At 40.8% G+C, this 144179-nt stretch overlaps 1 protein-coding gene and 2 pseudogenes across 11 annotated transcripts; 2 read left to right on the forward strand and 1 right to left on the reverse strand.

Moving 5' to 3' along the window:
• Positions 1–49609: 49609 nt before the first annotated feature.
• Positions 49610–50171, reverse strand: LOC120856939 (annotated as a pseudogene).
• Positions 50172–59896: 9725 nt separating this feature from the next.
• On the forward strand, positions 59897–121353 carry LOC120856940 (SSX family member 2 interacting protein). Of its 11 annotated transcripts, none has more exons than XM_040232431.1 (14): positions 59897–60018; positions 88604–88735; positions 89325–89494; positions 89945–90157; positions 98850–98960; positions 100597–100732; positions 103245–103320; positions 103402–103579; positions 107364–107514; positions 108967–109103; positions 109382–109555; positions 112429–112543; positions 112957–113122; positions 116859–121353. In XM_040232431.1, the coding sequence occupies exons 2-14, from the start codon at positions 88693–88695 to the stop codon at positions 117034–117036; spliced, it is 1848 nt and encodes a 615-aa protein (XP_040088365.1). In that variant the 5' UTR covers positions 59897–60018; positions 88604–88692; the 3' UTR covers positions 117037–121353. The 11 variants fall into 11 exon arrangements, with proteins under 11 accessions (XP_040088365.1, XP_040088370.1, XP_040088371.1 ...); XM_040232436.1 differs by having other exon boundaries at positions 59904–60018; positions 88604–88723; positions 116859–117712; XM_040232437.1 differs by having other exon boundaries at positions 59904–60018; positions 88604–88723; positions 116862–117530.
• On the forward strand, positions 60366–66871 carry LOC120856547 (annotated as a pseudogene).
• Positions 121354–144179: the final 22826 nt, after the last annotated feature.

Here is a 144179-nt window from a genome sequence, read left to right on the forward strand (position 1 = left end):
CTTGGACTGCAAGGAGATGCACCCAGTCCATCCTGAAGGAAATCAGTCCTGGGTGTTCATGGAAAGACTGATATTGAAGCTGAAACTCCAAAATTTTGGCCACCTGATGTGAAGAGCTGACTCATTTGAAAAGACCCTGATGTTGGGAAAGATTGAAGGCAGGAGGAGAAGGGGACGACAGGATTAGATGGTTAGATGGCATCACCAACTCAATGGACATGAGTTTGGGTAAACTCCAGGAGTTGGTAATGGTCAGGGAGGCGTGGCGTGCTGCAGTTCATGGGGTCACAAAGAGTCAGACCCGACTGAGTGACTGAACTGAACTGAACTGATGTAGAAGCTAAAAATAACACAAATTAATCTGTAGACAACAAACTTGCCTTTTCATAGATGCACATTTTTCATGGTTGCATAAGTGCATGTTTTAAAAACCAACATTCATCCTCAGTGATTGTAAAATCCCCCTAAAGACTTGTTCTCTTGGCTCAAACTCCAAGCACTGGAATTTATTACCTTAAGCTAAGATTAACTGGACTGCATAGGGTTTATTCCTCTGTTTTCCCTCCTCCCAGAGATTTAGGGATCATAATTCCATTCCTGAAACCACCACCTCACACCTGGGGCCGTCACAAGATGAGCCCTCTCCTTCTTGCCCCTAACATGCCCCGGGGACCAGAGCCTTTCAAGGGTCCCCCCTCCCTTGAAAGGCTAATCCCTCAGCAAAGGCAAGACAGGTGGAGACAGCATTTCTCCAAGTTAAGATTCTCCCATCCTATACTCAGAGAAAAAAAATTAAGAACAAAAATGAAAGAAACGTGAACACTTGTATTTTCTTAGGGTATTTCTCTTTTAGAGTAAAGATTACACAACAGTCCATGGCCATTGTCTCTACCATCTTCCCTGGAGGGACCCAGAAGGATGGTGATTGCCCTTGTGTGTGGGATGCCAGGACTCATTCCCCTGCGAGAGGAGACCTGGGGGCTGTGACATGCCCTACTCCTGCCACTTGCCTATTAGAGATCATCAAGTTATCCTTTTTGCCAGCCAATGAATAAAATCTGAAAGTATAAAATGCAGTTTGTAAGAAAGAGGAAAGAGGCAATCCAGTATGTGTATCTGCTAAAGCATGAAAGTGTGTTAGTTGTTCAGTCTTGTCCAGCTCTTTGCGACCTCATGGACTGTAACCGACCAGGCTCCTCTGTCCATGGAATTCTCCAGGCAAGAATATTGGAATGGGTTGCCATTTCCTTCTCAGGGGATCTTCCCAACCCAGGGATCGAACCCGGGTCTCCTGCATTGCAGGCAGATTCTTTATCTGAGCCACTAGGGAAGCCAAGGCTTCCTGCTAAATCCAGGTTTGTTTCCTGAGACTGTCCTGTCTCCTGCAGGCACACTCAGGTCCACAGTGAAGCAGCTTTGCTCCAGAGTTACTTTGCTGGAGACCCTATCAGAAAATGAGGTGTGTGCAGACCCTAGCACTCAGAATTGAAAGAGAACAATGCAGGGGTGAGCCCAGGACAACTAGGCTTTCCAGGCTGAGAAGCAAAACTGAGCAACTCTCACCGAAAAGCTGACAGATCTTTGGCCGTTTTATACTGTACATTAAGACATGTAAAAACCATTCTTAGCTCTGTACTTTGTATTACTTTTGTACCTTTCTGAACTTTTTTTCTGCAAGGGTGCTGTCCAGACTTTGCTTAAATACCTCTAAGCCACAGGACACTCACTACCTCCCAAAGTCACCAAATCCATTCAGGAGCAGCTAAAATGGCGAGAACACATTTCTTTATACTGAGCTACAAATTGTCTCCTACATCTTATCACTGAAGAATGACTTTAAGAGCTGAGTTTAATCATTTTAAGAACTGGTTTAAATTTCCAGAAATGTTTTTCGGTGGCAATCATCTTCCATGACTTATTCCCCTGCCTAGCAGCCATACTGTAACCTTTTCTGTTGAGTTAGAGCTATTATGCAGATAAATGATTGCCTGGCACTATCAGGCAAGAAACCCTGAGGAGCTGCAGGAGTTTGCAGAACTCTTGGTCCTTATGCTAAATGTCCCACATGGCAGTACTCTGTGAAATTTTCTTTTTTGAGTTTTTCATCCTGATCTCTTATTATTTATTATACTGCGGAGGGTGACTGCAGCCATGAAATTAAAAGACGCTTGCTCTTTGGAAGAAAAGCTATGACAAAACTAGACAGCATAGTAAAAAGCAGAGACATCACTTTGTCCACAAAGGTCCAACTAGTCAAAGCTATGCTTTTTCCACTAGTCATGTACAGATGTGAGAGTTGGACCATAAAGAAGGCTGAGCAGGGAAGAATTGATGCTTTTGAACTGTAGTGTTGCAGAAGACTCTGGAGAGTCCCATGGACTGCAAGGAGATCAAACCAGTCAATCCTAAAGGAAATAAACTATGAATATTCATTGGAAGGATTGATGCTGAAGCCGAAGCTCCAATACTTTGGCCACCTGATGCAAAGAGCTGACTCATTAGAAAAGACCTTGATGCTGGGAAAGATTGAAGGCAGGAGGAGAAGGGGATGACAGAGGATGAGATAGTTGGGTGGCATCACTGATTCAATGGCATGAGTTTGCACAAACTCCAGGAGATTGTGAAGGACAGGGTAGTCTGGTGTGCTGCAGACCATGAGGGTCTCAAAGAGTCAGACACGACAGAGCAATTGAACAACACCCATGTCCTTTCTCACTGTTGTCTGCTGGGTACTGAAGCAGTTCACTTCGTCTTCTAATTAAAGGCTTCTAATCTTCCAGTGGACTAAACACTAGCTCCCCAAGAGGGGAGAGACCCGAGGACCTCTGGGCCCTTGGTACTTGACTCAAGCAGTTTAATCAGTGAATTTTTTTTAAACTTTTTACTGGAATAAAGCTAATTAACACTGTTGTGATAGCTTCAGGTGGACAACAAAGTGACTCAGCCATACATATACATGTATTCATTTTCCCCCCAACTCCCCTCCCATGCAGGCTGCCACATAACGTTGAGCAGAGTTCCCTTTGCTATACAACAGGTCCTTGTTGATTATCCATTTTAAATGTAGCAGGGTGTACATGTCCATCCCAAACTCCCAAACTATCCCTCCTCCTCTCACCTATTCCCCACTCCAAAATCATAAATTCCTTCTCTAAAGTCTGTGAGTCTGTTATGTAAATAAGTTCATTTGTATCCTTTCTTTTTAGATTCTGCATATAAGGGATATCATATACTTGTTCTATCTGACTCATCAGTGAAGTTTTTAAACCACTATCTTAGTACCTGGTAGACTTTTGAGTAAATGGAGAAAGTCTGCCCGAAGTCTTTATAACCATTTGTATAGTTTACTGACTATAAATTCCTTGAGGGTGGTGACTTTCTTTCTCAACATTGTAACCTTAGAGCCTAGCCTAGCCCTTCCTGTACAGTAAGAGCTTAGTAAGTGTTTGTGAAAGACTAAAAGAATGAGTAGTTCAAGGAGAGTGCTAGGCTGATTTGTTTCAAGCTATTTTAAGTGAAAGATTTTGTGTTCATTAACAGTAAGATTGGGACTATTTATATAATAGGGTTTTGTAACCAACAGAAATCAATCCTTAAGGATATAATTTGATATCAATAGACATAGTCCAAAACAACAACAATAACAACCTAGTGATTTACATGTGGGGCAGGGGGAGTTTAAGAGGTACAAATTATTCATTGATATAAAACAAACAGCAACAAGGATATATTGTACAGCACAGGGAATAAATACCCTGGTGACTCAGTGGTAAAGAATCTGCCTGTCAATGCAGGAAGCGCGGGTTCAATCCCTGGGTCGGGAAGATCCCCTGGAGAAGGATATGGCAACCCACTCCAGTATTCTTGCCTGGGAAATCCCATGAACAGAGGACCCTGGCAGGCTACAGTCCATGGGGTCACAAAGAGTGGGACATGACCTAGCAACTAAGCAACAATACAGGGAATATAGCCAATATTTTATGATAACTTTAAATGGAGTAAAATTATTAAAATATTGAATCACTATGTTGTACACCTGAAACCAATACTGTAAATCAACTATACATCAATTAAAAACACAGATAGCCAACTTCTAGTACGTTGTTTCCACAGATCTGACATTGACTGTCATTAAACATGGGTCTGTGGGGCTTATGTAAATGTGAGCAGCTGTGTTGGTCCTGCTGCTAGACTAAGTCCAGGGCTCTTGGCTTAACTGTGAGGAAATGGGCTCTGTTTGTAGTTCCGGATGCTGAGAGGTAACAGTGAGCTTTAATTAATTACACCTCGCATCACCCCCAGGAGGTGGGTAATGATTCTAGAAGTGCTTGGCTGAAGTCACTCAGACTGTCTTAATAATCACTTAATAGAATCTTATCATGAGAAGCAAATTGCATTAAATGGGCAAATGAAGTTGACTGTGAGAAGCAGAGTTAGGAAATAAAATGCTATGGGGGGTTTTATATGGGAAAAATCCAATTAACACCTTTTTAAAAGAGTTGGCCCATGGCTTTTTCATATCCCTCTTAGTGCCTATCACAGGGTTATGCCCTGAATAAATACTTTCTCTCAATCGATGTGAAAGAAATTATAGGTAAACATAAAGAATGTGAAAGGATGCATGGGGAAGGGGAAGAAGACAGACGTAGTAGCCACCTGATATCACAATTCTACTTAGAAATGAAATGCCAAATGATCTGATTGTGGAGCTACCATGACCAGCTTTACAACAATGACACATTAAAAAAATTTTTAGTTGAAGTATAGTTGATTTACAATATTATGTAACTTTCAGGCATACAGCACAATGATTCAGTTATATATATATATATATATATATATATATATATATAATTTTCCAGATTCTTTTTGCTTATAGGTTATTATATAATATTGAGTACAGTTCCCCCCCTTTTTTTTACACACAGGTTATAGACACCTTTTTTCTTATTTTACTCATAAGGAAATTTGCTTTCATTGTGCAAAATGTCAACCAAACAGATTGTGTGTGGTAGACGTGCCCTTCATTTATCCAAATCTAGGCGGAGAAGGCAATGGCAACCCACTCCAGTATTCTTGCCTGGAAAATCCCATAGACGGAGGAGCCTGGTGGGCTGAAGTCCATGGGGTCGCTAAGAGTTGGACACGACTGAAGCGACTTCACTTTCACTTTTCACTTTCATGCATTGGAGAGGGAAATGGCAACCCACTCCAGTGTTCTTGCCTGGAGAATCCCAGGGACGGGGGAGCCCGGTGGACTGCTGTCTATGAGGTTGCACAGAGTTGGACACGACTGAAGCAGCTTAGCAGCAGCAGCAGCAGGGAATCCTAGTGTTGAAAGAACCAAGCCTGATGTTAAGCTGGCAAGATGACAAATTTGGTGAAATGAGAGCTTAAGTGGGTCAGTATAAACACCCTGGGTGGGGTGGCTGGAATTTTATATCACACACACAAAGATAAAGAGATTCCATGGAAGTCACTGGGAGAGTCTTGTGACTCTGATGATAAAGAATGAGGTGGATTTCACTCAGGCAAAATGATTCTGGGAAGCATGGTGGTCAGTATCAGAGCTGGGCTTTTAGAAAGAAAGAGGAAGTGAGAGAACAGAAGGCATGGACAGAATTCAGACTATGTCCAGGATGAAACTGACACACAATCAAGGAGCAGGGGAATGGTTTGCAGGGAGGTCAGCATGAAGTCAGGAGGGTTGGAGAGTGGGATTCTGGGGGCAACCAAAGCAGTACCAGCCCAAGGAGGCTTTGCATGAGACCAAATTAAAACAAAAAGACTGTACTTGGGAGTATTTCCCTGGTGGTCCAGTGGTTAAGAATATGCCCGCAATGCAGGGGACACGGCTCTATCCCTGCTCCAGGAAGATTTCACAGGCCGAGGAGGGACTAGGCTCATGCACCACAATAATGCACTTGCACTCTAGTGCCCACGAGCCACAACTCTGGAGCCCTTGAGCCCACAACTAGAGTAGCCACTGGAATGGGAAGTCTAAGCGCTGCAACTAGAGAGGGGCTGCCCCCGCCTCACCCCCGACTAAAGAAAGCCAGAGCACAGCAGGGAAGACCCAGCAGACCCAAAAATAAGTAGATAAATAAGTAAGTAAGTTAAAAACAAATCAACAAAGTTTTAAAATCCACTTAAAAAATGATTGTACTCTGGAAACGGCATAACAGGATCATGGAGTCTGAAAGGTGAATGGTTCACCTCAGTTGTACACACACACACACACACACACACACACACCGGGAAACTAGATACCAAACTGCTCCTAGAGAGAGAGGTGAGGAGAAAGGGGGTAAGAGAGATGAGAGAACGTTTTATTTTTTCTCTGTACTGTTTCTCTACTTGATTTTCTTCCCTGTAATAAGGGACATGCTTATTCATGTTTTACCTGAAACATGTAAAACAACTACCACATATTTACCGTTTTAAAAAATTAAATGGGAGAGGGTGGAAGCATGTACTACTTCCCAGAAACGGTACAGGCTTGGGTGGGGGTGGGGGCAGCTTTGGTCTTCGCCAGGAGAAATTGCTTCCCTTCATATATGAAGAACAACATGGACCCCAAGGCTGTGTAATAACGTTTAAGAGGGTGCTGGGATCTATTTTTCTCACAACGTAAATAAATTTTACCTTCACCTTCTTCCCGGGAGCTCTGGCAGCTCCGTAAGTCTTAGCAACCTTTGCGTAACCACGTTTTGCCTGCATTTCCTTGACGCTTCCATTTGGCTGCGGTGGCCGTGCAGACGTGCACTGCGCATCCTCCCTGCAATATCCCCCTTTCCAGGGCCCGAGAAGGAGGCGGGGCGCTGCCATTACTGCCTAACGGCCTGTTCCAGTCTTACCTCTCCTCTCCTCGCTAGACAGACCTCCGGGGGGCATGCTAGCGTCATTCTAATTGAGCACGGAACATTGTTCTCCTGTCTGGTAGGGGCGGTTAATGAGAGAAAACAAGCAAGCGCGATGGGCAATCAGGGTCACGCTTCTCACACCCCAGGGCCTGCAGCAACGGAGACGAGGGGCAGGGATGAAGAGACAAGGCCGGCTTTTCCAGCATCACCTTCAGATGCGAGCTGGCTGCTGCAGCTTCCAGGCCAACACGGGGTCTGTCCTCAGCGGCTCAGCAGTGATACCCTAATGGGTTTTAAAACCTTGTAAGGGGTGCTCGGATAGGAATCACCGAAGCTTCCAGAATGCAGTTCTGCCTCTCTGCAGCGCAGATTCCTGCGGACTCCTCGGGGAATTTTAATAACATGTCATTAAACAAATCAGAAGGTGAAGCAAATTAAATACGGTAAAGCAAAGCTTGAAAAACAAAGCAACAGCAAGCAAACATTTTCGAAGAGTGCAGATTTTAAAATGTGAGGTTTCCACAAGATTATCAATAAAGGGGAAAGTTACCGTAGCAACACCCAAAGCCGGCCTAGCTCGCTGGCCTCCGCGTGTCTTCAATTGTTCCGCTCTGTGGAGGAGCAGAGGTGGAGGGAATTTGAGGGTAGTTTTTGGACTTTTTTTAATAAGGGAAAGAAAAAAAAAAAAAGGAAGGAAGGAAGAAGCTTTATGGATTGTGATTCACCTTTAAATTCCAGGAACAGCCCCGTAATGCGAAGATTTCTGAAGAGAAGCAGATGCCTTGAGAAATGGTGGCTGATCGCTTGGTGGCGCTGTTGCTCCACTGCTGCGTTCTGCAGACGGTTTTCCCTCTCTGGTGGAATGCGTCCTCCCTTTGCAAGCCCGTCGGTGCTCTTTGAGCCGCTCTAACATTCAAAAAACATATTTATTCAGAAAGTATATTATCTACCGTGTGCTGAAAGCCATGTGGGACTCTGCGGATAGGCTGGTTAACACTTGTGGAGCTCACAGCCTAACCAAAGAAGTGTGTGTTTGTGTGTGTGCGCGCGCGTGCGCGCGCGTTCAGTCACTTCAGTCGCGTCCATTCTTTGTGACCCTATGGACTGTAGCCTGCCAGGCTCCACTGTCCATAAGATTTCCCATACAAGAGTACTGGAGTAGGTTGCCATTTCCTTCTCCAGGGTATCTTCCAGACCCTGGGACTGAACACACATCTTTTATGTGTCATGCATTGACAGGGGGATTCTTTACCACTAGCACCACCTGGGAAGCCCAGCAGAAGAAGTCATCAAGTGAAATAATGACACATTGTGATTAGGTCTGTGAAGGGGAAAAATGGGCACTTGTGATAGAAATAATGGTGCAACTGTCCTTATACAAGGTGGACAGAGGGACTTCCCTGGTGGTCCAGGGGTGGAGAGTCAGCCTTGCAGCGCAAGGTTGGGGGTTTTGATCCCTGGTCAGGGATCTAAGAGCCCACATGGTGCAGAGCTACTGAGCCTGTGCGCTCTGGAGCCCATGTGTCGCAATTAGAGAGTCCAGTGATCCCACATGACATGAGGTAACTAAGGCCCAAAGCAGCCAAGTAAATAAAAAATATGGTCAGGGAAAACCTTTCTGATGAGGTTTTAGGCTGCACACCCCACCCCTAATCCCACCAAGGGGTGGAGCTGTGTGCCAAACAGAGGCACAGTAAAGGGCCACGCTGGTTGGAACACAAGGGAAAAAAGAGGGTGAAGAGGTCAGACCAGGTGGAGACGCTTCGTCGTGGGAAGACCTGAGTTCACATTTCCTTCTTAGAGCAAAGGGAAGGCTTTGAAGAGTTTCAGCAGTAAAGTGAGATTATTCCACTTAAATAGTCTTGCTTTTCACACTGCATTGTAATTTCTGTTTTATCTTTACTTTAGATATATATAAACACTTTGAAAAACTGTAATCAGTGTTATAATCATTTTACATTTTCACACAGCTATGATTTTCATAATACAAACTATAGGTATATAAAACTTAAAATCTCTGCTGGTGGGGCAGAGTTTAAGAAGTTTGAGAAAAGTAAACAAAATCTGTGGTGAGAGTCAGCTAACTGTCTTAGCTGTCCCTTCCTGCCCCTTCTCTTCCTGTGTTGTCATTACTCTCTACACTGTCTTCTGACCACAAGACTCTGGGATTCAGAGGCAGGGACTGTTTTACCCATCTTAGTAACCATAATGATTAATACAGGACCATGGTAGAATCTCAGTAAGTGTTGGACAGAGTGATGGATGGATGGATGGAAAGGCAGAGGATAAGAGATGTGTAAACACCAATGCTGAATAAGTGGGTCTTTACAGAATTTAGTGACACTTTCCCAAAGATAAGTCATTTTCAACTTACAAGTGTAACGCAAATCATTTCTCTGGCCTGCTTGTGTGTATGCCAGATGTTAACTGAGCACCTATTGTGTGCAGGGCATGGTGCTAGATCTGGGACACAAAATCAGTAAGACATCATAATAGTCCTCAAGCAACTTACAGTGAGTAAAGGAGGTAAGGTCAAAGCACAATCAATACACAGTTTTTAAAGTGTTATGTACACAAGGTGAAGTGTAGATTAGGGGCTGCAGATGTTAAGAAGACAGAAAGAAGACTTTGAACTGTAGGTGTTAAAGGGAAGTTTCATGAAAGTGACATTTGAGTTTCATCTCAAAGGATGAGAGGTTTCCTTCCGGGATGACAGCTCTGTGAGCCTGTGCCAAGATCTAGGAGAGCTGGCTTGTTCCTGACCATGCTGTGCTAACCCCGGAAGGATGCAAAGCCTTCCAGCATCCCTACTCTTCCCAGAGCCCAGGGTGCTGTCGCCCAAGTGGAGCCAGAGAGCCCACTTTTCCAGACCATGAGCTATAGTCACTACTGATGAGTGTGCTCTGGAAGGTGGATGTTCTGGATCACAACCTTTCCAAACCTTCCAAGAAGTGTCTGTGACTTCCTGGTAGTCTTTAGTTTGGGCACACTCTTTGTGTTTATACTGTGTATTTTCCAACAGCAGATCACAGTCTGTTAGTGTGTCAGGTAATCAATATGGTGAATGTGACCAGCATTTTGAAAGATGTAATCCCTTAGAAAGGAAACTATTAAAAGGCATTGCATAGTAAGGAAAGTATCCCAGGTGGCTCAGTGGTAAGGACTCTGTCTACCAATGCAGGAGACTCAAGAGACATAGGTTCAATCCCTGGGTCGGGAAGATCCCATGGAGTAAGAATACTGGTACCCCACTCCAGTATTCTTGCCTGGAAAATTCCATGGGCAGAGGAGCCTGAGAGGCTACAGTTCATGGGGCAGAAAAGAGTCAGACACAACTGAACCCTTCATTTTGTGAAAACCTTTTTCAGTTAAACGTAATGTGTGCACGGTGGCCATCCCTCCAGGTGATCCTTTTCTTAAAGACTCTAGGGGACAAACTTCCTCGAAAGAGTACTGATACCCTATTTGCATGAAAGCAAAAGTGAAAGCTGCTCAGTCATGTCTGACTCTTTGTGACCCCATGGACTATACAGTCCATGGAATTCTCCAGCCCAGAATACTGGAGTGGGTAGCCTTTCCCTTCTCCAGGGATCGTCCCAACCCAGGAATTGAACCCAGGTCTCTCGCATTGAAGGCAGATTCTTTACCAGCTGAGCCACAAGGGAAGCCCAAGAATACTGGAGTGGGTAGCCTATCCTTTCTCCAGTGGATCTTCCCAACCCAGGAATTGGACTGGGGTATCCTGCATTGCAGGCGGATTCTTTACCAACTGAGCTATCAGGGAATGAAGATTCCATCTTTCACTGAACCAGGAGAGAGCCTCTGATGTATACTTAGATCTCTCCAGGGGCTCACAAATATGTAAATTCATGCCATAATTTAGTGGAATCAGAAAGCACTTCTATGCTAGCATAAACATTTCTTGAAAACAGGAATCTTTTTTTGGAGCTCCACTAAAATTCTGCGTCTCGTGTGTGTGAGCACGCAACCTCCCATGACCGGCCAGAGAAACTCTGTGTCAGCACTCTGAACACCGAGCCTCACCGGGCAGGAAAACACAAGTCAAAGGACCACAAAATGTTCAAGGCAGGGAGTCAACCAAAGCCTCACAAAGCCCTGGAGCCTCTTAACACACCTCCATTTTGTCAGGATTGTTTGCAAATCTGTGATTTCTGCCAACAGGAGATTTTAGTCAGTTTCCATAAACTACTGTTTTCTACTTCCTTAATGTTTCACAGAAGCCTTCAAACACAAGTTTGTGAAACCATGGAAGTACCGCTAAACTTGGGAAGAAGCAAGTAATGCACAGCATGTCATTAGTTGTTTAATTCTTTGATGCAGTGACCAGTTGCCAGGGCTCAGTAAGGGCAAAGCATTCTCATGCCTGTGTGAGAGACAGGCATGGACACTGCCATCAGTGACCTCAAGACACGCTGAGAATGCAGCAGGTCAGTGTGACACTTTTCCTTTTCAGGCTGTAATTATGGAGAATAATACATTGGGAACAAAGAATAAACCATATCGCTTCCTAAACCAATGAGGGCATTTGAATGATAGGGTACACTCTTCACTACACTGAGCAGTGCAGGTAATACCACGTGGTTTATATAAGATCCAAACCAACCTCAAGCGTTAACAAGCAAAAGAACATCATATGAAGTGTATATTATATATAAGTATCAGTTCAGTTCAGTCGCTGAGTTGTGTACAACTTTTTATGACCCCATGGACTGCAGCACGCCAGGACTCCCTGGCCATCACCAATTCCTGGAGTTTACTCAGACTCATGTCCGTTGAGCCGGTGATGCCATCCAACCATCTCCTCCTCTGTCGTCCCCTTCTCTTCACACGTTCAATTTTTCCCAGCATCAGGGTCTTTTCCAAAAAGTCAGTTCTTTATCAGGTGGCCAAAGTATTGGAGTCTCAGCTTCAACATCAGTCCTTCCAATGAATATTCAGGACTGGTTGGATCTCCTTGCCATCCAAGGGACTCTCAAGAGTCTTCTCCAACACCACAGTGCAAAAGCATCAATTCTTTGGTGCTTAGCTTTCTTTATAGTCCAACTCTCACATCCATACATGGCTACTGGAAAAATAGCCTTGACTAGACGGATCTTTGTTGGCAAAGTAATGTCTCTGCTTTTTAATATGCTGTCTAGGTTGGTCATAACTTTTCTTCCAAGGAGTAAGAGTCTTTTAATTTCATGGCTGCTGTCCCATCTGCAGTGATTTTGGAGCCCCCCCAAAATAAAGTCTCTCACTGTTTCCATTGTTTCCCTATCTATTTGCCATGAAGGGATGGGACCGGATGCCATGATCTTAGTTTTCTGAATGTTGAGCTTTAAGCCAACTTTTTCACTCTCCTCTTTCACTTTCATTAAGAGGCTCTTTAGTTCTGCTTTGCTTTCTGCCATAAGGGTGGTGTTCATCTGCATATCTGAGGTTATTGATATTTCTCCCTGCAGTCCTGATTCCAGCTTGTGCTTCCTCCAGCCCAGTGTTTCTCATGATGGACTCTGCATATAAGTTAAATAAGCAGGGTGACAATATATAGCCTTGACGTATTGCTTTTCCTATTTGGAACCAGTCTGTCGTTCTATGTCCAGTTCTAACTGTTGCTTCCTGACCTGCATACAGGTTTCTCAAGAGGCAGCTCAGGTGGTCTGGTATACTATATGTAAAACTCCATAGGAGAATTTGAAAGGCAGATGAGCCTCCAGCAAGTGTGTGCAGCCTAACTGATGTCTGTTCAACATCACCAAACTTCTCTAGGCAGAGCTGACCTAGAGATGGCCATTCTTGTGCCATTGCCTCAAGTCTGCATCTGGATCTGTCCACAGGATGTGTTAGATACCCCTGGTCTCAGCAGATAAGGCAACCTGTCTCATTCATTCTACACTATCTTGTATCCAAGAAGCTGGGGAGGGTGAATGTGAGCAGCGAGGGAGTCTGTGTTCTTACACTCCCTGTAAGGAAATATTTGTTCATCCTTGAGGAGTAGGATCATCTATGTAAATATTTGGAACCAAAGCCACAGATAACTGAGCAAAGCTGGCCTGGCTGACAGGGTTGTCCCTGATCGTGACAAACGCACAGATTCCAGTCTACTTATGTCATTAAAGACAAAATGTTTTTGTTACAAAGATTAAGCTGAGTGAATAAGAACTGGATGAACACAGGCTGGATGGACCTAAAAGAACTGGATGTCTGCAGTGTGTTGTGAGAGTTCATATGTGGATTTGTACTGAACGCTTCTTTGACGTTTGCCAGATGTTAATGGGTTAATGGCTTCCCTCATAGCTCAGTTGGTAAAAAATCTGCCTGCAATGCAGGATACCCCTGTTCGATTCCTGGGTTTGGAAGAATTCCATGGACTGTATAGTCTATGGGGTCACAAAGAGTCGGAGATGACTGAGTGACTTTCACTCACTTCACTAATGGGTTAATAGACTTCTCTGGTGGCTCAGACGGTAAAGTGTTTGTCTACAATATGGGAGACCCAGGTTTGACCCCTAGGTCGAGAATATCCCCTGGAGAAGGAAATGGCAACCCACTACTAAAGTGGTAAAGAGTAGTGGTAAAGACCACCACTACTCTTGCCTGGAAAATCCCACGGATGGAGGAGCCTGATAGGCTTCAGTCCATGGGTTAATATGTTATCTCAGGATGTGACTGTGGGAAAGAAGGAACTCATAAAGGCCCAATTCACTCAATTCACTTTATCACTTGGTGGAAAAGGAGGGGTGTGTTCTGTATGCTGCGTGGTCATTAATCTACACTGTACTTTTTCCTCTCCCCTTCGTGGTGTCAGCTTTGCACAGAAAAGTCAGTGCTTGTGAACAACTGCAGCCTTTGTTTTTGGGACCCTGTACCTTCCTAGTGTATCTGCTACTTAGGACAGTGTCCTGGCCTGGACAACAGGTGGGGCTGGGTGCCTCCAGATGGCAGCTGCTGACAGTGTCCATACCCGAGAGGGGCTATCAGACTAGAACTGCAGGTGATAGCTTATGGTGAATAGTGAGGGATTCCTGATCTCTGAAGATTTAGCTTCAGGACCAGAGACCAGGCTTGATCTCTCAAGAGCTTTTGTATAGCAGAGTTATATTAAAGTATAAAAAGGGGCAGAGAAAGCTTCTGACATAGACATCAGAAGGGGGAGAAGAGAGTGACCCCATCCCTAGTCTTAGCAAGGGAATTATATACTTTAATTAGTTATTAGAATAAATCAAGAATGTCTCAAGGTTGTAAAGATCTTACTAGACTCACTCCCATAATTTACATTTTAAGATAACAGGATTAGCCAGATGGTTTTCAGGAAGCAGAAACTGTTCTCAAGCAGGATACATTGTTGTTATATAATCCTTCAGTGCAGTTCAGTTCAGTGGCTCAGTTGTGTAGACTCTTTGTGACCGACCCCATGAATCGCAGTACAGGGTTTAAACTGAGTTTGTTGTATAATCATCAGTTCCAGGCTTAAATAAAAAAACGTTTTATGTAACTAAGCCTAAGGAATGTAGAGAAAAAAAAAATTTGTCCTTTCCTCTTCCTTGAGAATTCTCCAGACCCCTTTCTCCTCCTTGGGGACCCTGGACTTCTTATCAACCTGCCTAGGAATTGACTCACAGGTCAAGCCAGCAGGTTCCCAGGCTCTTCCCAGACCTGCTGGCCCTGGAGGCCATTGCTCTTTTCACCTAAGGAGACTCACAACTGATTCTCATTCCAGTTGAAATTTGAAAATCACTGCCTGATGGGAACCCAAACCAGGCTTCATGCCAAAATCATCTGAGGCGCTTAGAAAAATATTGGTACACAGGTCCTATTACAGACTGATTGATAAATATTCCCCAGGATTTTGATAATAAGCCTCCTCCATGTGATTCTAGTTTTCCACCAGGGTTGAAAACGGAGCAATTCATGATAGTAAACTGTAAGAGTTCTCCAAGGATCCCCAACATTTTGGTACCAGGGACAAACCAGGAGGTGGTGGGGAGGAAGGGGTGGCTTGGGGGAAGATTCAAGTGCATTAGGCTTCCCACGTGGCACTAGTGGTAAAGAACCTGCCTACCAATACACACTCCAGTACTCTTGCCTGGAAAATCCTATGGGCGGAGGAGCCTGGTAGGCTGCAGTCCATAGGGTCGCTAAGAGTTGGATACGACTGAGTGACTTCACTTTCACTTTTCACTTTCATGCATTGGAGAAGGAAATGGCAACCCACTCCAGTGTTCTTGCCTGGAGAATCCCAGGGACGGGGGAGCCTGGTGGGCTGCCATCTATGGGGTCGCACAGAGTCAGACACGACTGAAGTGACTTAGCATAGCATACCGATATGCAGGACAAAAGAGACATAGGTTCAATCCTATGATCCCCTGGAGGAGGGCATGACAGCCCACTCCAGTATTCTTGCCTGGAGAATCCCATGGTCAGAGGAGCCTAGCAGGCTACAGTCCATGCGGTTGCAGAGTGAGACATAACTGAAGTGACTTGGCATGTATGCGAGTGCATTACATTTACTGTGCACTTTATTTCTATTATTATTATCTCTGCTCCACCTCAGATCAGCAGACATTAGATCCTGGAGGTTGGGGACCTTGCCTTAGGAGAGTAAGCATGAGTGACACTCCCAAACCCTGTCCTCTTTTCTTACCTGGGCCCTGAGGCAGGTTTGGGACAGAACCCTGGGCTCCTTGTGACACAAAGTGGGGCCAAGCCTGGGGTGGTGGGACAGAATGACTGGGTTTCTTCTGGAAGATCTGGTTTCTTCCCTGGGATCCAGGAAGGGCTTTCCCAGCTACCAAGGGCTTTCTCACATTGTGGAAGAAATGTGGCAAGGCTCCTAACTTCTTCACACGGCTGTAGAACAAGGGAATCAGTGGGGTTCAAGTTCCTGGAAGATGTGTAAACTCAGTTTTAGTAATCACATAGGGATGCAGAACTTGCTTTAACCCAAGCAACTTTTTTCTTCTGTCTTGCCTGCCTGGAGTTAAATATTAGAAATCAATGTTTTCATATAGGGAAAATAAAAATGATCTGATTTCAAAAGTAGGTGTAAGTGGTAAACATCAAGTGTCAATCCCAAAGAGACTCATCTTTGGAATTATTACCTTTGACATTTAAAACCCTGATATTCTATTAAGAATTCACAGAATCCAACATTGATTGGCTTGTGTGAGTTGCTTCTATAATACAGTTCCTTCAATATCCTCATAGCTATTACCCAGAAAATACCTGTTGAGCACTAACTTAATGCCAGGCACTGTGCCAGGCTAGGAATATAAAATAAGCATGATAAGATCTCAATCCTAAGGAGAATGGGGAGAATGGGAACTGTAACTAAATACAAAGCAAGGTGATGTTAGCACTTATGAATAAAATACTGGACGCTACTGAAGTTGAAGGAACTGTAGGTGAATGCCTGTCTGAATTAGCTAATTTGAGCTGGATTTTGAAGGATGAGTAGGAGTTTTCCAAGTATACCTAACAGTGCACTTCAGACAGAGAAAGTGGTACATGCAAGAAGTATGGATGAGCAGATCACCTTTGGAAAACTATATACATTTGTTTTCTATTCCTGCTATAAAAAAAAAAAACTATAAACCTAGCAACATAAAATATAACAGGTCAATTGTTTTACAGTTCTGGAGGTCAGAAGTCCAACATGCACTAAAATCAAGGTGTGTACATTCCTTTCTGGAAGCCCAAGGGGAGAATCTTTTCATTTTTGGATACTACCATATTCCTTAGCTCATGGCCCCCTCCTCCATCTGTAATGGCTGGTCAAGTCCCTCTTACATCACTCCTCTCTGATCCTTCCCCATCATCATATCTCTCTCTGACTGCAACTGAAAAAAAGGTCTCTGGGTTTAATGATTTATGTGATTAGGTTGGGCTCACCGCAATCAGTTCAGTTCAGGTCAGTCACTCAGTCGTGTCTGACTCCTTGTAACCCCACAAACTGCAGTGCACCAGGCCTCCCTGGCCATCACCAACTGCCAGAGTCTACACAAACCCATGTCCATTGAGTCAGTGATGTCATCCAACTATCTCAACCTCTGTCATCCCCTTCTCCAGCCCTCAATCTTTCCCAGCATCAGGGTCTTTTCAAATGAGTCAGCTCTTCGCATCAGGTGGCCAAAGTATTGGAGTTTCAGCTTCAACATCAGTCCTTCCAATGAACACCCAGGACTGGTCTCCTTTAGGATAGACTGGTTGGATTTCCTTGCTGTCCAAGAGACTCTCAAAGAGTCTTTTCCAACATCACAGTTCAAAAGCATCAGTTCTTCGGTGCTCATCTTTCTTCATAGTCCAACTCTCACATCCATACATGACCACTGGAAAAACCATAGCCTTGACTAGACGGACCTTTGTTGACAAAGTAATGTTTCTGCTTTTTAATATGCTGTCTAGGTTGGTCATAACTTTCCTTCCAAGGAGTAAGTGTCTTTTAATTTCATGGCTGCAGTCACCATCTGCAGTGATTTTGGAGCCCCAAAAAATAAAGTCTGACACTGTTTCCCCATCTATTTCCCATGAAGTGATGGGACCACACGCTATGATCTTAGTTTTCTGAATGTTGAGCTTTAAGCCAACTTTTTCACTCTCTTCTTTCTCTTTCATCAAGAGGCTCTTTAGTTCTGCTTTGCTTTCTGCCATAAGGGTGGTGTTCATCTGCATATCTGAGGTTATTGATATTTCTCCCTGCAGTCTTGATTCCACCTTGTGCATCCTCCAGCTCAGCGTTTCTCATGATGTACTCTGCATATAAGTTAAATAAGCAGGGTGACAATATATAGCCTTGACATACTCCTTTTCCTATTTGGAACCAGTCTGTTGTTCCATGTCCAGTTCTAACTGTTGCTTCCTGACCTGCATACAGGTTTCTCAAGAGGCACTGCAATAATTGAAGCTAATCATCCCATCTCAAGGTCCATAACCTCAATCACACTTCCGAAATTTCCTTTGCCATGTAAGCTAACATATTCAGATGTTCTGTGGACTAGGGTATGCACATCTTTGGGGGTTTATTATTCTGCTTACCCCACTGTGCATCAGTTTACTGAGGGACTTCTATGGGCCAGCATGATTAGAAAGTTATAGTTGAAGCCAAATCATAAAAGGCCCTTATATGTCAAGTTAAAGATTATTCAATCTATCTTGTAGGGGATCAAGAGTCACTGAAGGGACTTCCCTGGTGGCCCAGTGGTTAAGAATCTGCCTGCCAATGTAGCAGGCACAGGTTCAACCCCTGGTCTGGGAAGACTCCACATGCCTCTGGGCAACTAAGGCCCTGCACCCCAACTACTGGGCTGGTGCTGTAGCACCTACACACCACAAGGAAGAGCAGCCCCTGCTCGCCACAACTAGAGGAAGCCTGCACTCACAATGAAGAGACATCACAGCCCCTCCAAAGGCCCTATCTTCAAAAAAAAGAGTCACTGAAGGTTTTAAGCAAAGGGTTTCCCTCTTAGAGATCTCTTTGGCTTTACTGGCTGAGCTTAAGAATCAATATGTGTTGGAGCAGGGTCGCGGGGGTGGTATATGTTACTAAGACAGACCTGTAGGCTTGGAGATGCTGATTTAGTAGGTATAGGAACATGTTTGTGGCCAGTCAGGTTACCAATACACCACTAGACAAGTTGGTTGAAAATATAGCAAGATTGGGAGGTAGGGAGACCGGTGCAGAGTCCTGGTGATAACTAATGAACATGTAAACTAAGGTAGGGAACAGCCCTGCAAATGAAGCCAAGTGGGAGGATTTTAGCAATAATTAACAGGAAAATTCGGTAGAACTCTCGGTGATCTATTGAATGCAGCCCTGGGTACTGGAAAATGTATATGTCTTAGAATCAGATGGATGTGAGTTCAAATCCTACCCTCTACTAGCAGTTGCTGGTATAATGCCTTTGCTGAAATAATGTCTCCGAATCTGAGGATCTTTGACTTTTAAATGATGACCATATAAATTTTGCAGAATTTGTGAGGGTTAACAATAAAGTATCCTAGATGCCCGAAGTATAACAGACACTCAAAAACAGCGGCCCATATTATTGTTATGCTGGTAACTGATGACCGTAAAGGATGATGGCAAAAGACAGGACGAAAAAGAGAATAAAGATGACTCCTCAAATATGTGACTGGGACAACCAAGTGGGTGGAAGAGCCATTCTCCCAGAAAGAAAATACAGGAGGAGCAGTGAGCCTGGAGTGAAAGGAAGTAAATTTTAATTTTGTAAAGTTGAGTTGGAGATGAGGGTGGATTCTGGGTGGAGTGCCCAGAAAGCAGAAAAATACACAGGCTGGAGTCAGAGAAAAGAAAGTCTGGGTAGGAGCTAGAGCCACTTTTCCATGGGTCTGCACACTTTTAACAGACGTCTTTGACCATGAGCCACAAAACTGCAGGAATAAAAAAACTACTAATTCATCAAAGCCTTTTTACTGCTTAAATCACTTTGTGTATTGTAATAATGCAAAAGTAATTACAATGTTCCTGTTTAAGTAATAACACCCTGACAATCAAAAGGCGTACTTAGAGAACCACAAAACCCTAAACATTCATTCTGAATCTTCGCAGAGCTCTTTGGTTTATGATTTTACAGGTTTCCTGGAAGCGGTGTCATGAGGAGGTTAACAGACCAGGCTGTAATTTATCTGGGATCTTTGGCAGAAGCTGGAGTCCAGGTCTCTGCTTCCTGCGCTATCATTTCATTCGTTTTCTTGCTTTGTTAACCAGAGACTGGACCCTCCTTGGGAAAGCATTTCTGCTTCATTTGTGCAAACTGCCAGTGTGCCTCTCCATCACATGGGAGCTCTAAACATCCAGTCTTCCTGTCCATGGGTTTCTGGACTTGGGAAGGGGTTTCTCACAGGCATCTTCTACCTCTGGGTCCATCAAGGCTCCCAGACACGTTGATTCTTGGGGCTTGTCTTTTTATGACCAGACCTTTCATACTCAAAGTGTCTACTGTCCATGACTCAGCATCATCCAACAGAAGGCCTCGCCAGCTTCTCTCCAATTCCCCCAGCCCACCGCCAGCCCAGCCCAGGACTGGGAGTCAGGATTCCTGGAGGTTAAGTCCCTGTCTTCCCACCTTCCAGCTGGATGACCTGGGGCAAGACACTTAACTTCTCTGTGCAGTAAATTCTGCTCACTTTCTGTTTCCTTTTTATTATTTTAGATGCAAATCCCTTTTTCAATTGAGCTCTGAAGTGGAAGCCCAGAATAGGAATCAGGGAACAAGGCAAAGTGCTCTGAAGAAGTGGGGTGGGAGACCCAGGGCCTGTTCACTTGCCCCAACTTAGCTGAGCCCCAAGGTAGCCCTCACATTTTTACCTAGTTTGCTACAAGAGGCCCTCAGCACTCTCGCATTGCTGCCTCTGAAATTCTGCTCATTAAGTCTCCATGCTGGAACCTGTCAGTGGCTTTCCAGTGGCCCAGAGATCCTGTCTAAACTCATTAATCTCTCATTTAAGGGGCCCCACAGTCTGACTAAAACTGACCTTCTGGCTTTAAATTCTGTCCTATTCACTATAGCAACCCTTGGGTCTAATGACTGCCCCTAAATCATGCTCACATTTTTCTGTCTTTGCACTCAACTCCTCTCCCTGATTTATAACCGGTATTAGTTTTCTACTGCTGCTGTAACAAATTATCATAAACTTAGTGGATTAAAAATATAAATTTATTATCTTACAGTTTTCGAGGTCAGAAGTCCAATGCTGGTCTCCTGGGGCTAGGGCTGTGTTCCTCCAGAGGCTCCAGGGGACAATCTGTTTCCTGGCCTTTTCCACCTCCTAGAGTCAGCCCCTTTCCTTCCTCTTCAAAGCCAGCAACATTGCTTCTCTCTGTGTGGTTCTTCTGTAGTTCCATTTCCCTTTGACTGGCCTGTTCTGCCTCCCAATTCACTTTTTGTGATTAACATCAGGATCACTCAGAAAATCCAGGATCATCTCCCCACTTCAGTATCCTTAATTTCATCACTTCCGTAGAGTCACCTAACAGACTCATAGGCTCCAGCAATTAGGACAACTTTGGGGGCCATTATTCTGCCCACTGCACACACAATACCCTTTCACACAAGTAGCAGACTTCACTGAGGGATGGGGAAGAGAGAAGGGGTGGAAGGGCGCTCCACTACAGCTCCATTGATGACTTCCGGTAGACGCTCAGACATCATCCTTCCTTCCACCCCACCGCTGGGTAGGGGGTTCTCCTGCCATTCCACCCCACATGGCACCCTAGCCTCATTCTACCCCTTGCCACCCGCCCATTCCTCTCTCCTTCCCTCCCCATCTCCCACAACTCAGGGATTGGCAGTGCGAACACCCAATTCTTCTCGTCTTGTTACGCAAAACAACGAAAACGTCTACAGCCTTGGCTTCCAAACTCAGCCCCCATGGAAGGGCTCAGCTAAAAAACAAAAACAAAAAACCCCTCAGCGTTCATCTGACAGGAACTACCCTCCTTAGAATATGCTTCCGGTTGTAAGGGTTTACAGTATAGTCACGTGATGACATGTTGACTTCCCCGCAGACATGGGGCCACTACACGAATTCAGTGCCACTTTTGTGCGTTTGCTCTTCTTTAGATGAAGAGATCTCAGGAATGTGTCTCCATAATTATTGCTGACTGGAGCAAAAGAACAGAAACTGAAGTTGGTGCTTTCCCTTCTCATAATCAAAAGGAAGAAACTAATGAGTGATGACTCGAACTAAAAGTGTGGAATATTTAAAGATTAGGAAAAAAAATTATAAGTCACATCCCTCCATACGTAGTTAAGTACTATCCCTCACTAGACTGTCAGAATTTAAGGTTGGAGAGTGTATCTTATTGAATGTCACATCCCCATGATTCTAGTATAGAATTCCACATCCTTAATACATTTTGATGGATATAATTAATACAGTAAAACTATTATTTATAAATATTGACATATAGATCTCTGATTCTTTGTCTTGTCCGACTCTTTGCGACCCCATGGACTATAGCCCGCCAGACTCCTCTGTCCGTGGGGATTCTCCAGGCAAGAATACTGGAGTGGATTGCCATACTGGAAAGTGCCCTGGACTGGGATCCTCCTCCAGGGGATCTTTCTAACCCAGGAATTGAACCCAGGTCTCCCGCACTGCAGGTGGATTCTTTACAGTCTGAGCTACCAGAGAAGCCTGACATATAGATTTTCCCCTTCACAAATATAGCTCTCTTTTTCTAACTCAAAAGGGAAGTTGCCCTCCCTCTATGCTCTGGCACATGAGAAGGTGGACTGTGTTTCTTGCTGTCAGGAGAGGATTGGTGTTAAGGGAGCTGAGTAATAGACAGTAACCTTCCTCAGGGGATGTTAGAAAGGAACGATTGGAATAATGGAAGAAGTGCTTTAAAGCCACACATCGGTATTAACATCTGTGCAAACAAGCTTTCAAACTGTGAATCAACAGGATTTACAGCATACTATTCATCTTCATTCTTTTCCAGAGTTAGAGAGAAATTTCTTCTCAACAGAGAGTCAACTCAGAGACATTGGCTCCAAAAATCTGCAATCTGCAGACCCCAAGACACACAGGGGAGACAAACCAAAATTAATTCTCACTCCTGTAGTTAAGAATGACATCTTCCTTTTTTTTTTTTTTCATATGGTTGGCAAATACAACCCTTTGTTTGTAAGCAAAACTGAAAGGTTTTCTTTATGTAGCAGGGACCACCCACAGAAGCCTTTGGTGAGTAATGGCATAAGTCAAAATCTGAAATTTCTCCTGGTTCCAGACTCCATCAGTGACTTCAACATCTACCTCCTGTATGACCTCCCAGCTCCAAAGTTGAGCTGAGTTTCTAGCGGAGAATGTTCTAGCAGCAGGATATATCTAAACTAGTTGGGACCACTGACACATTCTGTGTCCCTAGCAGGACATGGCAAAACCTTATGACAGCTGTTTATGTCTCAGAGATTCATCCAAGTTGTTGTGTGAAGCTGTGGATTGTTCATTTTCTTTCCTGTTTAGTGTTCCAGTGTGACTACACCTGAGTGCATCTGTTCTTCAGATCAGGGATGTATATATTTTAGTTATTTCAGTTTGGAAGTGAAGTGAAGTCACTCAGTCGTGTCCGACTCTTTGCGACCCCGTGAACTGTAGCCCACCAGGCTCCTCCGTCCTTGGGATTCTCCAGGCAAGAATACCGGAGTGGGTTGCCATTTCCTTCTCCAGGGGAACTTCCCGACCCAGGAATCGAACCCAGGTCTCCCGCATTGCAGGCAGACGCTTTACAAATAATACTGCTCTGAGAATCTTTGAACCTTCTGTTTGACTCACTTGTGCTGGATATCTCTGGTGTGTCTGGGAGTGGAGCTGCTGGCTCAGGACACGTGCATATTAAGCTCTGGTAGATTCTTACTGTCAGGGTTTTCAAAGTGATTTCACCAATTTTGTACTTTCATGAGCAGTTTATGAGGGCTTCTGTACCTTCCACCAATATTTAGAATTAGGAGACTTAAATTATTGTCAATCTGGTGAATGTGTGCTTTTTACTGTGGTTTAATGTTCATTTTCCAAATGAATTCATCTTTTTTTTGTATGCTTATTGGCCATCAGGATTTCCTCTCATATGAAGTGACTATTCAAGTTTTTTGCCCATTTTTTCTAGTTAGTTCATTAATTCTGTGGCTTGTTCTTTCACTCTTTATGATGTCTTTTAATGAACTGAATTTCTTGATTCTAGGGTAGTCTATTTTAGTGCTTCTCAGACTATCTGTGGCACCTTTTTTTTTTCCCCCGTTTTTAATTTCCACCCTGTCACAGACATATTTCTGAGAAATACAATAAAAAACAACTAATAAACAATTAAATACAAAGCAAAGCCATTAAAGTATTTACAAGAGGAATAAATGTTCATTTTAAAAAGGAAGAAAGACCAAGGAAGGTAAATGTTCCCAAACCGAGTGAGTGTTTTCCTGCTCCCTCAGACTTACCTTTGTGATTACACAAACACCCAGACCCATGGGCACAGCCTGTCTTTGCCCGGCAGTCACAGAGGTACGGCTGGATCTTTGTCGGTCGTGAAGAGCCAGTCCACTGTGGCTCTTGTCACCTCCCACCCTGGGTTAGCCCTTCTGCTGAACTCTCCATGTCAACAGCTCAGTCTTTGCCTCAGTCATCAGTGGGACTGGACCTTGTGATGTAATGTCACGCAAAACTTCCCGGCCAGGGCTCCTTTTTACTGGGGCTGAAAGAAATTGTCAAACCTCAAATCCCACAATATTTCTCAGCAGATTTTGTCTGGGTTACGATCCCAGTCCTAAGCAGGTTAGTGATTCATGATTATAAACATACATCCTCCCAAGAGAAAGAAAGAACAGGAGGTTTCACTGCCTAAGAGTATCTCACTTTGTGGCTTTCTCCCCTTCCTTGATGGGCTCCTCATGAAACAGTATATTTCTCAGGCACAGTAAAGAGAAAGTGGGAGTGTACAGGCAATTACTGTCAAAATTAAGCCAGTCCTCTCTACTCCTTCCACTCCTCAGACATGATTTAAGCACTGGCTTGGAGGATTGTAACGTAAGCAATCATTTTCCATAACCATGACAAATAACTGCTATAAGGTCAACATTATTGGGGTTGTACAATAAAATTTCAGAGTGAGCGTGAAGCTGTATCTTCATAACTCAGGCACAGAAGCTAAGGCCCAAGAGGTTTAAATAACGTCATTCAATCAACAGTAATGTTTTATAACTTATTATTGTGAAATAAAACAAAAATACAGAAAATGCCACAAAACTAATATATAGCTTAGTAAAGTATGATCTATTAAACACCCTTGTAATTGCTACCCAGGTGAAGATACACAGCTTTGCCAGCACTTCAGAGAGCCTTCCATGTGCTCTGACATTAGCAAAGTCATAATCTCCCGTGTTTCTCCAAAAATAACTGCACTGTGTTGACTTTGTTCTAGTAATATCCTTGTGGTTATTCACCCACATGCAGTTCCTGAGACACTGTGGTTGACTCTAGCCCATTTAAAACTTTTTGGATATATTTCTTTTAATCTATAGGTTTCTCTTCCATCTTTTCTTTTGCTTACATTTTTACTGAAGAACCATGGACATTTGACCTATAGCAGTGGTTCTCAAACATAAGCCTGCAGCACCATCACCTGGAAAGCTCATCAAAATACAAACTGCTGGACTTCATTTCAAGAGTTTCTGATTCAGTAGGTAGGAATGGGGCCCCAAAATTTACTTGCCTAGCAAGTTCCCAGATAATTCAGGTGTGGCTGGTCTGGGACCACACTCTAAGAATTACTGACATGTGAATGTTTTCACTATTATAATCTAATTGATTGCATTCTATTGGTGCATTCAATATGTTCCACTGTCCTCTGTGTTTCTGGCAGATTGGATGCTGAATCTAAGGACGTGACCAGATGCAGGTTCTATTCCTTTGGCAAGAAGATAGGTTGTATCTTCTTTCTTGGGAGGCACATAATTGCCTGGATGGCCTTTTTTTTTTTTAATGATGCTAGCAGCCATTGATGTTCATTTCTTAGATTCATTATTCATTGGTAGTTTCAAATTAGTAATGTTCAAATGTTATAATTTAGTTTTCATTTATTAGCTGGGGTAATTTTGTAAAGAGATGATTTCTTTCTGTGCTATTTGGTTACACGATAGTAATATTCATATAGAAAAGAAAGGATAAGTGTTTGATTCTTTCCATTTACTTATAGCATTCAAGATAGTAATATATTGCTTCCCTATTATACTTCAAAGATGATCAGTTATTTTTATATTTAAAAATATCATTATGAACTCATCAATTCAAATGTATATTTAAAATTTTTTCAAGTTTATCTTTTATTGAAGTACTGTTTTGTACAATATTGTATAAGTTACAGGTGTACAGTATAGTGATTCACAATTTTTAAAGGTTATACTCCATTTATGAAGTGTTAGTCACTTAGTTGTGTCCCATACTTCATGACCCCATGGACTGTAGCCCACCAGGCTCCTCTGTCCATGGAACTCTCCAGGCAGGAATACTGGAGTAGGTTGCCATTTCCTTCTCCAGGGGTTCTTCCCAACCCAGGGAAAAAACCCAGATCTCGTGCATTACAGGCAGATTCTTAACCATCTGAGCCACCAGGGAAGCCCATACTCCACTTATAGTTATTATAAAATATTGGCTATATTCTCTGTACAGTACAATATACCTTTATAATTTATTTTATATATAGTACTTTGTATCTCTTAATTCCCTGCCTATATATTGTTTCTTCTTCTTCTGCTCTACTGTTAACCACTAGTTCTCTATACCTGTGGGTCTACTTCTTTTTTATTATATTCATTAGTTTGTTGTATTTTTCAGATTCTACATGTAAGTGATATCATACAGTATTTTGTCTTTTTCTGTCTGACATATTTCACTTAGCATAATAGCCTCCAGGTTCCTCCATATTGTTGCAAATGGTAAAATTTCATTCTTTTTTATGATTGAGTAGCATTCTATTATATATATGTGTGTGTGTATGTGTGCGTGTGCCGACAAAGGTCTCTCTAGTCAAAGCTATGGTTTTTCCAGTAGTCATGTATGGATGTGAGAACTGAACTATAAAGAAAGCTGAGTGCTGAAGAATTGATGCTTTTGAACTGTGGTGTTGGAGAAGACTCTTGAGAGTCCCTTGGACTGCAAGGAGATCAAACCAGTCAATCCTAAAGGAAATCAGTCCTGAATATTCATTCATTGGAAAGACTGATGCTGAAGCTGAAACTCCAATACTTTGGCCACCTGATGTGAAGAACTGCTTAATTGGAAATGACCCTGATGCTGGGAAAGATTGAAGGCAGGAGGAGAAGGGGACGACAGAGGATGAAACGGTTGGATGGCATCACCGACTTGATGGACCTGAGTTTGAGCAAACTCCAGGAGCTGGTGATGGACAGGGAAGCCTGGCGTGCTGCAGTCCATGAAGTCTCAGAGTCAGACATGACTGAGCAACTGAACTGAACCGAACTTAGGAGTGGCATTGCTGGGTCATATGGCAGTTCCGAGCTTCCCTGGTGGCTCAGTGGTAAAGAATCCACCTGCAGTGCAGGAGACACAGGTTCAGTCCCTGGGTTGGGAGGATCCCCTGGAGAAGGGCATGGTAACCCACTTCAGTATTCTTGCCTGGAGAATCCCCATGGACAGAGGAACCTTGCAAGCCATAGTTTATAGGGTTGCAAAGAGTCGGATATGACTGAAGTGACTTAGCACACACACATGACGGTTCCATTTTTTTTTTTAAACCTCATACTGTTCTACAGTTCATATATATTTAATGCGCTGCAATTCATGGTCATTATTATCATTATTGATGCTTAAATCATTCCATTTTTGCCTAGTAACCTCTTTGAGTTGGCTCCAAGTCTTTTTAATATGATCCTGTAGTCTTTGATAACAACCATCCTTGTTTTCTGGAATGACAAGCTGGTCCAGGCTCTTTTTATACATTTCCTTCCTCACACCTGAAATCAGCCTGATCTATGAGACCAAGAAGCCCTGGTTTCTTGAAATAATATTTCAAGACCACAGTCTAAGATCTGTTATTAGTATAGATCTTTTTTGCCTGTTTCAAGTATTTGCACTTTTTCTTCTTCATCTTTTTATTTTTAACCTTTTTCTCTTTTTCGCCTTCAACTTCTAATGACATCATTTATTGTGTTCATTTGCTTCTATATTCTTTCTAGTTTAGATTTCATGTCTAAAATAATTTTTCCTTCATTCCTCATATTGAGTTCTGTCATATCATTTTTTGTGTTTTGCTAATTCTAATTTGTGTTGTTTTTTCATGTCTTATATTCTGTTCTGTTCTTTACGTATTTTAGCCTGCTTTTTAAAAATAGGTTACAAAAAAAAAATAGGTTACAGCTTTAGTTTTTTAAAAAATCACTAAATTTCTTGACTGCAAAAATTTTTCCTGTTCCTTAGACTTCTGGTACTTGTAATAGCTTTGCTTAGAATGTGATTGCAAGTCCTTTCTGTGGCTCAGTTTTATTTAATATTAGTTTGAGATAGCCTTTCTACCATCACGAAACTCCCTATTCTATCTGTTTACTTATTTTTCATACAGAGTTTAGGAAATATCACAGTTTGTTTTCTGAGATCTCCTGGCTCTTTTCCCTCCACCACTTTCATCCGTACTTCTCTTTCCTTTAATCTCTCTTGTCCTTGTTCTGCTCAACTCTGATTCCACTCACAAAAGTTCTACCTCATATGAGTCCCGGTCTTCCAGTCTTTTTACTCTCAGTAATCTGGGATACTCTTGAAGAGTTTTGAGCAAAGAAGTGACACAATCTAACACGTTTTAAAAGGATCCCTCTGGTTGTTCTGCTGAATAAACATGGCAGGGAAGAACATCACAGTAAACCAGATGTGAAAGTGTTAGTCTCTGTCATGTCTGACATGGACTGCTCTGTCCATGGGATTCTCCAGGCAAAAATACTGGAGTGGGTTGCCATTCCCTTCTCTAGGGGATCTTCCCGACCTAGGGACTGAACTCAGGTCTCCTGCATGGCAGGCAGATTCTTTAGCATCTGAGCCACCAGAGCAGCCAATAGGAAGACCCGTTAGTAAACAACTGCAGTGCCAGTACTGCCAAATTGTATGCAGGAGAAAATAACACAGATGGCTATATAACCTTCTCTAGTCTCACAGCCTGTATGTGGTGGAAATGACATTCCAATGCAGGCAATTTTACTTCAGCATCTGTAGTAAACATCTGCCATTTGAGACTCTTCAACATGTTTCAAACATCCTCTCTACATTTGATAGTTTTTCACATTATGGGCCTCAGAGCAATATTTCCCAGAGTCCCTTCCAGCTAGAATACAGAAGTATGTAACTCGTTTCACCCATCAAATGCATCCAGATTAAACAAATAATACAGGATGATGCCCAGTTAAGATTCTTATTATAAGTGTGCAGTGCAATAGTTTTCAGTATATTTACAAAGTGGAACCATCACCATTACCGAATTCCAGAATATTTTCATCACCCCCACAAAGAAACCTCATACCCACTAGCAATCATTCTCCATTCTCCTTTTTCTCTGGACCCCAGCAATACTAATTTTTTTCTTTTGTCTTCATGGGTTTCCCTGTTCTGGATATTTCATATAAATCATATAATATACAGTCCTTTGTGTCTGATTTATTTTACATTAGTGTAATGTTTTTAAGTTTCTTTTATGTGATGGTATGAAACAGTACTTTCCTTCCTTCTTATGACTGATAATATTGCATTGTATGAATACACTATGTTTTGCTTATCATTCTTCAGTTGATAGACATTTGGATTGTTTCCACAGTTTAGCTATTAATCATAAACTGCTATGAACATCCATGTGCCAGTACATGTTTTCAATTCTCTAAAGTTCTAATTTCAGATGAACAATTCAGTTCAGACGCTTAGTCATGTCCGACTCTTTGCAGCTCCACGAATCGCAAAATGCCAGGCCTCGCTGTCCACCACCAACTCCCGGAATTCACCCAAACCCATGTCCATCAAGTCAGTGATGCCATCCAGCCATCAAATCCTCTGTCGTCCCCTTCTCCTCCTGCCCCCAATCCCTCCAGCATCAGAGTCTTTTCCAGTGAGTCAACTCTTCTCATGTGGTGGCCAAAGTATTGGAGTTTCAGCTTTAGCATCAGTCTTTCCAGAGAACACCCAGGACTAATCTCCTTCAGAATGGACTGGTTGGATCTCCTTGCAGTCCAAGGGACTCTCAACAGTCTTCTCCAATATCACAGTTCAGAAGCATCAATTCTTCAGCACTCAGCTTTCTTCACAGTTCAACTCTCACATCCATACATGACCACTGGAAAAACCATAGCCTTGACTAGATGGACCTTTTGTCTCTGCTTTTGAATATGCTATCTAGGTTGGTCATAACTTTCCTTCCAAGGAGTAAGCATCTTTTAATTTCATGGCAGCAATCACCATCTCCAGTGATCCTGCAGCCCAAAAAAAACAAAGTCTGCCAATGTTTCCACTGTTTCCCCATCTATTTCCCATGAAGTGATGGGACCAGATGCCATGATCTTCATTTTCTGAATGTTGAGCTTTAAGCCAACTTTTTCACTCTCCTCTTTCACTTTCATCAAGAGGCTTTTTAGTTCCTCTTCACTTTCTGCCATAACGGTGGTGTCATCTACATATCTGAGGTTATTGATATTTCTCCTGGCAATCTTGATTCCAACTTATGCTTCTTCCAGCCCAGCGTTTCTCATGATGTACTCTGCATATAAGTTAAATTAGCAAGGTGACAATATACAGCCTTGACATCCTCCTTTTCCTATTTGGAACCAGTCTGTTGTTTCATGTCCAGTTCTAACTGTTGCTTCCTGATCTGCATACAGGTTTCTCAAGAGGCAGGTCAGGTGGTCTGGTATTCCCATCTCTTTCAGAATTTTCCACAGTTTATTGTGATCCACACAGTCAAAGGCTTTGGCATAGTCAATAAAGCAGAAATAGATGTTTTTCTGGAACTCTCTTGCTTTTTCGATGATCCAGCGGATGTTGGCAATTTTATCTCTGGCCCCTCTGCCTTTTCTAAATCCAGCTTGAACATGTGGAAGTTCACGGTTCATGTATTGCTGAAGCCTGGCTTGGAGAATTTTGAGCATTACTTTACTAGCGTATGAGATGAGTGCAATTGTGCGGTAGTTTGAGCATTCTTTGGCATTGCCTTTCTTTGGGATTGGAATGCAAACTGACCTTTTCCAGTCCTGTGGCCACTGCTGAGTTTTCCAGATTTGCTGGCATGTTGAGTGCAGCACTTTCACAGCATCATCTTTTAGGATTTGAAAGATCTCAACTGGAATCCCATCACCTCCACTAGCTTTGTTCATAGTGATGCTTTCTAAGGCCCACTTGACTTCACATTCCAGGATGTCTGGCTCTAGGTGAGTGATCACACCATCGTGATTATCTTGGTTGTGAAGATCTTTTTTGTACAGTTCTTCTGTGTATTCTTGCCACCTCTTCTTAATATCTTCTGCTTCTGTTAGGTCCATACCATTTCTGTCCTTTATTGAGCCCATCTTTGCATGAAATGTTCCCTTGGTATCTCTAATTTTCTTGACGAGATCTCTAGTCTTTCCCATTCTGTTGTTTTCCTCTATTTCTTTGCATTGATCGCTGAAGAAGGCTTTCTTATCTCTCCTTGTTATTCTTTGGAACTCTGCATTCAGATGCTTATATCTTTCCTTTTCTCCTTTGCTTTTCGCCTCTCTTCTTTTCACAGCTATTTGTAAGGCCTCCCCAGACAGCCATTTTGCTTTTTTGCATTTCTTTTCCTTGGGGATAGTCTTGATCCCTGTTTCCTGTACAATGTCACAAACCTCCGTCCATAGTTCATCAGGCATTCTATCTATCAGATCTAGTCCCTTAAATCTATTTCTCACTTCCACTGTATAATCATAAGGGATTTGATTTAGGTCGTACATTAATGTTCTAGTGGTTTTCCCTACTTTCTTCAATTTAATTCTGAATTTGGCAATAAGGGGCTCATGATCTGAGCCACAGTCAGCTCCCAGTCTTGTTTTTGCTGACTGTATAGCGCTTCTCCATCTTTGGCTGCAAAGAATATAATCAATCTGATTTCCGCGTTGACCATCTGGTGATGTCCATGTGTAGAGTCTTTTCTCGTGTTGTTGGAAGAGGGTGTTTGCTATGACCAGTGCGTTCTCTTGGCAAAACTCTATTAGCCTTTGCCCTGCTTCATTCCGTATTCCAAAGCCAAATTTGCCTGTTACCCCGGGTGTTTCTTGACTTCCTACTTTTGCATTCCAGTCCCCTATAATGAAAAGGACATTTTTGGGGGGTGTTAGTTCTAAAAGGTCTTGTAGGTCTTCATAGAACCATTCAACTTCAGCTTCTTCAGCGTTGGGGCATAGACTTGGATTACTGTGATATTGAACGGTTTGCCCAGGAAACAAACAGAGATCACTCTGTTGTTTTCGAGATTGCATCCAAGTACTGCATTTCAGACTCTTTTGTTGACCATGATGGCTACTCCATTTCTTCTAAGGGATTCCTGCCCACAGTAGTAGATATAATAGTCACTGAGTTAAATTCACCCATTCCAGTCCATCTTAGTTCGCTGATTCCTAGAATGTTGACGTTCACTCTTGCCATCTCCTGTTTGACCACTTCCAATTTGCCTTGATTCATGGACCTAACATTCCACGTTCCTATGCAATATTGCTCTTTACAGCATCAGACCTTGCTTTTATCACCAGTCACATCCACAACTGGGTATTGTTTTTGCTTTGGCTCCATCCCTTCATTCTTTCTGGAGTTGTTTCTCCACTGATCTCCAGTAGCATATTGGGCACCTACCTGGAGAGTTCTTCTTTCAGTATCCTATCATTTTGCCTTTTCATACTGTTCATGGGGTTCTCAAGGCAAGAATACTGAAGTGGGTCACAGAGTTGGCTCTACTATTTCTAGTGGTCAAAAGAAAGTGAGAAATCTAATTGGTTATGAGATTTAGAATGCTCTATAAGATAAAGCAAAAGGAAAATATATGTTCCACAGAAGACCAGTTTTTCTTGATTTTGAGTCTCCTACAAACAAAATATCTTCATAATATTCCTATTGAAATATTTACATATAAGATTTTCACATCACTGTTCATGATAGGGTATCTTAAAATCTAGTTTTTCTGGGAAAAAACTACAACAAAGCAAAATAACCCAGTATCAGTATGTCATTCGCTATAGCTTAATCTAAGGGCAAGATCTGAACTCTAAATAGATGTGTTTAACATGGTATCCTGGAAATTCTTGAATTTCAGGCAGGTGCTTTCAGAGGTGCCCTGTTTAGGGGAGCAGGATTGAGTTAGAAGGATCTGGAATTTTGTTATCATCTGTTTTCTTTTTCATGTATTTTGGGTTTAACTTGCTAATGTTTTGGTTGAGGATTTTTGTAAAAAAAGATAAACAATTATATATTATATAATTAGTAATTTTAATACAATTTTGGCTCAAATATTGCATGGGAAAAATGTATTTAAAAACTATTTGTCATTTATGTAACATTCAAATTTAACCTAGAATTCTGTATTTTTACCTGTCAACCTTACCCAAATGAGGCCTGGCCAAAGATGTGAGAAGTATAAGGCAGTGACATCAGTGTATTCTATCAGATACTTAAGGAAGAACAATACTAACTTTACACAGTGTCTACCAGAAAATAAAAGAGAAGGTAATACAACCCAACTCACTTTATAAGGCCGGCATCATTCAGACAAAGCTATTACAATGAACCAATATTCCTCATCAGCATAGATGCAAAAATGCTCAACCAAAACATTAGCAAGTTAAACTCAAAATACATGAAAAAGATAACAGATGATAACAAAATTCCAGATATTCCTAACTCAATCCTGCTCCCCTAAACAGGGCACCTCTGAAAGCACCTGCCTGAAATTCAAGAATTTCCAAGACACCATGTTGAACACATCTATTTAGAGTTCAGATCTTGCCCTTAGATTAAGCTATAGAGAATGACATACTGATACTGGGGTTATTTTGCTTTGTTGTAGTTTTTTTCCCAGAAAAACTAGATTTTTAGGATACCCTATCATGAACAGTGATGTGAAAATCTTATATGTAAATATTTCAATAGGAATATTATGAAGATATTTTGTTTGTAGGAGACTCAAAATCAAGAAAAACTGGTCTTCTGTGGAACATATATTTTCCTTTTGCTTTATCTTATAGAGCATTCTAAATCTCATAACCAATTAGATTTCTCACTTTCTTTTGACCACTAGAAATATTAGAGCCAAGTCTGTGACCCATCTCTAGTAAATATATAAAAATATGTGCATACAATTTTGTGTGCTAATCTTACCTCTGACTTTATTATTCTCCTAGCTTTAAGAGTCTCAAAGCTTTAATTATTTAATATGTTATTGAATTCCAGAATTAATTCCACTCCTCTCAAATCTCAAGGTAATAACAGTAGAAAAAATTAACAGTCTTTTGCATTAACAAGCTCACAAAAGCAGGGAAATATGTAGTCATTCAGGGGAGGAAAGGGAAGAGGGGAGAGGATTCTTGAGTATAGATTTGGGATCAGTTGCAGACAAACCCTGCTTCTTATTAGAGGAAGGGTATGGCATGAAGAAGAGCTTCCTTGGTGGCTCAGTGGTAAAGAATCTGCCTGCCAATGCAGGAGATGCCGGTTCAATCCTTGAGTCTGGAAGATCCACTGGAGAAGGAAATGGTAACTCACTCCAGTATTCTTGCTTGGGAAATCCCATGGATGAAGGATCCTGGTGGGCTACAGTCCATGGGGTTGCAAAGAGTTGGACATGACTTGGTAGCTAAATAACAACAATGGTATGAAGAAGAGGAGCATGTCTAGCCCTTCAAATGAAGAGTTGGGAAATGTAAGTTTAGAAAGGAGAGGTATATGATCACTGTTGAACAATCAAGACGTGGATGAAGTCAACACTATTTATGCTTGTGGTCACACAGCATCTGAACCACTCTTTCTTTGCTTGGAAAATTTCCACATTGTAAGCCTCTCTTCCGCAAGTTACTCTTCTAGCCTTCCTTGCAGCTAGGGTTCAGACATGTGATACTGACTCAGTCCTGTTCATGCAAATCTTTTATTTAGAAGTGAGGAAACTGAAATTCAATACTAAAGAATGGAGCTATTGGTGAGGGTGGTTTTGGAAACATCTCACACTAGAAGGGCAGTCATGGCAGCGTTCCTCACATCTTGTATCCATCCCTTATGGTGTGAGCTCTAGTGTTTTCACTGGAGAATCTCTTGGAGTGTGGTTTGAGTCTAATTCTTGATGGCCTAGCTTCTGGCACCCAACGAGCCCCTCAACATCCGTTGATATCCTTTTAAAGGGATATTTCTACTTAAACTAGCCAGAATGCATTCTGTTGCTTTTACGAAAAACCCTGTCTAATTCAATGTAAATATTATATATCTATAAATACACATACAGCCAACTTTATAACTAAATAGATTAAAAAGAAAATCTTGAGATTACAAGCATGATTTACTTCTCTGAAAATATGTTTCTCTCAGTTTTCAATTTGTCTTTCTTTTGGAAAGAGAAACAATTTCTTGTTCCAATGATAGTTGACTTCTAAAACTATCAAGAAAACTTGAATGATGTTTGGATAATAAAGAGAAGTACAGTACTGTACAGGTTAAACTAAGAAGCTTATTATCATCATCATTATCATCATCATTATTTTCAGTTTAGGCTACTTCTAGCAACATCCGGAAGGAGCAGGGCCAGGACAGGAGTTTAGACCGCCTACCTCTGTCTGGCATCTTGGCCATAGCCTATCCATCAGGTTTGGCTCAGGGATGCAGGGTCTGCTCCAGAAATTCTTGGTTCAGTCTTTGAATTGGCGTGGGATGGGGTGGGAGAGTGAGAACTGAGATGGTTAAAACTATCCTTGAAAGTTTGAGATTATTCCCTGAGAAAGAATCATCTTGGCCTAGGCCTCAATGAGTTCTACAAGCTTAGCATGGGAGAAAGAGAGAGAAGGAACAACATCTAGGCACTGCCAAGACACACTGGCCAGCAGGACAGCCAGAGAGGGTCCATTTGCGGCTCTGCCCACTTCTTACTCTTGGGGCCCAGACAAACCCATCTTGGCAAGGAAGCCTCGGCAACTCAACCAAACACCCCTTTCCTTGGACTCTTGCACCACGTTTGACTCTGGTAGGGGTGCATGCTTTGTTGCCTCTGTTCATGTGACCATAGAGAGAAAGGAATCTCCATTTCACCATCCGGAAGGAAAGACCTCAATAAACTTCCTCCTGATCAGTGAATTAGGTGATGTAACTAAGCATATCTGACTCAGTCTCTTTCTCTATTTTTCCTTTGAGCTGCCATCCTCCAAAGGGTGTGCCTATCAGGCCTCCTCTGTGTTATAAGTTATGGACAGGGCTTGTTCCTATCACAGAGACTAAGGTTGCACATCTATGTCCATAACTTGGTGGATAAATCTTTCAGTAAAGGGAGGATTTTGGCAAGTCTGCTTTGCCACAAATTCAAAGCCATTTTTGTGTCTCCTGTATCTCATTTCTTTCTTCACTTGAAACTTGACAGGGCCAGATGCGATGACAGATGTGGGAAAGTGGGAAGAAATAATTTTACCACCCTCAGCAATGGATCCATTGGCTGACTTAATCTCTTTTAACCCAGGTTGCTCAAACTAACTCATAAAAGAGACCAGGTGGCATACTGTGGCATGCTGGAGTTTGTGGAAGATAGGGGTATCTGATTACTTCCATACGGATGATGAGAAAGGAGTCTAGCGTTAACCTTCAGGTAGCCAGAATTCCTATTCTAGCCATGGGAATAAAGCTTCCAATGCATCACCAACCCTAAAGCAGTATGAGAAAACTACCATCCAACTACACTGAGAAGATCTAGGAACTGCAGGTGATGAAGACACAACCAGGTAAGGCCTTACTCATCATCAGATATAATATGAATGTGGGTTTTGGTGCTCCATCAGTTTACAAAGATTTAGAAAGACGGGGAAGAGGTACATAGTGCATACGTTGGAAAACCAGAATGTTAACCCTTTTCTGATGCTACAAACAGATTCGGGGGAAAGAAGAAAGTCACAGAGTCTAATCTGTCTCCAGTTAAACCTGGAAATACTTAAAAAAAAAAAAAAAGTGTTTCCAGTTTACAAATCTAAACACTATAAGACCACTTTCATTAGACATTTGTAATTATTAGTCAAAAATATGGAGATGATGAAACCGGAGGCAGATTTGCTGCTTTTACAAGGAAAGAATAGCCAAGTGCAAAAATGGAAGACAGCCATAAAGCTGAGCTAATTGGAAAAATGAAAAACAAAATAATCTATTGCATTTAGTCATTGGATTGAAGGCTGTGATTATAGTGTTTATTGCTAATGCTATGTATAGAGTTACCTAAAAATACCCAGCTGGACCTGAAATGAAGCTCTGGGACTGTGGCAGGTGCCTAATGTTGGGGACAGAGGAAAACCCTGAGTCAGCAAACCCTCTCTCTCCCTGTCATCAGGCATCTGTGGTTCCACTGGTGCATCCTGGGACACGGGTCCACACTACTCACACACACCATACAGAGGGCTTTTATGGCTCATAGTCAAAGAAGCTGTTTCTTTCTTCATGCATACTTTTCTGTATGTACATTTGCATAGACATGGTTTTCTTCTCAAAAGTGAGGTTTGAAGCAAAGTGTGTCTATAAAATAGGGGTGATCCTTCTGCCACAGTTTAAGTATTTGAGAAAGGGCATTTCTTGTTTTTCTTTTATGGACTGAATTTTTCATAGTCACCAATCCTCAGATGAAAGCCCACCTGAACAGCCACTTTGTTTAAATGTCTTATGAAAATAGCTTTGACCTCTTAACTGTTTAAAAAATAATAGCATTATGCCATAGCAAAAAAAAAAAAAAACCAGTAATTTCTATAAAGACCTTTCTTTTTAACCAGTGACCTAATTCAACTGGCTATAAGCCCCATCATTATCACTAATTAATAGAAACTGAACAAAGCGAGTATCAGCTTATCATATTGGTAGAGAAAATGCATAGCATATAATGGCAAAGTGATTAATTTCTTTCAGTGAGTTGGAAATTCTGGGAATATGTCAGGCTGTGAAGTAAGGGGAATGAATACATAAACTTCTGGTCTCTCAACTGTTAGATTACAATTAGTACTTTTTCTCTTGGCCCTTAACTTGGGTTCAAAGAGATGTTTGTTTTGAGGAGTGAGTGGTTAATGGGCCCAAGCATAATCCAGCTTGAGTGTAGGCTGGTTTATAAACTTCCCTGGAGGTGGCAATGTTTTCAGCTGTGGTTGCAGAATTTCTTTATCTTTGTTGCTCACCGGATTTGCGTTAGAATGATACTTTTAAAATTCATTAGACCAGTAATAACGCAGTGGCATTTAACCTGACAGTCAGATGCACAATGCACTCCCATCACAGTGCTAATAAAGGGCCTTTTCATTCTAGTCCCTTCTATTCACTGAAAGCCACTGTTAGTGTTTTTCTTTCTTAGTCACACATCTCCTAACTACACATTCCTTAGCCCATAATAACTGATGTTTCTGGCCAGAACATTGGCTTAATGTTTTATTCAAATTTATATCCACAGATTGGTCAATTTGGATCAGGAAACAAAATCCGATACATATTGAAGATACGTGATCTTCCAATGGCCTCAGTCTTAGTTGCGAATGGGTTCCTAGCACAGTGCCTGGCACATTGATACACATGTTTACTGAATGCCTGAACAGTTAGATGAATAAGTGAAACCACCAGCATGACATGATTTGCAAATGTACAGTGGGAGGGGACGACTCAGGACTAAAAGCACAAATTTTACTTTTCCTAGCTTCTGTTTTGTTTGCAAAAAAAAAAGATTTTCCTGCAAACTTGAACCTTCATCCTAGATTTGAAGTGCAACAATTGGTGGATGCTCTTTGGCCACATTTCTCTGGGTCTGAGCTTGTTAGCTTTTACTAGTTCTCTTGGGATAGATTTTTGGAAAACATCGAAGAGGGGAATCTCTTTTGAACGTGTAAGGCCACTTTGGAGAGTTCATTTGTTCTTTTGGGGACTGAGTCATGGGTGCCCACCCAATCTGATCCTCATACTGGATGTTCTGAATCATAGCCAAGGCTGTCTTAACTCATTATGGGACTTTGAAAAGGTTAAGGAACTCAACTGTGTAATTTTTCCATTCATGCATTATTGGAATGGAAGGAAAAATAATTGACATATTTATGGACACATTCCTCCATCATTTATTTCCTTTCTCTATGTAATCAGTTACTCTCTCTCCAAGCATTGCCTCAGAGAGGGAATATGATAGGAGAAAGTAGGAAAAACACACCTTTACAGCACTTGAGCCCAAAAAATTATGTAAGGGAATACAGCTGATAAAAAGCAAGTGCTTCAAAGGCTGCAGACGAAGAATGTTGAAAGGAAATGATAGAGAAATTGTTTTAATGGGTCCTGAGAAAAGGGGGCTCTGTACCAGCTCCTTAGGCTCTGTATGGACTTGGGTACTGTAGAGGAGAATGAAGCTGGGCAAGACCCCAACTAGGTTTGTGAGGTTCAAAAGAAGAGATCGGTGTCTGGTCTCCCAGGTAGAGCCTCAGAAAGTAGGGAAACCCCAAGCAAAATGGCCTTGGAGAGTCTCAAGGATGGCCCACTGTGGTGAGCAGCAGTATGAGTTCCAAGAACTTAGAATGGCCTGGAAGAAGATTAGAGATCCACCCAGGCCAAGACTGGAGAGTCTTGTGCGATGGTAGAGGTCTCAGAAAATGCTAAGTGTGAACAGAAGATGTAAAGGTCCAGATAGACTCCCCCTACCCCCACCCCATGTCCCCAACTCCAACATCTGGTTCTATGGATGTCTCTGCAATTTAGGCAAAATACAGGTGAAAATCTGGGCAGATCTTACAGTTGACTGATAATTTGTTTTTTGACTACCATAGTAGAAAGTGGAATTGAAAAAGAGATTGTATTCCGCTATAGAAAAATATGTTCTTTCTTAAATGCTTGCATTTATAAGCCAAGATTTAGACCTACTACCTTTAACACAATTATTGAACACTTATTATGTAGTGTATATAGCAGCATTTCAAGTGCTTTATGCCTATTCATAAGATCTTCACGACCCAGATAATCACGATGGTGTGATCACTCACCTAGAGCCAGATATCCTGGAATATGAAGTCAAGTGGGCCTTGGAAAGCATCACTATGAACAAAGCTAGTGGAGGTGATGGAATTCCAGCTGAGCTATTTCAAATCCTGAAAGACGATGCTGTGAAAGTGCTGCACTCAATACGTCAGCAAATCTGGAAAACTCAGCAGTGGCCACAGGACTGGAAAAGGTCCGTTTTCATTCCAATCCCAAAGAAAGGCAATGCCAAAGAATGCTCAAACTACTGCACAATTGCACTCATCTCACACGCTAGTAAAGTAATGCTCAAAATTCTCCAAGCCAGGCTTCAGCGATACGTGAACCATGAACTTCCAGATGTTCAAGCTGGATTTAGAAAAGGCAGAAGGGCCAGAGATAAAATTGCCAACATCCTCTGGATCATCGAAAAAGCAAGAGAGTTCCAGAAAAACATCTATTTCTGCTTTATTGACTATGCCAAAGCCTTTGACTGTGTGGATCACAATAAACTGTGGAAAATTCTGAAAGAGATGGGAATACCAGACCACCTGACCTGCCTCTTGAGAAATTTGTATGCAGGTCAGGAAGCAACAGTTAGAACTGGACATGAAACAACAGACTGGTTCCAAATAGGAAAAGGAGGATGTCAAGGCTGTATATTGTCACCCTGCTTATTTAACTTATATGCAGAGTACATCATGAGAAACTCTGAGCTGGAAGAAGCACAAGCTGGAATCAAGATTGCCGGGAGAAATATCAATAACCTCAGATATGCGGATGACACCACCGTTATGGCAGAAAGCAAAGAAGAACTAAAGAGCCTCTTGATGAAAGTGAAAGAGGAGAGTGAAAAAGTTGGCTTAAAGCTCAACATTCAGAAAATGAAGATCATGGCATCTGGTACCATCACTTCATGGGAAATAGATGGGGAAACAGTGGAAACAATGTCAGACTATTTTTTTGGGCTGCAGGATCACTGGAGATGGTGATTGCTGCCATGAAATTAAAAGATGCTTACTCCTTGGAAGAAAAGTTATGACCAACCTAGATAGCATAGTGAAAAGCAGAGACATTACTTTGCCAACAAAGGTCCGTCTACTCAAGGCTATGGTTTTTCCAGTGGTCATGTATGTATGTGAGAGTTGGACTGTGAAGAAAGCTGAGCACCGAAGAATGGATGCTTTTGAACTATGGTGTTGGAGAAGACTCTTGAGAGTCCCTTGGACTGCAAGGAGATCCAACCAGTCCATTCTGAAGGAGATCAGCCCTGGGATTTCTTTGGAAGGAATGATGCTAAAGCTGAAACTCCAGTACTTTGTCCACCTCATGCGAAGAGTTGACTCACTGGAAAAGACTCTGATGCTGGGAGGGATTGGGGGCAGGAGGAGAAGGGGACGACAGGATGAGATGGCTGGATGGCATCACTGACTGGATGGACGTGAGTCTGAGTGAACTCTGGGATTTGGTGATGGACAAGGAAGCCTGGCGTGCTGTGATTCATGGGGTCGCAAAGAGTCGGACACGACTGAGTGACTGAACTGAACTGAACTGATGCCTATTCATTCACAAAAGAACTTACATGTTTATGAGCTTTGATTGGACTTTTACAGTGTCCTTAAATAAAAACATGTAGAAGTACTGTAGTGTATTTCTAACAAGAATAGTTTCTGTTTTATTATTCATGTCTTGCTGATTAAAAAAAAAGTTTTATTATGGATAATTTCAAACATAAAAGAAGAGAGGGCAATATAAAGAATCTCCATATACTTATCTCTCAACCTTAATAATTATTAACCATGGACAATCAATAACCTTGAATATTTTGAAACAAATCCTAGACATCATATCATTTTAACTATATATATTCAGTATAACTATGTATATTCAGTATAAAGGCTTTATTTAATTCCAGTATTCAAATATCCTCAATTGTCTCATAATGGTTTAAACATTTATTTACGGCAAGATCCAAACAAGGTCCACACATTGCATGTAGTCACTATGTCTCTTATGTCTCTTTTATAGATTTCTCTTTCCTCTTATTTTTTATTTTTCTTGTATTTTATTAATTGGAAAATCTATGTCATCTATCCTGTAGACTTTTCCATGTTCTGAGCTTTGCTGACCTTCATCTAATCATTTAGCTTGTTCCGCTAACCACTGTTGATTCCTGCAGTCTCATTTTTTTGTCTAACAGAGTAAACAGCTAAACATATAAATACAATTTAATAGAGCCCTCAGTTCAGTTCAGTTCAGTTGCTCAGTCGTGTCCAACTCTGCGCTACTAAAAGCAAAACCAATAGGTAATAAGAGTTTAATGGCAGGAGGCAGTCTTTATTTTTAATGATTCTAAAGCTCACCTGTGAAATCTAAATCTTGAGTGTTCTATTGAATGAACAACACTGCCTCCACCCCACCATCTAACTAGACATTTATTTACAGATGACTGACCACTTGTCTCAAAAATCTTTATTTAAGCAAAGATAAACATTAACACACATAGAGCATTAATTTGTCTCTGCTTTTGTGTCCCACTCCGGTGTTTCTAATTTCTTTTTGTTTACCAGACAATGCCTGGTACTCTGGGATCGGTGATATGCTAATCGGCTCCCCATTCACTGTGGGACTGAGGTCAGCCCTCAGGGAATAGGCTTTCAACTGAGTAGGCATATTGAATGGCTGATTTATTTCTATTCAGGCCTCTGTAGAGAAGACAGACAGTGGACTCTCCCCTGGGAGAAGGTGGGCCTGATTCTAGCCAGCATTTGATACACTCACAGCTAAGAACTCTTGCAAACAAAGAGGGAGGGTGTGGTGCTGTATTCAGAGCAGGTTGTTGGAGTTTATTAATCAAATAAACCATTCATCACCTGACAAATTGGAAGCTCCTGTGAGTGAATGCTCAATGGTACCATGATTGTTTTTTTAGCTTTGGCCTTTTGGGTGATAGTAGTGTTGACTTCCGGAGAAGGCAATGGCACTCCACTCCAGTACTCTTGCCTGGAGACTCCCATGGATGGAGGAGCCTGGTGGGCTGCAGTCCATGGGGTCGCTAAGAGTCAGACACAACTGAGCGACTTCACTTTCACGCATTGGAGAAGGAAATGGCACCCCACTCCAGTGTTCTTGCCTGGAGAATCCCAGGGATGGGGGAGCCTGGTGAGCTGCCGTCTATGGGGTCACACAGGGTTGGACACGACTGAAGCGACTTAGCAGCAGCAGCAGTGTTGACTTCTACCACTCATTTGGCTTCAAAACTCTTTAAAGAACTTAAAAGCCTCTCCAAACTATTACCTAAGGCAGATATATGCTACTCAGCTAAATACATCTTTAAACTATCTTTGTTACGAATAATTCCTGTAAACTGACTTTGTTATAAATACTTTCCTGTTGCATGTAGCTTCAGATCTATTTTATCTTTTTGGAGAGTACAGTTATTTTTATTTCATCTAAGTTCCAGTTTCTAACAAATAAATTTGCAAGCAGAAAGAAGCTTAAAGAAATAAAAACCCAGAACCATATTACTGGAGCACATGTTGGGTTTGAATGTCAGCTTTTGAAGGAAAATACTGATGTAATCAGAAGTAGAAATTGGTGAACACTGCTGGACCCACAGGGACTTCAGAAAGTTGTCAGTCTAAAACTCTTGTGAAAAGTTGATGAAATTTGCTCTACAATTGAAAATCAGCATGCCCCCATGCCTTTAAAGATTGGATCAGAAAGCTTGGGAGGAGGGGCATAATAATATAACTTTAGGGCTTCCCTGGTGGCTGAGATGGTAAAGAATCCACCTGCAATGCGGGAGAACTGGGTTCGGGAAGATCCCCTGGAGGAGGGCATGGCAACCCCCTCCAGTATTCTTGGCTGGAGAACCCCATGGACAGAGGAGCCTGGTGGGAGACAGTCCACGGGTTGCAAAGAGTCGGACACAACTGAGCAACTAAGTACAAGGGGGTGTGTGTGAGCTTAGTCACTCAGTTGTGTCCGACTCTTTGCGACCCCATGGACATGCAGCCTACCAGTCTCCTCTGTCCATGGGGATTCTCCAGGCAAGAATACTGGAGTGGGTTGTCATGCCCTCCTCCAGGATATATCCTCTGACCTTCCCCAATTGCTTAAGGTGGGGTTTCAGGCACCAAGTCTCTTAGATAAGAGAGAGATTTTTGAAGAGCTATTTTGGGTCCTCAGATAACACGATGTTACCACCAGCCTACTTAAAAAGCATTAAAGAGCCATCTGGTCTGGGTTTGACTGTTCTATCCATATTGCTTGCAGTTCTAGCTTTAAATCTCTTGGCTTGTAAAATCAGGTAGCAACATTTAAATATGTTGAATTCTGAAAATGCTGGGATTATAAATAGTTCCTCATATTACATAATGTGAACAGCAGTTCTGAGAACTTTCGTGTCTCAAAATCTCCAGCAGGTTTTTTTTTCCTATTGTATTTCGTTTGTTTTGTTTTGTCTTATATAGTTGAGAAAAGAGGCATTTGGTCAACAATTATCATTACACTAAACAAATGAGATAGCAAAACTTTCTGTACACACATAACTTCAAATGCTTATTTTTGTTTCTTAAGGCTATTTTTGTTTGAATATTTTAGAATGTGTTCGTGCTTTTTATCTCCTACTCTGGGTTTGCAAGAAGTGTGCTAAATTTAAAGTGTGCTGAACTTAAACCTTTATTTCTTATGACAATGATGAGTAAAACTTATTGTCTTGCTCTGATTTGGATGTGTTGCCTGTTTGTAACACAAGCTAGATTCTAAGTTTTACTTTATAGAGACTTGGCCTAATATTATTTTAGAAAAGTACTTTTTAAATTATTTTTATTATTTATATTTTATAGATGATTGTTGTTTAGTCTTTAAGTTGTGTTGGACTCTTTTGTGACCCTACAGATTGTAGCCCAGCAGCTCCTCTGTCCATGGGATTTTCCAGGCAAGAATACTGCAATGGGTTGCCATTTCCTTCTCCAGGGATGTTCCCTATCTGGGGATCAAACCCTCATCTCCTGCACTGGCAGGCAGATTCTCTACCAGTGAGCCAGCAGGGAAGCCCAGATAATCAGATAAGGCATTGAAATTTATTTCACCCACTCTGCTTTGTTATGGAATGAACTGTGATCTAAATTATACTGCAGACATCCTTCTAGGATTTGTCTGCCACCCAGTTCCAGGCTCCTATTCCTCCTTTGGAACTTTATTAGGGTATCTGTTTTTTACATTTATCCTGTGTCCCTTTCTCTTCGATAAGAGCACCACTCCTTAACCGCTCCTCATTTACTCCCTGTGGTTCCACTGGAACTGCCAATCAGGGTAACTCTGCCTCTGGCAGAGGGTGTTAGTCCATGATCCAGACTATGCTATGTGACCACATTTCTCATAACACGGTGATTGGTTCAAGGAGTAGGCACATCAACCAAGCTGAAACAAAGTCTCTTCTCAGAATTTTCTGGAATACATCCAATTCTCATCTCTCTTTGGTGAAAAGCCATAATAAGTAACTCAGGAGCTACCTGCACCTATGATTGAATATAAGCCTGATTAAAGGCTGATTCAAAAGGGAGGTAAAGATGTGGAGATGCTGAGCACAGACAATTATTTTAAGGAATTTTTTCTGTAAAGGTAAGCGAAAGAATGAGGTGGTATGGTAGTTGGAGGAAATATGAAGTCACGGGGGTAATGTTTTTGAAAGTGGTTTGTTCATTAATGAGAATGACTCAACAGAGAGAGAAAAAAAATTGAACATATAGAAAGACAGTGAGGTAACCAGGGGAATAGCGGGGACTGGAATCCAGTGCACCAGTGAAGGGGATGGTAGGCACAGACTGAACAGCTCACTCATTGCAATAGAAGGGAAAGATGGCATATGGGAACAGATGCAAGAAGGAGGGGCGTTGGATGGTGACAGTTTCTGTTGCTGCTTATATTTGTCTGAGAGTAATGGTCAATGAAATAGGGGGAAGGTGATGCAGCTTTGTGAAAGAAATAGCCCTGAGAGAGTCAAATAAATAGATTAGGAAAATACAGAAGAATCAACAATTAGCAGTAAGAGTCAACTTAAGGTCTGATGTCAGCATAATCAATTTTTTTCTTAAGGTATATTTAGATTCTTAAGAGCAGAAACAGAGAAGGTAGAGACAGGACTATTCCTAGAGTGGGGATTTTTTTTAAAAGAATGATATAATGGAAGCAATAAAAGGTTGAAAGAGGTAACAGCGGATTTAAAGGAGTAATTATAATGCAGGACCATGGAATTTAAGTTAGGTAAGGAGAGAATGAGGGCCTGAGGGATGGAAATAAAACAGTGAAAAGGCAATAGGCTCAGATGAACAAAGCGCCTGGTAGAGTGGAAGGAAGAATTTTTGAGCTGAGGGCATGAGCTGGATGTAGAAGTAAAACGCTTGACACTGAGATAATTGAGAGGAGGCAGTTACAAAAAATGACAAGGATGACTGTGGGGTTTGTTGGCTGGAGTGGAGTGGCAGAAGAAAAGATCACTGGAGGTAAAGAGGTTGAGGGATAGAGTCCATGAGATTGGACGTACCAGCAGTGTGGATATTGAAATCACCAAGAATAATGACAGGAGAATGGGAGAGACACAGTAAACTTGGTGCTGAAATCTCTGAAGAACATGTGGGAAAGACCAGGAGGACAGGAGGAGACCGCAGCAAGAGGTTTGGAGGTGAGCTTCAGAGCATGAGCTTCAGTGACGTGGGTGGGGGAGGGCAAGAAAGAGACAAGGACTTGGAACGCCTGGAGCACCTTCTCACCCAGGGGTGCCTGAGGTCAAAGAAACTGGCCACTACTCTGGAGGGCTGCAAGGAAGGCAGTATCCTCAGGGAACACAGGTTTCCCTCAGAACTATTATAGAAAAGGAAGGGGCTGTTCAGAGAAGAGTGTGTTTACAGAGGATTTTTCTGATGACAGAGTAGTGTAAGAATTGTTTTCTAAAAATAAATTCATTATTTATTTATATTTTATTTTGGCCTGTGTTGGGTCTTTGTTGCTGCAAGGATTTTTCGTTTTTTCTCTAGTTGCAGTGAGCAGGGGCTCCTCTCTAGTTGCGGTGTTCGGTCTTCTCATTGCAGTGGCTTTTCTTGCTGCAGAGCACAGGCTCTGCGGCACGTGGGCTCAGTAGTTGCAGTTCTCAGGCTCTAGAGTACAGGCTCAATAGTTTTGACACACGGGCTTAGTTGCTCCGTAGCACATGGGGTCTTCCCATGACCAAGGATCAAACTCCTGGCTTCCCGCATTGGTAAGCGAATTCTTTACCAGTGAGCCACCAGGGAAGCCCAGGGATAAGAATTTAAGTGATGAAATTTGACCTGGGAAGCTTGGACATCTCCACCTCACTGAGATTAACATCTAAGACAATATGGAGTACCCTGGTGACTGCTTCAATGGTGTGTGTGTGCGTGTGTATATAATTATGTCTAATTATTCTTAGAACTTGACGCAGGCAATTCTTAGGTGAAAACAGACAGGAATTAAATCCATCGGAATCCAATTGATCCAGTAATGCTGTTCATCCTTCTTCCTTAATAACTCCATGTTGGCCCTCTTTCCAATGCTGACTGATTCTGTCCTGCCTTAGTTTCTCATTAGTACTTCCTTGGATTATTATGATTGCCTCCTAACTGGTCTCCCTCATTCATCTCACCTCTCTCCAATCTGTTCTCCTTGTTTCTGCCAGAGTGCTCTTTCTAAATCATTATTTTAATCAGGCACCACCATCTCTGCTTAGCATGGGTGGCTGTCCTAATGCTTCATGATCAGATCCAAACTTAGCATGGAAAGAGCCCTTGAAGCACTGCCCTGCAGCCCCAAAGGCCCAACTCCCCCACAAGCTCTGCTTGTTCCCTTTGTCGCAACGCTCCCTCCGTCTCTTTTTTACTTGATTATCTTACACCCATTCTTTTAAGACATGATTAAAATCTTTGGAAGAATATACAAGAAATTGGCAGTCCTGATTGTGTTGGAGGAGAGAAACTAGGCTGGTGAAGGGAAAATACAGGGAAACTTTTCATAGCATGCCTTTTCATACATTTTGAATTTTATATTATATGGATGTATTGCTACATCTTCAAAAGTAAAGGAAATTTAATGAGGGGGTTGGAGGGAGGCTCAAGGGAGAGGGGACATATGTATACTTCTGGGTAATTCTAGTTGTATGGCAGAAGCCAACACAACTTTGCAATTATCCTCCAATTAAAAATAAATTAAAAGAAAAATAACTAAAAGGAATGAAAATTTTAAAAAATTTAAAGCATGAGATGGACCAAAAAAAGAGATACATTTCAGAGTTTGGTTCTGCATGAAGTCTTCATTAACTTGACAGTTCCCTCCACTGAGCCACCAATATCTATGCCTTCCACACTCCTCTGTTACAGCATTTATCAGTCTGTGTTGTAATTATCTGTAAACAAATTAACAGTCTCAATGTCCTCACATCCTGGAAGCACCTTGAGGGAAGGGACTTACTTTGTCTCATTCACCTTTGAATCTAGTACATGGCAGGTGCTCAGTAATCTTCTGCACAGAAAAGGAACAAAAAATAAGTAAGCAATTCCACTTCTTTTACACATGAAGAAAATGAAGCCCAGAGAAGATTTATTGAGGATCAGTAGTAGAATAAAATGAGAATCCATGCTTTCTAGAATCCAAGTTTCGTACTAGAAAAAGTTATAAGACTTTCACTTTGAGATAGTAGATGTGCTGTGGATCATACCTACTTATTTTGACCCGAGTCTCTGGATTTTCAGGAAATTTCTGATTTCCAGTAAGCTGCCTGTTTAAAGGACACTTTCACATATCCGATCATGGGTCCTAAATTTGGGTTTGGAAAATATTTAGCCTAAGGAGCTCATAGACTAGGCTTATACTGATAGAAAAATCACAGGAAAATCTTCTGGCACATTTATCTTAAAAGCTTTGTTTTATTGTTTTCCTAAAACATACGCAGTATAGTGGACATAGTTACACACAGTAGCCCTTTTTAGAGATGCTAGACTAGCACAGGAAAAGTAACCGTGACAGCTCAAAGTGGTATATTCAGTTCTCATTTGCTAGCATGCTGAATATCCGGGGCAAACAGCAGTGACTAAGGGCATTTTATTTTACACAGCAACCGTGTTTTTAAGATGTAAAATGGTACTGTTAGTGATTACTTGGACCAAATTTTAAGTACCCCGGGGGAGATCTTTTGTGGCTTCAAGATTAGTGGTCTTCAAACTTTCTGCTCACATACCTCCCTGAAAGAATTTTGAAAAATTTGCATCTTTCCTGTATTTTTATGTTGCCACCTGTAATTTTTCAATGTATGTTTGCAGAGCATCATTTCCAGCACATTGCATGCAATTCATGATATTTTAAAATAAAGCTGTTAGCTCACTCTTTTAAAGTTACCCCAAAGAGTCTAAATCCCATAGTACTTTTTTTACCCAACATTATTCATTTTAAATATATGTGACCTAGTTATTCTTTAACAGCCAGAAATTTTACATTGTTCCTTCTTCTTAACTCATGTTTTCATTTCCATATTTCCATTGCTCCCACAGACTGCTATTTTATTGCATATTTTCATACTTGAAAAATTTGTATTGATGACTGCATCTTTTTACAACTATATATTTACATAATTTTGCTTTCTGTTAACTCTAAGGTCCTAGTTTTGTCTCTGGATGAGAGTTGTCGCTAAAATTGGTAGCAGTACACAACTGATCAAACATGGCTATATTACAAATTGATGACTATTTTTAAGCATAAAAATAAAACATATCTGTTAGCAAAATGGAAGGGGCTTTTTTCCCCAGTGGATTTGGAAATGAGTATTATAGAGTAATATTGAGTTTCACCCCAACTCTAATCATAAGTTTGATACTGTTCTTATAGATATAATTGCTGAAGCAGTTTGTTCACAGAAGTAAGTAGATGGGAGCTGAAGGGATTTGGTGTAGCCCTGTTACTGTTCCTTGAACTGGTTTCAACTATATGCCAAAAACCATGTGATGATCCGTTCCTTAAAGTATTTTTTCTTCCTACTGGTTGTCAAATAAGCCTTTATTGAATTACGTTCCTTTGCAGTTCTTAACTAGCTGGGCATTCCACCATACCACTATTGTCATTCATCTATGATGTCATGAGGATGACTGCCATCCACATCAGAGCCCACAGACCTGGCAGTCCCCAGGATCTCTTTAATGGTTCCAGGGTATTCTGTAGCTAAAGACTGGTGTTGCATCTGCTGGGCAATGTGGATGATCTCATCAAAGGTGATGTTTCCACTGTGCTTAATATTTTTCTGCTTCTTTCTGTCTTTTGGTTGCTCCTTAAAGGCTTTGATGATCAAGATAGACACAGAAGGTACCACCTCAATCTGGGCCTGTCTGTTCTGAAGGCTCCATTTCATTGTAGTCCTCAGACCCTTCCAATCACCAGCTGCCTTTGCAATGTTATCACCAACCTCTTTTGGAGACAGACCCAGGGGGCCGAGCTCGGGGGCCAGGACAGACGTGGCACGGATTTCCCCACGGGTGCCCCTCAGGTATATAACTGTGTCTCCTTAGTGTCTAACTTAGGTGACATGGTGAGGCAGCTGGTGTCAGATAAACCTGGATTGCAGAGGACTGAAGAAAATTGCACCTCGGCCTCCTTCAAGCTGAAATCTGAACTAAAGCCATTTAAATTATCGTTAGTACTCTAGCAGGTGACACACTTTTGTTCCCCAGTCATCATGGTTATTCCCTTTCTCAGCACTCACACAGGCTTCTGATTTTCCATGTTTTGTGCAACTGAAGTCAACACACCACAGTATGATGTATAATTTGTGAGAAGAAATACTTTCTTATGTTAAATGGGAAAATGGAAATTGTTAAAAAAAGGGGGGGGAGTATGGAAAAGAGATTGAAAGCATATTTTCAGGCACATAAATTTTAGGAATGTATAAGAATGGAAGTTGAAGGACTTCCCTGGTGGTCCAGTGGCTAAGACTCTGTGCTCTCAAGCAGGGGGCCCGGGTTCAGTTCCAGGTCAGGGAACTAGAATCCGCTTCCCATAGACCTGGAGCAGCAGATAAATAAATATTTTTTTAAAAAGAAATGAAAGTTAAGAATGTGGAATTGAGTCCCTTAAAATTATCCATGCTTTGTACTACTGGGGAGTCTTCATAAACATGGGCAGATATGGTTATTCTGGTTTGAAGATTTCTACTCACTAGTCAGCAGGCATTTGAACAAAAATGATTGGCGAACGAGAGCTTAAGGCAGTCCCAAATACTGGGTATGACATGGTGGTTAAGACAAGAGCTCTGTAAACCCTAACTCTGAAATTTCCTAGCAGGGTATTCTTGAGCAAATTAACCTCTGCTTTCTTAATTACTAATTTAGAAATAAAGGCAATAATGATACCTACCTCATAGGGTTGTACTGAGAATTCGAAGAATTAATATGTAAGCACTTAGAATACTGTTTGACAATAATTACTCAATAAATCATTGACATTCATACTAGGAAATGACTATACATGACTAGAAATGAGTTTCATAAGACTGAGTCCTAAAGAAATTAAAATTCCATATATACTTTGCTCTTAGCAAAACTAATCATTTAATTTGTAAATTAAATGAAAAGTACAAGTATGAGGCAAAGCCAGGTTCCTTGCTCAGAGTTTACAGACTTATGCTACCTCTTGAGAAAACAACAACAAAAATAAAAGAAACAAAAGGTAATATGAGATATAAAGTTATTCTTTCTAGATCAAAGCATAGCCTATGTTAGGTAAAATTTATGATCTGCTTATTTTGAAGTGGCAAGAAAAGCGTTTGATGTGCTCTTTCCCCATCTTTTATAACCACAGAAAGTCCCATTATTTCCATTTAGGATATCTTCCCCCACACATACACTATTACTAAATATACCATCCAAACTTCTGGTGCTTAGAGGTTCAGGGGTTTTGCCTTGCTACTATCATTGGGGCTTCAGGAGATCATACTCAACAGTCTTTGTTAAATGAAAATTAGAGATTTTTTTCAGTATTACTTTATTTCTCCTGTATTTCTAATTGTCCTCACCTCCACCCCATTCTAAATTTGAGTTTTATGTTTGATAGCATATACCATAAGTTATGAAAAAACACAACAAAGAGCTTGAAAACCCTCATTTGAATAACAGTGACTTCAGGAACAGCTGCTAAGATAAAATAAATCCAAGAGAGCTCAGCAACCAGAACACAGTAGCTTTTCTTTTTAAAGGGACAGGCAGATTCACTCACTATTGTAAAACGTTAACCAGTTACTTTAAATCAATACTGTATTTTAATTGATATCTAAGTTTTTCAACTCTGAATTTTTATGGGGTGTTTTATCCTGTATACAGGGGATTCTCTTCCACTGTATTTCAATTTGAACAATTATTTGATGACATTATTGATAGAGGTTTACAAAGCAGAAAATAAAATCCACCAGGAATCAAGCTTTCAGATTTCTTCTTCACTGAGAATGTAGAAACAAAACAAAACAAAACTTTACCTAGTGAATAGAAATAATGAGATCAAATGGAAATTTATTACTAAGACAAAATTGCATTGCCAGTTGCAGAATAAAAAGCTAAAAATTGTTTTGTTGATTACATCTCTGTTTTCTGTACTGGGATTCATATCACAGAAACTCTTCATTAAAGTAGTACACAAAAGTCTGGATTTTAAATAAGGTTAAGTGAAGGGACTTCCCTGATTGTCCAGTGGTTAAGACGCCATACTTTCATTACACAGTGAGTGCGTGGGTTCGATTTCTGTTGGGGAACTAGTATTCCCCATGCCAAATGCCGTGGCCAAAAAATAGAGAAAACAGAAAGAAAAACCCCAACGAACTGAGCTTAGGAAGTAAGGATAAGTAGAACTCTCTTAAGAAAATCCAACATATTAAAATATAATCTTATAGACTGGATTAATAATAAGGAGATTATTTTTCCTACAGAAGTGTCATTCATTATGCAAATAGATTTAATTTTAAATATTTAGCTTCACTAGTACATCTAGATTATGACTTGATTTCTAAATACATCATTTACATATGACTTTTGTTGGAATATATATATAACATAAAGACTAGCCAGAAGACATTGAGCTGAAACCTAAAATTTTCAGAATAGCAAATTATTTCATGAAAAGTTGTATTTATCAATGTGTCTTAATTTTTCTGACCTAGTTAAATCAGTAAAGAAAAAAATAAAATTTAGAAAAATGTTAATATCCAAGATAGTTATAGTTCAAAGCAAAGACACAGTCCCACATGTTCCTACTTCTTCTTTAATTATTTCATTCAGCCCTCTGTAAATAACTCCTATACTTCATTTTTCATTGACGTTTTTGCTCACTTGACTATTTCCACATGTGGCAGTTGAATATATTTGTACCAATAAAATGAAATATCACACCCTCAGATCATTTCATGAAAGTTCTTTTTTCAATGTATTGTATTTGGCTGCAATTATCAAACAACCTAACTAGAAGTGATGTAGACCATGAAGCATTTATTGTTTACTAAAAAGAATGCCCGGAGGAAGAAAACCCCAGGTGGATTTGAGAGCTCAGTGATATCAACATGGACCCAAGTGGCCTAGACAGTATTTCAGTGCAGGCAGTCAGACTCAAGTGTCAATGGATCATTCTGTCTTCCTGGGAAACTGTGAGTTCTTGTAGTAAAAGAAGAAGAAAGAAGGCAGTTGTTAGTTGCTCAGTCGTGTCCGACTGTTTGCAACACCATGGACTGTAGACCACCAGGCTCCTCTGTCCATGGGATTCTCTAGGCAAGAATACTGAAGTGGGTGGCCATTTCCTCTTCCAGAGGATCTTCCTGATCCAGGGATCAAACATGGGTCTCCTGCATTGCAGACAGATTCTTCCCCATCTGAGCCACCAGGGAAGCCCTCTTGTAGTGAGCAGGGACTTAAAATCTCTCAGTCTCCCACATAGTAATCATTTAATAAGTATTCATTAAACAGTTAAGGAAATTTTAAAATAAGAGCAGGAAAACTAAGACTATGTGAAATAAAAGGGTGGTTTGGTATTGAATGATGTCACAACTATTCAAGTTAAGGCTGGATCTTTGTGCTATGTGGTTTTTAAATAGATTTCAGTATAACTAAAAAACATTTTAGGTCATTTATAGTCTTCCTACTTCCTTGGAGTCTCTTCTGTTGTCCTCTCAATGCACAGTGTTTAAAATTTGCAAGTATAGAAATGAGGACTGAGCCACATTGCTCTGTATGAGAAAGGTCTGGAGGTCACTGTGGTCAGCAAGGTAAGCTGTGTGGAGTGTTTCTGTGCTCCTATGTTCTGCCTGTGCACCCACTGCAATTCCTAAGGGAAATACTTCTCTTTTGGTAATACAGTGTTTGAGAACTACTCTGGTTGGTACCTGATTAGTTTTCTATGGTAGCCCCTTATTAACTGTTGGAGTGATTTATGCAAAATCAAATTTTACATGACATATCAATTTTAGGACAAAGAGAAAGTTGAAAATCGGAGTTAGAGCTTGGTAAAAATTACTAGGCTCAAAAACAAATGAACAACAACAACAAAACCCTTAACAAATGAAAAAAAAAATCCACTTTCAAAAGAAATGATAGAGCAAAACATTCAGCACACCAGACAAAAATCTAAAGCACTAACAGTGAAATTCCTAGAAGATGATCAAGCATTTTGTCTGCTGTTCTGTTTGTCTGTGGTGGTGGGGCTGGATGGGGGTAGGGTAGTGACAAGCAACAGGATGGGTAATGGATAGTTTTCTGAGAATCTTCACCTGGGTAGAGATGAGAAGAGGGAACTATAGTGGTCTGCTTTATCTGCAAACTCAGCCAGCACTTTATAAATGGCATAGGACTCGTTTCAAGCCTAAACTATTACTGGCCTAAATCCAATGGGATTGGCCAGAAATGAATCATCTTTGGAAATGCAGCATGATGCAGAGACTCCCTCAGGAGCTAGAGGAGCCAAGCACAGCTAAGAGTAAGGCTACCTTTTAGACCAGGAAGCAGAGCTAAAAATGGTCTGGTCTCTGCCTACTGTCAGGCTTGCAGAGTCAGATTGTCCCAAGGCCCTAGCCACTTTCCTTCTCCTTCATGGAGAACTCCCTGGCCACTCCAGCCCACAGTGAGGACTCTGAAGTCTCAGGGCCTTTGGAATTTGTCCTGTATTTTGTAGTTAATGACAAACAGCTTAAGTTGATCTTGTGAATCAAATGAGGTTATAGATATGAAAGTCCCTAGTACAGAATCTAGCGAGACTTTGTTTTTCCACTCTGTCACCCCTTGAAAGACAGTTCTGGCCAGGGCATAGAAATAATGAAAGTGGGGGCGTTCAGGAGAGGTGACTCAGCCCTTCTTCTCATCTGTTATAGTACACAGGCCTTGACCAGCAATCTTCCTCACTAGATCCAGAAACTGTTGCTGCTATTGAAATAATCCAGATGGTATGAATTACACCAGAAAGCCTTTATAAGTTGGCCCATTATTATCCAGATTTGAAGATACATGTTATTAGAAGCAATGTGACCTGCATGCTTGCTGGGTTATTTGAAAATCAGAGCCTGTTTATTTCAGCAAAATTAAAATACTTTAAAATTGTAATAATACATACTTATAAAAATTTATATATCACAGGAGTTAATACAATGTAAAGCAATTTCACTTTTAACAGTATGGTTAGCAACCGTCCAGTGAAGGTATGAAGAGGTTGGGGCTACAGAGGCAAATATGATCAACAAGGTCCCTGCCTTCATGGGGTTTACATTCTAGTGGGAGGAAACAGACAATCAGCAAGCAAATAAGTAGACAAACCAGACATGGGATATATGGAAGTGGGATCTCAATGATGGAAAAAAAAGTCACACTGTTGAACTCTTGTTGGAAGAACCTTCTGGCAGACTGAACTGCAGGTTCAAAGGGCCAGACAAGAAAAAAGGGGGCCGCTGCATATAGTATATCACTTTCGTATACCAAAGTGAGCATTCCAAGAGGAGTATAGAGGTCAGATCATGCAAGATCTGGGTAGGAAGGTCAATTTCATCTAAACACTATGAAAGGCCATGAAAGATTCTTAACTGAAGGAGAGGGCAGCAGGGAGAGTCTGATCTTCAGTTCTGAAAAAAAAAAAATAAGGGCAAGAATGGAAGTCTGCAGACCAGACATGTTGGAAGAGATTCACTCACACATACACTGAAACATATAGAGCTTAAAATACATGTACACTCTTCCTGCAACTTGCTACTAGTGTTATTTTTAGAACTCCTCTTTGAAATTATGTTCACAGTCACTTTACTGTCTTAGAAAATCAAACACATTTTGTTTTTTGACCTTTCCCTATCCACCCAAATGCAGTAACTTAGTTGGAAAAACACAGGTTTTGGCATTTTTAACATGACTCCAGAATGTGTTCATCAGATTTGGGTCTGAATAACTTTTGGACCATTCCAAAAATCAGATTTATTCTCAAAGAAAGAATTCTTTTCAAAAATTCTGTGTCTACAAATGTGATACTTTTAAGCAGCAGCATAGGAACATATATATACTTGGCCAAGGTGGTTTATTTGGAATGAAAAACATCTATTTAAAGTTTATATTTATTCACCGATAACTACTGAGTACTAATCACTAAGTACCAGGCACTGATTTAGGCACTGGGCATACATCAGTGAGGGCTTCCCAGGTGGCTCAGTGGTAGTAAAGAATCCTCCTGCCAATGCAGGAGGTGAGACTCACGTTCGATCCCTGGGTCGGAAAGATCCTCTGGAAAAGGAAATGGCAACCCACTCCAGTAGTCTTGCCTGGAAAATTCCAGGGACAGAAGAACCTGGTGGGCTACCACAAAGAGTTGGATGCGACTGAGCACACACAAAGCAGTGAACAATGAGACAAAATCTGTTCCTGCTGGGCTTGCCAAGTCACTTCAGTTGAGCCCGCCAGGCTCCCCCGTCCCTGGGATTCTCCAGGCAAGAACACTGGAGTGGGTTGCCATTTCCTTCTCCAATCCTGCTGGGCTTACATTCTAGTAAAGGGAGATGTACCAAAGAAACAAATAAAACTAAGTGAACTCTGTATTATGGTTGAAGATTATATAAGAGCAAGGGAAGAGAGCTTTAGGAGGCTGTGGTGGGGGGGGGGGTTCCAATTTTAAATAATGTTGTTAGGTTGGGCCTCACAAAGAAGATGATTTTGGTTAGATTTGAAAGGGCAGAGAGAAGTAATATAGACATTAAGGAGAAGAAACTTCAAACTGACAGTGTAAAGGTTCTGAGGTAGGAAAGTCCCGGCAAGCATGAGGAGCACTGGGGTGGCTAATGGTTGAGTAAGGGAGAGAGTTGTAGGCTACAAGATCAGAGAGATAAGGAGATGGAGGACAATAGGAAACTTGTAGCCATGGAAAGAAATTTGACTTTAACACTGACTGAAGGGAAACAAAGCAGAAAAGTGGCATGACACATTATTCTGACCACTGTGATACAGACTACAAGGAGCAAGGATGGAAGTTTTTATGTTTTTTGGAAAACAACACTACTTGATATTCAATCTCCTAATTTTGCCAGGAAAGGGTAAAGTAACCATAGTTAAACATTAAGAAACATTCCAGATCATGTCTTTCCCCTTTGTTTCCTTTAGAGCAAAGTTCTATTAGGCCCAATTCCTTTGTCCCTGGGCCCAAAGTGTCCTTAGGCCATTTTCAGGCCACAGCCAAGTTCTTTAATCTTTATCCTGATTAAAGGATAGCCAGGATCCCCTGGTGGCTCAGAGGTTAAAGTGTCTGCCTGCAATGTGGGAGACCCGGGTTCGATCCCTGGGTTGGGAAGATCGCCTGGAGAAGGAAATGGCAACCCACAAATGGCAACCCACTCTAGTATTCTTGCCTGGAGAATCCCATAGACGGAGGAGCCTGGTGGGCTACAGTCCACGGGGTCGCAAAGAGTCAGGTTACCATTCCTATATTTTCTTTGTTCATTGTTCCAGGATGTGCCACCATAGGTTGAAACATATCTTGCTAACTGGAAGATGGCCAAGGCAAAAAGTAAGGAAAAAACTTCTTAGGGGTTCTCAGAAATAAACCCCTCCCCCTGGAGTCCCTTTCCTCCACCTTCCCATTACGTTCACACCACACGCTTAGTTCCTAAAACAGTCACTGACAAAGGGGGACAGAGAAGCAAGACCTGTCTAGACTGGTGGCTTGCAGAGCATTAATCTGAGGAAGGGGAGAGGGAGTTAAGAGCTGATCTCCAAGACCCTTTCAGGGAATCTGCAAGGTCAAAACTATTTTGTTCTAATACTAAAATGTTATTTGCTTTTTTTGTTTTAAACTCCCATTCTGAGGGTACAATGGAGTTTTCCAGGGGCCACCTGAAATAGTGCAACAGATTGAATGCAGCAGATTTGAAACTCCGATTTTCTTCCATTAGGCTGGATATTACAGATATTTGCAAATTTTTAAAGTAACATCACTCTTGCTACTATTTTAGGGGGAAACATGGTTATTTTTCAGTAAAATGTACTATTTATGATAAGACATTATTTTTTAGATAAATATTTTTAGATTTGTTTTTAGTATAGTAAATATTAATACATATAACCCACATAAACAAAAGCTTTTGGGGCCCCTCAATAACTTTTAGGAATGGAAAGTGGGTCTCTAGAGCAAGACAGTAAAGCGCTGGTTTAATTTGACAGGTCTGTTTCACCCTTGCGGCCTGAGGCAGAGCCGGAACTTTTCCTAACTCACCACCTCCTGATCCAGTGGGGTGCCATTGCCTTCTCCTCTTCCTGACCCAAGCCTTCTTAAAATCCTACTCTGTAAATTGTTAGGCCACAAAAGGAAGTCTCAGACGCAGCTGATTGAATTAACCGATCTCCATGCTTCTAGCTAATAGGAGAGTAAACTCTTGCTTTTTGACAGTGAGGCAGGTAAATGGTCAAAATGAAGCTGGAAGTGTTACTTCAAAGACAAACGTCACACGAACTTGCTTCTTAAGATGGGAAGGGGTGTGGGGTTTTGAGGGGTGGGCAGTTGAAATTTCAGAACTCTTCTCGGGAGCAGGGGTAACCCCACTCTAGTCTCATCAGTTGTCTGGGTTAGCGATTAACTTTTGGTAATAATTGGCCTACCTTACCACCAGCCTGCACTGGGGCGTCTCTCTTTATAAGGAGAGCCTGTCATTCACCTATGCTTACCTGCATCAGTCCTGGCCTCCCGATAGCTTAGGCCAAAAGCAACAGGAGGGTTACCTTGGATTCTGAAGTTGTCGCCATGGCATGTTCATTTTCTCGCCTTGATCTTTCATCCAGGATTGGGGCTGGATATACGTGTGTGAACTGGAAGAAGGCACTCCTTTCTCCCTTGTTCTTCAGTTTTAACAATTCTTGTCCTTCTCTCATTGTATTTTGGTTTCAAAGTGCTCTCAGGATCCTCCTTAAAATACCAAACCTGTTTTTACTCTCTTGAGTAAATTTCTTGGCTTCACTTAAAAAAAAATCTATCCAAGTACGTCTTTGTTTTATAACTCAACTCATATGCCTGCGATTTCTCCATCTGATCTCCTTCCTTTTTCTGGAGTCTCATCTCCGCTGGAGAATTTTAGGAGCCGCCATGACCCTGGCTAACGGAGTAGCGGGCATACATTTTCTTTGCGCATATTTTGATCAGTGGGTGTGGGGCAGTTTTGCATAAACTTCTAATTCACTAATGCCTTTTCTTAGACTTCCCGCTGTCTTTCGCCTAGGTCCAATTCTTGCCCTAAATTTACATGAACTTTTCTCCTTGGCATCCTCGACTCCCAGCGCTTGAACCTCCCTTCCCCTGAGCCTGACCTAATTCTGGGTGCCGGCTGTTTGGTTTATTTCCCCACTTTTTCAAGCCCCCAGAGCTTTAGTGGGCGCTTCACTTTTGCTCGGGTGGGTGCTGGGGTTCACAGGGGCTCGGGACGTGTGCTTTGAAGCAGCCACGACCCCGCCACCCGCCCCTAGCCCCATGAAGCCCGGGGCCCCGGGCTCCGCGGGCGTGAGGAGGGGGTGGAGAGCAGGACCCAGCAGGGTGAATCACGGGGCGTAACAGGTGCCGAGAGCCGCAGCTGCGACCGCATCCCGCTCGGGCTCTAGGGATGAGGTTTTCTTTTTCTCCGGGTTTTTTTGGAGGTGCCACCGGACCAATGCAGGCCGCTGTTGTTCATCGCCTAGCAACTGGCGGAGCCAATGGGAAGCGGCTAGGCCTTGCGAACCTGCGGAGCAGGGGAGGTGGCCGCGAGGGGTGGGGCGGAGCCCGGCCTGGGGCGAGGAAGGCGGGAGCCGGAGGTGGAGGCGGGGCCGTCGGCCCGGGCTCAGCGTGCAGCCGCGCCTGTGCGGGCCCTCCGGGCTGCGCGAGCAGGTCTAGGACTCTGAGCAGTGCTTCCCCGCCACAGCCGGGGACCGTGAAGGTGAGAGCCTCACCCGGCGCCGGGATTGTGACGCGCCCGCCTGGGGAGGGGCGACGGCGCCTGCGGGGACTGGGGCAGGCGGGCGGGCGGGGGGCGGGCGCCGGCCGGGGTCGGGAGGGCGGGCGCGGAGGTGAGCCCCGGCACCTGGAGCGGCGCCCCGCTTCTCTGCGGGAGGCTCGGCGCTGCCGTTGGGGCCGTTGGAGGAGGCGGGCGAGCGTTGACCCCCGGCGGCGCCTGGAGGAGGAGGTGGGAGGTAGGTGTCGACGCGGGGACCGCTCCCGCTGATAGTCGCAGAGCGGAGCCCCAAACCCTCTCCGGGATGGAGAGAGGGTGGCGCCTGGCGCGGGATGACGAGCGACGCGGGGACGTGGGGGAGGAGGGGATGGCCAGTTTGGGGCTGCGGTGTCCGCCGAGCAGAAGCTGCGGAGCTCGCGGGCTTCGAGGTTGTTAGCTCGAGCCACAGGGGCCAGTCGTTAGGAGGAGTGGTCGGTGGCCGCTGTAGGGGAAGAGAACCCCCCTACCGTTCTGGTTAAAAGATTAGGGCAACAACTTACATCATCTCAAGGCAGGCGTGTGTGAAGATGTTTTGGTGTAGAATTCTGTAGTAAAGTACAGTAAACTGAAGTGTGAGCTTCCTGCTCTTTTTCGAGCCTGTGCTAATCGCCCAGTTACGCAAGTCACTTGGGCTAGGAAATTTCATCTGCTAAGTAATTTGTTCTCAGCACGTATAACGTGGGAATCTTTAGGTTATTACTTCCATTACTAGTTGTGATCTCCAAATTACCATTAATGGCAACATGGATAACGGTTTCTGTTGAATCTGAGACACTTGACTTTTCCCTTTTCTGGACCCCACAGTGGGGCGGCGATTAGAAGAGGCACTCCTCCCAGAGTGGTTTGGAGGTGTGAGAGGGGGACTGCCTGTAATTTAGAATTGCTGGGCTCCTCTAACAGTTCAGATTAGTGTCTAGATCTAGAGTTGGCTAGGAATGATAGGTGTCTTGGCTCAGGAGGGATTGGTTTACAGTTTAAGTAGGAGAAAATTTGGGCATCCTGGATCCTGAACGGAAAAGGTAGGTATGACTTGACACATTTAGGGGACTGAGCAAACTTCGATAGAATTAGAGATCAGGACAGAGAGAGAAAAAAAAAAAAAAAAGCCTTTAAAGTTTGCTTCATGCTCTTTTGAAATTTAGAAAAAGTTAGAGGTAGATTTATGAATTTGGATTCAGTCAGCAAAACTTAATCTGTCAAATCTCCTATCCTACAGCTATCATAACCTGCAAGTCTAGGAAGCTTCTGTTATTCATTGAAGTTAAACAAGTAAAAACTAATAACTAGTTTGATGCTCTTTTCTGCCTGCTGGCGGTGAGTTTCTCAGAATGGTTGTTTGAAGAGAGGAACAGGAATGGATAGTTAAAATGAAGGCTCTTTCAGTGACTTGCTGGGACTCTTCAGTCAAGTCATTTTATATCCTTCCTTCCCCCATCTGTACAGTGAAGATAATCATGGCCCAGGATTTAGTAACACGGGTGAAGCAGCTTGAAGATAACTGCAAAGACTTAGTTATTCTAGGATGAAATGTGAAGATCTCCTCCTAACACATTGCGCCTTGTGACAGGGCTTGTTAAAGCACATTGTGTTCGAAACATGCTGAGGCAGTATGTAAGAGAAAGAACATTAACTGTTAAGATGATGTGCCTAAGGCCTCAAGGCTGACACGTTATATTTTGGGGCTGTCTGAAAACCTCACATAGCTTCTTTTGACCAAACTAGCTATGACTCAGGTTTTATAAAAGATACTGAGTGCCTTCATTGTGGTATGCATCTATAAATAAAAAGATAAAAAAGACACTGCCCCAGAATTGTGTCGTTTTAATTCATTTTACACACTTAAGTCGGAGCACTTCCAGAGCTTTGTATGTGTGTGGTTGGATTTTTAAATTTTATTTAAAAAGGATAAACTACAATGACCAAAAGACAGATTAAAACGGAGCAATTAACAAAAATCGAATAAAATGTCAGCTTTATTTTTTATCTCCCCCCACTAAAATGTAAGTAAGTCCCACGAGGCTAGTGACTTACACCTACTTGTTTGTTGCTGTGGTGGTTTAGTCACTAAGTTGTGTCCGACTCTTGTGAGTCCATGGACTGTATAGCTTGCCCAGGCTCCTGTGTCCATGGAATTTTCCAGGCAAGAATACCACAGTGGGTTGCCATTTCCTCCAGGGGATCTTCCTGACCCAGGGATCAAACCCACGTCTCCTGCATTGACAGGCAGATTCTTTACCACTGAGCCACCAGGGAATCCCAGGTTGGTAGTTGGAAGCAGGTAACTAGGATTAGAGGTAAGGTTGGAAAACAGGGCTATGACCTTTGATTAGTAGGTGATAGAGAATCCTTAAAAAGTTTTATCCAGGGGAATTATATTTGATTTTTACTTCAGAATGATATTTCCAGCAAAATCAGCAATTTGAGTGGTCCATAGGCAATTTAAATAATATCTGAGTCAGAGTAGTACATAGCAGTTTAAGACTTTAAAAATAAGTTATTGAAGCCCCCAGGATGTTCTGAAAAGTAAAAATGATCATTCATACAACTAGCCTTTATTGAGCATCTTTCTTTTTAAAATTGTGGTATAATTGACATATAACAGTATTAGTTTCAGGTGCACAACATAATTTGATATTTGTATATCTGTGAAATGGTTACCATAGTAAGTCTAGAATCTTCTACTTTTAGGATTAGAGGAATAAATACACCAAGATAAATAATATGCACATCCGTTTTCAATCAACTTGTGATTCAGTAAGAGAAATGACAGTTATAATACAGTGCTGAAGCTGAGTGTCATTAAGAGGCATGATTATGTCAGGCCTCAGCAATGTAGGATTCTGAGATGAGAGAAGACACAAATTCTTTCAAATTAAAAGTAAGTTGAATAGATGTTAAAATGTGTCCAGTTAAACAGTCAGTGCAGTCTTACTATAACATTTACAGTTTTGGTCTATTAACCCTCACTTCTCAGGTTGCCCTCCCCACTTCTTTTGAGTGAAATTTCAGGTTTGACTACCATACTACTAGCTATGGGACCTCAGAAAGTAGTGTATCCTCTCTGTGCCTTAGTTGTCTCATTTGTAAATTAGGAAATAGTAAAACCTACTTCATAGGTTTGTGATGATTAAATGATATGTTAGTATCCAGAATGGTGCCTGGAAAAACACTTTACATCTTTTGAATACTTAACTATTTGACATAAAAATGCTGCAATTGAATAAGAACTAACTTAAAGGCAGAATTTTTTCTTTTTTGTTCTATTTGTGAGTATCAGCTAAACCCTTTACATTCAGAGAGGGTAAATATATTCTGTTAAACTAAACTTCTTGAACGAGTGATCTTTGTTTATTATCTCCTTTTATTTACTGATCATTTTTCTGAAATCTGATTTCCATTTTTACTCCTCAGCTTTGTCATAGAGTCCTTAATTACCAGACTGAACATAATATTCTATTTAGCTCCGCCCTTTCTGTGGCATTTGCTGCTGTTCCTCATTTCCTCCTCTTTAAAACTCGTTTTCCTTGGTTTTCCTAAAACCTCCCCTCACCCCTGTATTTTCATCTCCTAGATCTAGGTCACTTGCCCTCACCTCTTACATGTTGATGTTCTTGAAGGTTCTTTCTGCCCCCCCCCCCTTTTTTTCTGTATAGATTCAACTACCACATGTATGCTGATGACTCCTAAATCTGCCCTGATATCTTAATCTCCAGGCCCTAGAGTTTATCCTCATTTGAATGTCTCATGCTGCTACTGCTACTGCTAAGTCGCTTCAGTCGTGTCTGACTCTGTGCGACCCCATAGACGGCAGCCCACCAGGCTCCCCCATCGCTGGGATTCTCCAGGCAAGAACACTGGAGTGGGGTGCCATTTCCTTCTCCAATGCATGAAAGTGAAAAGGGAAAGTGAAGTCGCTCAGTTGTGTCCAACTCTTAGCGACCCCATGGACTGCAGCCCACCAGGCTTCTCCGTCCATGGGATTTTCCAGGCAAGAGTACTGGAGTGGGGTGCCATTGCCTTCTCCGGAATGTTTCATGAGGACCTGTATAAACCCAGTGAGTTCTACACTGGTGGCTCAGAGGTTGAAGCGTCTGCCTGCAATGCAGGAGACCTGGGTTCGATCCCTGGGTCGGGAAGATCCCCTGGAGAAGGAAATGGCAACCCACTCCAGTATTCTTGCCTGGAGAATCCTATGGACAGAGGAGCCTGGTGGGCTACAGTCTACGGGCTTGCAAAGAGTCGGACATGACTAAGCGACTTAACTAACTTTCTACACGGAGCTCTTTATCTTCACACACTTAACCAAACCTGCTGGTAACCTTACTCCTGTGTTCTATCTATGTGACACTAGTACCACAAACACATTTTTCCATGAGAGAATACATGCCTCCCTTTTGTATGTTTGTCACCATGTTTGTCAGCCCAGCTTCTGAAGCTTTTCTTATCTTTGCTTCATTGTCTTTATTGTCACTGGCTAATCTGGCCAGCCAGCCCCGACCATTATTGTTACGTTTGCTATAATATTTTTGTGCCAGGGCTACTGAAAATGGGACCTATTTTGTAAGCATAATGTGGGAGGAGATTTCTAGAATAATATTGTTCTAAAAGAATTCAGTTTCATGAGTGGCCAGGAGATACTTGTAATCCGAGGTGGATACCAGCCATTGCATATATATAGTCGGTCCTCTTTATCCACGGATTCAACCAACCACAGATTGAATTGAATCAATTGAATTGAACCCAGGTTGGTTGAATCTGTGACTGTGAATCCTGTGGATAAGGAGGGCTGACTGTGTTCATTGTACTGTACTATAAGGGACTTGAACATCCTCAGAGCTTGGAATCTGTGGGGGGCCCTGGGACCAACCCCTTTTGGATCCTGAAGGACGACTGTACTTTTTGCCTAATGGTAAATAGTTCAGGTTATAAAGGATAGAGTCTTGAGTTTGTCAGTCTTTTGCTAGTTGATTTTAATATGATTGTGCTTCCTTTCGAAAAGATGGAACCTTCAGCATTCTTCCACAGCCACCCTCAGAAGTATAATGGACTTGGTTCCAGTTTTGTGAATATTGCAATAAAGTGAGTCACATGAATTTTTGGTTTCCCAGTGCGTATAAAAGTTATGTTTTCACTGTATTATAGTCTTTTAAGTATGCAATAGCATTATGCCTGAAAAACAATGTGCATACCTTAATTAAAAAATACTTTTTTGCTAAAAAATACTAACCATTATCAGCGAATCCTAATCTTTCTGTAGTAGCAGTAGTGTCAAGGACCACTGACCACAGTTCACCATAACAAACACAGTAACAATGCCAAAGTTTGAAATATGGTAGGAATTAACAAAATGAGGACAGAGACACAAAGTGAGCAAATACTATTATAAAAAATGGTGCCAGTTGACTTTCTTGATGAAGCGTTGCCATAAACTTTCAATTTGTAAACACAATATCTGCAAATATCTGCACAATAACAATAAAGTGAGGTATGCCTGTATTCTGTATTCAAGCTCTAGAAATGTCCTTCTACATAGGATTAAGCATGTAATAGCAAGAAGACATTTTGGCTTCTAGTAGTTTCCAGGCACTGCTGGGAGGCTGGGACTGAATGGTCCTACACTGTGGCTGCTCGGGAGCTGGTGGCAGCATGTGAGGAGAGCCGATGGCCAGGTGGGTGAGGGTGACCAATGCTGAACCATGGAGGTATGAATAAGCAGACACCACCAATGTCAACAGCTGGCATTGAGAGGGATGCTTTGAATACGTCCACAGATAAACTCAAAACACTGTTCCTATGTGTGTGCTAAATGAGAAGTTCAAGGTGTCAGAAGCAAATAAACTTGATGGAAAGTCATCCATTAACCATCACAAAGGCAAATTTACCTTCTTATGAGTGGAGCATCAAACTAAACTGGACAGGTACCTCTGGAGTGCAGTACAAGGGCCATGTGGAGATCCTCAATTTTTCTGATGAAAATAGTGTGGATGAAATGGAGATTAGTGTGAGCTTTGCCAGAAATGAGCCAGACACAAATCTCATGGCCTTAAAGAATCAGCAGCATCCTCAAAACAGAGTTCACACAGGGTATGGTATTGCCTACAATCATGGAGAGTCAGTAGACCCAGCTGGGCAGCCAGCACTGAAAACTGAGGAGCGCAAGGCCAAATCTGCCCCTTCAGAAACCCAGATCAGAGCGCTACAGAGTTGTTTTGTTTTGCCTTTTTTTTGTTGTTGTTGTTCAGCCCTGTACCCATACTCCTGTAATGTCATGTGTTTGTGTTGAGTCAGTCAGTTGGGTCCTACTCTTTTCGACCCCGTGAACTGTAGCCTGATAGGCTCCTCTGTCTGTGGAATTCTCTAGGCAAGAGTACGGGAGTAAGTGGGTTACCATTTCCTACTCCAGGGGATCTTTCCAACCCAGGGATTAAATTTGCATTTCCTGCATTTCCGCTTCACCTGGAAAGCCCTCGTGCAATGTTAGAAGCAGAGAAAGGTGGCAAGTTTCAGCTGATTGCTGTCAGTGTCTGGAGAATTCGTTGAACTGGTCCCTGAGAAACATATTGCGATGAAGTGGAGGTTTAAATCTTGGCCAGAAGGTGGCTTTGCCACCATCACCTTGACCTTCATTGACAAGAATGGAGAGAATGAGCTGTGTTTGGAAGGCTGAGGCATTCTGCCCATGAGGAGGAGAGAATGCGGCAGGGTTGGCAGCGGTACTACATTGAGGGCATCAAACAGACCTTTGGCTATGGGGCATGCTTCTCTTAGGGCCAGCAGCGGGAGTACAGGCCGCCCAGTATCTCAGTCCAACCCTCTACTGACTGAAGCTTGGGACTCAGAGGATTGCACCATCCCGACCACTAACTTGGCGCCAGGGCCCCTTCCCTTCATGTGTACCTTGGGTTTGTGCATGCTTTCTGCTGGGTGGGAACAGAGGGTGAGTTCTCCTTTAGGTGTACCTACGCTAAATAAATGTAATTTTAAAAATGAAGGAAAAGACCTTTTAGAATTCATCATTTAATACAGTCTATCACCAGCTGTGTTAGTTTATGAAGAGATGGTCTCAAAAAATTTATATCATTTGCTCCAGATACCTGTTGAATGTCAAGAGGAGGCCAAGGTTTATGAGGCTTTGGAATCAGATACAGACATACCTCTTGAGTTTGCTTCACATTATTGTGTGTTTTAATAAATTGAAGGTTTTGGGCAACCCTGCATTGTCAGGTGTGATTAACATTTTTTAGCAATAAAGTTATTTTTTAATTAAGGCATGTTCATTGTTTTTTCAGACATAATGCTGTTATTGCACATGTAATAGACTATGTGTGTAATGTAAACATAACTATTAGATGCAGTGGGAAACCAAAAAATTCATGTGACTTGCTTTATTGCAGTAATCGGGAAGCAAACCACAGTATCTCCAAGGTGAGGCTATAAGCTAGTTTTATTCTTAACCTTCCAGGTTAAAGAGCTAAGTTTTCCTTTCTGTCTTTCAGGTGTGCAACTGGCTAAGTTATCTTACCTCCCTGAGTTTCATATTCTTCCATCAAGAAAGTAGCATTGTATTTACTCCTTCCTAGGGCCGTGGTAAGGCTGAGTGACATGGCTGGTGAACACATTTGGCAGGTAGTAAAAGCTAAGAGCAGTATTTCTTCACACCTACCAGCTTCACATAGTTATCTGAAAGTTATAGTTATCAGAAGTTCTTCAGTCCCTGTCCATGATCCTTGGCAAATTTCTGGATGGCTTCACGGATCCTCTGAAACTGTGGCCAAAACTGCCTGTTTTTCTACTTTTAAGTTGGCTAAGAAGTCCAAATAAGATTTAAAAAATAATTGCCATTTATTGGTATTTCATTCTCACTTAGCTCACTTTCAGGTTTACAAAGTTAGATCAGTGTGGGTTTTTTTTTTTTTTTTTCTTAATCCTCTCTTAAGAATGATTGCTGCTATTCCTAGCTCTGCCCTGGAAGAATGTGGGAGACCTGGGTTCAGTCCCTGTGTTGGGAAGATCCCTTGGAGAAGGGAAAGGTTACCCACTCCTGTATTCTGGCCTGGAGAACTCCATGGACTGTACAGTCCTTGGGGTCGCAAAGAGTGAGACATGACTGAGTGACTTTCACTTTCAGACTGACTCTTAAGTGTTCTTGATTCAAACATCTAATCACTTTCCTGCTTCTCTAAGCTGGAAGACTTAGAGATGATCAAGACTCCATTGAAATCTTTACTAAGTTGCAGCATGACTGAAGTGTTGATTCTGGTCTGTCACAGTATTAAAGTCACATGAAAGTGAAGTCACTCAGTCGTGTCCAACTCTTCATGACCCCATGGACTATATCCTACCAGGCTTCTCTGTCCATGGAATTTTCCAGGCAAGAGTACGGGAGTGGGTTGCCATTTCCTTCTCCAGGGGATCTTCCCGACACAGGGATTGAACCCGGGTCTCCCACACTGAAGGCAGATGCTTTACCCTCTGAGCCACCAGGGAAGCCATTAAAGTAGCATACATCACATTAATACACCATCAAACTTAGTTGACGTTCATTCAGCAAACTTTATTGGATTCCATATTGACTGAGAGTCAGTTATGATACCTATACCAAAACAACTACAGTACAGTCACTCGGTCGTGTCTGACTCTTTGACTCCATGAACTGCAGAATGCCAGGCCTCCCTGTCCATGACCAACTCCGGGAGCTTACTAAAACTCATGTCCATCGAGTCGGTGATACCATCTAACCATCTTATCCTCTGTCGTCCCTTCTCCTCCTGCCTTCAGTCTTTCCCAGCATCAGGGTCTTTTCCAGTGAAGTCAGTTCTTTGCATCAGGTAGCCGAGTATTGGAGCTTAAACTTGCAGCATCAGTCCTTCCAATGAATATTCAGGACTGATATCCTTTAGGATGGACTAGTTGGATCTCCTTGCAGTCCAGGGGATTCTCAAGAGTCTTTTCTAACACCACAGTTCAAAAGCATCAGTTCTTTGGTGCTAAGCTTTCTTTATAGTCCAACTCTCACATCCATACCTGACTACTGGAAAAACCATAGTCTTGACTAGATGGACCTTTGTGGGCAAAGTAATGTCTCTGCTTTTTAATATGCTGTCTAGGTTGGTCATAGCTTTTCTTCCAAGGAGCAACCGTCTTTTACTTTCATTTCTGCAGTCACCATCTACAGTGATTTTTGGAGCTCCCCAAAATAAAAGTCTCTCACTGTTTCCATTGTTTCCCCGTCTGTTTGCCATACCAAAGCAAGGGTACAGGCAATATATTGACAGGTCTGCTGGCCAGGAATGCAGCTTAGGTGGTGGGAGAGAAAGAGTTATTACAGTTGGTTCTGTACTGCAGAGTTAATGCAAAGTGTTCTGCAAAGCCATTCAGAGAAAGCCTGGAGAAGGGCTGTATATTCACTAGATTTTTTTTCAGAATTTTTTTTTGTGTTGCTATTTAATATTTTGTATGCTTCTATATAGTTATTCAATTGGAATAATACTATTGGATTATAATTTAGTCTCAAGGAGAGGTGTTAGAAAGCAAGAACCTCTATGTGTGTCAGATTTGAGAAAGCAACTCACAAATTGTGTATTCCTTCCTCTCCTACAATATAGTAGGGTGTAGGGTGTGTAGTTGAAAGTTGAAGAGAGTGAAAAGTTAGCTTAAAGCTCAACATTCAGAAAAGATCATGGCATCCGGTCCCATCAGTTCAGTTCAGTGGCTCAGTTGTGTCTGACTCTTTGCAACCCCATGAATCGCAGCACACCAGGCCTCCCTGTCTATCACCAACTCCTGGAGTTCACTTAGACTCACATCCATCGAGTCAGTGATGCCATCCAGCCATCTCATCCTCTGTCGTCCCCTTCTCCTCCTGCCCCCAATTCCTCCCAGCATCAGCGTCTTTTCCAATGAGTCAACTCTTGGCATGAGGTGGCCAAAGTACTGGAGTTTCAGCTTTAGCATCATTCCTTCCAAAGAAATCCCAGGATTGATCTCCTTCAGAATGGACTGGTTAGATCTCCTTGCAGTCCAAGGGACTCTCAAGAGTCTTCTCCAACACCACAGTTCAAAAGCATCAATTCTTCAGCGCTCAGCCTTCTTCACAGTCCAACTCTCACATCCATACATGACCACTGGAAAAACCATAGCCTTGACTAGACGGACCTTAATCAGCAAAGTAATGTCTCTGCTTTTGAATATGCTATCTAGGTTGGTTGTAACTTTTCTTCCAAGGAGTAAGTGTCTTTTAATTTCATGGTGCATCACTTCATGGCAAATAGATGGGAAAACAGTGGAAACAGTGGGTGACTTTATTTTGGGGGGCTCCAGAATGACTACAGATGGTGATTGCACCCATGAAATTAAAAGATGCTTACTCCTTGGAAGGAAAGTTATGACCAACCTAGACAGCATATTTAAAAGCAGAGACATTATTTTGCCAACAAAGGTCCATCTAGTCAAGGCTATGGTTTTTCCAGTGGTCATGTATGGATGTGAGAGTTGGACTATAAAGAAAGCTGAGCACCAAAGAATTGATGCTTTTGAGCTGTGGTGTTGGAGAAGGCTCTTGAGAGTCCCTTGGACTGCAAGGAGATCCAACCAGTCCATCCTAGAGGAGATCAGTCCTGGGTATTCATTGATGTTGAAGCTGAAACTCCAATACTTTGGGCACCTGATGCGAAGAGCTGACTCATTTGAAAAGACCCTGATGCTGGGAAAGATTGAAGGTAGGAGGAGAAGGGGATGACAGAGGATGAGATGGCTGGATGACATCACTGACTCAATGGACATGGGTTTGGGTGAACTCCAGGAGTTGGTGATGGACAGGGAGGCCTGGTGTGCTGCAGTTAGGGGGTCGCAAAGGGTCAGACATGACTGGGCGACTGAACTGAACTGAGGGTGTGTAGTTAAATGTGCTGGACTCTTATGCTTTGCTTCTTGACTTCATCATATTCTAGATGTGTGACCTTGGGTAAGAAAGCTTGCTGGACCTTTTTCCTCATCTCTGATAGGGGCAATTGACTGAGTTATTGTGAAATTTAAGCAGTTAATACATGTAAAATGATTTCAGTTTACTTGTTTCAAATAAGTGGTTTATACTTAATTTATTCTTAGGTAGAATCTTGTTTGATTGTGAAGACAGCGTGTGCATATTCTGCTTAAAAATGTGAGAAAATTTTGATATAAATAGCTGTACTCGATTCTATAATAGGTCCCATGAGAAATGTAAAAATCGTAGATAGTAGAATGGAAAAGTCTTTAAACTCCTAATTTTACCCATGTGGTAACTGAAGACCAAAGAAATGATCCCTTGCTCAGGGTTGCACAGTGTGGAAGTGGCTCTGGGAACCGTGGCCCTTGACTCTCGTCTGGTGCTTTTTCAGTGCCTTGTGCAGCTTCCCTGAGGGGACAGTGCCCTGAAAAAGATGAGTTTATTTGAAGAGCTAAGACCAAAACAGATGAAAACGTGAGCAATAAGAAGTCATTGTATAATGAAATACCAGATGGTGTGGCATAGACTCTAAGGACATACCCGTCTAACTTCATCAGCTGCTCTCTTGAAGCAGAGAAATGCATCGTACTAGTTGCTTGAGTCCTAGAAGGTTGGTAGATTAAGAGCATTTTTTTTTTTGAGAAGAATATCAATAGTTATAAACCAAAGTCAACCTCCGTCTTCTTTCTCCCTACTGAGTTTAGATTGTAATTGATCTGGAGGAAGAGTCCATCTTTGCCAGGCCAGCCAGTACTCTTGTGTTTTTGCTCTTCACATCAGTGCAAGGCAGACCTTCCTCCCTGGTGGGCTGGTTCCCCACAGACATGCTCTGACATGGCCAGGGTCAGTGTGAAGAGTGCAGCACCGTTGCTCACTTGTATATCTGATCATGAGGAGTGGGTAGGTTCTGGAAGTGTCATTGATTGATGGGGAGCATTTGTCATTTGTCTACATTGCTGTATTCACTAAAAGGCAGCGGTGTTCCTGTCTGGGATTAAAGTGCATCCATACCATCTCATTAACCGTGCATGAATCCACTGCCTCTAAAAATGTTGCAGAACAGTACATGCCTTAGAATATCCAGCTGTATAAAGGTGTGCTGTAGAAGTGAAAACACTGGCCTCACTATACCCAGGCATCCCATTCCCCAGGGCCGTCTTCACTAACAGTTCGTAACCTTTCCATACTGTTCTCTTAGATGTATTTAGATAATTAGCAAAAAATGGTAGTCAAAATATTGTTTTTCATCACTTTTTTTTCACACTATATGTAAATCTATGTTATTAATCCCAGAGTACCCCTTCTTTTGACTATACCATATATATTGATTTTTAACTATTTCTCTATTGATACTTATTTATTCATTCATTGATTCATTTGGCTGCATCATGGGGCTTGTGGGATCTTAATTCCCGAATCAGGGCCCCCTGCAGTGGTGGCATGGAGTCCTAACCACTGGACCACCAGGGAATTCCCTCCTTATTAATATTTAAATTTTCTCAAATTTCTTGCCATTAAAAATAAAGCTATAGTCAACAGTGTTCTTATATGTCATGCTTGCTAACTTGTATGATTGAATATGCAGTAATAGATGCCTAGAAGTATAGTTGATTAGCAGAAAGGCTTATGCATGTCAAATTTTTGTGGACTGCTGGGTTGCCATCTAAAACTGCAAACTACTGACCTCTGGTAAAGTTCTATTTCACTTACATAATTGACTGTGTGAATAACTCTGGGACATTTGCATATTTCTAATCAATTTTTGCTCTTCAGGGCCGCTTAACTGATTAGTCTGAAGATAAGTGTTTTATATTTTTTATGAGTCATGCCATTCTGCTTTTAGTTTTGGTGAGTTTTGGTGCTACTCTCTCCCATTTTCTCTGCTTATCTCTGTAATTGCCTTTTTAAAATGTGGATTTTATTTCTCATATGAAAAATGCATTCACTTATAGAAAATTTGGAAGGCGCAAAAAAAGGGATTATTCATAATACCTTTGTGTGTGAAAATACGTTGTGAAGGGGATGGATGTCCTGCCCTTGTCCTTCTCTTTTCTACTCCCAGGTTGGTCTTGGTCTTGTCTTCTAATTTTTTCTGTTCTTATACAAACGTTACAGAGCAAAACTTATATGTGTATATACATTCGTATATTGTTGTTTCAATCGCGGCACCAGGCTTCCCTGTCCTTCATTGTCTCTTGGAATTTGCTCAAACTCACGTCCATCCAACCGTCTCATCCTCTGTCATCCCCTTCTCCTTTTATCTTCAGTCTTTCCCAGCCTCAGGGTCTTTTCCAATGTGTCAGCTCTTCATATCAGGTGGCCAAAGTATTGGAGCTTCAGCATCAGTCCTTGAGGTGAATATTCAGGGTTGATTTCCTTTGGGATTGACTGGTTTGATCTTACAAGAGTCCAAGGGACTCTCAAGATGAGTCTTCTCCAACATCATAGTTCAGTTCAGTCGCTCAGTTGTATCCGACTCCTTGCAACCCCATGGAACCACAGCATACCGGGCCTCCCTGTGCATCACCAACTCCCTGAGTTCATCCAAACCCATGTCCATTGAGTTGGTGATGCCATCCAACCATCTCATCCTCTGTTGTCCCCTTTTCCTGCCCTCAATCTTTCCCAACATCAGGATCTTTTCAAATGAGTCAGCTCTTCTCATGAGGTGGCCAAATTGGAATTTCAGCTTCAACATCAGTCCTGCCAATGAACACCCAGGACTGATCTCCTTTAGGATGGACTGGTTGGATCTCCTTGCAGTCCAGGGGACTCTCAAGAGTCTTCTCCAACACCACAGTTCAAAAGCATCAATTCTTTGGTGCTCAACCTTTATGGTCAACTCTCAACATCCATACATGACTACTGGAAATACCTTGCTTTAACTGTATGGACCTTTGTTGGCAAAGTGATGTCTCTGCTTTTCAACATGCTATTTAGGTTTTTCATGGCATTTTGTCCAAGGAGTAAGTGTTTTTTAATTTCGTGGCTATAGTCACCATCAGCAGTGATTTTGGAGCCCAAGAAAATAAAATTTGCCACTGTTTCCACTTTTACCCCATCTATTTTCCATGAAGTGATGGGACCAGATGCCGTGATCTTAGTTTTTTGAGTGTTGAGTTTTAAGCCAGCTTTTTCACTCTCTTCTTTCACCTTCATCAAAAGGCTCTTTTTAGTTCTTCACTTTCTGCCATTAGGTTGGTATTATCTGAATATCTGAGGTTGTTGATATTTCTGCTGGCAGTCTTGATTCCAGCTTGTGATTCATCCAGCCTGGCATTTCTTATAATGTACTCTGCATAGAAGTTAAGTAAGCAGGGTGACAATATGTAGCCTTGATGTACTCCTTTCCCAATTTTGAACCAGTCTTTTGTTCCATGTTCATCTCTAACTTGCTTCCTGATCCACATACAGGTTTCTCAAGAGGCAGGTCAGGTGGTCTGGTATTCCCATTTCTTTCAGAATTTTTCACAGTTAGTTGTGATCCACATAGTCAAAGGCTTTAGCCTCGTCAGTGAAGCAGTAGATGTTTTTCCTAAATTCCCTTGCCTTTTCTTTAATCTGACAGATTTTGCTGTTTGATATCTGGTTCCTCTGCCTTTTCTAAATCCAGCTTGTATATTGGGAATTTCTTTGTTCACGTACTGTTGAAGCCTAGCTTGAAGGATTTTGAGCATTACCTTGCTGGCATGTGAAATGAGCACAATTGTATAGTAGTTTGAACATTCTTTAGATTTTTTAAAAAGACCAAATAAGATCATGTTATTGTCCTGCAGCCTTTTTTTTAAACTTATAAAATATTATGGAAATACGTCAAATTAGTAAAACATCTAATAGCTAACATTTATTGAGCACTTACAATATACCCAAGACCCTGTTTTAAGTCCTTTGCATGAATATACTTATTTAATAAAGTTATAAGTAAATTTAAAGCTAAGTTTATTACTTAACCATAATTATTTAATTTGGATTTTTTATCATAATCCTTTGAGGTAAAGACTGGTTTTACTCTCCTTTTGCAGATAAAGAAAATGAGGTCCAGATATTTCTGTTCAGAGCCACTTACCTTGTAAGTGCTGGTACTGAGTTTGAAACCAGGTGGTCTGACTTTGGACCCTGTGCTTTAAGTACTGTTTCTCATACTGCGTCAGTGTCTGGGTCAAGGTGTTTATAAGGGATTTGATGTAGCTTCCTGCTCCCTAAGCTGCTAAGAGGGTAGCTTTCTAATGGAAGATTCTGACTTGGAGTTTCATGGCAATGGTCTCCCTCAGCTCAAAAGGATACACGTGAAAAATTTTCCTGCAGTTTGTGTCTGTACACTGTTTTGTGCAGTTTTGCCCAAATGCTCTAATGAGCGGTGGTAGCAGGTACTGTTCTTGGGCCTCTCATCCATGAAGCAGCAACCTGGGCTCTGAAGTGTGGAGTGGGCAATAGCCTCCGATTCTGCCACTTGCCAGCTGTGTGACCTTGGGCAAATTCCCTAGCTTTTCTGTACTTCATGTCCCTTATCACTGAAAAGGGAAATAATGTGATGACTCAGGATTGTTGTGAAGGTTGCCTTCATAAATTTTTATAGCATTTAGAACAGCACCTGACATGTGTTTGTTAGGTCAGTTCCCTAGGTATTCGGTACTGAGTTTTTACCACTTATGTCACTAAATACCCATAACCACCCTGCAAAGTAGGTAGTGTCACCCTGTTTTCTGGGTGAGGAAACCAGCTGAGAGACTTGGTCAGGATATGACCTGTCTGCCCAGGCCTGCGAGGCTCACAGTATTCGTACCGTGTCCCCAACTGTAGGTCCTCAGAACCACAAACTCAGCAACAAGGTGGGTGATTAAAAGGTATCAGATTTTGAGTTTCAGCCATTCAGATATATATTAAAATTTAATTTATGGAGAAGAATTTATTTCTATGGAAAAATCTATACTATTATGCCACTCAGATGAAATCATTTAGATCTTAAATTTGTAAAAAGTAGATTCTAAGAGGTTGAATTTAGTATTTATCTGTACTGATAGGCATATCTGAATAGTTGTATGTGAGGTAACAGGTATTAATAATTGAATTGAAAGCTATAGTTTACTTTGGAATAAAATCATAGTAGAACATAGTATTTTTCCATGTAATCATAAAGTATTTGGTTTTTGAGAGTAATAGCACTTATTAAAGTATGCAGATAACTAAATTCTAAAGTTTTATGGCTGAATTTGTAAGGACTAATGTTTAAAGACTTTAAGAATTTTATTTTCTTAACCCAAAGTTGGGTAACTCTAACTTTGTGAGATTTTAGCAAAGACTTTAGTTGGTTATTTGTGGAAAATCCTGTGTAATGTTTAGAAGTCCAGATAGTATCATGTTACTACCTTCCTCTATAATGAAAAAAGCAGTTTAATCTGACACTTGATTGAAGTTTGTCTTAGAACTCTGATTAGGTAGGCAGTGTGCCTTCTCAAGTTTGAATTTCCAGTGAACTTGAAAAGAACAGTTAAAATAGTGTACTGTGTGAAGGAAATCTTGTAATCTAAACATCACTTAGGTTTCTGCCAAGCTCTCTTTCCGTGGGTAGAGGAGAGATTTGGGAGATGATGAAGAGTAGTTCTTTTCTCTAAAGGACTCACATCTTGTGCTTCTCTTCCATTGCTGTTTTTGTTTATCCACTTTTGCTTGCTGGAATGAATGTGCTAATTTATTATCAGTTATTTACTTGGGTATTCATTGATTATTCTATTAAAATGGGAGGTGGGTACAGAAGTGGAGAATGTGACTCAGGAGTCTAGATGGAAAAGTGAAATAAACTAGAAGGACCCAGAGAATAGAGTTCCTTGGAGTATGTGATGGTGGGTTATCTGGGCTTTGAAGAAATGTTATTTTGGGGGCGAGTGAAAGAAGAAAGCACAAGTGGAGCACACAGGCCGAAGTGAGTGTGCCAGATGTGGGACTAGGTTCATGTAATAAATGTCTGCTTGAGCACCTGCTGTGTTTCAGGAACTGTTGGATACAAAGATGAATACATTTCTCACCCTAGTTTAGAAGTAGATAAACTAGTAAACTAAAAGTGTATGAAATGATTAGTTGTAATACTGCATGGTATCATTGTCATAAACCTGATGAGTTGCTTTTGTTGTGCCTGGTATCACTTTAGTTATGTTTCAGCAGGAAACATAATTATGGAAGGGACTCAAAAATTTAATACATATATGTGTATATAAACTTGTGTTATCTATTGCTGCATACATAACACATTACTCCAGAATTTAGCAGCTTAAAATAAGTCATTTATCTCCAAGCTTTTGTCCATTGGGAATCTGGGTGCCACTTAGCTGGGTGCCTCTGGCCCAGGGTCTCTCACTAGGCTGCTGTAGGTGTTGGCCAAGGCGGCAGGCATGTCAAGGCTTCACCGGGGAGGATCTACTTCCAGACTTGCTCGCGTGGCTCCTGGCTGGCCTCGAGCCCTCACTGACTGTTGGCTGGAGGATTGGTTCATTGCCACATTTGCCTTTCATGGGGCTGCTTGCAACAGGACAGCTGTGACAGCTTGCTTTCCTCGGAAAGAGGGATCCAAGATACCTTGAGTGAGTGAAAGTGTGAAAGTGTTAGTCGCTCAGTTGCGTCTGACTCTTTGAGACCCTGTGGACTGTAGTGAGCCAGGTTCCTCTGTCCTTCGAATTTCCCAGGCAAGAACACTGGAGTGGGTAGCCATTCTCTTCTCCAGGCGAATCTTCCCAACCCAGCGATCAAAGCCAATTTGTACTGCAGGCAAATTCTTTACCATCTGAGCCACCAGGAATGACCCCACATGTAAGGCATGACCTTTTTTATAACCTAATGAAAGTAAAATCCAATCACTTCTGCTTTATTCTGTTTATTAGAAGCTAGTCATTAAATACAGCCCACAATGAAGGAACAGAATAATCTAAAGGAACAGAATGATCTACCGGCTGCCTACCCCAAAATTCTATAAGTGGTTGATATATATTGTGCAACCCTGAGTCTTTGGGGAAGAAGGAAGAAGAATCAGGCAAGGAACATTTCTATTGGAAGAGACACATGTAATTAACCTAGAACCACAAATGTTCTTGCTAAAGACCCATAAACTTGTATTTGATGATGTCTTAATATTTTAGGGATAAATGGTAAAATGACTTACTTTCACCCTCATTAAACTTTTTGTGGAACTGATCTCATTTCTAGGCATTGTCTTTATGCCTTTTTAAAGCAGTGTTCATAAATGAGTAAAAAGCTATTATTGGTAGCACAGCAGGGGAGAAGTTCAGAAGTGTATCTCAATTTAAATAGTAGGTAAGATCCTTTAAGAATTGTGTGTTCTGAGTGGGATCACTTAAAATGAATTAGAGGTACTCAGTCTTTTAAAGAACCTTGATGAAAGTCTTTCATTATATTCTACTTTTAACAGAGAGAGATTAATCAAAGGATTTGTGTGTACAGTGTTGAAAGACTGAATGGTAGAGTGAAAAGAGCACCAGTTTAAAGATGGAGATTTGTGTCTAGGCTTCAAGAGTCAGACGCAACTGAGCAACTGAACTGAACTTCACAACCCATTACAAGCGTGACCGCAGGCAGTCCTGTTGACTTCTTTGACCCCGAGTTTCCTATCTGTAATGTAGATAAATACATATGAAAGAAAATAATTTGACATGAAGAGTGATAGATTTCTTTTTGGAAACTTACTAAAATCCTCATTTTCTTTCAGAAACTGTAAATCGTTATGTTCAACTGTCTCAGTTCAGTTGAGTCGCTCAGTCATGTCCTACTCTGTGACCCCATGAACCACAGTGTGCCACACATCCCTGTCCATCACCAACTGCCGGAGTCTACCCAAAGCCATGTCCATCGAGTCAGTGATGCCACCCAACCATCTCATCCTCTGTTATCCCCTTCTCCTCCTACCCGCAATCTTTCCCAGCATCAGGGTCTTTTCAGATGAGTCAGCTCTTCACATCAGGGGCCCAAAGTATTGGAGTTTCAGCTTCAATATCAGTCCTTCCAATGAACACCCAGGACTGATCTCCTTTAGGATGGACTGGTTGGATCTCCTTGCAGTCCAAGGGACTCTCAAGAGCCTTCTCCAAAACCACAGCTCAAAAGCATCAATTCTTTGGTGCTCAGCTTTCTTTATAGTCCAACTCTCACATCCATTCATGACTACTGGAAAAACCATAGCCTTGACTAGACAGACCTTTGTTGGCAAAGTCATGTTTCTGCTTTTTAATATGCTATCTCATTGCTTCTCAGTTTTCTGCCAGGATTCTAACCTAAAAAATGGCTACCTGATAATTCTTGACTTTAGCGTAATCCACCCAGAAAAGACCAGATTACCCTTGCTTATTTTACACTGAGGTATATTGCATTGTACTTGGGTCCTATAGCAACATAGATGGATGCCAAAGTAGTTCTTCAGATATAGTGAGATAACATTTTTACTGAAGTTTGCAATTTTACTGCAGTTAGTAAGGTTTTCTCTTATGAAGATTTATTGGAATGTACATTGAGGAGTACTTGAAATGTGAAAGTTTATTATGTGCCTATATATATGTTATTCACTAGGAAGGAACAAAACTATGTCTTTCTGATGTGTAGGAGAAAAAATTGTTACTTATGGGTTACTTTATAGATTTTTTTCTTTATTTCATGACTGTTCCCATCCATCTTAAATGAATGAAGTATCTTTCACCAGATATTGAATTCTTAATCCTTATGTCTTGCTCATAAAATTCATTCATGATTTTGGGAATTTGGGCAGCTACTCTAATCCATGGTATATAAAGAGAATTGGGGGTTACAGATTCAGTTCAGTTCAGTTGCTCAATCATGTCAGACTTTTTGCTACCCCATGAACTGCAGAACGCCAGGCTTACCTGTCTGACACCAACTCGTGGAGATTGCTCAAACTCATGTCCATAGAGTCAGTGATGCCATCCAACCATCTCATCCTCTGTCATCTCCGTCTGCTATCTTCAATCTTTCCCAGCATCAGGGTCTTTTCCAGTGAGTCAGTTCTTCATATCAGGTGGCCAGAGTATTGGAGTTTCAGCTTCAGCAAAAGTCCTTCCAGTGAATATTCAGGACTGATTTACTTTAGGATGGACTGGTTGAATCTCCTTGCAGAGTCCAAGGGACTCTCAAGAGTCTTCTCCAACACCACAGTTCAAAAGCATCAGTTCTTTGGCACTCAACTTTGTTGATGGTCCAGCTCTCACATCCCTACATGACTATTGGAAAAACCATAGCTTTGACTAGATAGATGTTTGTCGGCAAAGTAATGGCTCTGCTTTTTAATATGCTGTCTAAGGTTGGTCATAGCTTTACTTCCAAGGAGCAAGCGGTCTTTTAATTTCATGGCTGCAGTCACCATCTGCAGTGATTTTTGAGCCCCCAAAATAAAGTCTGTCACTTATTTCCATTGTTTCTCCATCTGTGCCATGAACTGATGGGACTGGATACCAAGCCAACTTTTTCACTCTCTTCTTTCACCTTCATCAAGAGGCTCATTACTTCCTCTTTACTTTCTGCCATAAGGGTGGTGTTATCTGCATATCTGAGGTTGTTGATGTTTCTGCTGGCAATCTTGATTCCAGCTTGTGCTTCATCCATCCTGGCATTTCACATATACTCTGCATATAATTGGCTTCCCTGGTGGCTCAGAGGTTAAAGCGCCTGCCTGCAATGAAGGAGACCTGGGTTCGATCCCTGGGTCAGGAAGATCCCCTGGAAAAGGAAATGGCAACCCACTCCAGTATTCTTGCCTGGAGAATCCCATGGACGGAGGAGCCTAGTGGACTACAGTCCACGGGGTTTCAAAGAGTCAGACACGACTGAGTGACTTCACTTTCACTTTCTTTCTTTCTTTCTGCATATAATTGGATTAAAGATTTACTGAGCATGGCCCTGCCCATCAGAACAAGGTGTAGTTTCCCCCTCAGTCAGTCTCTCCTATCAGGAAACTTTCATAAGCCTCTTATCCTTATCTATCAGTCAGAATGAAAACCACAATTACAGAAAAATAATCAAACTGACTAATTGGACCACAGCCTTCTCTAATTCAGTAAAACCATGAGCCATGCCTTGTAGGGCCACCCAAGATAGATGGGTCATGGTGGAGAATTCTGACAAAATGTGGTCCACTGGAGAAGGGAATGGGAAACAACTTTAGTATTCTTGTCTTGAGAACCCCATGAACAGTATGAAAAGGTAGGACACTGAAAGATGTACTCCACAGGTTGGTAGGTGCCCAGTATGCTACTGGAGAATGGTGGAGAACTCCAGAAAGAATGCAAAGATGGAGCCAAAGCAAAAACAACACCCAGTTGTCGATGTGACTGGTGATGGAAGTAAAGTCCAGTGCTGTAAAGAGCAATATTGCATAGGAATGTAGAATGTTAGGTCCATGAATCAAGGCAAATTGGAAGTGGTCAAACAGGAGATGGCAAGAGTTAACATCAACATTTTGGGAATCAGTGAACTAAAATGGACTGGAATGGGTGAATTTAACTCAGATGACCATTATACCTACTACTGTGGGTAAGAATCCCTTAGAAGAAATGGAGTAGCCATCATAGTTAACAAAAGAATCCAAAATACAATACTTGGATGCAATCTGAAAAACGACAGAATGATCTCTGTTCATTTCCAAGGCAAACCATTCAGTATCACAGTAATTCAAGTCTATGCCCCAATGAGTAATCCTAAAGAAGCTGAAGTTGAATTGTGCTATGAAGACCTATAAGACCTTCTAGAACTAACACCAAAAAAGATGTCCTTTTCATTATAGGGGACTGGAATGCAAAAGTAGGAAGTCAAGAAATACCTGGAGTAACAGGCAAATTTGGCCTTGGAGTACAGAATGAAGCAGGGCAAAGGCTAACAGAATTTTGCCAAGAGAACGCACTGGTCATAGCAAACCCCTCTTCCAACAACACAAGAGAAGACTCTACACATGGACATCACTAGATGGTCAACACCAAAATCAGATTGATTATATTCTTTGCAGCCAAAGATGGAGAAGCTCTATACAGTCAGCAAAAACAAGACCGGGAGCTGACTATGGCTCAGATCATGAACTCATTGCCAAATTCAGACTGAAGTGGAAGAAAGTAGGGAAAACCACTAGACCATTCAGGTATGGCCTAAATTAAATCCCTTATGATTATACAGTTGAAGTGACAAATAGAATCAAGGGATTAGGTCTGATAGAGTGCCTGAACTGTATGGATGGAGGTTCATGACATTGTACAGGAGGCAGTGATCGAGACCATCCCCAAGAAAAAGAAATGCAAAAAGGCAAATGGTGGTCTGAGGAGTCCTTACAAATAGCTTAGAAAAGAAGAGAAGCTAAAGGCAAAGGAGAAAAGGAAAGATATACCCATTTGAATGCAGAGTTCCAAAGAATAGTAAGGAGAGATAAGAAGGCCTTCCTCAGTGATCCATGCAAAGAAATAGAGGAAAACAATAGAATGGGAAAGACTAAAGATCTCTTCAAGAAACTTAGAGATACCAAGGAAACATTTCATGCAAAGATGAGCATAATAAAGGACAGAAATGGGATGGACCTAACAGAAGTAGAAGATATTAAGAAGAGGTGGCAAGAATACACAGAAACTATACGAAAAAGATCTTCATGACCCAGATAACCACAGTGGTGTGATCACTCACCCAGCGCCAGACATCCTGGAATGTGAAGTCAAGTGGGCCTTAGGAAGCATCACTACGAACAAAGCTAGTGGAGGTGATGGAATTCCAGTTGAGATCTTTCAAATCCTAAAAGATGATGCTGTGAAAGTGCTGCACTCAATATGCCAGCAAATCTGGAAAACTCAGCAGTGGCCACAGGACTGGAAAAGGTCAGTTTTCATTCCAATCCCAAAGAAAGGCAATGGCGAAGAATGTTCAAACTACTGCACAATTGCACTCATCTCACATGTTAGCAAAGTAATGCTCAGAATCTCTAAGCCAGGCTTCAGCAATACATGAACCGTGAACTTCCAGATGTTCAAGCTGGATTTAGAAAGGGCAGAGGAACCAGAGATCAAATTACCAACATCTGCTGGTTCATCGAAAAAGCAAGAGATTTCCAGAAAAACATCTTTATTGACTATGCCAAAGCCTTTGACTGTGTGGATCACAAACTGGAAAATTCTTCAAGAGATGGGAATACCAGACCATCTTCCCTGCCTCCTGAGAAATCTGTGTGCAGGTCAAGAAGTAATAGTTAGAACTGGACATGGAACAATGGACTGGTTTCAAATTGGGAAAGGAGTACGTCAAGGCTGTATATTGACACCCTGCTTATTTAACTTACATGCAGAGTACATCATGCAAGATGCAGGGCTGGATGAAGCACACGCTGGGAAAAATATCAATAACCTCAGATATGCAGATGACACCATCCTTATGGCAAAAAGCAAAGAAGAACTAGAGAGCCTCTTGATGAAAGTGAAAGAGAAGAGTGAAAAAGTTGGCTTAAAACTCAACATTCAGAAAACTATGATCATAGTATCTGGTCCCTTCACTTCATGGCAAATAGGTGGGGAAACTGAAAACCATAACAGACTTTTTTTTTTTGCTCCAAAATCACTGCAGATGGTGACTGCAGCCATGAAATTAAAAGACGCTTGCTCCTTAGAAGAAAAGCTATGACCAACCTAGACAGCATATTAAAAAGCAGAGACATTACTTTGCCAATAAAGGTCCATCTAGTCAAATCTCTGGTTTTTCCAGTAGTCATGTATGGATGTGAGAGTTGGACTATAAAGAAAGCTTAGTGCTGAAGAATTGATGGTTTTGAACTATGGTTTTGAAGAAGACTCCTGAGAGTCCCTTGGACTGCAAAGAGACTCAGCCAGTCCATCCTAAACGAAATCAGTCCTGAATATTCATTGGAAGGACTGATGGTGAAGTTGAAACTCCAGTACTTTGGCCACCTGATGGGAAGAACTGACCATTGGAAAAGACCCTGATGCTGGGAAAGATTGAAGGTGGGAGGAGAGGGGGACGATGGAGGATGAGATAGTTGGATGGCATCAGCGACTTGATGGACGTGAGTTTGAGTCAGCTCTAGAAATTGGTGATTGATAGGGTAGCCTGGTATGCTACAGTCCATGGAGCCCTAAAGAGTCGGACATGACTGAGTGACTGAACTGAACTCACTCTGCATATAATTTAACTAAGGTTGATAATATACAGCCTTGACGTACTCCTTTCCCAATTTTGAACCATTCAGTTGTTCCATGTCTGATTCTATTGCTTTTTGACCCTCATAAAGGTTTCTCAGGAGACATGTATAGCATAGTTTGCTTAAATTATTCTTGAAAAGACTGGCTAGGTGACATTTTATCACAAGCCCCAGTGTGTATAATTTGGTGCCTCATTGAACAGAAGAGTAGTTTTGGTTTTCACTTTGTATATTTAACTAGACCTGAATATTTTGCAACTATGTTTTTGTTTTTAGCAGGAGAGGGAACACTATACTGTTGAAACCTGTAGACATTGGAGAGCTAAACACACACTTAAGAGTAACTCACTTAAGTTACAGTTTTAAAGTGTGGATATGTAGTAGATCATTGACTCAATGGGCATGAATGTGAGGAAACTGCGGGAGATAGTGGAGGTTTAAGCCTAGTGTGCTGTAGTCCATGGGGTTGCAGAGTCAGACACGAGTTAGTGACTGAACAACAACGAATTGTATTAGACATATTTTGGTGTTTAATAATCTTTCTGTATGAGGAGAAAAGGCACTTAGAGCCAGTGTTAGGTTTTCTAATGATGTGTCTCAGGTCTTCTGAGGATTTATGTTGAAGTCTTAGAGCAGCAATGCATTTTAGAATCCTGTGATTTATACCAATCAGATCCATGTTGGGATGATGATGATAACAACTGATACTAATTACATGTGTCCCATATGCCAAGCAGTTGCTAAATAAATATTTTATGTGCATTATCTCAATCCTTAGAAGATAATGGCAATTTACCAGTGAGGAAACTAGGGCTTGGAGAAGTTAAAGTAACTTACCCAAACCAAAGTCAGGTTAGAATTGTTGGGTTTATTGTCCCTTGGATTCTGTTTTGCTTATAGCTACTATTTCTGAAAACCAGAAGTGAGATCATTTTTCTTTCTAACTGCAGACTCAACTCTTACCCTGTTCTTCCTGTTGCTAAAGACAACCATTTAAGGTCAGTGGAAAGTACAAGAGTTCAAGGTGTTCTTCCCAAAACACATAAGTAGCAAAATAGAAAAAGATAAGTGCTAGCCTAGAAAACCTTCTGTGTGTATGTGTATGACATCATAATATGTTATGTGTATAATATGTGACATTTTATCACGTAATTGTGATATGTGATATCACATAATTGTGAATTGCATAATATGTATACAAATCACATATAGTGATTTGCACGAGTATATATTTTATGTTGCTGTGTGATCTAGGAATTGTCATCTCTCTTTTGACCTTGTTCCAATTCATCTATAAATCCTGAAGGTTCTGTCTCCAGGACACATCCTTAATTTATCCATGTGTCTCTGCTTTCACTGAAGAGACATACTGTAACTTGGGTCTTCTTGCCTGAATTATTGCAGTAGCTTGATTTCTTCAGTGCCCACTGTTGCCCCCTGTAATCTCATAGGGCAGAGTGGCTGTAATGATATTTTTTAAAGCCTAAAGGGGATCACATTGCTTTCCTGCCTAAACTGCTTTGAGAGCTTTTCATTGCAGTTTAGAGGAAATTCAGCTTTGTACCTCTGTTACTGTGCTTCAGGTGTACTGGCTGTTTTTAAGGTTTTCATATGTACCAAGTTCTTTCCATCCTGGGTTTTTGTATGTGCTGTTTTCTCCACCTGGGCTTCTCTGGTCATTGGCTATTTTTTGTGGTTGATGATTTTGTATCATTTAGGTCTCAGTTCAGACATCAGCATCTCAGTGCAGCCGTCCTTGACTGATCCAGATATCCACCCTCCCATTCTCTCATTAGTGTTTTATTTTCCTTATTCTCATCACAATGAGTGTGATGTTACTGTAATTTATTGCTTACTTCTGATCTATTTCTACCCCACCAGAATGTGGACTTCCTGAGAGCAGGGCTTTCCCTGTGCCTAGAAAAGCATGCTAGCGTGTAGTAGCACAGTTAAAATTTTACTGAATGAATGAAATATTTCATCTCATTTTAACATCATATTGTGAATATTTTCCCACATCTTTAATATTCAAAAGAGAGGTGGTATGATAAACTCTCCATCTACAGTCCAGATCTGGCCTAAAGACACATTTTATTTGGCTTATTAAAAAATGGTGGTGTTTGAAGTATAACTTCTATTCAGTCAAGTGCACAGGTCTTAAGTGTACAGCTTGATGAATTGTACTGATACGTGTACCTAAGTAACCACCTCTCAGATCAAAATGTGTGGTGCTCTGATCTACCCCTTCTAGCCATTCCGCCTTTGCACAAGGTAGCTTGCATAGTTCATGTTTGTAATTAGCTGCTACTATTATTTGGAGATTTCACAGAGAAATCCAGCATCTCAACATCTCTCGAAATGATGTACCAGCATAGGAGTTGCTTTCTCATTTGGCTGCAGTTTATTGTGGCTGGGAAGCAGCTGTCCAAAGTATTGACGTGTGTTCTCCAGTTTGCCTCCCGTCTTCACCTCTCTCCTCCTGTCCCTGACCTTGAAATCAATTTCCAGTTGCCATTTATAATTTCACTTGAATTTTTCATAGTGGAGAAATATTTACTACTTCCGTTATCTCTATAGAAAAATAGAAGTATGAATGGTAGACTAAAAAGTTTGTGTTTCTTATACTTAGTCTACTTGATTCATATACATTTCTTGCCTTTTGTGTATTTGTTAGCCACTCTAATTCTGAATGATTGTGTTTAAAGGATGCACAGTGTTCCAGTATATAAATATATTATGTTAACTAATCTCCTGCTGTAGAACATACAAGTGATTTCTGTCTTTTTCATATTATAAGGAACAATATGTAGGTGAATCTTTGTGGAAGATGTTATTTTATTAGGATTAAGTTTTAACAAGTGGAATTTCTGGATCAAAATATATTTTTATTATTAAGACTTTGATACATATTGTCGAATTGCTACAGACAGGACAGAGCAACTTCACTTTCACTTTTCATTTTCACGCATTGGAGAAGGAGATGGCAACCCACTCCAGTGTTCTTGCCTGGAGAATCCCAGGGATGGGGAAGCCTGGTGGGCTGCCGTCTGTGGGGTTGCACAGGGTCGGACATGACTGAAGCGACTTGGCAGCAGCAGCAGCAGTATAAATTGATCTAATCTTTCTGGAGAGCAGTGTATGGCAGTATTCATTTCATTGCATCCATGCCAACACTAATTAAAAGTTTTGCTAATATAGTTAGTAAAAACTGCAAACAAAAAAATGGGAATGCTGGCCAAGAAATTTTTTTCTTTTCAGAGAAGTAAAGTAAAGTAGGAATTTTACTTTAAAGGATACAATTTGGAAATATTTATTAGGGCTTTCCAGGTGGCTCAGTGGTAAAGAATCCGCCTGCCAGTGCAGGAGATGCAAGAGACACGGGTTTGATCCCCAGGTTGGGAAGATCCCCTGGAGTAGGAAATGGTAACCCACTCCAATATTCTAATACAGTTCTGTACCTTAGATTTATATTGTGAGTCAGATCATGTACTTTGTATATGTGAAGTAATGCGAATACCTTACTATAACTTGAGAAGCCTTTTAACCTTGATCCTTACACACACACTGTTAATACTGTTCATGGGGTACTCAAGGCAAGAATACTGAAGTGGTTTGTCATTCTTACCAGACCACCTGACCTGCCTCTTGAGAAATCTGTATGGAGGTCAGGAAGCAACAGTTAGAACTAGACATGGAACAACAGTCTGGTTCCAGATCGGGAAAGGAGTACGTCAAGGGTGTATATTGTCACCTTGCTTATTTAACTTACATGCAGAGTACATCATGCGAAATGCTGGGCTGGATGAAGCACAAGCTAGAATCTTGAATAGTGGTATTGGAGAAGACTCTTGAGAGTCTCTTGGACTTCAAGGAGATCCAACCAGTCCAATCTAAAGAAAATAATGATGCTAAAGCTGAAACTCCAATACTTTGGACACCTGATGCAAAGAACTGACTCATTTGAAAGACCCTGATGCTGGGAAAGATTGAAGGTGGCAGGAGAAGGGGACGACAGAGGATAAGATAGTTGGATGGCATCACCGACTCAATGGACACGAGTTTGGGTAAACTCCGGGAGTTGCTAATGGACAGAGAGGCCTGGTGTGCTGCAGTCCATGGGGTTGCAAAAAGTTGGACATGACTGAGTGACTGAACTGAACTGAACTTACACACACACACACACACACACACATAGTTTTTATTATTGTGCTTTACTGTGTTCTATATGATAGTATATGAGAGTAATACAGAATCCTTCTGGTTTGAAGCACGTATGACTATCTCTGACACATTGACTTTATATTTGCCTTCATATGTTTAATTTGATGCTCTTATTCTGTGATTTGTTTTCTAAGGAAATGCCTACATAGAAGCCTGACAGCAGCTGGGCTGAATGTGTCACTGCTGAATTGGTTCCTCAGGTATCCTGGCTCTGGTGATTGCTATGGGAGATTGGATGACTGTTACAGATCCAGGTCTGTCTTCAGGTAACGGAGTTTAGAATAGTTGTAAGCTAGAACAGTAATTGCAAATGTTAATTTTCAGTGACACTATAACTGCCATAAATATTGAAGATGTACCTAGAGAGAGACATAAATAGGAGTAAAATATACAGTTTTCATCTTTCTTTAGTAAAATCATCAGGGAGAGCTAAGAATTGTGCCTAATTAGTAGGGTTAAGTGCTTTGGCTGAATAGTTGATTACTTGAGGAGGAGATTTTTCTGCGTGTGAAATAAATTCATTGGCTACCTCAGTATATTTCTTTGATTTATTCCTTTAATCACATAAAGTTTGCGTGCATAGACAAGTAGGTTTTGCCTAGCAGTTTTATAAATCTAAAGTACTGTTAATTTTTAAGATAGAATATTGCAACTTAACATGCCTTCTAAGAGCACCACTTTATTGTATATTTTTTGGAAAATATTGTATAGTTTTCATACAAAAACCAGCTTTGCCTTAATTTGAAAAAACAATGTTTCTATAGTTCACAGTCTTTGGTAATGAAGACCATGTTATTAGCTTTGCATGCATGTTTGCAAATTATTTATGTAAATGCATTTTATTGATTCTTTCAGAAAGCAAAACTATCTCTCAATATACCTCAGAAACAAAGATGTCTCCATCAAGTTTATACTCACAGCAAGTGCTATGTTCTTCAATACCTTTATCAAAAAATGTGCACAGTTATTTTAGTGCCTTCTGCACAGAAGAGAATATTGAGCAAAGTATCTCATATCTTGATCAGGTAACTTTTTTTTTGTAAGATACAATAAATAACGGAAATCATGTTATACAGTAGTACATAAGAATGGTAAACTTGTCAAGCACATATGTGTTACATATTGGCCCGAAACTTATATAAGATTTGCAGAGAACCTTGGTGACCATCTAGTCTAGATACCAGCTGAATGCTTTTGTCTGGAGCCGGTCAGCTCCCTCATCACTCCAGGAGCTCTGCCAGGGGGAGCCTTACCCTTATTTTACATGTAGAAACCTAAGTGCCTATTCCAGATCACAGGTAGTTGTAGAGCAGAGGCTAAAAGAGCCCAGGTCTCTTAATTCTTTGTCCTTTGGCATAGGTACTATTCTCTTAAGTATCTCAGGATAGTTTTCTTTCTCAGAAGAGATTTCTGTCTTTTGTTTATTTACTAAGTTGTCAGTAACCAACTTTTAGGAAAACATTTTCTCCTACTAGGAATTGACTACTTTCGGTTTTCCTTCATTATATGAAGAATCCAAAGGTAAAGAGACAAAGAGAGAATTAAATATAGTTGCTGTTTTAAATTGCATGAATGAGCTACTTATACTTCAGCGGAAGAACCTTCTAGCTCAGGAAAATGTGGAAACGCAGAATTTGAAACTGGGAAGCGATATGGATCATCTACAGAACTGCTATGCAAAACTTAAGGTAGAAATTACATTTCAGTATGTATTCCAATGCCATTGTTATGTAGTTTGATACTATAAATTTTCATTGGACTTTATCAAACAAATTTTAGTGGTTTTTTTTTTTTTTTTTAAGTTTTAGGATTTTTTTAAATTGCTGAGTGAAAGTGAGCATAGTTTGTACAAATCAACTGTGCCGCTTCCTGATACCAATGTTGAAGGAGGTGATTTTATGAACTGTTTGGTGTCTTGCTGAATCTTTGAAAAGTTAGCTCAGGAAATACTTACATCTGAGGAAAATAAAATGAGGACCTCCCCCCACCCTATCCAGTCTTGCTTAATAAAGTAGATGCTTAATTTAAAATAATCTTACTGTGAGATACTGCATCAGTTTATTTCAAGAATAATATTCTTGAGGTGATCTATGCCACAGTTGCTGAAGCTCAATAATAAAAGCCGACCAGATAACTACTAAGTCTTAGAAGTCCCTGGGACTCTAGAGAGAACCAGAGAAGAATGCTTTCAGAGACCTGCTAATTTCTCAGAACAAAAGAAGTATTTTTTACATTGACCTGCTACCTTGAACTATAGAACATCTATTGCTGGCTCTACTTTGTTTTCATTCTTTCCTTTTAAAGGAACAGATGTATTCCTTTTTTTTTTTTTAAGTAATATTTATTTAAGAAATGAATTTCTCATTTATTGAGAGGAAAGAAGGTATTCAAATCACAGTCTGGTAGGGACTTATGATTGTATATTATAAAGGAGGTAATAGTCAATTCAAAGCAAAATTTTTTAAAAGATATTGTTCTATAATGGGTTTCCTTTTTTATTTTTCTTGTGTATCTTCTCCTACCCCACTCCAAGAACAGATAACAACAACAGCCTGCTCAGAATTTTGAATCTCTAAGCTCTATTGGAAAATAATAGAATCTCTAGTATATAATATAAAATATATATAATAGGGAAGCATTTTAGCTTCTCAGCAGCCCTTGCCCATACCAGCCTGTCATTGCCGAATACTATTGTATGAGGTCATCTTAGCTCATATACGTATATAACAGTATATTTTCTCTATTATAATAATATTAGGTTTTTGTACATTCTGTATGCCATGGCTGATTGGGGAACTGTGATAGAGGGGATAGTTGATACCCTCCACCTTATCAGAGAAACTTATGGAAGATCTTATGAATTAGACCCAAAGTTTTAAGTCCTAGAAGGGAGTAATTCTGCATTAAAACTTTTTCTAGGCACCTTTGGTTCACTGTCTTATAAATAGCTAGTGAATAATTACATAATAATATTGATAATCTGGGACTGTTGAACCTTTCCTTTAAGAAATGATCATTCATTGGGACGACCCAAAGCGTAGAGTGTTTTTTAAGAAATCTTCTAATTTGGGATTTGACCTGGGCCAAATCAGGTATTTTGGATCAGCAATGGACAGAAGTGTGTGTACAATGGGAGAAGTTGCTGATCTATCCTAGAAAAGTTTCTAGATCTGACTATTATTCACTCAGTTTGTTGAGCAGAATTTATGGAGTATTTTTGTGGTAGTCACTGGGTTTCAAATATGAGTAGAACCCAGTCCCTGTTTGCAAGGAGATTGTAGTCCATTGTAAAGGGACAGGTTGATCTGTAACTATTTGCTTCACTCATTCTTGGTGTGGGAGGTAAGGAATGCTACAGAGAGAAGTAACACTCGATCTGAGAGTTGAGGAATGAATAAAAATTCACTAGTGGAGGTGGTCCTAAGATGGCGGAGGAATAGGATGGGGAGACTACTTTCTCCCACACAAATTCATCAAAAGATCATTTGAATGCTGAGCAACTTGCACAAGACAACTTCTGAATGCTGGTGGAGGACCCAGGCACCCAGAAAGGCAGCCCATTCTCTTCAGAAGGAGGTAGAACAAAATATAAAAGACAAAAAGAGAGACAAAAAAGTTAGGGAGACCTGTCCTGGGGAGGGAGTCGTGAAGGAGGAAAAGTTTCCAAATAGCAGGAAACCCCCTCACTGGCTGGTCTGTGGGGAGTTTTGGAATCTCAGAGGGCAACATAACTGGGAGGGGAAGAAAAAAAACCCCCACAGAATATGCGCCTAACCGCAACTCCCAGCGGAGAACTAGCCCAGACGCTTGTGTCCGACATCAGCAAGCGTGGGCTGGACAGGGAGGCACAGGCTGCATTGCTTAGGGTAAGGACCGGGCCTGAATGCCCTGAGGACAATCTGAGGGAGCTAACTAACGTGAGATAGCAACCCAAACTGTGGGATAGCCAGAAACAGGAAAAAAAAAAAAAAAGAACTTTCCTGCGAAAGCTCTAACCTAAGGTGCAGCCTGGCCCTCTCACATAACAAAAGATGGAGCAAATACCAGAAGAGAGCTAGCCAACTGCAGATTGGCCCATCCGCCCACCAGAGGCAGAGAGGCAGGCTGGTGACAGCCAGAGCCCGAAGACAAAGGGCAGTCTTGGCCCCAGAGACCAGCATCCTCCACCAGTGAGCAGGCTCCCAGTTGCTAACCCAAGTCTTGTTGGGATCCAAGACGGTTGACATCTGCCAGAAGGGTCACAGCCAGAGATCAGGTGCCCAGAGGAGACACACAGCATGCCTGAGACAGCGTTCTCGCGGCGTAACCGGGAAACCAAGCTGCTGGGACCTGGGAGGTGATTAAGACACACATCCCACCTGGGACAGTGCACACCAAGCATCTGGCCGCCTGAGCTGCTTGGACCTGGAAAGGGCACAAAACGCATAGCCAACCGAGTCTGTGGCTTTGTGGAGTACCTGAGAACCTGTACCTGAGCAGCTTAGACTGTAAAGTACAGGAGATGCAGGGCCCGGTTTAGACAGTTCCCCTGCAGAGCAACCTGGAGCCTGAGCAGTGTAGACTGGGAAAGCACATGCTGCTGTGAGCTGGGGCAAACCCACTGTGGTCCATACACTGCGGGCACTCCCCACACATGCCAATGATATTTGTTTGCAGTGTTCCTCCCTCCCCACAGCAAAGTGGGCCTAAATAAGTGACCACCTTCATCCTTTTGTGTCAGGGTGGAAATTAGACACTGAAGAGACTTGCAAACAGAGGAAACCAAAATAAAGAAGAGGGAACCACTCTGGAAGTGACAGGTGCAACAGATTAAAACCCTGTAGTTAGCATTGACTAAGAAGCTTGGGATGGGCCTGTAGACCTTGAGAAGAAGTATAAGCTGGAACAAAGAACTATCTGAAACTGAACTGACCTCACACTGCCCTGAACAGCTCCAGAGAAATTTCTAGATATATTTTTACTATTATAATTCTTTAATGAAAAATTAAAAAAAAAATGTTAAGTTCTTTATTACTCCTTTAATTTTATAACCTATTACCTTGCAAAAAAAAGACCCTGTTTTTAAAGCAAATTTCATATATTTATTTTTTATAACTTTTGTGATTGACTTTGTTTTGTATTTTTAATATTGTATTTTTGAGAGTCTAACATCTACTCTAGATTTTTAATCTTTGCTTTTTGGTATTATCAATTTTGTACCTTTAAGAATCTTAAAATTCAGTACCCATTTTTACTTAGGGATGTGATTACTGGCTTGATTGCTCTTCCCTTTTAACTCTCCCTTTTCTCCCCCAAGTCCCCTCTTATCTCCTCCCTGCCCCTTCTCTTCTCTACTTAACTCTGTGAATCTCTCTGGGTATTCTGGGCTGTGGGGAACACTTAGGGAACTGAGTACTGGCTAGATTGATCTCTCCCCTTTTGACTCCCCCTCTTCTCCTCCTGCTCATCTCTATCTCCCTCCTCCCTCTTCTCTTCTCTATGTAACTCTATGTAGCTTACCTCAAGGAACAAGAGAAAAATTGAATAAATAACCCAACTTTACACCTAAAGCAACTAGAAAAGAAATGAAGAACCCCAGGGTTATAGAAGGAAAGAAATAATAAAAAATTAGGGCAGAAATAAATGAAAAAGAAACAAAGGAGACTATAGCAAAAATCAACAAAACCAAAAGCTGGTTCTTTGAGAAGATAAATAATATAGACAAACTATTAGCCAGACTCATCAAGAAAAAAAGGGAGAAGAATCAAATCAACAAAATTAGAAATGAAAATCGAGAAATCACAACAGACAACATAGAAATACAAAGGATCATAAGAGACTACTATAAGCAACTATATGCCAATAAAATGGACAACTTGGAAGAAATGGACAAATTCTTAGAAAAGTATAACCTTCCAAAACTGAACCAGGAAGAAATAGAAAATCTTAACAGACCCATCACAAGCTCGGAAATCGAAACTGTGATCAAAAATCTTCCAACAAACAAAAGCCCAGGATCAGATGGCTTCACAGCTGAATTCTACCAAAAATTTATAGAAGAGCTAACACCTATCCTATTCAAACTGTTCCAGAAAATTGCAGAGGAAGGCAAACTGCCAAACTCATTCTATGAGGCCACCATCACCCTAATATCAAAACTAGACAAAGATGCCACAAAAAAAGAAAACTACAGGCCAATATCACTGATGAACATAGATGCAAAAATCCTTAACAAATTTCTAGCAAACAATCCAACAATGTATTAAAAAGATCATGCATCATCACCAAGTGGGCTTTATCCTAGCGATGCAAGGATTCTTCAATATTCTCAAATCAATCAATATGATACATCACATTAACAAATTGAAAGATAAAAACCGTATGATTACCTCAATAGATGCAGAGAAAGCCTTTGACAAAATTCAACATCCGTTCATGATAAAAACCCTCCAGAAAGCAGGAATAGAAGGAACATACCTCAACATAATAAAAGCCATATATAATAAACCCACAGCAAACATTATCCTCAATGGTGAAAAATTGAAAACATTTCCCCTATAGTCAGGAACAAGACAAGGGTGCCTGTTCTCACCACTACTATTCAACATAGTTTTGGAAGTTTTAGCCACAGCGATCAGAGAAGGAAAATAAATAAAAGAAATCCAGATTGGAAAAGAAGAAGTAAAACTTTCACTGTTTGCAGATGACATGATCCTCTACATAGAAAACCCTAAAGACTCCACCAGAGCATTACTAGAGGTAATCAATGAATATAGTAAAGTTGCAGGATATAAAATTAACACACAAAAATCTCTTGCATTCCTATAGACTAACAATGAGAAAACAGAAATTAAAGAAACAATTCCATTCACCATTACAATGAAAAGAATAAAATACTTAGGAATAAATCTACGTAAAGAAACAAAAAACCTATATACTATAAAACATTGATGAAAGAAATCAAAGATGACACAAATAGATGGAGAAATATACCATGTTCATGGATTGGAACAATCAATATTGTGAAAATGAGTATACTACCCAAAGCAATCTATAGATTCAGTGCAATCCCTATCAAGCTACCAACGGTATTTTTCACAGAGCCAGAACAAATAATTTCACAATTTATATGGAAATACAAAAAACCTTGAGTAGCCAAAGCATTCTTGAGAAAAAAGAATGGACCTGGAGGAATCAACCTGTCTGACTTCAGACTGTGCTATGAAGCTACAGTCATTAAGACAGTATGGTACTGGCACAAAGACAGAAATATAGATCAATGGAACAAAATAGAAAGCCCAGAGATAAATCTATGCATCTATAGACACCTTATCTTTGACAAAGGAGGCAAGAATATACAATAGAGAAAAGACAATCTCTTTAACAAATAGTGCTGGGAAAACTGGTCAACCACTTGTAAAATAATGAAACCAGAATACTTTTTAACACCATATACAAAAATAACTCAAAATGGATAAAAGATCTAAATGTAAGACCAAAAACTATAAAACTAGAGGAGAACATAGGCAAAACACTCTCTGACATAAATCACAGCAGGATCCTCTGTGACCCAGTTCCCAGAGTAATGGAAATAAAAGCAAAAATAAATAAATGGGACCTAATTAAACCTAAAAACTTTTGCACAATGAAAGAAAGTATAAACAAGGTGAAAAGACAGGCTTCAAAATGGGAGAAAATAATAGTAAATGAAGCAACTGACAACCTCAAAAATATACAAGCAACTCCTGCAGCTCAATTCCAGAAAAATAAATGACCCAATCAAAAAATGGGCCAGAGAACTAAACAGATATTTCTCCAAAGGAGACATGCAGATGGCTAACAAACGCTTGAAAAGATGCTCAACATCACTCATTATCAGAGAAATGCAAGTCAAAACGACAATGAGGTACCATCTCATGCTGGTCAGAATGGCTGATATCAAAATGTCTACAAACAATAAATGCTGGAGAGGGTGCAGAGAAAAGGGAACCCTCTTACACTGTTGGTGGGAATGCAAACTAGTATAGCCACAATGGAGAACAGTGTGAAGAGTCCTTTGAAAACTGGAAATAGAACTGCCATATGACCCAGCAATCCCACTGCTGGGCATACACACCAAGGAAACCAGAATTGAAAGAGACACGTGTACCCCAATGTTCATCGCAGCACTGTTTATAATAGCCAGGACATGGAAGCAACCTAGATGTCCATCAGCAGACAAATGGATAAGAAAGCTGTGGTACATATACACAGTGGACTATTACTCAGCTATTAAAAAGAATGCATTTGAATCAGTTCTGATGAGGAGGATGAAACTGGAGCCTATTATATAGAGTGAAGTAAGTCAGAAAGAAAAGCACCAATACAATATATTAATGCATATATATGAAATTTAGAAAGATGGTAATGATAACCGTATATGTGAGACAGCAAAAGAGACACAGATGTAAAGGACAGACTTTTGGACTCTGTGGGAGAAGGAGAGGGTGGAATGATTTGAGATACTAGCATTGAAACATGTATATTTCCGTCTGTGAAATAGATCACCAGTCCAGATTTGACGCGTGAGACAGGGTGCTCAGGGCCGGTGCACTGGGATGACCCTGAGGGATGGGATGGGGAGGGAGGTGGGAGGGGGGGTTCAGGATGGGGAACACATGTACACCCATAGCTGATTCATGTCAATGTACGGCAAAAACCACTACAATATTTTAAAGTAACTAGCCTCCAATTAAATAAATTAATAAAAAAAAATTCACTAGTGTTGGGAAAGCCATTCTAGGCAGAGCGTATGACCCATATAAAAGCATGGAGATAAAGAGTATTTTCCTTTCAGTGAACATCAAACAGCTCGGTAGGGGCTGATCTATGTGATATATGATGAAGAATAGTAAGACATGAGGCTGGGACTCTGTCTCCAGGTATGAAAGACATTGTGCAGAAACCTGGAGGCACCAAGGAATGTAAACACAAGGAAGGATGTGACTATCCGTCTGGAGTTGGTTGAAGAGATTAGAGGAGGAGGAGTAGAAGATAGAGAAATGGAGGAAAAGGCTCAGAAAGCCTGGTGCAAAGGTCATCTCTTAGCAGTCCTTAGCAATTGCTCAGTCCAGGGGTGTTTGGGGCTTGAACTGAGAAAGTGCCAGTGAAGAGAGTAAGAGTGAGACATGAGGAAAACTCAGGAAGTAGAATGAATAGAATTTTATGAAAAATTGAATTTGGGGAAAAAAGAGTCATGAATTAAAGATATTGTTCAGGTCTCTGATTTGAATTTACTGATGATGGTGGTATGATTCACTGGGATAAGAAATAGATTTGCAGAGAAGATGGTAAGTTCATGTAAAGTGTGGATGACTCTGAGAGAATCTGATTTGATGTGTGTGGGACATGTCAGCAGGCCCAGTGCCAGATAGTCTGGCATGATAGAAAGTTTTAAGCATGATAGGAAATTTTGGTAACCTTGTAGCTATCTAAGGTTTATTCCTAAATTTTTCTTGAGGTCCATTGTTACAGAGATCATACAAGTTGTTTGTGGTTAGTTGTGACATCACTTGAGTGCCTTTTATATTTTGTAAATATTAGAGGATTAAAAAAATATTCTAGCAGCTTCATGCATACTTTGGTACAGTTCCTCTGGAAATGTGTGAAATGAATTGCAAGTGAACATCCCAGGGCTTCACTGGTGGCTCAGACGGTAAAGAATCCCTCTGAAATGTGGGAGGCCCAGGTTCAATTCCTGGGTCGAGAAGATCCCCTGAAGAAGGAGATGGCAACTCACTTCAGTACTCTTGCCTGGAAAATCCCATGGACGGAGGAGCCTGGCAGGCTACAGTCTGTGGGGTCACAAAGAGTCAGACACAACTGTGTGGCTAACACACACACATTTTAATCCCATATTGATTCTGGCAATGCTGCCATTGCCCTTAGGGAAAGGTTTTGAGAGAGTTTACTGTTTGCAAGGCAGGACTGATATGCTGCAGTCCCACCTTTTCTGACCTGGAGTGTTTTTCTTTGCGTAGTCAGACTTAGCTCCAAATCATTTCTGGACCTTTCTTAAGAGTGTGTCATAGAAGTGTTAAAAAGTATTAAAAGGAAATTATGAAAATGTTCAGTGGCAATATCACTGAAATAGGTGAAGGGCCTTTTGAAGGATCCACTTTGAAGGTCTTTTGCATTTATATTAAAATTGGTATTTAGATTAAAATTTGCTATCCAAATTTAAAATTGGTAACTATAGTATCAAGCTTTATAATAATTGTTTTAAATATTTTGTGTGCTGCTAAACTTCAATTTTAGGTAACAAATCCTAGGGCATGTAACTTGTTTTTACTAATCTTTTAAGGATTCAGTTGCTTTGAATCCAATGTTAATTTTAGTCAAAATTGCATACGAATGTTTTAGGAACAACTGGAAACCTCCAGGAGAGAAATGATTGGTCTTCAGGAAAGAGACAGACAATTACAGTGCAAGAATAGGAATTTGCATCAGCTACTGAAAAATGAGAAAGATGAGGTGAGTTGTCAGTTGTTGCAGATAAAGTTGAAGTGGATTTTTTGTTGTTGTTTGTAATTTGAGGTGACTGTAACGGTCACTTAACTTTATAACAAGAAAGAACTGTTTATTCATCCTGTATTAGATTGGTATGGCAGACCTCTATGTGTATAATGTTGTATCATACTCAACTGAGACGTCAGGAACCTTCTCCAGCTCCCTCTCCCCTAGGGGTTTATCTCGCTTAGTGTGTCAGTGTGCAGCTCGTGACATCCAGTGTTCTATACCATCCATCCTGGACTCAACATGCACACCACTTTTTGTCAGACACAGGGGTGCTTTAAATGCACATCTTTTATTCTTGTCATACCTTTACTTGTATCTTGAATGCTTCTTCCTGAACTATCTGAAATATTGACATTGTCCATCTAGTGAGACAATTACTTGACTAAATGAACACACGAGTTACTGTTTGAAAAAGCAATTCACATTAAAAATCTAATTTCTAGGCTGAAGACATTATAATTCTAATCTCATTTTTGCCTTATTGATTACTTGGTATTTGGACCTATAGAACTAATGCATTTGAAATTATCTTTGAATTTATATAAGAAGAAATGACTAGGTTTTTACTGCTCTGTGGTTTGGTTTCTGACCACGTGATCACTGTAAAAGCAGAACATTTTCAGTGTTGTGTATGTTACTTTGATGATAATTAGACTTTTAAGGGAGCATATTTCTTGAAGAACCTTCCAGTGATTTAGACAGGTTTGTTTTGGCATGTTTGATTATGTAGTAGTATATTTAGTAATTGGGTAATGAGGTATCTTACCTAAACCACAAGGTTATGTATACTTTTCCTTGAGTTATTTCACGGAAAATTTTGACTTAATCTGTTGATTATACTTGAAATGGTTTGACTGTCATTCTTCTTTCGTAAGGACTAAGTTAAACATGATCATCTCTAGCAGAGATAAAGAATGTCTTATGTATGGCAAAACCAATACAGAATTGTAAAGTAAAAAAAAAAAAAAAAAAAAGAACTTACTTCCCATCCAGGGCTGCCTAAGCAGTCGTAGCAGATACAAACATTGACCAGTAGTGCTTGGCATATAGTATGTACTTAACAAATGTCTGAACCAGATTCTGTTTGCTGTTTGTCTCACTCTAATTTGAGAACTGTTTTTGATCAGAGAAAAACAAACCTGTTTATCTGCTGCCACATGCCATGACTAATTGGGCTTGTCACAGATTGAGAAAGGATAAAATGATTCAGGTCAGTGGTAAAAGGAAGTCCTTACAAATGATCTACTTGTTTCAAATGAAGCTTTAATCATATTAATACTTCATAAGAGTTTGTGGTTTCTAAATGATCAGAATCTATATACCTAGGGTGAAAGGTGTAGAAGATAATTTAGAGAGTTAGAAGCTCTGGAAGTTTCAGAATTAAAAAATAAGCACTCTGTGTGCTTTATTTAATGATGTTTTAAAGAGTGGTTTCCGTTGGCTATAGAGAAGGAAGAATAATCCTATAATTTTTAAACTATTCTGAGGAGCTGAATTCTAGGATGACTTCTCTCTCTTGAATTTGTAAATGTTAACCAAGTTTACCAATACAAAAGGGACTCATTTAATAGAAAATGCTTTTTTTTTTTAGGTGCAGAAATTACAAAATATCATTGCAAGTCGAGCTACTCAGTATAATCATGATATGAAGAGAAAAGAGCGTGAATATAATAAACTAAAGGAACGTTTACATCAACTTGTTATGAACAAGAAGGATAAAAAAATTGGTAAAAAGCAGCTGGCTAAGATAAAGGGAAATAAATTAGTATTACGCTAAGAAATGTAGAGGAATTGAGCTCAGTAATTCCTAAAGTGTCATTTTCATTCTTTATATAATTGATTGTAGATGGTGTATATCCATATGAACTAGAAATTGAGACAGCTGGTTACCTGAAAAATAGTGGTTTTGCTTTGCTACTTTAGTTGCATGTAAGAATTGCATGTATTTTTTTTAACGTGACAGATGTAGGATTAATCCACAGAAGAAAGCTAAGCCAGAGGACACACTAATCTTTCGTAGCAAAGAACTGTGATAATATTAAAATTAGGATCAGTTCCTGAGTTTCAAAAGTGTGATTTTTTTAGTTAATTTCATAAAATTGTTCATCAGGCCAAATCATTCATGTCACTTGGAGTTCTTTTCAGTTACTTTAGCTGTGCATCTTTGAAGTACAGTTTGACAGTGAAAGTTAAAGTTTGTTAAAATATACTTTTTTCTATTATTCTTTTGAAACTTTAATTTACCACTTATTTCATCTAAGTTTATGCATGCTTTCAAAAGGTAAATAGTGTAGTTTAAAAAATAGAACTGACTACTCAGCCATAAAAAAGAATGCCATTTGTAGCAACATGGATACAACTAAAGATTATCATTCTAAGTGAAGTAAGTCAGAGGAAGACAAATACCATATGATATCACTTATATGTGGAATCTAAAATATGGGACAAATGAACCTATCTAAAACAGAAACAGGCTCACAGACATAGAAAACAGACTTCTGGTTGCCAAGGGGAAGGGTGGGAAGGAGAGGGATGGACTGGAAGTGTGGGGTTAGTAGATGCAAACTATTCAGAATGGGTAAACAAGGAGATCCTACTGTATAGCATAAGGAACTATATGCAGTCTCCTGGGGTAAGCCATAGTGGAGAAGAATACAAAAAAGAACGTATATGTGTGTATAACTGAGTCACTTAGCCATACAGCAGAAATTAGCACAACATTGTAAATAAACTATGCTTCAAAAAAATAAAACTGCAGACACACAAAAGTAGAGCTACACAGATAAAGTTATGCAGGCCTGCCAAGATTCAGGGAACAGGAAATCTGTGCATTGATTTATTGAAGAGTGGTTTCCAAGTGGACTGTACGCTGTCATCTAACCCACATACATTATTCTGAACTTGGACTTGCATACAACAGCTGACGAGCAGATGTTTCAAGCTGTCACATGGTGGCTGAGCCTGTTGACTGAGTCACTGTCGTTCAGTACAGGAGCACTGTTACAGTTATTATTTGAACATTTTCGTTTAAAATTAATTGAAAAACGTATGCTGAGATTATAAATCTTAAACTCAGTTTGGACACTTAATGCTTTTTAAGATTGGTTAACCTCTTATTCATTCATGAAAGAAATAACAAAGAGCAGGATGAAATACTAGAAGTATAAATGTAACACTTAGAGAAGTTTATTAAATATTTAACTCTGTAGCAGAGCCATTTTATTATGGGTAGCTAGTTCTTTTCCTCGGAGAAGGCAATGGCACCCCACTCCAGTCCTCTTGCCTGGAAAATCCCATGGAAGGAGGAGCCGGGAAGGCTGCAGTCCATGGGGTCGCTGAGGGTTGGACACAACTGAGCGACGTCACTTTCCCTTTTCACTTTCATGCATTGGAGAAGGCAATGGCAACCCACTCCAGTGTTCTTGCCTGGAGAATCCCAGGGATGGGGGAGCCTGGTGGGCTGCCGTCTATGGGGTCGCTCAGAGTCGGACACGACTGAAGCGACTTAGCAGCAGCAGCAGCAGCAGAGTTCTTTTCCTGTCCCAAACCCAACTGGAAGTGACCATTCTGTAATGATTTTTTAATCAGCTCTAAAATTACAATACTTACTCTCATCTTATTCCTTTTTATGTCAACTGCATTCATCTCCACCTGGGACAGAAGACACGTTAATACTGTTAGGAACCTTGACTGTTTTGATGATGATGTCAGTGGTGGTCAAGATACAAGGCGTGGCAGACTTTTTCTGTAGAGGTCCACATAGTAAATATTTTGGCGTTTGTGGGTTCTATGGTCTTTTGTCACTCTGCCATTGTGGTGCAAAAGTAGCTATAGAAGATATATAAACAAATGGTGAGGCTATGTTCTAATAAAAATTTAATTTAAAAAATCAGGCAGTTGCCTACAGGCCATAGTTTGTCAACCCTGATGATAAAATTTAATAATGATAGTTAATGCTTAGTAAGTACTTACTATGTTAAGTACTTTTCTTCACAACAGTTCTTAGATACTTTCATTATTACTACCCCATTGATGAAGAAACAGGCTTAGCAGTTAAGTAACTTGCCAAGATGTTTATGAATGATGGAATGGAAACTTAAACTCTGGGCTGTTTGAGCCCAAATCCTAATCTGTATACCAGGTTAACTTTTGTCCCTCATGCATATAGAGTGTTAGGGTTTTAAACTCTTAAACATGTAATGTAAGAATTGGTTTTGTTCTTTGTGTTCATGTTTGTAGCTATGGAAGTTTTAAATTATGTGGGGAGAGCTGATGGGAAAAGAGGCTCCTGGAGGACGGGTAAAACCGAAGCCAGGTAAAGCACGATTGAAACTGACACGTTTCACCAGACTTACCTTTCTCTACTGCGTTTTCATACTGACAGTTTTTTTCTCAGGAATGAAGATGAAATGTATAAAATTCTCTTGAATGATTATGAATATCGTCAGAAACAAATCCTAATGGAAAATGCTGAACTTAAGAAGGTTCTTCAGCAAATGAAAAAGGAAATGATTTCTCTTCTTTCTCCCCAAAAGCAGAAACCTAGAGAAAGAGCAGATGATAGTACAGGAACTGTAAGTGGCTCTTTCCTCTCTTAATACAGTCTTCAGATTGCTCATTAGAATAAGTAAAACAGTAGATAGGTCACTGTTGATATTTTGGACTGCTATGCTACCCCCAGTCACTCTGACAACCCCCAAAAATGTCCCTCTAAGTATGCTGACATGTCCTGGGAAATGATGGAAACGATTTTCTGGGGACTCAATCTGTGCCACGCACCCTGAAAAGCACATTGTCTCACTTATGTCTTACCCTGAAAAGCACATTGTCTCACTTATGTCTTACAATAATTTGATGGCTTTGGTACTGTAATTGTCCCTGTTTTTGTAGGTGAGGAAACTGAGGCACAAAAGCCAGTTTAATGTCAACATATGATAAAACTAGAATTTGAATCCAAGGCTGTCTCACTCCACAGTTCCTGCTTCTAAGCATTGTGCCAAGTGTCCTTTAAGTAACTTCAGTTTTCAGTAACTTCAGGCTTTACTTTTCAGAGAGTGAAACTCTTACTAACTTTGTGAACCAAATGATCACTTAGTTCATGAATTTATTGAATGTCTGTTATGTGTTCTAATCCCTGGAAAGGAAAAGCTTAGAAGATTTTGACTGTTTCCTTTGTCTTAGTTCAGGCTGCTAAAGCAGAGTACCGTAGGCTGGTTGGCCTATAAAAAACAAAAAGTTTTCTCACAATTCTGGAGACTGAAATGTAAAGTCTGGATGCCAGCAGAGTGGGTGTCCGTGAGGGCCCTTTTCCTGGTTGGATTGCTGACTTTTGTCCTCATCTGGTGGGAAGAGGCGAGAGAACTCAGGGGCCCCATTTATGAAGGCTACACCTTCATAATCTATTCACTTGCTTAAGATCACCCACCTGTTAATGCTGTGAGGTTAGGATTTCAACATATGAGTTTTGAGAGAACACAAGCATTCAGACCATTGCATCCTACAAGAAGCTCTTTTTCAGAGAGAGAGGTATATATAGAAGTGATTATTATACACATTAACAGGTACATAGGGTGGTACAGTGTATAAAACAAAACAACTATGGAAGGCATCACAGAAAATCACATTTGAATTAGCCCTTAGTAGGTATTTTTGAGATAGAAAGCCTAGGGAAATCATTTGATAAGGGCCTAATGTGTAGAGGTCTGAAAAAAACAAGTCACATATTGGTGAAAAGTTTTTTAAACTTAGTTCTTTACAAAGACATTTAAATTCAGGCAAGTTCACATTAGTAGCTAAAATGTGAAAATGATGATTTTGATGGAAAGTGCTAAAATTACCAATAAGTCACCAGACTTGTTTTTTAACATGTGCTGAGCCATGCTAAGTTGCTTCAGTTGTGTCCAACTCTTTGTGATCCCATGGGCTGTAGCCCCCCAGGCTTCTCTGTCCATGGAGTTTTCCAGGCAAGAATACTGGAGTGGGTTGCTATGCTCCTGACCCAGGAATTGAACCTATGTCTCTTAGGTTTCCTGCATCGGCCGGCAGGTTCTTTACCACTGGCACCACCTTGAAAGCCCCTTTTTAACCTGTATCTGAGGATTATTTTGTAGTATCAAAAATCAGTCTAACTGATAAGCTCATCTTCTACCTTTTTTTTCTTCTTTAAAGAAGAACATGAATGTTCTTTTAGACTCTCCAATTTGAGATCTGCTTGATGTTGACATCTTATATTCCCTTAATTAACCTTTTCTCTGAAAGGTTTTCCATCACTTTGGGTCAGTTCATAACTCGCTAACACTTTGCCAGGGTTGGCATCGTTTCTATAACTCCTCTAGTTTTTCAGTTTTGGGCCCAGCCTTTCCTCACCTCTCATTACCAACTTTTAGTCAACAAAAGTAGGTGGTAAGTGAAGGAGGTCTTTCTGAAATGATAGTTGTTGTTATTGTTCAGTCGCTCAGTTGTGTCCGACTCTTTGTGACCCCAGGGACCGCAGCATACAAGGCTTCCCTGTCCTTCACTGTCTTTCAGAGCTTGCTCAGACTCGGGTCTATCAAGTCGGTGATGCCATCCAACCATCTCTGTCTCTGTCATTCCTGTTTCCTCCCACGTTCAATCTTTCCCAGCATCAGGGTATTTTCTAATGAGTTAGTTTTTCATATCAAGTGACCAAAGTATTGGAGCTTCAGTTTCAGCATCAGTTCTTCCAATGAATATTCAGGGTTGATTTTCTTTAGGATTGACTGGTTTGATCTCTTGTAGTCCAAGGGACTCTCAAGAGTCTTCTTGAACACAGCAGTTCCAAAGCATCAATTCCTTGTCATTTGCCCTCCTTTATGGTCCAACTCTCACATCCATACATGACTACCAGACCATAGCTTTGACTGGACGGACATTTGTCAGCAAAGTAACGTCTCTCTGCTTTTTCATACGCTGTCTAGGTTTGTCATTGCTTTTCTTCCAAGGAGCAAGTGTCTTTTAAATTAAAATTATTTAAAAATTTAATTTAATACAAATGATAGTATCCTGTATAGTTTTTCAAATGCTGAAGTTTGGAGAAACAATAATTTCTTGTATATTTCTTATTTTTAGAAGATCTTTCTCTAGATCCACTTTCTCCTAAAAGTAATTCAGCTATTCCTTACTTGTAGGGAAAGATTTTGGCTCGTTAGTAAAACTTTGGAATGCCTAGTTAGCATCCAAGTTTTCATTTTTTATTTTGCTGACTTAATTGTAGCCAAAATATATACCCCAAATTCAAGTTAAGTGTGGTGATTTTTTTTTTGCTAAGTTTTTAATCTTCATTTAATGGTTTTACACTCAATCTGGCAATTATTAATTTTAATAATGAATTTGTAGTGTTCTGGTATTCCTTAAAATGTATAGCAGACATGGTGTAGCTCCTTGGAAAAATTATTGTCAGCTAGCTCCAGAGTGTTGATTGGAAAGAACCAGAGTCATAGTGAGCCATAGCCTGGGCTTTTCCCTCATCTGTGCTCCCTGGGAGATCCTGACCTCTGTCAGTCCACTGCTGACTTCAGATATTGATACAGTTCTTCAGACTCTGTCACTACTGCCCTTCTGCTGTCTCTGCATGTGGGAACAGTCTAATCAGCCCTTCTTTGTTTTTATCTTCTCTTTTCTTCTTTTTTTTTCTCCAGCAAGATATTTCTTGTTCAAATTAGTTAAGTATATATATCTACTTTCCTGAATGTTAATAACAAATCAGGACCATTTTATGTAGATGGAGGTAGTGGTCTTTCTCCTGCTTTGATTCTATTTGATCATATCAGTAAAGGTTGCTACATTTTACAGTGATTTAATGTCCTGGTAGAATACAGAGAAAAATATTTCCAATTTCATTTTAGAAAGTATTTGAGAAAAATAGGATTACTAGTTGCTTTTACATTGGAGATTTTTTCACAGTTTTAGTTGTCTGAACAGGCAAAATTGGAAGCAGGTTGGATTAGAGCTGTGTGACGTCGGGATAGTCTACCTCTCTAAGCCTCAGTTTCCTCGCATGCTAACATGATTTGAGGACCAGTTGACATGTGACAGCACCTCACACAACATGAGACAGGTTGTGAGGCTCTTCCTCACACAGCTCCTTGCCTTTGTCACTAACTGTATTTGGCTTCAAATTCAGGTTTAAAGAGACCTGAATTGGGGAATTTCTATCTCCAGTATTAATTATTTTTTCTCAAGACATTTATGTTAAGAACTAGGTCATTTATGTTGCACATACAACATAGAAATGATTTTGATACGTGTCTCTGACCATCAGTCTGATGATTTTTGTCTGAGTGTCTCAAATCATTTTTAAGATATTAGTCTTTCCCTCTCATCTCTGGCCACTTGTAGGTTCTCTCTGATGTTGAAGAGGATGCTGGGGAGCTGAGTAGAGAGAGTATATGGGACCTTTCCTGCGAGACTGTGAGAGAGCAGCTTACCAACAGCATCAGAAAACAGTGGAGAATTTTGAAAAGCCACGTAGAAAAACTTGATAACCAAGGTAAGTACCACCTGAATGCAGATAGAGTAAGCTGTGACACTCAGGAAGCCGACTTGGAAAGTCATGTTACGGGCTCAGACTAAAGTCCTTAGCTTAGCCTGGCAATTTGAAAAGCAAAATTCTGCCTACTTCCAGATGTGCAGTTTGAGAAAATATGCTTTGCTCTCAGAATCTCTCAAAAAAGGACATCTTATTGTCCACCCATTCCGCGTGCAGAAGACAGTTGAATAAAGTAAACTGGGTCTTCTACTATATCTTGGCAATCAGGAAATATTAATCATAATATAGTATAAATATATACCTTTTTCTTATTATTCATAGATACTTGCATATTCTTAGGTTGCAAATAATTATTTTTAAATTATTTTCAAAATATTAGACATTTGATTCAAAATATCAGGAAGTATATAAGGTATTGGGTTGGCCAAAAACTTCATTCAGGTTTGTCCATAAGATCTTATTGAAGAATCCAAATAAACTTTTTGGCTAACCCAAGAGAACAGTCAGGTCTCTGTTCCCTATGTGTAACACTTAACAGCTTTGTGCATACCTTTCTAGACCTTTCTGCATTTGCAAAATACTTATTTTAAATGTCTACAAACCATAAGTTGAATATTACTTGTTTTTTTCTACACTGTTCTTTTTTCACTCGACAGTGTATTATTTTTAGATAACCACTTCCTGTCATTATAGATACATAGTAGATTGATGTTGATGAGTATATCCTTAATATTTTATATTTGTTCAAGCTTGCATGTTTTTAAATCAAGAAAATTAAGATGTCTGTTAAGTGAATGCAGTCTACTTAAAGAAAATATATTCTAAATGGTCAGAAATGACAATCTCAGTGCTAATTGTCTTAAAAAATGAAGTCAGAACAATTGAAGTATCAAAACTAATTTACATGAGATTTTGTTGATTTCATTTATCACTGTCTATTAGTAAATAGCAAGTATTTTTGGACCTGATATTTGTCAAATTTAATAACAGCAAAATTTGTAATCTTGCACTGATCTTTGAGGAAGTGTCAAAAGAGTATAGTTTATGAGTGTTTATTTTTCTGGGAACATAGGTTTACATTTCTAATTAGGACATCGTCTTGAATGAATACAAATTACAGGTTAAATGTTGGAAATAGAATTTTGTAAGTAAGGATATCATTTAGTCCAGAAATAGCATGAATTTATAGTTACCATGAACTCATTACAGTTGCTTACTTTAAAAAATTTTTTAGTGTTAAATAATATACCTTTTATTCTATTTTATTATAGCTAGTGGAGTTTTTAAAGGACAAAGGAAATAACCACCTTTTAGAAAACCTTTGAGATTCCAGAAAGGGAAAACCTTTCTGATTTTTAAATTTATTTCTTGATTTTTAAATATATGTCCCCAAATGCCATAAACTAAAATGGAGACTGTAAGGTTTATGTCAAATTATTGGTTTTGTATTAGTTTCAAAGGTACACTTAGAAGGTTTTAATGACGAAGATGTAATCTCACGACAAGACCATGAACAAGAAACTGAAAAACTCGAGTTGGAAATTCAGCAGTGTAAAGAGATGATTAAAACTCAGCAGCAACTTTTACAGGTAAACGCAGGACACCTTTTAAAGCTGTTCTCCTCTGTGAAGGGTCAGGATTTTATTGAATCTTTCTAGATTTTTGCTCCTTTATTTCAGTCGATGCTTTGCCTTTTAGAGTAGAAGCATTTGGGAAATGAGGCTTCTCATTTCCATTGACTTTCTGATTCTTTATCATCTCTCTCCTTCCCCTGAAGTTAGGCCTGCTTTTTTTGCTTGCTTTCATTTCAACTTGTTGGAGTGTTGCAGGGAACCCCTGGAACTTACTATGTTTTAAAATTTAATAGCAGCAGCTCGCTACTGCATGTGATGATGACACCACTTCACTGCTACGAGACTGTTACTTGTTGGAAGAAAAGGAACGCCTCAAAGAAGAGTGGTCCCTATTTAAAGAGCAGAAAAAGAATTTCGAGAAGGAAAGACGAAGCTTTACAGAAGCAGCTATTCGCCTAGGATTGGAGGTATTTTAAGCAGTTGGCGTTCCTTGTAGAATGTTTGAAGGTCCTGGAGAAGCCTCACTAGAATGCATTGAAGTTCTTATTTTTTGTTTCTTTGCTGTACATTTCCTCAAGTATTTCACCAGTGATTTCACAAAATAGCTTGAAATGGAAGCTGTAATAGAGGTATATAATTTTGCCTTCAGATTTGCGAATTGAAAAAAAATTTTTATATTGAAAAAACTAGGCATTTGTCATGCGTTTTGGGTAGCTTTCTGCTGTTAAGAGTTTAGCTTCACACAAGAGATTTCTTTTGGGGCACCTGTCATCTCTCCGCTGTTAGTAGATGTAAAGTCAGGAGAGAGTTCAACCGAGAGAGTGTCTTGGGTTTTTTTTTAAGGGAAAGGAGAGTACAGTATATCGCCATTGCCTTACCCAGAGATGAACTGTGTGTGTGTGCACTTCAGCAGCTCGCTTTTTTATTTAGTAATGTATTACATGCATTATTTCCCTATCAAAAATTAGAGAAGTAATGTCTGGACATGATTTTAAAAAAGAAACTCATTCCAAAAAGCTACAAGGTGTGAAAGTATCCTTCATTCTTCTCAGTTTCATTCCTCAGAGGTACCACTATTGAAGGTTTATGATTCTTCTGGGAAAAACTATTTTAGCTTGAGTAAAATTCAGCCTTTTTTCTTACAGTCAGCCTATTGATTCCCCACTATGAAACACAAGGAGTTTAGTACCCTTACCATACCTCCCATCTACACTGTTTCTCATATACATATGATTTCTTCATAATATTGTTACTTTTTTAAGCTAATTTTTAAAGAACTGTTTCTCCTGGTTGATTTTTTTACTTTAAGTAAATTTGTTTAATGCTTCCATTTCATGTTTGCTCAGCGTTAGACAGGATAGGTTTATCCCTGAAATGAAAGATGAGGGCATCCTTGTAGTTATCCTTGTTGCACTGCTCTTACCCCTCGACTCCTCAGTTTTTGTCAGTGATGCTATTTTTCACTGTCAAGTGTTACCAGATTTATATTCTGATTTTTAATACAAATTCAAGTGTAAGTACTTTGTCTAAGATTGAGATTTAAGAATGGAAAACCAGAAAGAACATTGATAACACTGTGATTATATAAATATTCATTCCATAGCCAAGTAATATGTTTGGACACTTTTATATAGTATTCTTTGTTGTTAAAGCTGTCACACAGAAGAGAATCTGTAGTAAATTCTTTGACTTTTTTGTGTGTGCTTTCTTTATGATTTCTGAATCAAGTTCAACTTCTATCTCATATTCTCTTTCTTGGGTTCCGTTTTCAATCTGTTGTATTACCTTCTTGAGTAATTTTTTCATAAGTGTGTGTGAGTGAAAAATATTCTGAATTCTGGACTATCCAAAAATATATTCATACTTGATTGGTTTGCCTGGATATAGAATTGTTTTCCAACTTTTCCTTTCAAAACTGTGAGTTATTCTGATTCTTCCATTGTTTGATTTTGCTCATGAGCAGCCTGGTTATAATATACCCTGGGTTAATTTTAGACAGCTGTGCTGTTTTTCCCCCTCTGTGGAAGCTTTTGAAATTTTATGTTCTTAAACTAAGAGTTCTGGAATTTTACCAGGGTATGTCTGGGTAGCTCCTTTTAATCTGAAGATGCTCTATTTCTTAAGTTCAGGGATATTTTCTTCAATTCTGTATTTTTTCCTTCTCTGACTTCTCTTGCATTCTGGAACTTCTGCTAGACAAATATTTGGCCTTCTGACTACATCTATAGATTGACTTTATGTTCCAAATTCGGGAATATTTTCTCTTTTATCTTGTGCATCACCAACCTGGTATTCAGCAAGGTCAGTTTGATTTTTCACTTCGTCCACTGAGTTTTTACTTCACAATTTATCTTTTAAGTTTTATAGTGTATTTTTTGTTTTGTGTCTCGTATGATATTTTACAGATGTTTGTAAGTCTGTCTGATAATTTGTGTTATCTTAAAAAAAACTTGCCTTAAGCTTTACCCATGGCCAGTTCTCTTTATTTCTCCTGGCATTTTTCTTTTATCCTATTACTTTTCTTCAAATGTCTGGTGATCTATGATTTTGTATTAATGTTTATGAATGAAAGACTGTATGTTATCTTAAGTAGCTGACACCTTCCTCCTTAATTACGAAATTCTGTGTTATCTATAGCTATTATCTTCCTCAGGAAACTGTGCCAGCATTTTCTCCCGTCTTACGGGATCACCTCTGTTTCTGAGCTCATATCCCTCACCTCTCTCCATGCCAGTCCAAGAGATACTCTTGTTACTTTGCATACCAGTCCCCATTCTCTGCTTGAGCATCTCCCTGAAACGGAGACCTGAGAGGTGAGGGAGAATTTAGGATCCATCCCCTGCTCCTTCAGAAGGGGGAGGTTTCACATACGCCCTCTTGTGGTCAAGTGATGAGGGCTGCTAGGCCCTGGGCCGTGGCTTGAGGAAGACAGCGGTGCTCAGTGAAGCCTTTTTTTCCCCCAAGTGATTAGTTTACAATGGGGTATTTTTCTGTTGTTTGTAATCTTATATTTACCATGTTTTGTATGTTCAAAAGTTACGCTGATATTCTGTATGTTTAAAGTTATGCTACTGTGCTTATTTTTCTGTGTTATACTCTTGAATTTATTCAGAATTGATTTGAAAATAGTAGTTGACTTGTTAGGAGAAACAGGTGAATTTTTATTTTTAACAGCTTTCTTAAATGAGATTTAATTTTAGTTTTCTAGGGTTAATTCCTTTGACTTAATATATAGAGATAGTCAGAGAGCAAGCACAAATACCTAGAGAAATCGTGCGAAATGGCAACTGTGAATGTTGAAATACTGATCCGTGTTTCTTTGGTTTCCTTGTTACGGTAGAGAAAGGCATTTGAAGAAGAAAGAGCCAGTTGGTTAAAGCAACAGTTTTTAAATATGACTACCTTTGACCACCAGAACTCAGAAAATGTGAAACTTTTCAGTGCCTTCTCAGGAAGTGAGTACTTTGTAAGCTTTTTAATCTGAAAATACTTGTAAATAAAGCACTGTAGGTTATTAATATATAACTTTAGCAGTCACCAGTAAGAGCTCTCTAATTGGAATAACAGTCAGCTTTGATATTTTAATTTACTGTAGCCAAAATAGACATGACAGGAGGATCTTGCATGCTGAAGACAGCTTTTGTGAGTGTGATGTCAGGTTTTGAAAATCCACAATCTAGATCACCAGATTAGCTAGACTGCACTCATACGTACAGAAGATATTCAGATTGTTCTCACACCTCCCTTAGAGCTGCAAAGGAGCCTAGTCTAGGATCCTAGTTGATTACCTTCAGTGTATTTATTAGTAATGCTTCCTCATATGTACTGCCTTTTTTTCTTCCTTGTTTTTCTTCTTTTTTTTTAACAGGTTCTGATCGGGACACCCCTACATTACACTCGAGGTCACGGCAAAAGAAGCCTCACGGTGTGCCTAGTGGGTCTCCAGTTTGCACGTCTAAACTGACTAAGTCTCTTCCTGCTTCTCCTTCTACTTCAGACTTTTGCCAGACACGTTCTTGTGCATCTGAACATAGGTACTGGCCTGTAGGTGATCTCCTCACACACTTGTTAATAGTGCTAGAGAGGCGTTGTGAAGGAGGAGTTGCCCTGTCTAGGATGAGGAGTAGTAAAGGCTCTGAAGAGGAACTGAGTAGATTGACTCATTCATTGTACACGTATTTATTGGGTGTCCATTACACAGAGATGCCTATTGATGTGGGGAATACAGTGGTGAGCAAGGCAGCTCTGGTCCCTGTCTGCTGGGAGCAGAGTCATATATATATGTGATTCTTTTTATTTCACGGGTAAAATACAACTTAAAGTACAATCTTATCTCAGGAGTTACTGAATATTTTAATTGTATTGAATAGAAGGATATTGCATTGATAGTTTCTGGAGAGTACCTCTTTAAGCATCTCATGTGGTATGCCCATGTTATGCATGTGGAAGGACAGAGACCTGAGAAAAGCTACCTTCCCTTGGCTGGTGACGAGGATCTGTGAAGGGTGACAGGACCCGCAGAGTTGCTCCACCCCCCAGGAAAGCCAGATAACTGCTTTCAACTGCTGCATTTCAGTACTTTGCTTGGTCTTAAGTTGTTCAATCATTTTCTAACGTATAATATCAGCACTACCTTAGAGCCTATTTCAAGATTAATTTTGAACTAAGCAGATGGAACATTCCTAGGGAGATAGAGAAGAACAGAAAAGAGCAAAGGGCTGTCTTGCAACGTGTGGCATGATCTCGTTCCTCTTCGTTAAAGTGGAGATAGTGGCACTTGGACCTGGCCAGGCATCTCAGAACGCAGGGGCTGGGGCTGTAGCACGCTTGGCCTGTCTAGTGACAGACTGGCATGGAGCTAAGTGCCGAAGAGGCCAAATAGCCCTTGAACCAAGAATTGCCCAGTTCTGAAACACAATTTAAGAAGTTTTAAACAAAAAATGTGAAGTTTTAGAAAAGGACAAGGCACTCTGTTTTATAGTTGACTTTTAAAAGGATTAGGGCTCTAAGTATTAAATATGGAGGGGCAAAAAAAGACTGGGGCATGAGCCCTCCAGGCAAGTGTAGGGACCCTGAAGTAGGACACAAGTGTGTTTGTGTGAGCAAAACCAAGTGGTGTGAAGGTGAGAGGTAATATTTTATGTGAAAGTTCAAATATATACAGATATAAAGAGAATACGGTCTGGGCCCCTGTGTACTCATCACCCAGGTTCATTAGCTATCAACTCATGACTAATATGTTTGTATACAACCCTGCTGTGCTTGACACCTCCCCCCCATGATGCACTTAAGATTTCATTTGTAAACTATGTTAGTCTGTACTTGTAAGTAGGATTGTTCTAAGGCATTTGGAAAACAATTGGAGACCTTATAAGTGAGAGAATAATTTTTTAAAAATCTAAGTTCTAAAAAGATTACTTCATTTTATTATGTGATAAACAGATTGTAGAAGCCAGTAGTATAAGCCAGGAGACCCAGTTAGAAGACGTCAGTGGAGTGGATATGAGAGACGTAGTCATCTGGACCTCTGGGGTCATAACCTGAAGATAGGACTATGCTTAGATTTAGGCTGTATTCTGCACTTAGAGCCAGTGGGTTGACTGATGGGTTAAATGTGGGAAGGTAAAGTTTGTTTAATTTACAATCAAAAGATAATGTAAGCTCGGAGTATATGTGTAGAATGTTATTGAAACCCCCAAAATGACCAATCAAAACTCTGTGTATAGATTTAGATACACATTCTAGTCACAATTTACAAATGCAGGCAGCCCTCAGAGATGTTGCAGACTCAGCTCCAGACCATTGAGATAAAAGGGAATATCACAACAAAGTGTGTTACTCAAACTTGCTGGCTTCCCAGTGCATATAAAAGTTATGTTTACACTGAATTGTTATCTATTGAGTGTGCAGTAGCAGTGTATTTAAAGAACAATGTGCCTACCATAATTAAAAAATACTTTATCACTAAAAAAACAACCCAAGATTGCCATAAACCCTCAGTTTGCAAAAAACACAATATCTGCAAAGTGTACAGTAAGTTGAAATGCAATAAAATGAAGTATGCTTATAATGCATTCTGTACCTAAAGGAGAATGTAGCCTAGTTGCCTCAATTATATTTATATATTTAAAATTTTTACTTTTTTACATAATTATTTTTAGTTATAACTCCTTGAAGACTCTGTTTAATAAAAAGGCCAAAGTTTAATATCTACATTAAGGGTACTGTGTGAGATTCAGTGCCAGTATATGTAAAGCACTTAAAACAGTACTTGGTCCTTTGTAAACCTTCAGTAGCAGCATATAAAAATATATGTAAGCATAAATGGATTATAAAAATGCTTTTCTGTTTCTTGTATCCCAAGAGCTACCCTGAACAGTATCAGTGGCATAGAAACAGAATCTTGGAGCTTAAGAAAATTTCATTAAGCTATTCCCAGTTGCTGGCCTCTGAGGATAAAATAAGAGTCACATGACTAGTTATCAAGCAAGAAGCTGTGCAGCTTGACATTGGCCTTGAAATTTTTAATCATTTGGTGTATTTGAATTCCTGCTCTTAAAGCACTTTGGATCTGGGTTTGTAATAAGATTATGGCAAAATAATTAGGAGTATTTGTGCCTAATTTCTATAGCACATCCTCATTCCTCCTTCACTGTAGAGTGGAATTTTACATATCAGCTGTAACTCACGTTACAGCAAAGTAACGGCAAAGTAACTCACGTACTAAGTTATGTAGGAAACTTAGTTCACCATTGATCTAATCTCATCTGAGATGGCAGGGATCCTGAATCTGATTTATAAGCAAGTGCCTTTGTTTTTTCTTAAAGCAAATAAGTATAAAATTGTCAGTGTTTTTGGTTTAGAGTTTTAGAATTGAAGCAACTTAATTTTTTTAAGGATTGCCACATTATAAGGTTGAGTTATTAACCAAAGTCACACCAAAAAATGAACATTTAGGGAAAATAAGTTTTATGGAAAAAATTAAGCTATTCAGTTGATAGAAATGTATTGTTCATTGGCTCAGTCCCATGATTTGCAAGTAGTCATTTAACTAAATTTCCTTGCCTTGAGGCTGGTTGCAGAGCATACCTCAGACAGTATCTCTGAAGTTAGGAGGCTGTATCAGTGTTCAGACATTAAATTGTTGTTGTCTGACACTTAAAGTTAATTGAGCATCATCACACATGCTTAGTGTGTGTTAACTCATTTAGTTTCCACCTCAAGCCGATGAGTTATGGGTTCTATTATTATTTCTACTTTACCGCTGAGGAAGCTGAAGAACAGCAGGGCTTAACTTGCCAGAAATGATGCACTAAGTGGTCCAGCTGGGATGTGAACCTAAAGCATCTGTTCGGGCCTAGACTCTTCACTACTTTGTAGGCTCTCATTAAATATCTGCATGGCTGAATGGATGGAGGATGCAAGCGTGCATGAACAAATCAATGAGTGAAGAAAGAAAGCATAAAAAGACTAGGACATTGTGGTATGGGAGACGTTAGCTTTCAAAACTCACATGTTATCTATCTACCTTAGGCTCTGGTTGGGTAGCATCCTTCAGAGTAGACTGAACAGATAAATAAATAGGTGGATAGATCAAAGTGATAAATTAGACTAGACCATGTTAAAGCACTTGTATGTTCTTGACCAGTGTGTCCTCAAAATTTTTGTTTAGCATGGGGCAAGGGAGAAATCAGATTTTAGACATTCAGGCATATCTAAGGTACGAAGGGAGGAGGAGATAATAATTAAGATCTGCCTTTCTTTCCCCAGCAGTTCAATCAATATACTGAATATCACCCCTGAAGAAACTAAGCCAAATCAGGTTGGAAGAGAATGTACAAATCAGAAGTGGAGCATGTCATCAAGACCTGGGTCACAGGAAGGTTGCTATAGTGGATGCTCCTTGGCCTACACAAATTCTCATGTAGAGAAGGATGACTTACCTTAGATGTATGAACAGGGAGTTTTTTTTCATTAACGTGGTCATCAGATTTCACATCTGAGTTGAAACAGGGCATGTTATAAAGTCAGTGATCTCTTAATAATTTAAGGTGGTCTGTGTTGTTTGTTTGGACTTCCTGTTCCTCCCCAAAGAGCTAAAATGTTAAATCTATTTAAAAGGATATAAAAACTTTGGATATGTATTTTTAGTAACAGAAGCATCTGGTTCTGTAAATAAAGGAATGTATACATGTTTGGATGAAAACAAAGCACTAGAATGAGTTTCCTATTATAGATCTTAAAAATAGCACTTTTAGGAAACTGATTATTGTAAATGTTTAATTTTGTCTCATACATAGTTGGCATTGGGAGTTTAGCCTTTCCTTGAATGTATACTGTAGATTTTTAACAAAGCAAGTTCTATATTTATTATGTTTAATGTGATTTGAAATTCCCTCTTTCATATGTTTTAAATAAAGTGAAGTTTATGTATGTTTTGTACATAGATATACATGATTATGTTAAGAGGCTTTAAGATTTAAAGATTTTACACATCCATAATTATAGTATTTCATGCCAATAAATTTTTGTTAGTGATATTCTGTTATAGATGTATGAAGCCATTGCAGCATTATGTTTAAGAAGTTTTTGAACCCATCTGAGCAATAAATACTCAAAAGCTATTCCATGAAGCCAAGTTCTTTAGATAATTAACGTTACTAACATTCCATTTTTGAGATTTCTATAGCATTGGATTTTTTTAATATGAAGGATATTACAATTTTCAAAGGACTGTTGATTTTAGGGTAATAGAGGTAAGATGACTAGAGTACCTTTGGATAAAACAGTTTAAGAGTATTGGCTTAGGATACTTCGATGTTAGAAGATACTGATATTTAAGATGTTTGGATGGTGATATTTTCTTTACCAGATGGGTACCCATACTGTAACGCCTATACCAGCAAAGGCTTTGTATAGTTGCCAATAATTCTTTAATAATTTTTCAATGAGATATTTAGTAATAAGGGAATCTGACAACGTAAATTATCAGACTTTATAGTCCAGATACTATGATACTCTGGACAGACTTGTTTTATTTTCCGGACTAATTGCATGTTTCTTCATGGTTGTTATTGTTGTTATTATTTATAGTAAGAATAATGTAAGTGTGGGCCCAAGCCCTTTCCAGGGTTTTCATCAGAAAGCTTTAAGTACCTAACCCTTACTTATCTCTGCATGTAGAAACCTACACATACCCAGTCCTTGCTGCAGGTATTGTAGTTGAGGCCCATCTGCCTTCCCATTTTCTAGCAGTTTTAACCATTTATATTCACTCACCTGCTTGTGGCTGTCCCATTGAAATTTGTCGTGTTAAATAGTCACTTTTGTCACCCACTCACTGTATAGAAAACTTTTTCAGGGCTAATAGCATATCATTGAGTATCTTATAAGACATTAGTGAAAGTACCGCAGTTACAGTCTCAAAAAGCTGGCTCTTGAGTAAAAGCAAATTAGTCACTCACTACATTCAGCTTGGTGCATGCCCTTTCTTTACCATTTAAAATATTAGAAATTATGCAGAATTTCAGAAATAGTACCATATTCCAAAGGAAGAAACAGCTGGTGGTATAATTCTTTGGCTACTCGCAAAGAGTCAGACATGATTGAGCGACGGAACTGAACTGAGCAATAATGATATCAAAGAAAAGCAAATTTTCTAAATAGTGATATATTTGTCAAGAATTGGGTGTTTTTTTCAGGGGTTTCCATGATATACTTGGCTAGAAACTTGTTCTAGTTTTTAAATTAGATCTTATTTTAGGGAATGTTGCATTTCATGGTGATGAATTTCTACAAAGCAGCATGTTTTTTCTTTCCATTTTGGAGTTGGTTGAAAAGAAAAATTCCCTTGAGACTTACTTTGAAATCTCAGGTGTGAAAGAAACAATAAAATGAAAGCCAGGGTCATCATACTTTTGAAAAAAGTGTGCATAGATCTGCCAGAAGTCGTGTGTTTTACTTAACAGTGTCAGTTACGTTTCGGCTCCAACAATGGTTCCTAGTTTCGCAGAGCTTCCCAGAATGTTAAAAAGGTTCCATGCTGGATAACTCCTGACTCCACATATAAAACTCCTACTAGAGTTTGTTTCCCTTCCTTCTGTAGGTATTTGCTGTGTACTAGTAGTTGAGCCATGTGGCAGTCTTGCATTTAGCCATGATGGTGCATGAGAGCACCATGTTCACTTTTGCTTGAAAGTCCTCCTGACCATCTTAAATGTCTTCTTGTTTCAGTTCAGTTCAGTTCAGTCGCTCAGTCATGTCCGACTCTTTGCGACGCCATGAATTGCAACACGCCAGGCCTCCCTGTCTATCACCAACTCCCAGAGTTCACTCAAACTCATGTCTATTGAGTTGGTGATGCCATCCAGCCATCTCATCCTCTGTCGTCCCCGTTTCCTCCTGCCCCCAGTCCCTTCCAGCATCAAAGTCTTTTCCCATGAGTCAACTTTTCACATCAGGTGGCCAAAGTACTGGAGTTTCAGCTTTAGCATCATTCCTTCCAAGGAACACCCAGGGCTGATCTCCTTTAGAATGGACTGGTTGGATCTCCTTGCAGTCCAAGGGACTCTCAAGAGTCTTCTCCAACACCACAGTTCAAAAGCATCAATTCTTCGGTGCTCAGCTTTCTTCCCAGTCCAACTCTCACATCCATTCATGACCACTGGAAAAACCATAGCCTTGACTAGACAGACCTTAGTCGGCAAAGTAATGTCTGTGCTTTTCAATATACTATCTAGGTTGGTCATAACTTTTCTTCCAAGGAGTAAGTGTCTTTTAATTTCATGGCTGCTGTCACCATCTGCAGTGATTTTGGAGCCCCCCCAAAATAAAGACTGACACTGTTTCCCCATCTATTTCCCATGAATTGATGGGACCAGATGCCATGATCTTCGTTTTCTGAATGTTGAGCTTTAAGCCAACTTTTTCACTCCTCTTTCACTTTCATCAAGAGGCTCTCTAGTTCCTCTTTACTTTCTGCCATAAGGGTGGTGTCATCTGCATATCTGAAGTTATTGATATTTCTCCCGGCAATCTTCTTGTTTATCAGGAAGCAAATCTGAAATATTTTGTGCCTTATTTGTTTTTACCTGACATGCCCATTTTGAATTTTTGAAGCATAAAAGTGGCAAAGGAAATAGAGAAAAATTTTATTTCCTACTCTTAAATTTTTATATCTTCAGGATATGATGAGAAACTTAATAGAAGAATAATCCTACCAGAAAATTAAGATAAAAATTAAACATAATAAATAGGTATTTTCTTATAGAAGCATGCATTAAATGTTTAGATTCACAGACCAGTCCACAGCAAATTGTTTCCTTCATATTATAATTAAAATACTATTGTTACTCAAAAGTTCCATTTTTCCTACCTTTGCTGACCAGGCTTGTTCTTAGGCTTGTGATGTAACAGGTTTTCTGGGAAAACATATTTCACGGTGCATGGTGAGAAGGAAAGCACCCTAGAATCCAGTCTTGTCTCACCCTAATGGAGCATTTGAAAACACCTGGGATGCAGGGAGAGGTTCTGCAGACTGTGAGCTAGCAAGCCCCTGTGTGATTCCCTGTTCTAAAAGTCTTGAATGCCTTGTTGCCTGATGTAGATCATGTTCTTATTTCTAGATTGTATTTAAAATATACGTGTGAGTCATGGAAGTATACTAAATATATTTTTTCCCTATGTTTATCCTTAATTTTAAAAAGTCTTTTCATAAGCAAATAAAGTACCTGCTGTGTCAGGCCTTATTAATACCTTCTAGTCAGTCACTAGGGAGAGAAAGACAACTAATGCTTTCTGCCACTGAGAATCTCTGGGTTGAGTGAAAGACCAGCTATAAAAACCTAAATTGTCTTAAATGATGGGAAATGCTTTTCAGATGTTCAGTCTGGTGATAACCCTGGACTGATTGTTCTATTCCAGGACTGTATATCCATCTCATAACAACACTGTGGCAAACTTCTAGTTAGAGTCTTTGCGTTATTTCCTATGGGAAGAACTATGTAACTAATATATTATTTTGTTTTTGTTGGGTGTTGGGTTTTGTTTTCTACAATCAAAATACCTGCAAAGCAGCATTAAGAATTACTGCCCACAAGAACATGTATTATTATCTAATAGAATTTGCAAAGATTTGGGCCATGTAGATAAGGATAATGAGATAGATTATCTTGGTCATTTCTCTAAATAGGATACATTCTTTTCAGGTTGAATGTAGATTAAAGTGGAATGGAACTAATTAAATTATTTGATTTATATAAAAATATTTTACTTGAGTGTTTTGGTTTTTTTTTATCATTTATAAATACCTCATTTCAGAGGTCTCAGAAAGTACTGTAATGCCAGTAATATATAAAGATCCTGGTAGAGATCCTTCCATACTCATATTTTACATCCAGAAATACTTGTACCTTGTAAGATGCTTAATGCATAGTGAGCATGGGATATTTGTTAATGAAAGGTGTGAAATACTAATGAACCTAGTATTTATACTTGTATAATGAAACACATTGCTTCATTGGCATGAATGGACTAAATTTCAGGTCAGAATCCTAAAACTCTTCTTTCTCAATAGTGATAGGCACCTTTTTGGGTTGATTTCCAACCTGATGTAGTTTGATTCCTCACACAGGGCATTGGAATAGAGTAAGCCATTCTGCAGTGAAAAATACCAAACTGGTGTGGCTAAGTACAAAGACTGAATTCTTGCTTGTGAAATGACCGATGTGGACTGGGCAGTCTGCCTCCATCTTTATGCCGTCTGGATCACATGGCCCACAGTGTTGTCAAATCTGGGAAAAAGCAGACCGGTTGGTGATTTGGGGTATTAAGAACCAGATCTGAAAGAGACATGCTTTCTACACATTCCTTCATCCAGAACCTAGGCCTACAGCCCCAGCCTAACAACAAACAAGACTGGAAGACACAGGAAATGTAGCTATTTGGTGAGCACTGAGAACTTACTTGGCTACATAATACGGTTTGGTGAGTTAACTTATTTAAAAAACAAACAGCCAGGGACTGACTTCCCTGGTGGTTAGGTGGTGAAGAATCTGCCTGCCAGTGCAGCAGACATGCTGGAGGGTTTGATCCCTCATCCAGGAAGGTCTCACACGCCATGGAGGAGCTAAGCCCGTGCATCACAACTATGGAGCCTGTGCTGTAGCATCAAGAAACTGCAACTACTGAGGCCATGTGCCTCAGAGACCATGCTCCACAACAAGAAGCCACAGCGAAAAGAAGCCCACACACCGCAGCTAGAAGGTAGCCCCTGCTCTCCGCAACTAAGAAAAGCCCACTTGGCAACCAAGACCCTGCGCATAAATTATTTTTTTAAAAATCGGCAAAACACTTCTCTGTGCACAGCATTTATTGCTGATTAATTATTAAAGATTCAAATAGCCTTAATTTATGGAAGGGATATATTTTAAGTCTCTAACCTTTCCATAATAAGTATTTAAAAGTTTAAATTATAGTTTTACACATTTACTAAAACATAGTGTACATAACATGTATTTTCTGTTGATTCAACAACCCTGTGAAAAAGAATATTAACCTTATTTTTATTATTTTTTTAATTTTTATTAAATTTCATTGAGGTATAGTTGATGGACAATATGTTTCAGGTATATAACTTATTGGTTCACAATTTTCAAAGGTTATACTTCACTTAGAGTTACAATAAAGTATTGGCTAACTACACTTCAAGAAAATTAGAGACACCAAGGGAATATTTCATGCAAAGATGGGCTCAATAAAGGACAGAAATGGGATGGACCTAACAGAAGCAGAAGATATTAAGAGGTGGCAAGAATACAGGGAAGAACTGTACAGAAAAGATCTTCACAACCAAGATAATCACGATGGTGTGATCACTCACCTAGAGCCAGACATCCTGGAATGTGAAGTCAAGTGGGCCTTAGAAAGCATCACTATGAACAAAGCTAGTGGCGGTGATGGAATTCCAGTTGAGCTATTTCAAATCCTGAAGGATGATGCTGTGAAAGTGCTGCACCCAATATGCCAGCAAATCTGGAAAACTCAGCAGTGGCCACAGGACTGGAAAAGGTCAGTTTTCATTCCAATCCCAAAGAAAGGCAATGCCAAAGAATGCTCGAACTACCGCACAATTGCACTCATCTCACACGCTAGCAAAGTAATGTTCAAAATTCTCCAAGCCACTTCAACAGTATGTGAACTGTGAACTTCCAGATGTTCAAGCTGGGTTTAGAGAAGGCAGAGGAACCAGAGATCCAATTGCCAACATCCGCTGGATCATGGAAAAAGCAAGAGAGTTCCAGAAAAACATCTATTTCTGCTTTATTGACTGTGCCAGAGCCTTTGACTGTGTGGATCACAGTAAACTGGAAAATTCTGAAAGAGATGGGAATACCAGACCACCTGACCTGCCTCTTGAGAAACCTATACGCAGGTCAGGAAGCAACAGTTAGAACTGGACGTGGAACAACAGACTGGTTCCAATAGGAAAAGGAGTACATCAAGGCTGTATATTGTCACCCTGCTTGTTTAACTTATATGCAGAGTACGTCATGAGAAATGCTGGGCTGGAAAAAGCAAAAGCTGGAATCAAGATTGCCGGGAGAAATATCAATCACCTCAGATATGCAGATGACACCACCCTTATGGCAGAAAGTGAAGAGGAAGTAAAAAGCCTCTTGGTGAAAGTGGAGAGTGAAAAAGTTGGCTTAAAGCTCAACATTCAGAAAATGAAGATCATGGCATCTGGTCCCATCAATTCATGGGAAATAAGTGGGGAAACAGTGGAGACAGTGTCAGACTTTATTTTTGGGGGGCTCCAAAATCACTGCAGATGGTGACTGCAGCCATAAAATTAAAAGATGCTTACTCCTTGGAAGAAAAGTTATGACCAACCTAGACAGCATATTGAAAAGCAGAGACATTATTTTGCTAACAAAGGTCCATCAAGGCTATGGTTTTTCCAGTGGTCATGAATGGATGTGAGAGTTGGCCTGTGAAGAAAGCTGAGTACCGAAGAATTGATGCTTTTGAACTGTGGTGTTGGAAAAGACTCTTGAGAGTCCCTTGGACTGCAAGGAGATCCGACCAGTCCATTCTGAAGGAGATCAGCCCTGGGATTTCTTTGGAGGGAATGATGCTGAATCTGAAACTCCAGTACTTTGGCCACCTCATGTGAAGAGTTGACTCGTTGGAAAAGACTCTGGTGCTGGGAGGGATTGGGGGCAGGAAGAGAAGGTATCTACAGAGGATGAGATGGCTGGATGGCATCACTGACTCATTGGATGTGAGTCTGAACTCCAGGAGTTGGTGATGGACAGGGAGGCTTGGCATGCTGTGATTCATGGGGTTGCAAAGCGTTGGACATGACTGAGCAACTGAACTGAACTGAACTGAACTGACTCTGTGCTGTACAATATATCTGTGTACTATGTACTTTTTTAAAATTTAAATTTATTTATTTGGAGGCTAATTACAATATTGTATTGGTTTGCCATACATCAACATGAATCCACCATGGATGTACATGTGTTCCCCATCCTGAACCCCCCTCCCACTCTCTCCCCATACCATCCCTCCAGGTCTTCCCAGTCCACCAGCCCCAAGCATCCTGTATCCTGCATCGAACCTGGACTGGTGATTGGTTTCATGTATGATATTATACATGTTTCAATGCCATTCTCCCAAATCATCCCACCCTCTCCCTCTCCCACAGTCTAAAAGACTGTTCTATACATCTGTGTCTCTTGTCTAAAAGACTGTTCTATACATCTGTGTCTCTTTTCCTGTCTCTCATACAGGGTTATCATTACCATCTTTCTAAATTCCATATATATGCGTTAGTATACTGTATTGACGTTTTCTTTCTGGCTTCATTCTGTATAATAAGCTCCAGTTTCATCCACCTCATTAGAATTTATCCAGATGTACTCTTTAATGGCTGAGTAATACTCCATTATATATATGTACCACAGCTTTCTTATCTGTTCATCTGCTGATGGACATCTAGGTTGCTTCCATGTCCTGGCTATTATAAACAGTGCTGTGATGAACATTGGGGTACATGTGTCTCTTTCAATTCTGGTTAACTTTCCTATTTTTAGAGACTTGGTAACAGACCCAGATGTCAAGGGACAAATGCAAGGTCACATAACAAGTGACAAAATCAAAACTTAAAACCCCAGATATTCCAATCCCTAAATTTCAGCTTATTCCAGACTGCTGTAGTACCTTCTGTATGACTTTTTAAATGAAACTGTACAGTTCTCAACCCATAATCCACCATGCTATCATGTTTAACACCAAAGGTACTGACCACTTGGTCCACAGACGAGACTCACCCTTGTTTCTGTGAATGGGGACCATGAGCTGAATCTCTACCATTTCAAGTTTAGGACATTAAGGATCTAATTGAAGTAGCTAAATTAATAGCAAATAATATAACAAACCTAGACAGCCTCTCTTTCTGCCAGGTTTCTTGTTCTTAGTATGTGCACCATGTCCCTCTGTGACTATAGTCACAGTGGCCAAAAGATTGTTTTGTCCAGTGGTCCAGTAACCTTTCTCGGATGTCGCCATGAAAAATGAATGTTACAGTAGTAGAATGAAGTAATTTGTATGAATATTTGACTTAGTTGAAAAAGAACAGCTGCTTGCAGGGCAGCTGGAGCTTTTCTAGTTCCCCTGCTATGTCTGCATTTAGAGATTTTAGTTTTCTGGTTTCTGTCTGTCAAGACAATTTTCTGGTTACAGTGCTCCATTAAAGCAAACCTTGCCCCAACCCAGTGCACTGATTAGGAAAAAAAAGCAGATTTTGCATGTTCCCTAAGCCCTCAGACTTTCTAGAACCTGCCTCCATTCTAGTTCTCTGGACCCAATTCACTAATGTACCTGGTGTCTAAGCTGAGGTGGAAACTGTCCAGCCAGGGGCAGGATAAGACCCTGCTGGTTCTCAGCCCTAACAAGTGTCTGCTTCTCATCCTGTCAGCCCCTGAGGTTATTATCGGATTATAATGTCATAATTAATTTACCCCAAATACTTGTAACTCTGACTTTCAAAATAACCTCCCCCCGCTAATTTTATATTTGCGAAAATGTTCAATGAAACAGCCCTTTCAGAGCTTCCCAGGAGTGTAATGCTTTGTGAAGTATCAGCTTAAACTCTTTTAGCCTTTTTCCTTAATCAGTCGCTTTTACCTGGAAAAGTAACTAGTTGATAGATTATTTTTGATAGTTTCACTCCTTAAATCTTAAGTGAAAAATATTACATAGTGAAAATATAAATTATTTAGTGAAAGCAAACTTTTCCAAACAGTTATTTGTTCTAGACTTAATGCCCTAAAGAAAAATAGATCAACAACTAGTCACAGAAAACTGTGGCATATATTAGTTCTAAGAAACTATTTTGATTTTAAAGAAACCATGGAAAATTTTAATCGGAATTAGTTCAGCTTTAATCCTTTTGTGATACACATTTGCTCATTTTTATCAAAGGCAAAGATCTGAGGAAACCAATTCAATTCATGCTTTTAATTTAAATTCTATAAATTACTGTCCAAACAATTTTCAGAAGTGAACAGGGAGCTGTTTGTAATGAGGTCCACACCAGAGGTGTGAAGCGGGATGAAGAGTGTGGCTGCGTGTGTGGCTGAAGGCTCCTCTAAGTAACCAGAACTCTGACTTGAGTTTCGATTGTTGAATCTTAATCCCTTAAAAACTGCTCCCTTTAATTCATTCCTCAGGTATGGTTTCCAAAAGATAGAATTGAGTTATAGTCTCTCTTACTGAGCAGTTCTAAAATACTTGGTTTACAAAACAACACACAACCAAATATTTCTCAGTGTGATTAATATATTTGGGAATGATTTAATCACAGAACAAAATTTGCATTTGCTTATGTACGAGAAACACTAGATGAATGCAAAAAACTACCCCCAGCCGAATTGATCTGGGTAGGGAGGAGAAAACACAAGACACCTTAAATATCCACCAGCAACCTCGGTTTACCACGTGTGTCGCAGCAATGCCTGCTCCTATTTAGCATTATAATTTCCCCTTCCATTTCAGACGACCTGCCACCACGTTGCAATAACTCACAAGCTATGACGACATTTCCAACACCCCTTCCTCAAGCAAACTTCCAGTCTTTCCCAAGGTTAAAGTTCCATATTTATTGTGTTCATGTGTTTCTTAACCCCTTAAACTGTATAAAACGCTGCTGTTGATTTTATTAGGACTTTTGTTTTTTGAGTCACTGATGAAGTTTTTTGAGTGTTATGCCCATAATCCTATTTTCCCCAAACACCCTGTGTTTATTACTGTGCAGTTTTGCAGATGTTGGTCTCAGGAGTTGTTGTGTGAGAGCAGATCTGATAGAAAAGAGCAACCTTCTAGTGAACCGTTTATAGTTGAGGCTGCTGGGGAGCCTCCCAAAATTCCTTGCCAGCTTCCCTTGATCTGCACATCTGTAACACAAACTGATCTTTGTGGATAGCAACTTATCTAATTTCCAATATCCCTTGTTGTGTTCCAGACAGGACACTAAGCCATAATAAGCAATTCCTCTTACTTCTCCTAACAACTTTATAGGTAGGAGCAATAGTCATCCTCACTTGACAGATGAGAAAACTGAACCAAGGAGAGAGAATTTTGCCCAGTGCCACACAGCTAATATATAATGGAGCATAGGAATCAAATTAAAAATATTTTATGGCATTTTCTCTCAATCTGATAACATCTATTTTCCTTTAATAGAAACTCAAAAGTTCTTGTGTCTACACAACTTCCCCTCCTTCTATAAGCAGGCAGTCACCTCTCTTCTTTCAGAATTTAACTTTCTTTTATTCTCTCAGCAAATGTTTATTGAGCTATTAAGATTGTAGTACTAGGTGCAAGGGCTGTGGCCTTGAAGATAACTTGATTGTTGTCAGAAACTAACAATCTTCCAAGGGGAAAGGAATGAACCATTGAAGGAAGTTGGAAAATTAATACAGCAGAGGTATGAGAATGCTCTGAGGATCAGAGAAGCGGGGTGGAGGGAGGGCAGCATCTTTGACTAGGAGGTAGGAAATCAGAGAGGATGTGTGAGCTAAATATTGAAGAGTAGACATTCCAGGTAAAGGAAACAGAACAGTCAAGGTCAAATTGAAACAGGAGGGGAAGGGGCAGAGCACGACTTTTGAAACACAAACTGATAAAACCAAATGGGTCCAAGATGGTGAACAAGTCAACTTCCACTAGATCTTAAGCCTCAGTATATGCTTATTGTACCACACCAGCAAGTTAAATAATGTACTCACAGGTGCTATGATAGTTCCAAAGTTGACCTTCAAAGACCAGAAAGTGGGCAGTGGCCCAATTCCTGAAAATCTCCTCCCCTTCCCCAAAACAGTTGGAATAATCCTCCTACTCATTAACCTATGAAATTGCCCCCAGCCAGTAAAAGTTAACCACACCACAATTTCAAGGCTGCTTTTGCCTTCTGAGATGACCCACATTCCATGGAATGTTTCCCTCTAAATAAATCCACCTCTTACCTGTCACTTTATCTCTCATGGAATTCTTTCTGTGATGAGATATCAAGAACCTGAGTTTCATTAGGTCCTGAAACCGTGTGTGTGACCTCAGTTGGAAGACTGTGTTTTGGCCAGTTCAAGTCCCAATCTGAGGTGAATGGTTTCAAAACCACATGAACTTTATTGAAACTCTAAGTGGTTCTGTTTGCACAGAGTAAAAGACCTAGGAAACCAGTGGGAAGATAGGCAGGGGCCAGGCTAAGAGGTCTTGGATACAAGGGATTTTGAATTTATCCTCTCAGTGACGCTGTACGTCGAGCAGGAGCATGGCACAAGCAGACTGTTCCCTCCGTTTCTTGTCACAGCATCACGAGCATTCCTCTTTCATAGCGTTTATTCCCAATGCCTAGATTGTGCATACTCCTGTCACAGCAGTTGTCATGATCCTGATTTCCAGATAGAAGCAATAGGGAGAACTGCTGGAAGGAAAGCAAAATGGAGATGAGTCCAGTTTGCCATAATCCATGTAAGAAGTGATTTGAGAAAGGGAATGGACTTACAGGCAGATCTGATGAATGCTGGGGCTAAGCAAAGCACTCTAGGTTGATTCCTCAGGTAATGGCAGATGATACAGTTAAGGAAGAATAGCTCTGGGAAGTTGTGCAGAAAAGAGTTAACTCTGTAGCCCTGGGTTACCTGCACATTACTTCCTAGAAAGTTCTGCCTTCAGGACTGGCCCTCAGCTGACTCCTAAGAAATAACCTCTGAGCTCTTGGAATATTCTGCCCTATAAGAATATTTTTATATACTGGAAAAGACTCTTGAGAGTCCCTTGGACAGCAAGGACATCAAACCAGTCAATCCTAAAAGAAATTAACCTTGAATATTCATTGGAAGGACTAAGCTGAAGCTGAAGCTTCAATACATTGGCCACCTGATTCAAAGAGCCAACTCATTGGAAAAGACCTTGATGCTGGGAAAGATTGAGGGCATGAGGAGAAGGGGACAACAGAGGATGAGATGGTTGGATGGCATCATCAATTCAATGGATGAGCTTGATCCAACTCTGGGAGATAGAAGAACAGGGAAGCCTGGCGTGCTGCAGTCCATGGGGTTGCAAAGAGTTGGACACAACTGAGTGACTGAACAACATATGCATGAAGCCTTGGGCTATGCTGTACCAGTGTGAGCACATAAGTTGATCACATAAGTTTATAGTGGGCTTCCCAGGTGGTGCTAGTGGTAAAGAACCTGACTGCCAGTGCAGGAGATGTGAGAGACATGGGTTCTATCCCTGATCAGGAAGATCCCCTGGAGGAGGGCATGGCAACCCACTCCAGTATTCTTGCCTGGAGAATCCCATGGATAGCGGAGCCTGGCAGGCTACAGTCCATAGGGTCGCACAGAGTCAGGCCCGACTGAAGCAACAACACGTACAGTGTGACTCATGGTGAATGCCTGCTTTTGCTGGCATCTGAGTAGATGAGATCATTCACATGGGTGCCACATGCCTACGTGACTGACTCCCAATAAAAACCCAGGATGCCAAGGCCTGGGTGAGCTTCCTTGGTTGGCAACACTTCACAGGTGTTGTCACACACTGTTGTGACTTTCCTGGGAGAGGATGCCTGGAAGCCTGAGCTTAGTTTTTCCTGGGCCATGGGTTTTGCCCATGTGCCTTATTGCTCTGTTGATTTTTTTTTTGTAACTTCACTTTTTACTATTTAAAATTTATTGAGCACTGACAGTATGGCATTGAAGTACTTTACAGAACATTTATAATCATGGTCTTTGAGTTTTACATTCCTTACATAATGTACATTTAACTTTTTTTCATTTTCTTTATTTTTTGATTCAATATTTTTATAGATTATACTCCATTTAAAGTTATTACGAAATAAGGGCTGTCTTTCCCTATGCTGAACAAAATATCCTCTTTATTTTTTGCCTTTTTGGGCTTTTAATTGTTTAAATGCAATGATAGTCAACCAAAAGGGCCCCACATTTGAATTATGCTCTGTCTGTATCACTAGTCACATACATGTATGCAGTAAATGTGCACTGACTTATTCAAAACAGAATAAACAAATACTCATAACAACCAAATATATGTTTTGAAGCCAGCCGTCTTTACTCGCTGGTATTTACTACCTTCTCTTCATTACCCAGTTGTATTCCCTTCGCCCTCAGCAAGAACCTCAGCTGGTCCTGGGTTTTCATCTGGTTACCCTTATCTTTATTTGGTCTGACTATTAGTACCCCTGCCTGCATTGGTTTCTTACAGTTTTCCACTCTGTTGCTTTTAGTCTGTATCCTTTAGCTGTAAAAAATCATAGCCATGAAGGTAACAGCTTTTCTTAGGTTATAAGTCCTAGCGAATCATCAACCCTGAACGGTCTTGGGGATCCCTGAATTGCTCTGGACATGTTAAATTTAAGGTGTCTGAAATATCCAAGTTAATGTGTCCAGTAGGCAACTGGAAATATGGGTTTGGAAATCAACAGAGGTCTGGGCTAGATATTGAATTCTGCAAAGTGAAAAAGTGAAAGTGAAGTCGCTCAGTCGTGTCCGACTCTTTGGGACTCCATGGACTGTAGCCCACCAGTCTCCTCCCTCCATGGGATTCTTCAGGCAAGAACACTGGAGTGGGTTGCCATTTCCTTCTCCAGGGGATCTTCCCGACTCAGGGATCGAGCCCAGGTCTCCCGCATGGCAGGCAGACGCTTTAACCGCTGAGCCACCATTGAATTCTGAGAATAGGCACATGTGGGACTGTTGCAGCTACAGGCATGCGCGCATGCTCAGTCGCTTTAGTCATGTCTGATTGTGACCCTGTGGACTGTGGCCCACCAGGCTCCTCCCTCCATGGGATTCTCCAGGCAAGAAGACTGGAGTGGGTTGCCACTCGCTTCCCCAGGGCATCTTCCCGAATCAAAAATCTAACTCTTGTCTCCTGTGTCTCCTGCAGTGCAGGTGGATTCTTTACCACTGAGCCGCTGGGCAAGCCCAGCTGTAGGTGTAGATGGAGTCAAAGAGGAGAAAGAATGACAGGCAGAAGGTAAAGACTTGCGTATCACTGGCATCTAAAAGGCAAATGTGTAAGCACCAGAGCCAGCATTTTGAGAGTAAATAGCAAGAAGTTATCAACCGTCCCTAGGAAGAGAGAGTTTCAAGGAAGTTCAGGTAAGGAGGTTGAATTCATTAAGAAACATCAACGTCTGCAGCAAAAGTGAATTTACAAAGCCATTCAGTATTCAATAACAGTGGATGAAGGTGCTTTGAAAAACTCCAATATTGATCCTGTGCTCAAATAATCACAATGAAACTTACCCTTGCTAAGCCACCAGACTGTTATGTGGCCAGGAAAATTGAACTATTCAACTCCTATTGCTGACAAAAATTCTCAGAACTGGCAACCATGTGAATGAAGGAAATTCACCACTGGGACCACTGGTTCAATAATACACAGCTGTAGTGTCATTGCATAATAAATTCAAATAGATTCACATCCTTCTGCAAAATAGCTGCTGCTCCACACGTTACCATCACTTGTGTTTTTAGATTCTATTTCACATTGTCCTGAATTAGTGTTTCCCCAATGTCTCTGAAAATATTCTCACCTGTAATTGTTCCATGCCAACTATTCAGAGGCTAATTCTTCCATCACTGCAAACTTGCTCGAGCATTTGGGACTGACATGTACACACTGCTATATTTAAAACAGATAATCAACAAGAACCTACTGTATAGCACAGGGAACTCTGTTCAATACTCTGTAATAGCCTACATGGGAAAAGAATTTGAAAAAGAACAGCTACATGTATATGTACAACTGAGTGACTTTTCTGTACACCCGAAATTAACACAGCATTGTTAGTCAACTGCACTCCAATACAAAATAAAAGTTTTTTTAAAAAGTTGCTGTTGATGCCTCAAATAATGGTATTACCAGTAATATCTGTTGACTCATCAAGAGCCCAAGAAAATGACTCAAAATCATTTGCTTTGGTTTTTAAAAATGTTCTATTGATGTTGCCCCTACGCCCTCAATTCTTTGAGCTGTTGTTGTTGTTCAGTTGATCAATCATGTCACTCTTTGTGACTCCATAGACTCTAGCCTGCCAGGCTCTTCCAGCCATGGAATTTTCCAGACAAGAATACTGGAGTGGGTTTGCTATTTCCTTTCCCAGGGAATCTTCCCACCCCAGGGATCAAACTCATGTCTCCTACATTGGCAGGTGGATTCTTTACCACTGAGCCACCAGAGAAGTCCTAATTCTTTGAGTAACTTCCTCTAAAAATGAATAATCAAATTCATTTTGTCTGGACACATGTCTTCAGCTGCATAATCAAATATTATTTGATTAATTCACCACTGGTAAACAGTTTTCCTTGCTTGGATAACAAATGAACTCCTTGGAAACTTATTTTGATTGAAGACTTATTTTCATTTTTTGGGGGGCATGGGGGAAGAAATTCTGCTATAAGGAGATATTCTATTTTAAAATTAAAAAATTTTCTGAACACAGCATGAATGCTTATCTAATTATATCAACATGCATTGTATTCTTTCAGCACAGCCCGTGTCCTTGTATAATACAACCATGCTTTTTAAAAAATATATTTTTATTGAAGTATAGTTGATTTGCAATGTTGTATTAATCTCTGCTGTACAGCAGTGATTCAGTTATATATTCTTTTTAATATTCTTTTAGATGATGGTTTATCCTAGGATATTGAATATCATTCCCTGTGCTATACAGTAAGACCTTGTTGTTCATCCATTCTACATATAATAGTTTGCATTGCTAAGTCCAAACTCCCAGTCCATCCCTCCTCCAGCCCCTCCCCCTTGGCAACCACAAGTCTGTTCTCCATGTCTGTGAGTCTAAAACTATGCTTTGATATTTAATAGCAAAATTCTATTGTACCTTAAGAATACAACAGAGTTCACTTGTCTTGATTTGTTTTGATGAGTATAAGCGAGTAATAAAAAGAATTTTGAAATGTCACTATATGGCCCTTGAAATGTGGTCAAGGTGTGACTGCAGTTTGCAGCACCCAGTTATAACTGAGCAGCTGTGCAAAGCAACAAGGGCATCATAAACAGCCCATTACGACTCCTCCATTCTGCCATGTTGCCGTGGAGGCAGTCACAGATGGTGGATAAATGAGTGAAAATGGTGGTGTCAGTGCAAAACTTAGGTTATGGTCACTGACATTGAATTTCATGTCAATTTTTACATGCCTCAAAATATTTTTTGAGGGAGACCACAGTGGGGGCTTGACCAGGTTTGGGGTCACCATCCCAGCTCCTAGGCTTATCCTCAAGGGATGTAACCATCATGGCAAAGTCATGTTTGATCCTGCGTGTAAATGATGGAAACCCAACTGCAAGCGACTAGGCAAAACCATTTGGCAACTCATGTAAACACTGAAAAAGTGTTACCAATGTGCCCCAACAGAATAGGATGTCAACCTATAGTTGGAAATACAAGGCAAGAAAGAGTTGGCAAGACCTGTGTGGGTGGACAGGACCCCACACCCATGGGCAGACTCCAGTCCCCAAGGCATTTGAGTAGAAACCCCCCAATCCTATGGATAGGCTGATGATTCTCATCCATAGCTATGTGGCAAGAAATTAGTTACAGTAAAGTATAAATGCTTGCAAATGAATTCCTTTTAAAAATGTTATTTACAGCAAATTTAAGCTTATCCCTACTGTCACTCCCACACAGTTGCATTTCATTAGGTTTCTTGGAAGCAATAGAAGGGTGTAGGCTCACTGCTGGCACACGGGGTGTGTGTTGTGTACGTGGGTGCCACCATTCCTGCTGGGCAGCAAGATGGCTTCCAAAGGAGACCTGCTGCGGTAATCCATCCCATGGGAGACCAGAGCCTACCCTTGCAGAGGCTGTGGTGACAAAGATGCAAGAAACTCAGCCCCCACAAAGCCCTCAATCTCATGCTGCCAAAGGGTTGCTGATATTGGTCAGGTTTGCTCCAGAACTTGATGGCTCTCAACCAACTGGTTGAAGTGTACCTCTTCTGCCTCTGGGTTACAATGGATCCTTTTCATTGGGATTTGGAAGGTGTTGTCCAAAGCTCCTCTCCTGCCTGTATTTTCTCCTGGAGTTCCTCAGAAAATGTTCTGCCTGATCCGTTGCTGCCTGACCCTGGAAAGTGGTCAGAAATGAGGACCCTAAAGCCAGGAGATTGGAATTCACTTTCTAGAAGCTGCCTGTGCTTGTCGCCCTGCTGGGAGAACTTTCCTAGTGCACTGCAGTGGAGGAAAGTGACAAGAATGGGGGCGATGGTACCCATGGTAGGGGTGACAGAAACAGCCTGGCACCTCTGCCCTCAATTCCTACCTTTTGCTCTGCCTACATGCAGAGGCAGAGGGGGAGAGGAGGGCTGTCTCATCAAACAATCTCCTATGCAAAATCATCCTTCCAGCTCCCCAAAGCTAAGTGAATTTTCAGAAGATGAATTATTATGTAATTGGCTCCATTTAACACCTGGAAAAGAGAGGGAACTATCAATAGTGTTGGCACAGTTTGGTAGGGCGGATTCTGGAAACCTCATTTTCTTCTTTGCTCAAGTGCGTGTGTGCTCAGTCATGTCCGACTCTTTGTGACCTCATGAATTTTCATTATAGCCTGCCAGGCTCCTCTGTTCATGGAATTTTCCAGGCAAGAATATTGGGAGTGGGTTGTCATGACCTCTTCCAGTGGATCTTACCGACTCAGGGATCGAACCCAAGTTGCCTGAGTCTCCTGCATTGGCAGGTGGATTCTTTGCCACTTGAGCCACCTGGGAAAACCTCTTTCCCCAACAGCGGGTCGTAACCGCTTCATGATGTCTTTGTGCTGTCAGAGTCCTCCCTCACGACTGTCACTGACCATAGCTAGAGAGGGCCCTCAGGAGAGGGGGTGTTCCCAGAAGCCTGCAGCCAAAGGGCTGTCCCCAAGGACCCTGCAGGGTGGCTTAATCTCCATTCCTGGTGGCTGGGTGTCCCACCTGGTCCTGGAGCCACAGCCTGCACGATGCACCCCTTGACAGGGGAGTAAGAAAGGTGTTTATCCTCCCCTTCACCTGGGAACAAACTGACATTTTCTGTCTCACAGACACAGCTCCTAAGGTGAAAACTCTCACTTGAGTTGACTTAATGAAATACACAGGCAAAAGTAATATCCTCAACAGGATTACAAAAGAACTCTCATGTCCAGGGTCTCTTTTTGCTCTTAGGTACTTATTACATTTTCACCAGTTGGGTCCCCTAACAGTCATTTGGAAATGTTTCTGGTTCTGTTTTCAAGTTTGGAGGGCCTATCTCCCCACTGCCCATGTGCATCCCAAGAGAAACATGGGTGTGGGGGAAGGCAGCAGAGGCCAGGTGCCCTGGTTGACCAGGCAGACCGCCCTTCTAGGATAATACGATCAGTCATGCTAATGGGGTGGGGGGCGGTTCTCTTAACTTTGAGTGTATAATGTCTGAATAGTTACCATGTACATAAATAAGAATAGGGCAAGACATAAATTTGGTGATTTAATGAAAAAAATTCTTACTGGTTGCTCAGCCAGGTCAAAATTGGATGATCTCTTCTGTGGGACTGAGTATAAATATTCAGGTCTTACAGATTGCTTCCATGTCCTAACCCAGCTCAGGGCTTAGTCTCTGAAATTGATCAAGAAAGCTGCAGTCTGTATACTGGAAAGTATTTAGCGTTAAACTGGCCATTCAATATTTATGAAGGCTCAGGTCAGAGCATTCCCACAAATAGTCTCTGACAATTATCCCACCAGTTCTGAAAAATAGAGAATCTTAATTTCAAGTGACTCATTTAACATCCAAGCAGACTATTAAGTTGTCTATTTTGAAATTCCAGTGTATAAAATTTTCAAACAGCTTCTAAATTCATGTTCAGCTCTGTTATGGCATGTGAAGAGCATTATTAAAAAGAAAAAGGTTTTAAATGCATAAAGAATAATGGGCTTATTCTTCCACTCCTGAACTTTTTGAGCAGACTCTGAGGGCCTCTATCCCTTTCTCTGTGTTTTCTGCATAGGGACAGTCATGCCCTAGAACAATTCCAAAGAAATGCTCCTTCCCTATCTTCTATTGGAGATGATGCACGGATGGGGGGTCAGAAGCTGTATGGGCTATAGTCCAGTCCTGTCACAGCCAAGCTGTGTGCCTTTGGGCCAGTTGTTTGGTCCTCCAAGCCTCTGCCACTACATGGTGAAGAGATTGTCTAATTGGTGGGAGGTGAAGATATTCTTAGGCAAGAATACTGGAGTGGGTGGCCATTTCCTTCCCCAGGGGATCTTCTCGAGCCAGAGATAGAACCCATCTCTCCTGTGTCTCCTGCATTGTAAGCAGATTCTTTACCTACTGAGCCATCAGAGTGGCCCATAAAGATACTGAATAATAACCTCCGAACTGAGAAAGAATTTTGAGATGGAAAAAATCAAGCACACAACTCCATTAAGCACAATACGAAGCTTATTATGGGTAACTTACAACAGGCAGGAAGGATGGGGCAGACAGATGATGCTGGCTTATTAGCAGCTGCACTGGGAATCTCCAAAGGAGTACAGAGGAACTTAGAGGGGTCAAAGGTAAAAATAGAGTCTGACTATCCAGTGAGAAGCATCTGGCATTTCTCTGTCCCCCTGCCCCCCCAGGAGTCATATGATCATTAACCATCTGTGTTAGCAAAAGGCATCCTTCCAGTTTTCATATCAGATGAAGGCAAGGATAAAAGTTGATAGTGAACTCATCTGACTTGGGCACAATCCTTGTGACCATACTATAGTTTAGTGCTCAGAAAGGGCACAAAGTGGGTAGGACTGGGGTCCTGAGACAGAGCTGACAAAATGGAGTCAGTGTGGTTCAGCCATATACAAGTTCAATGCTGAGTCATGTCCCCCCATCAAACTGCCATTCTGCTAGCTGGGAGACTTCAGTACTGATGCAGGAGGATCAAACACAATGATGTATAGCATTTCCAAGGTTAGAAAACTTGCAAATGCAGCTCCAAGACTCATCTGAGTTCCACAGCAATCAGGGAAGCCTAACTTCCAGGCAAATAATAGTCTTCCCTACTGGAGATGAACAAACTGAGGTCAGGTAATTTAAACAAACTGGGTAAGGCTATTTGGAGTCAGCCCTGGTGTTGAAATGGCCTGGTGAAAGAGAAAACAGAAAGGCCAAAGGGCAGGGTAGAGGCTTCCGGCCTTTAGAAACCCAGCCTGGCTGCCTCCTGGCTTATCTTACACATCTGTTGTTTAGTCACTAAGTCGTTTCCCACTCTGGGAGACCCCACGGACTGTAGCTCGCCAGGCTCCTCTGTCCATGAAATTTTCCAGGCCAGAATACTAGAGTGGGTTGCCATTCTCTTCTCCAGGGGATCTTCCTGACCCGGGGCTGGAACCTGCATCTCCTGCCTCGGTAGGCAGATGCTTTACCACTGAGCCACCTGGGAAGCCCATCTTATACTTAATATCATGTATAGAACAAAACACTAGAAGAAAAGAAGTACTTTAAACACACGCTTATCTCTTAAATTATGGGTTTAAAGGTGTTTTATCTATTTTCATCTTTACGATATTTGGTGTTTTCTAAAATTGTTTACAATGACTAGGCATGACTTTGGAGAGGAGAAAAAACTGATCGAGATTGAAAAAAAAAAAAAGACCCAAACAACACGAGTGGAAGGAAATATGTATGGAGAGGCAAGAAGGTGGGAAATGAAAACCAAGACCCAAAACCAGGGCAAGCCCACTCAGGCTCGCTCCTCATGGTATCCCGGCTTGGGGAGTCTGAGGCTCCTCCTCCGTCGCGCCCCGCACTTCAGCCCCGCCAGAGGGCGCCCTGGGGTCGGGCCGCCGCGTCCTCGCCTCTCGCTTTTTCGGGTGCTCTTTTCTGCTGGGTGAGGCTCACAGTCCCGCCGCCTCCACGGAGAGAGTGCAGGGGGCAGCCTCTCCCGGCCTAGGTGCGATCTTCGCAGCTGCGGATGGCCCTGCGTGTAGGTCCTGGCCAGAGCTGCTTTCCACCCATCCCTGTCGCAGGCATTCCAGCCTTGCCCAGAGGCCACCCTGGGTCACCTCTGTGCACCAGGGCACTCCCAGGGGAGAACATGACAAGATCCCACTTCCCCCAAGTGTGATTGCATTATTTTTCACAATTTAAAAAATAATAGGGAAGTAATACACACATAGTAATATGTAGTTGTGAAAAATCCAAATAACCTGTGTGTATATTTTTAAAAAATCAGTCGCCCTTCACCATCATCTTACCAACTCTCTTCTCCATTATCTTACCAACTCCCCTCTCCATAAACAACAATTATAAGTTCTTAAATGCATTCCTATACATATAGGCATATTATTGTGGATATTAGCGTATTTGTCCATCAGACCATCAGTTCATCCATCCTCACTTTCATGCATGCACCCCTCCATCCCTAGAAGAATATTTATCAAAATATTAACGGTGGTAATTTTTAGGTGGTAGAATCAAAACGATTCTTATTTCCTGAATGTTTCACCTTGAAAATAAGGGTGCAGGTGAGTTGTTACCATTTTAAAATCCATTTTCTCTCTTAAGGCTGCCTCGCCTCTACAATACACAGACTAATTCCCAGTGGCTTCTCTGAGTCTCCCTGTCTTACTGAGGAGATGAGGCTCATCAACACCTCCCAGCTACACCAGGCAGTGCTTGAGTCTCCTAGTAACACAACTGGAGGTTTATGTCTCAGTGAGTCATGACTCTGATGGACTTGGCTACTGTCTACATTTTTACCAGTTTCAAGAGCAGAGTAATCGGAAAATGTTCTCTGCTAGCTTCTGGGAAGTAACAATAGAATCCCGATGATACTGTTATCTGTGGATTAAGAACTTAAACAAAGAAGTATTTTTTTTCTTTATAATTCTTTAAAAGTGGTTTTGAAAATTTTCTTTGATTTTTGGAGGCCAGAGAACTCAAGTTCCTATTTAAAAGTTCGTTTTAACCAACTCTGGATCTTTACTGTTTTTGGGAGTTATGTAGCTTAGCCATTACAAGTCTCCTTCTTTCCTTCCCAGGGTTTGAAAAGCAGAGAAGGGTTTGGTGATCTGACCTGAACACACACCTAACATGCATTTCTGGATATTCATGAGGGGCAGAGACAAAGCCTGAGAGTATTCCCTGCAGGGCTGCCACATAGAGGTGGTTTTGTATGTGTAACAGAGTTGTAAATAATACATATATTTTAAAAAATTACAATTCCAAAAGTAAATTAAAATGTTAAATGTTTTGGTAATAAATGGAGAAAGCAAAAGCCTTGTTTAAGCCTTTGAGTCCCTGTATATCAATCAATTCCAATAAATTATTATTGACTAAGCACCTGCCTCACCTCTAGCCACTATGATCAGGGCAGGGAAAGACAGGATAGGAAACCAGATCCACTCAACCCTCAGGGAACTGACAGAAATCCATCGGTTTCCACGCTTCTGGGAAATGCATTACTCCAGGGATCTCTAGACTTTTACATCGCACTGACAAAATTTAATTTTGCCAAGTATGGTCATTCAAAAAGAACCTGTCATCTATGGGCACTAGATTTTTTTTTTTCTTTTTAACAAAAGAAAGGACACATTGACAGCAACAAAAGGGACATGATCTCAGAATAGAGGAATATCTTTTAAAAATTGATTTTGCATAATAAAATATTTTACCTTATTTTCCTTAACTTCTATTTTTTTTTTTTTTGCCCATTTTCCTGTCTAGTTCTGAGAACATGAGGACTATAATTTAATATTTGTTTGGTGGTGGTTATTCTTCCACTGTTTTAGGGCCATAGTGATGACTATTAGTGAACAATGTACGCTGAGGTGAGAAATCCTAGATATTTGGCTGTATTTAGACTAATCCCTAATTTATACTAATCATAGGATTCTATACTAATCCCACTCCCAAGCTTTCCAGTTTAGACAAATATACCATTTAAAAAAATTTTAGTTTGCTCTTGTTTCTCTTAAAAGAACCAAAGTTGTTTCAATGAAGTTTGTCATTTTAGTATTTTCTAGATAATTGAATGCCCTTACTTGGATTCTTGTAAGCTGAATTCTCTGCTAGTGACTACCCAAAGAAGTGAGCACTCTGATATCATATTCTTTGGCCTAAAGTATTTTCCAAAGTATAATTGTTAACTTTCAAGAAAACAGTGCTCCAAAGGTGAGTTATACTAGCCAACCCCTTAAAATGAGATGGAGGAGGAGACAGTGGGAGGGAGGGAGATGAAAGAAAAAAGGAAAGGAGGAAGGAAAAAGAGGCAAGGAAAGAAACAAGGGATGGAGGCTGAGGAGAAGGGGAAGAGCAAGGAGGTTCAATTAAGAGGCTTCCCTGGTGGCCCAGTGGTTAAGCCTCTGTGCTTTCTACTGCATGAGTTCCATCCCTGGTCAGAGAACTAAGATCCCACATGCACCAAATAAAAATAATAATAATTGAAATGAAAGGAGTGCTGTACAAATTTTTAACCATTCTAGAACTGCAGCAGTTACTGGGACCAACAGTCAACTCCCATCTCTTGAAAGCAATCAGAAAGGCATTACAGAAGCTGAAAAGCAGTTTGTCAGAGAGGGTTCTTTGATGTCAGCGCTGACAACACAGAACTCAACCTGCTGATATTGTCTAGGCCCAGGGCCTGGTGGAATAATTACAGGGAGGCTCCCTGGATAATGATGGGGTAAGAGGTTTTCTAGGCACAGGCAGAGTAGTAATGGAAACCTTAACTTTCAAAATGACTTTTTTTTAACTTAAAGTATGTCACCCGGGGAAATGAAAAGCCTTTAGCAATTTTAGCTTGTTTTGAAATCCAGTGATTTGCCCTAGGTTCTGAATGCCTGGAAAAAGAATGCATTTGCATCCTTGAATTTCTTGAGCTGCAATTCCCAAAGAACTTTCCATCAGAATGGACTCTGCAGAGAATTCATACCACATTGGCACTTCCTCAGGCTTCATCCTTGACTTGGTTCCCCCATTCTTTTCTGGTCAAGCCATCCTAAACTTGTGTTTGCAGCTGTCACTGAGACACACACACTCCAGTCCTGGCTTCTCTCCAGAGCTCTAAACACGTATTTTTGTCTGCTTGCTGAATACCTCTCATCCAAAAGGTGCCTTAGACTCAGCATATTCCTAATCAAAACATCAAGTGGATCACATTCTCCCCACCACAAGCAGCACCTCCCTCATTTGCTGTACTTTTTTTTTTTTTTTTTTTTAAGATTTACTTATTTATTTAGCTGCACCAGGTCTTGGTTGCAGCATGCAGGATCTACTTCCCTGACCAGGGATCGAACCCCAGCTGCCCGCATTGGGAGTGCACGTCTTAGCCACTGGGCCACTAGGGAAGTCCCAGTACTCCTTTCTTTACTTTGGTAGCTGCATTGTCATTTACCAAATTGCTGGAGCCATAAACCCCGGTGTCATCCTAAGCCCCATCTTTTCCTTCACTGCCATCTCCCAGTGGTCACCAAGGTCTGTCCTCATCTACCCTACCCTGGCTCTTCCATCCTCTTTCCTGCATTTCCCTGTCCTGCCCCTCACCTGGGCCGGGGCAGCTGCTTTTTAACTGGCTTCTGGGTCACAGTATCGCCAGAACCCATCCACACATTGAGATCTCTGTAAAAAACAGCTCCATTTCTGTCTCTCTCCTGCTTAAACCTAGCTGGTGCCCTCATTGCCAGAGGATAAAGCCCAAGGTACTAGCTGTGTCACATCAGGCCTTTCCTATCCCACATTCATCCATCCTGATGTCCTTCCGGGACATCCTCCACCGTGCATCCCATTGGAAAGATGATAGACAACCCTCTGATTTCTGTCCTCTCCTTCATCTTGATTAAAAGTAACAATTGTTGATTACGTTTTCAAGTCTTTTGTGTTAGATGTGGCCCAGTGACAAGTGGAATGAAAGCAAAAGTATCATGAGAGAATTTTCAAAAACTTTTTCAGGAAGACGCTGATGAGCATTCTTTGCCCCATTTCTTTTGTACCCCTTCCACCCTATAGCGGAGAAGGCAATGGCACCCCACTCCAGTACTCTTGGCTGGAAAATCCATGGACGGAGGAGCCTGGTGGGCTGCAGTCCATGGGGTCACTAGGAGTCGGACACGACTGAGCGACTTCACTTTCACTTTCATGCACTGGAGAAGGAAATGACAACCCACTCCAGTGTTCTTGCTTGGAGAATCCCAGGGACGGGGGAGCCTGGTGGGCTGCCATCTTTGGGGTCGCACAGAGTCAGACATGACTGAAACGACTTAGCAGCAGCAGCAGCCATCCTACAGCCTGGAACACAGGTGTGATGGATTCCATCCTGCACCATGAAGACTAGGGAGGGGCATACCTCAGGGAAGGAAGAACAGCAAGTTGCACGGTGCCATGGAGCAGAACTGCCAGAGCCCTGACTACCAGCCTCTGGAATTTTCTGCCAGAAATAAACTTACAACATGGTTATGCCATTGTTATTGTCCCTTTCTGCTGAACCTAATTCTAACTGACCTAGAACTTGGTACCCGATAGGAGATGCTGTAGCTAACTCCATGCGTGTCCTTTTCTTTATTTTGCTCCAGAGGGAACTCAAGAAGCCAGCCAACTCCCCAGTGTCTAAATTCTTCACCCCTGCCATAAAGGTTTATTGCTATAGCCACTTGGCCTTCCAACATTTGGGTTTCCATAGATAATTTCTTTTCTCTAAGTGACCACAGAGATAAATCTGGAGAAAAACAAAAGTATCTGTGTTCTGCTACTGCAGACTGCAGGCGGTGAGTTTTACAGGTGTATCTGGTTAGCAGAGTCACATCCAGAACCACAGCTTCAAGGCATTCTGGAAATACGGCTTTATTTCTAGTTCGCTGGAGCAGGCGGTGCACTGGGAAGGGATGTGGAATGAGAGTCCAGACCATTTCTTCTGCACATGCTCCTCCACCCAGCCCCCACGGGACAGCCCTTCTGCAGCAGGCTTGCCAAGACCTGCCTGCCTTCTTCACATAATTTTTGCTTTTCCTTCTGCCTTGAATCTTGTCTTTTCCCCCTCGCTCACTCTTCTGTCTGTGAGTTTATGCCTAGCTCTTAGCCCTAGCAGAGCAAATCCATCCTGCCTGCCGCAGGAGGTGTGCAGGACTTGAAATAATCCACGGTCATTGTGCGTAAGTGAAATATATTCCTGGCTCACCCCTCCTTCTTCTCCGCCAAAAGGTGAGCTTCTCCAGGGCCAAAATAGAAACAGCTGTCACATCTGTGCCCTCGTCTGCCTCCTGCTTCTGTCTCAGTCTGGCACAGGCACTGAGGAAATGTTTGTTGAACTGGTGAACATTGACAGTGGCTCCAAGCCAAGTCAGCTCCTCTCTCAGATCATAGGGTTAAGAGTAGAACCACCTGTGTGCGAATCTACCAGGTCCCAGCTGGAGGCATATTATGTAAGGTCTCTGTGCCTTAGTCTCCTTCTCTGTGACGTGAGTCCCAATAACACCTGCAGGGTGTTGGGAGGATTAAATGACAGCCCCTGAAAAGCACGTGGCACCATACCCAGCACAC

The sequence above is a fragment of the Oryx dammah genome, unplaced genomic scaffold (genome assembly GCF_014754425.2).
Source record: "Oryx dammah isolate SB20612 unplaced genomic scaffold, SCBI_Odam_1.1 HiC_scaffold_28, whole genome shotgun sequence".
Lineage (NCBI taxonomy): Eukaryota > Metazoa > Chordata > Mammalia > Artiodactyla > Bovidae > Oryx > Oryx dammah.

Excerpts from the sequence above, each read along its gene's own strand:
- LOC120856940 (XM_040232431.1), top strand. The coding sequence starts at position 88,693 with ATGGGAGATTGGATGACTGTTACAGATCCAGGTCTGTCTTCAG. Across the intron at positions 100,733-103,244 it reads CAAGAAGGATAAAAAAATTG|CTATGGAAGTTTTAAATTAT; the intron begins GTAAAAAGCAGC and ends TCATGTTTGTAG. Across the intron at positions 103,321-103,401 it reads ACGGGTAAAACCGAAGCCAG|GAATGAAGATGAAATGTATA; the intron begins GTAAAGCACGAT and ends TTTTTTTCTCAG.